Below are 112,953 nucleotides of genomic sequence, written 5' to 3'. Positions count from 1 at the left end.
AGCTGAGGAAAAAGATGCACACCCTGCAGACTGAAAGGAAGACAGCACAAACTATCAGTAATGTCAGCCTAGAAGAAAGTGTAGTGCAGTGTGTTGCAACTAAGTTTTTGTTCAATATTTGTTTTGTCTGAAAGAGACTGTTTTGATCAGATACATGCAATACTATTTCTTTCTCATTCTCTGTCTTTGTATGTCATATTTGGATCACACCATAAAGTTCATAACCCAGCCAGTTGCTTTGGCTCTGAAAGCATCCCTCAGCAGGGACAGCCCTGATCCCCAAACACAGGGCTGCCCTTCCCACTGCCCGTCTGCTCTCTGCCCAGTGGAAGTAGCGTTTCTGCCCCACAGCTGTGTGAGAGAAGATGACCTGAGAGCACTAACCCACCTCTGGAGAGGGAAGAGTCTCAGCTGGAAGGGAGGAGGAGCTGCCGGGCTGCCGCAGACAAGGCGCCGCTGAAATGATAGAGAAATCTTTTAGAATCAAACGTCACCTGGCTCAGTGTTTAAGCTGTAGTACATGATCACATTAGATTATTAAAACATGCAGACTGCCATTTCCATTCTGTACAAACAAAGGGTTTTCCATTGTAGAAAACACCACTGCAAATCCAAAGCGGAGTGCACTGGGACTGCAGTCCAGAGAAACCCATCATGTTACAAGAACTGGAGGCCATTTCACACCAAAACTGTACAATAGGATTATTTCTGCACACCCAGTACTGGGGGCTGTGTCAGAGGCTCCTCACCGTTCTGTGATGATTTTAGACGTCGAATCGGGCAGGAGGCAGGCGCTCTTCGGGAGCTCTGGTCGCGTGCTATAACTCGGACCACACGATGGCACAATTGCTTCCTACATACAAACAGAAACTTCAAACAACAAAACCCAACAAGAAATCTGTGCACACTTGGACTCCTGCTGCAGCTGAGGAGCTGTCACGCACACACCTCCTGTGTGGGTAGTGTTGGCCGTAGGACGTGTTGTTCACAGAGAGAAAAAATACACCATAGCAAGTCAGCACTCAAACAAACCAAAAGGCCAGTTTTATTGAAGTTGACGCAGCTGGCCACACAAACACTCACTGGGTCTCTTCACCAGGTATCCACACAGACAGCACCCCAGGAAACCAGACCCATGAGAACAGGGGCAGAGCATGCAGACTCCACACAGACAGCACCCCATGAACAGGACCCATGAGAACACAGGCAGAGCATGCAAACTCCACACAGACAGCACCCCAGGAACTAAATCCAGGCTCCCAGCGCTGCCGCCGTCTCTCACCTCCACCTGCAGATCATGACGCGACCGGAGACCGGAGACTCCTCACTCCTGCAGTAACACACCCCAGCAGGAGGAGGCGCCGACGGACTCGCTCATGGTGCAGTGAGCCCAGCGGTGTGAGGCTGGTGTCCAGCGCTGATGTGTCCCTGATAGTTCTGTCCCACAGCCTGCGAGTCACCGTTTCTTCCACAAAATACTCCAGCCAGCGCTTTTTAGACTCAAGTTTCTTAAGTTTCTGTTTTTCTCGGAGATTAGATTAAAAAAGCCGCCTGTTGACCTGCTGGAGGTCAGACCCGCTCCGGCAACAACTACTGCAGCTCCGTTGCCCCGGCAACCACGTTTTATTTAACAAAGTAAAATAAACAAAGGAGACAAACAAGACAAGAGAGCTCAGAAACCCACAGACACGACGGCAGTGGGTTTTGTTTCTGTGTCGAGTTGATAAACCAGGCAGGACGAGCGCTGCAAACACACTAGAGTACACATAACACAATCAGGGGTACACAAGACTCCTGCTCTTTACACAAACAGGTTCAACAGGTCAATAAAGAGCAGGTCGGCACAGCTGTCATGATGATGTCTCATTTACAAAGAGTCTAAAGATTTGCTCGTCTCTTCCCAGAACAGCTTCACTCCGGAGAGCAAGAAACAGCTCCTGCCGAGTCCGTCTTGTAAGACAAACATAGAAATCCGCGACACGGTAAATACACTGACATTGTATAATTAATTCTGATGCTCAATCAAATCTGCGGAACACGTGTGGAGCGCAGTCCAGAGCACTATGGAGACTACATTTCCCACAAGCCCTGTGGCGACTTCCTTTTGACGTAATCGAGTCGCGTCTTTTTATTTTTAAATATAACAACAATACATGCCATAAAAACAAGAATACATATAACACAGAGTATAGTCAGGGGTACATACGATAATACATGTACATGTTATGGAAAAAGATTAAACAAGTAATCTTGTTTAATAGTAAACAAAAGCAGATGAGGTCCGTCCATGTTTCAAATTGTCTGTACAGACGCATTTACATCCGTTTTAAAGTGTTTAAACATGGGTCTCCTCTCACAGCATTTCGTTAATTATTATATCGTGGAAGTATCATATTTTTTTAAATACAAACGATATTTTCATATTACTTTCAATAGGTTTAAAATGTAGTATTATTTAACTTCTTTAAAAGTAATGTCAATATTAGTTTCCTTCTTTACGTTATCTTTCAGAGTTGCTGTCACAAACGTCACAGTTATCATCTGTATTGATTTTCAATCTCTGCACAACGAGGATCTGTACGGAGGCGCTATTGGACTCGCCGCCATAGACTCGTGTATCTCTGTCGCCGCCCAGTGGACATTTCTCGAAAGTGCAGTTCTTTTTAACTTTTTATTGTAGCAATAAAAATAGATACAATACAAACAAGAGTATATTTATAGCACATCAATAATTCCATCAGGGGTACATAGTATAATATATTTACACTTCTGAAAAAAAGATTAAACCAGGTAAATAAAGATAAGGGCTGATATAGTCTGTAAATACACTTTTACATCTATTTAAAATGTTCTAACGAAGCTGCCCGAGGAAAGAACTTACTGTTTTGATTACATGAATCAGAGATTGTGACTCTGCCTTTAGCTTCCCATTCCTTCCAAACAATTTCAATTTCACACCTCTGGTTGTGCCAGAGGGTCCCCAGCACTGCTGTCACCTCTTCTGTACTCCTCCTATGCTAACAGCTGTGTATCTACTGCTGACTCCGTGAAAGGAATCAAGACTCCAGATGATCCCACCCAAATAAAAAAAAAAATTCTGGAGTGGAAGGAGGTCTCTGCTTTAGTCGGCTGGTGCCGTGAAAACAACCTCTAACTCTATATAACTCCAACTGCCTGTGTCTCAGGAAGCCCTGGTCCGTTTGTAATGGAAAACCATTGAGAGCACTAGAATGACTGATTTCCATCTTCACTCTAGGTCACTGTGCTGAACAGCACATTACTGTATTCTGCAAATGATATATGATATGTCTGTTATTTACACCTTTTCTTTCTCACTTTGTCTCTCTGTCCGTTTGGATCAGGTATTTGGAGAGCACCACCACACCAGCCAAACTACCCAAACAGTTGCTTAGGCACTCAAGTGGACTTGATCAAATTAAACTTTCCAACCTAAACAGGAAAATGACAGTTTAAATGGATTCTACTGCCTTATTAATCATATTTCTCTTCTAAATTCTTTTAAAATAAAAACAAATATTTCTGACATGATACACACAAATAGCTATTTTTATACTTTCTGGTTATATTTCAATCTTATAAATGAAGCATTTCTTTCCTGCGGTTTGAGGTTGTTAAAGAGAAAGACCCCATACTATCACAACCCCCTTTACAGGCTGGTGAAAGAGGTGAAATGAGGTAGCGGAGGTGTAATTGAGTCGGACAGCAAACTCTCACCTGCTGCTTGCCAGGACAGGAATCTTACAAAGGTCCCCTCCTCCCAGGAGGGTCACAGTAACAAATACTTAACACGAAGGATTACAGTTCAGGGCCCCAGCACTGCCACCCACTAAAATAAACATGACACACAAGAGAACCCATAAGACAGTCATAGAAATCCATGACACGACAAACACGCTGAAATGGTACAATATAATTAATTCTGATGTTCAATCAAATCACCGAAACACGTGGGCAGTGCGGGCCAGAGAACTACAGAAACTACATTACCCATACGCCCCGTGGGCGACTTCCTTCTGACGTCATCGACTCGCGCCTTTTGAACGTCATTTTAATTTTTGGTTTATTGTATTTATTTTGTATTTTGTATCCATGTACAATACATTCATTCATTACTCTTGTTTGCAAGGCAATGTATTCTTTGCTGTTGAAAATGCTTAAATATTTTTAAAATTAAAATAACTAATTAATACGAACATTACTAACGGTATTTTAATTAAAAAAAACCTTCGGTGAAATTTTGCTGAATGACCACCAAGCGGCGCCATTGGTACATCATTGTAAGAATAATCATTTCTAAGAAATTTTCCAGTTTAATTCCACTGACCGGCCATCAGAGGGGCACTTTACTCGTCCTGCTGCTTCTCTTGAATGAATAATTGCTTAAATTATTGTCTGGTTAAATTGCCTGGTGCTAAGTATTTGTAATATAGGATTGCTCATGTCTGATCTGGAACCCGAGATGGAAGTTTAACATGTGTGATTCACTGAGGTGGAGGGGTGGGAAATGACTGAAAGAAGTCTTGCCATGCTGTATTATTAATAGTAGTAGCAGTATTGTCATATTAACACGAATCCTCAGACTCACTAACATCTCCAATAGAACGACAAGCTCACACATCAAATATTAGAGGACCCTTCCTTTATACCTAAAAGCTTTCAGTTGTTGGACAATGAAAAGAGTGCTTGCAGGAATCTAATTACTGTTGTTATAAACTCATTACAAGCTAATTGTCTCATTTCTTTTTTTTTTTCTTTCTTCTCTTTTCAGCAGCAAATAAACCCATTACTTGATCCCTTACATTTCAAAACGCTCTGAATCAAACCAACAAATCGGGCATAAATTTATAAACCATGTTTTTGAGAAACTAGCCTTAAAATCAAAATGACTACATTCATATGAAACACACTCAGAAACAATATCAAATGGTTTGATACAGAGTGCAGAAACAACTGAAGAGAACTACCAGAACTAAAACAACACCACACCACTCTGAACTGCGCCTCAGATACTGTGAGATGGTTAGACACTACATGCACACCCTAAAGAAGATAAGCACATACACAAACAGACAACTCTCAGACCACAAAAGGCCTGTAGCCAAGACACAGTCAACAACGCTTGATCCAACTGCAGCTCAGACCTGCAGCAAAGCCTGCTCAAACTCCCCAACCTCGTCCTGACGGCCGGCTGTTTCCCTGAGGCCTGGAATCAAGGACTGATCACGCCCATCTGTAAGAATGGAGACAGACTCGACCCCAACAGGTACCGGAGCTTCAGTGTGAACAGTAACCTGGGGAAGGAACTCTGTCGTAACTTGAATATCTGATAACCGGCCCTCCTTACTGAGCACAATGTCCTGCATTAGAGTCAGACTGGCTTCCTACCAAACCGCCACACATCCCATCACATTCACACCTGGGCACTGCCAGCCCATCTGGACCCAGAACAGCAGAGCCTGGCATTGCTGGAGCAGGACTGTCACACCTGGGCACTGCCAGTCAATCTGGACAAGACCAGAGTTATGGTTTTCCAGGAGAAAGCCAGACCTCAGGGAAACAGGTACAAATTCACACTGAACAACAACACATTGGAGCACACATCCAGCTACACATATCTCGGTCTCACCATCAGCTCTTCTGGGAGTTTTGACCTGGCACTAAAGGCACTGAGGGAGAAGGCACTCAGGGCTTTCTACGCAATAAGAAGGAGGCTCTTCAATGTCAACCCACCAACAAGAATTTCGCTCCAAATATCTGAAAGTGTAATCCAACCCATTGCCCTATACGGCAGTGAAGTGTGGGGTCCCCTCACAGACCAGGAGTACACTCTGTAGAAACTCTAATCAATCTGTAGAAACATCCGCCTTGCGCAGAGAAAAACAGCTAACAGCGAGTGCAGGGCTGAATTAGGCCAGTACCCACTATTGATAAACATACTGTCACGCCCTCTGCAGCCAGAGGGCGCTCCTTCTCTGTCCTGTCCCTAGTTTCCGGTCTGCTGTCCTTCCTGTCCCTCTCTTTCCCTTGGGCTATATATTTCCGGGTCTTGCACTCTGTCCTCGCTCAGCATTGTTGTTCGGATGTCCTGAGACCCGCCTAGCACCAGGGCGCCCCACGTCCGCTCCCTGAGGGCATAGGTTTCTATACGGCATTCCTGAACTCTTTGCACTAATGAGCCCGGGCCTTTTTCCCGTCTCGCCGCTACGCATATGGGTCTTTTTCCGCTCTCCTGCTCCCTACGGTAAGTCCCTTTGGACGTCCGTGACACATACAGAACAGAGTAATCAAACACTTGTTACACCTGAGAAACAGAGGCCACAATTCATACCACCACTAGGCCCTGCTGATCCCAGAGTACAGCTGGTCTTGACACCAGTCAGTCTCAGGACAGCACAGCTACAGCAACACCAATCACAATCATCCAAATGCGGAGGGGACTGCAGTCCAGAGAAACCCAGCATTTGACAAGGACTGGAGGCCATTTCGCACCACAACTGTAGAACAGGATTCTTTCTGCACACCCAGTACTGGGGGCTGTGTTGGAGGCTCCTCACCAGAAGAGACTTGCATTCCTGTTGGCTCCTCTCGTTCTGTGATGATTTTAGACGTCGAATCGGGCAGGAGGCAGGCGCTCTTCGGGAGCTCTCGTCCCGTGCTATAACTCGGACCACGCGATGGCACAATTGCTTCCTACATACAAACAGAAACTTCAAACAACAAACCCCAACAAGAAATCTGTGCACACTTGGACTCCTGCTTCAGCTGAGGAGCTGTCACGCACACACCTCCTGTGTGGGTAGTGTTGGCCGTAGGACCTGTTGTTCACAGAGAGAAAAAATACACCATAGCAAGTCAGCACTCAAACAAACCAAAAGGCCAGTTTTATTGAAGTTGACGCAGCTGGCCACTCAAACACTCACTGCGTCTCTTCACCAGGTATCAGAAACAAAATAAAGGAACAATCTTTTTATCATATCCACTCGCACCTTGCTCTCATTTCCAGACTCCTAACTCACCACTCCCAACAAACCCCAGTGCTCACAACATCCTTTAAATTGGATTTGGCCCATACCACTATGGATACAATAGGTGTAAAACAGAAAATTCAAAAGACAAACAACACATAGCACAGCAGTCCGGACTACTTGGACACACAAATACATGAAACCCTTAACAATTCACAGGACAGACAGTCAGCAGCCATATCACCCTGCAACTCACAACTGGCAACCCACTGAAGCTAAGCAGGTGTGAGCCTGGTCAGTACCTGGATGGGAGACCTCCTGGGAAAAACTAAGGTTGCTGCTGGAAGAGGTGTTAGTGGGGCCAGCAGGGGGTGCTCACCCTGTGGTCCATGTGGGTCCTAATGCCCCAGTATAGTGATGGGGACACTATACTGTAAACAGGCGCTGTCCTTCGGATGAGATGTAAAACCGAGGTCCTGACTCTCTGTGGTCATTAAAAATCTCGAAAAGAGTAGGGGTGTAGGTGTGCTTCTCGAAAAGAGTAGGGGTGTAACCCCGGCATCCTGGCCAAATTTCCAATTGGCCCTTACCAATCATGGCCTCCTAATAATCCCCTTCTATGAATTGGCTACATTACTCTGCTCTCCTCCCCACTGATAGCTGATGTGTGGTGAGCGTTCTGGCGCACTATGGCTGCCGTCGCATCATCCAGGTGGATGCTGCACATTGGTGGTGGTGGAGGGGAGTCCCCATTACCTGTAAAGTGCTTTGAGTGGAGTGTCCAGAAAAGCGCTATATAAGTGTAAGCAATTATTATTATTATTATTATTATTCAGCAGATCGTCTATGCCTAGTTGCCATTTTTCGCAATAACATTAGGCTCTGATAACCTCCCCTCTCAGAATTCCAGCACTGTTATGTTCCTCTAGCTAAGCTTCAGGCATGTAACCAGTCTCCTATCTGTTTGCAACCTTTTGACCTTTCTGAGGATCCCTCGGAACAAATAGACACTGGAGTCTCCTCTCATGCAGTGCTGTTAAGACTTAAGCTAGTGGCATCCTACACTATGCTTTGTTCCTTTAGGACCATTTCTCTAAAAATAGTGTTCTCTACCTTTTGTTTCCCCTCCTGTCCACAGCTGGAACAACTGTTTGCTAACAAAGACTGTTTATCTGTCTGGAAAGGTCTCCAAACTGTTACCAATTACAAAAGAAAATCCCCTCAGATACATCTTGATCACTCTCTACCAGATAACACATTTTACAGCAGGCCTGAAACACAAAGGATCTCCAACGACCTTGTCCATGGCAGTCTCGCAACTCCTCCAAATAATTCACATCCTGGGGATGAGCTATTGTCCCCCACTCAACTGGAGTGCCACACCCACTCACACTCAATCTCTCACGAAGACTTGACGCCGTTAACAAGTCTTGAGAATGCCCTGTGAAGCAAAGAACAGGATGTGTTAAGGCTATTCGAAAAGCAAAACTGTAAAAAGGCAGCAGGACCTGACTGTGTATCTCCAGCCACACTACAGCCCTGTGCTGGCCAACTCGCTCCAATCTTTACAGACGTTTTTAAGCAATCATTGTCCCAGTGCACAGTGCCAGACTGCTTCAAATCTTCTGTTATTGTTCCTGTTCCAAAAAAGGACACAAGAACCTGCCTTAATGCCTACAGACCCATCGCACTAACGTCAGAACTGGCGCGTCTTCCCAACACGTTCGTGTCAGAGTGAGGTGACCCCTCAAACAACAATTATTTCCTGCCTCATATATGACTACGGCACCTAGCAATGCAACAGGTTCTGTTGATCTTCCAGATCCACCAATGCCCACACAGACCAGCGACAAGCATGTGTATCGTATAAGTGACCTTTTTATTTTCTATCCACTTTCACCATCAGCCAAAGACACAACGAAAACAGCAGCAACAAAAGGTCCTTCCAAGGGTCATAATGAATCCAGAGGGACGGCAGTCTTTTCTGTCAAGTACCGAAGAGTGGCCACTCGAACGATTCTTCTTCGTACCTGTAAAGTCTTTGATGGCCCCAGTGAACGAGAGGCCGGTCCCATTTCCCCAGACTCCGTTCAGGTTCCACTAGAAATCCTCCCGCGAACTGTATTCCATTCCCCTCAGTTTGGAGCGGCTAGCCGGGCCGGTTTCTCGCTCCTTGCCTTCAGGTATTAAAAGTCTCTGTACAGTACCTCTGTTCCGATGCCACTGTCTCCCGTGGTCGTCAATCGGTCCTTGCCTCCGTGAACTCGAGCGCCGCAGCTTCCCTTGTGCTGCCTGTGTCGTCTCCCGGGTCTAGTGGGAATCGGGAGCGCGCTCCGTTCCGGCTCAGATGGTTTTATTCCTCCCCTCAGCCCATCTCCCTCAGGGGGTTTTCCACTGTCCCTGTCAGAAAGGGGCTTGCCCAGTATTTTACCAGGAGGAAGCTCGTGTGGCTGAAGAGTGTGAGAGTGCCGAGCTTAGGTGTTATGGGCCCTTATCACTTCTTTGTTCACTCTCCGGGTCGGAGAAACCTGAAAAGAGACAAACGTTGTGAGACCATTTATAAGCTTGGTGACCTCGAATTAAACAGAACAATAGCAACACTGTTCTACAAACCTTTCATTGAAAGGGTTTTCAAACACTGTCCCACTTGCTGGTTCAGTAGCTGGAATTGAATATGCAGCCATTAGTCTGCCTGGCAAAAAACAACCGGTCTCTCCAGTGGTCTGCATACAAGTGAACACACAAACCCCATACTATTAAAACCCCTTTAGGGCACACTCACACCACAACACAATCAACCCGACAGACTCACCAACACTGGACTGCAGAAGCGGCAGGAAACCCTTGAGAACATGAGCAGAGCATGCAAACTCCACACAGACAGCACTCCAGGAAACCAGACACATGAGAACATGTGCAGAGCATGTGCACCGTCTCTCAGCCTTTCACCTCCACATGCAGATCAGGACGCGACCGGAGACCGGAGACTCCTCACTCCTGCAGGAGGAGGCGCCGACGGACTCGCTCAGCCCAGCGCTTACATTTCCCCGACAGTCCTGTCACACAGCCTGCGACTCACCGCTTCTTCCTTTTCTTCCGCAAAATGTCCACAAACTTCTCCAGCCAGCGCCTTTTAGACTAAAGTTTCGGCTTTGCCAGCTGTCTCCCTCCCGGAGGTCAGATCGCAACAACTTCTGCAGCACCGTTTCCCCAGCAACCACGTTTTATTTAACAAAGTAAAATAAACACAGGAGAAAAGTTTGCAAACATGCAGGCAGGATGAGCGCTGCAGACACATGCTGCTGCCCGGGTCCGTCTTGTGAAATAAACAGAATTTTGCACCCCAGAAAACTGGAGCCACGAGAACATGAGCAGAGCATGCAAACTCCACACAGACAGCACCCCAGGAACTAAATCCAGGCTCCCAGCGCTGCCACCCACTGCGCCGCCGTCTCTCACCTCCACCTGCAGATCATGACGCGACCGGAGACCGGAGACTCCTCACTCCTGCAGTAACACACCCCAGCAGGAGGAGGCGCCGACGGACTCGCTCATGGGGCAGTGAGCCCAGCGGTGTGAGGCTGGTGTCCAGCGCTGATATTTACCGACAGCCTGCGACTCACCGTTCCTTCCTTTTCTTCTGCATAATGTCCACAAAATACTCAGCCAGCGCTTTTTAGACTAACGTTTCTGCTTTGCTCGCTGATTAGATTACAAAAGCCGACTGTTTACCTCCTAGAGGTCAGCTCGCAACAACTTCTGCAGCACCGTTTCCCCGGCAACCACGTTTTATTGACAAAGTAAAATAAACACAGGAGAAAAGTTTGCAAACAAGACGGGAGCTAAGAAACACGAGGACAGTGGGTTTGCTTTATGTGCCAAGTCGATTAACCAGCGCCGCAGACAAGTGAAATACAAGAAAACATACACACAAGGGAACACATAAGAGAGACAAAGAAATACAAGACACGATAAATACGCTGAAATTGTATTAATATAATTCATTCTAATGTTCAATGAAATCAGCGAAACACATGGGCAGGGAAGCCCAGTGAACTACAGAGACTACATTACCCATAAGCCCTGTGGGCGACACCATTTTGACGTCATCGACTCATACTTTTGTATTTTTTATGAGACCAAAAACTACAAGAAAACGTAACGTAGCAGTCGTATTGTCAGGGTACATGCAATAATACATGTACATTTTATGGAAAAAAAGATTCAACAAGGTAAATGCAGATAAGGCCCGTCCATGCTTCAACGTTCTTACAACACAGAAACAGACACATTTCAGAAAGACATTCTGAAATAAAATGTCTTTACATCCGTCTTAAACTGTTCAAACACGGTCTCCTCTCACACCATTCCCTTAATAATTATGTTGCGCAAGTATAATAATGTTTTAAAATACAAACGATATTTTCATCTTCCTTTTCAATGGGATTAAAACGTAACAAATGTATTTCTTTCCGATTTCAAGTCTTTCCGATAGCGCTTTGAGACTCAGCTCCGTGGACTCGTGTATCTCTGTCGCCACCCAGTGGACATTTCTCGGAAGTGTCACCGCCCGCCGGAATTCGGAAAAGTCCCGGGACTGAAGCTGTGTGACTGGACAAGAGCCTGTCTCCCGCCTCCTGCTGAAATCTCAGCGCCGATTGGACAAAAGCTGCTCACAGTCCGGATCCAGTGGGAGGCCGATCCACTCCGGGTTTTCCGTAGCCGGCAGTCCGGATCCAGTGGGAGGCCGATCCACTCCGGGTTTTCCGTAGCCGGCAGTCCGGATCCAGTGGGAGGCCGATCCACTCCGGGTTTTCCGTAGCCGGCAGTCCGGATCCAGTGGAAGGCCGATCCACTCCGGGTTTTCCGTAGCCGGCAGTCCGGATCCAGTGGAAGGCCGATCCACTCCGGGTTTTCCGTAGCCGGCAGTCCGGATCCAGTGGAACGGCCGATCCACTCCGGGTTTTCCGTAGCCGGAAGTCCGGATCCAGTGGGAGGCCGATCCACTCCGGGTTTTCCGTAGCCGGAAGTCCGGATCCGGTGGAAGGCCGATCCACTCCGGGTTTTTCGTAGCCGGAAGTCCGGGTCCGGTGGAAAGGCCGATCCACTCCGGGTTTTTCGTAGCCGGAAGTCCGGGTCCGGTGCAAAGGCTGATACACTCCGGGTTTTCCGTAGCCGGAAGTCCGGATCCTTTACGATGCACGCAAGAGTACGTTACAGATCACCGGAGTACATTATACAGTCAAATAAAGAGAAGGTACGCACAGCTTTCATGTTGTGATACTTAGGCATGGTTTGGAGACGTTCCCTCGTGTGTATTTTGAATTATTCAAATGCGTGTCGCTTTAATTTGGAAGCGCATCATTTCAGTGCATGAGTTTACCTGTTATATTGGGCGAGATTTCACACGGATAATCAAACAAGAACGAGTTTGCCCTGGAATCCAGTCCACTGCCCAACCTGAAAGTCAGAGCATGAGAACGGACGGATTGTATGGCGATTGTGGAGTTGCTCGACCACATCAAGTAGGCGAGAAGTACAATCTGCTACTACGACATACGGTCTAATTATTCAATTTTCGATTATTTCTCATCTTTAGGCTATTTCTACATCTAATAACGAGCGAGTATAATGATTAAGCCAATGATACATTATATTTTAGATTCGGTTCAGCAGTATTGAGCAGTAAAATAACATCAATTTGTCTACAGGAAATGTCAGAATTAGAAGCCTTCTTTACACCATTTTGCCGATCTGTTCAGAGTGTTTTAACAACAGAACAAAACAAAAACAAACGTAAGGTTTCTGGGCTGCTTTGAGATAGACAATTATCATCTATATTACTTTTAAATCTATGCACACTGTGTATCTTTACCGGGTCGATTCAATGTACAATTTTGTACTGACGCCTTAACCTTATTATTCATACAAAATCTGTTTGACAATAGTCATGTTTGATTCCACTCACTTTCCCCAAAGAGGTGCTCCAAAATAGTTTGACAAGATATTGTGAGATTGCGAGAGGGATCTGAAGTATTTATTAGTACACGTATAACTACATTGTTTTCCTTGTAGTCTAATAAAGGTTGTAAATTCTTCCATAGGTTCTGATGGGCTACTGTTAGTTTCTTAAAAGCATCAATACCTAGTTCCTGAATGATTAAATTAGGGAAACATACATCACCTACTTTGCTTAATTTTGTAAATAATACTGTCGGTATCGGTATTAGATGCTCTAAACCCTGTAGCATTTAGGCCTCCTTCTGCCCGTGTTTGACAAATAGCAACCATGAATAAAGTTTTTTTTTTTATTTTACTAAGGTAGAGAACATCAAATCACAAAATCACCTTTTTGAAAATCTTAATACCAAGATATTTAATCACATCTTTTACATGTATATTACGTACGGAGCAGACACTTTCCAACAGCCACCAGTTCACTTTTCTGATATGTAAAGAAAGACCAGAAACAGAGGAAATGACTTGTAAACGCATTTAATTGCTTTGTCCACCTCTGTGTGCTTTCTCAGAGAGAGAGAGTTGTATCCTCAGCCAATTGGGAACACCTGTCATCTCTTTATCCTGTACTTGAATACCCTGAAACTATTTGTTATAGGGGTGTAAGCAGTGGGAAGAGGAGTGGGCTCGTGTCGAATTGCCTTACCCGTTCCCAATCTGCAGGAGGTCCCACGACGGCAGGTAGCTGCTCCAGTCGCTGGAGCTCAGTTCGCTGTCGAGGGAGGACGAGGGCTCTGGCTCGGGGGAATCACGGCTCCACAGCTCCTACCTGTTGCAGAGTGTTTCTGCCCTCCCGATGGCCTCTGTGTTTTAGAAGGATCTGTCTCTTTTCGCTTGCTTACACCACAGGTTTCATCGACGATAGTGTGCATCCTGAAGCAGTGAGTTATCGGTCTTATTTCTACTGAGAAACAGTTCAAGCACTCACAAAACAATAACCAGGAGACGGTGTATGAAAAAGAATTGTAAGACTTGCAGAGTAGATTTGAATAGACAGTGGACGTCACACTGCATGCTTGAATATCAGAGATTCAATTCATTCTTTCCTGTAGGTTAACTTCCTGTTTGACATTGTTCCGCTGTCACTTCTTCACAAACTCATAACTCGCCGTGTTCAATTTTGTGTTGAGTTACAGGAACCTCAGCATCAGATGAAATCCTCTTCAGCGCCCCAGGGAGACTGGGGGACTTGCCAGATTTTCAGCTTTATCACTGGGTCCTTTGGCTCAGGGCTGTTGAGCAAAGTGCTCCCCTCTGCTGGAGAGCCACAGGGGCACTACAGAGCGGCCTCGTGTTCCCTGCTCCTGCCCGTGCCTGTGGACGGCCAGTGTGACCGCGCGCGAGACAAAGTAGTGCATTCGTGGTGTAAATACAGAATGTTCAATAGCTGACTGAGGAAAGTTACAGAGACGGGAGTATACGTTCTGAAATAATGTGAACCACTGTTACTACACACAGACAGACTACTTAAAAATCATGTGGCTTTTTAAGGTCGTTTTGTCTGCCTAAAGTACGTTAGATTTGTCACAGCAAAGAGTTTGAATACTTACAGAATGCAGCAGCTAGAATTGTTACTTGGAGCAGAAAGAATGACCACATAACCCCCATACTTCTCTCTCTTCATTGGCTTCCTCTCGGGTACAGGGCGGACTTCAAACTCCTTCTACTTACTTACAAGGCTCTCAGAGGTCAGGCACCTGTCCTGCCTCGCAGGGATACTGCAGAGGAGAAATACTGTCTGTCATGGGCTGGGCACCATGTGAGTTGAATGCTGCATCAGTGCCATGGATCCAAGAGGGGCATCATGGATACAGCTGTCATTTAGGAGGATTCTGCTGGTCTGCAGAGACCTGCATGGGGTACTGACATACAGATAACGTGATGGATGGATGGATTAATACCCGCATTCATTTCTTTCTTTTTTTTTAATGATATAATGTTAGCATGCCCAAAGGGGTTGGGCAGCCAGTTGACCTTGGACCCCTAGAGGATTTTATTCTCCTTACTGAGTCTTTGGTTCCTTTCCTCCATTGTCTTCAGTTCTGTATTCACAAAATGTATATTTACCTGCATTGTTAAGTGCCTTGGGGCAACCTTGTTGTGAAAGGTGCTATATGAAAATAAATTGAATTGAATGGAATGACAGAGTCACGGCTTTTCCAGTTTCCTCTCCTATTATCTTCTTTATCTGCACTCTAAAACACAGTGAAACCTTGAACCTTTCAACTGGACCACTGCCGTTCTACATCACAATGACTAACTAGGACGGAGACTTGAATGGGATGAAAAAGGAAAAGGCATTATTTGCAGGAAGAAATTAAACTGTTCCACCTGATCACTTGCTAAACAAAGTGATTCACTGGAGTGGAGGCGGTGAAAGCTTTGTGAATCAACTTACAAAAGGAAACATGTAAGAAACGTGGCTCCCATATTTAACCCTTGAAAAATCTGAGTGTTATGTGGAGGTGAAAGTATTGTTCAATTATTCTAATAAAGCTCACTCAACTAAGACCCAGAAAAGTACCAGAGTATTCTCACCTAAGAGGAAATACTAACAAGTAGGATGTTCAAATGAAAAGCATTAAAAACTGAATGATCTTCAGTAGCTGAAATGATTATTGAGCTCTGGGTCACAGTGCTCCTGAAAAAAAATCAAATTTCAGCAGACACCCAAGGACAGCAGGTGAGCACCATGCTGAGCCAGTGTATAAGTGTATGAATCACAGTTTCAAGGAGCTTTTTTCAGTTTCGTTCCACTGATCGGCCAACACGGGGGGAACTTCAGTCTTACTCGCCCTATTGCATTAAGAAACTGTACAACATTCTCCAATAAGAACTTGCGACCTCACCTAACGAAAAGCAATTTGCGTAGCAGGGAAAGACTGGACTCCCACTGGGGATTTTTGTTTTTCATCCCGATGGTGATGTGCACTATATAGAACGTTGCTGGACCCTCCTCGGGAAGCGTGCAGAGATCACATTAGATGTGTTGCTCAAGCTCTTTATTGTCACGTACAGTAAACCCAGCAGTGTGGTCAGTGCGGGATGTGTTCTGTCCTGACGGCAGGGTCAGCAGCCAGAGGAGACCTGAAACACAAGACGGAGAGGTAAGACATTGATTCCGACAGAGAGAGCTTTCACACCGGATTACTGACAAGAGGAGCAATAAGAGAAGAGTTGTAAAGACACGCCGAAGAGAATATTCTCATCTAAGAGGAAATATTAACAAGTAGGATGTTCAAATGAAAAGCATTAAAAACTGCATGATCTTCAGTAGTGAAATGATTACTGAGCTCTGGGTCACGGACAGTAGGGGAGTGAATGAGTTGTTTATTTTGTTTTCTGTGAATTATGTAGAATTCACAACGTGTTCCAATTGTACAGGAAAACCATTGAGAGCAGATTCATTTCTTCTGCACCAGAATGAATGATTTCCATCTTCACTCTAGGGTACTGTACTTTACAGCACTGTATTGTATTCTGCATATATGTCTGTTATGTACACATTTTCTTTCTCACTTTGTCTCTCTGTCCATTTGTATCAGTTTGTTGGAGAGCACCATCACACCAGCATCACAACATTTATTCTACTGCCTTATTAAGCAAATGTCTCTACTAAATTCTTTTTATATATAAAACATTTTTTGACATGATATACACAAATGGCTAATTATACTTTCTGATTATATTTCCATCTTAGAAATGAAGCATTTCTCTCCTGCAGTTTGAGGTTGTTAAATAGAAAACTGGATCACTCCAGGGCCGAATCTTCTCCCTCTCTTACACTCTCTTACATTCGTTCACGAATGATCACAAGAGCAAACACACAGACTGGCTTCTCACAAAGTGTGTCGATGACACAGTCCCGGACAGCTTACTAAAGGACCCAGAAAATCACCACGGGCCAGTCTGAACAGTTTCACGGAATAGTCTGTTGACTTCTCTTTGATGTTTCATGTTACAAGAGCAAAACAATACTCACTGATTTGAGGATAATTGCGCCATCCCTCCAGCCTACTGAAATGAACCGTCAGACTGCAGAAGCTGTCAGTGACTACAGGTCCTTGGGCCTGGTCAGAGAAACCTGAGATGAGACAAACGTTGTGAGACCATTTATAAGCTTGTGACCTCAAATTAAACGGAAGTCAGACATTTTCAAAGGGGGCAACACTGCGGCACAGTGGTTAGCATCGCTGCCTCATAGCACCGGGGCCCTGGGTTTGATTCCAGGGCTGCTGTCTGTGTGGAGTCTGCATGTTTGTTCGCGCTGCAGGGGACACCTCACCCCCACAGACACAAACTCACACCACAACACAATCAACCCGCCAGTATCAGTTTGTGTTCAGTGCTGGGGAGGTGCCTTGTCCTTGCAGAACAAAAACAAGGTGATCAGGACTGACGGCAAGATTCAGGTATTCAAGTACCCAGTAAATCCAGGGCTCAAATGGGGGAACTGTTTCACGAGCTACACAACATCCTCACACACGATGACAGAGCCTTGGAAAGCCGTGTGGAGAGTGAGGTGCTCGTACCCAGCCGGAGTTAAAAGACCACGCATTGAGCAGAGCAACTGAGCAAAAGCACACTATCGATCTACCCAACCCAGAAGACATCTCTGTGATACAGAGGCTAAGGCAACATGTGAGTAAAGGATTTTGAATCAGCAATTGTGCTGATGAGCCAGTCAGCAATTTTTCAGAAACAGCAAACATGTCGTCAGCCTCCAGGAGCTGCAGAAGATTGTGAGATATAAAGGAGTGAAACCAGGGCAGGAGAAACTGATTCCTCGTGTAGGAAGCTGAGGAAAAAGATGCACACCCTGCAGACTGAAAGGAAGACAGCACAAACTATCAGTAATGTCAGCCTAGAAGAAAGTGTAGTGCAGTGTGTTGCAACTAAGTTTTTGTTCAATATTTGTTTTGTCTGAAAGAGACTGTTTTGATCAGATACATGCAATACTATTTCTTTCTCATTCTCTGTCTTTGTATGTCATATTTGGATCACACCATAAAGTTCATAACCCAGCCAGTTGCTTTGGCTCTGAAAGCATCCCTCAGCAGGGACAGCCCTGATCCCCAAACACAGGGCTGCCCTTCCCACTGCCCGTCTGCTCTCTGCCCAGTGGAAGTAGCGTTTCTGCCCCGCAGCTGTGTGAGAGAAGATGACCTGAGAGCACTAACCCACCTCTGGAGAGGGAAGAGTCTCAGCTGGAAGGGAGGAGGAGCTGCCGGGCTGCCGCAGACAAGGCGCCGCTGAAATGATAGAGAAATCTTTTAGAATCAAACGTCACCTGGCTCAGTGTTTAAGCTGTAGTACATGATCACATTAGATTATTAAAACATGCAGACTGCCATTTCCATTCTGTACAAACAAAGGGTTTTCCATTGTAGAAAACACCACTGCAAATCCAAAGCGGAGTGCACTGGGACTGCAGTCCAGAGAAACCCATCATGTTACAAGAACTGGAGGCCATTTCACACCAAAACTGTACAATAGGATTCTTTCTGCACACCCAGTACTGGGGGCTGTGTCAGAGGCTCCTCACCGTTCTGTGATGATTTTAGACGTCGAATCGGGCAGGAGGCAGGCGCTCTTCGGGAGCTCTGGTCGCGTGCTATAACTCGGACCACACGATGGCACAATTGCTTCCTACATACAAACAGAAACTTCAAACAACAAAACCCAACAAGAAATCTGTGCACACTTGGACTCCTGCTGCAGCTGAGGAGCTGTCACGCACACACCTCCTGTGTGGGAAGTGTTGGCCGTAGGACGTGTTGTTCAGAGAGAGAAAAAATACACCATAGCAAGTCAGCACTCAAACAAACCAAAAGGCCAGTTTTATTGAAGTTGACGCAGCTGGCCACACAAACACTCACTGGGTCTCTTCACCAGGTATCCACACAGACAGCACCCCAGGAAACCAGACCCATGAGAACAGGGGCAGAGCATGCAGACTCCACACAGACAGCAGCCCAGGACACCAGACCCATGAGAACAGGGGCAGAGCATGCAGACTCCACACAGACAGTACCCCAGGAAACTGAACCCATAAGAACAGGGGAAGAGCATGCAGACTCCACACAGACAGCACCCCAGGAACCCAGACCCATGACAACGGGGCAGAGCATGCAGACTCCACACAGACAGCACCCCAGGAACCAGACCCATGAGAACAGGGGCAGAGCATGCAGACTCCACACAGACAGCACCCCAGGAACAGGACCCATGAGAACCGGGGCAGAGCATGCAGACTCCAGACAGACAGCACCCCAGGAACAGGACCCATGAGAACAGGGGCAGAGCATGCTGACTCCACACAGACAGCACCCCAGGAAACTGAACCCATGAGAACAGGGGCAGAGCATGCAGACTCCATACAGACAGCACCCCAGGAAACCAGACCCATGAGAACAGGGGCAGAGCATGCAGACTCCACACAGACAGCACCCCAGGAAACCAGACCCATGAGAACAGGGGCAGAGCATGCAGACTCCACACAGACAGCACCCCATGAACAGGACCCATGAGAACACAGGCAGAGCATGCAGACTCCACACAGACAGCAGCCCAGGTAACACACCCCAGCAGGAGGAGGCCCCGACGGACTCGCTCATGGTGCAGTGAGCCCAGCGGTGTGAGCTTGGTGTCCAGCGCTGATTTGTCCCTGATAGTCCTGTCCCACAGCCTGCGAGTCACCGTTTCTTCCACAAAATACTCCAGCCAGCGCTTTTTAGATTACATTAAAAAAGCCGCCTGTTGACCTGCTGGAGGTCAGACCCGCTCCGGCAAACAACTACTGCAGCTCCGTTGCCCCGGCAACCACGTTTTATTTAACAAAGTAAAATAAACAAAGGAGACAAACAAGACAAGAGAGCTCAGAAACCCACAGACACGACGGCAGTGGGTTCTGTTTCTGTGTCGAGTTGATAAACCAGGCAGGACGAGCGCTGCAAACACACTAGAGTACACATAACACAATCAGGGGTACACAAGACTCCTGCTCTTTACACAAACAGGTTCAACAGGTCAATCAAGAGCAGGTCGGCACAGCTGTCATGATGTCTCATTTACAAAGAGTCTGAAGATTTGCTCGTCTCTTCCCAGAGCACCTTCACTCCGGAGAGCAAGAAACAGCTCCTGCCGAGTCCGTCTTGTAAGACAAACATAGAAATCCGCGACACGGTAAATACACTGACATTGTATAATTAATTCTGATGCTCAATCAAATCTGCGGAACACGTGTGGAGCGCAGTCCAGAGCACTATAAAGACTACATTTCCCACAAGCCCTGTGGCGACGTCCTTTTGACGTAATCGATTCGCGTCTTTTTATTTTTAATTATAACAACAATACATGCCATAAAAACAAGAATACATATAACACAGAGTATAGTCAGGGGTACATACGATAATACATGTACATGTTATGGAAAAAGATTAAACAAGTAATCTTGTTTAATAGTAAACAAAAGCAGATAAGGTCCGTACATGTTTCAAATTGTCTGTACAGACGCATTTACATCCGTTTTAAAGTGTTTAAACATGGGTCTCCTCTCACAGCATTTCGTTAATTATTATATCGTGGAAGTATCATATTTTTTTAAATACAAACGATATTTTCATATTACTTTCAATAGGTTTAAAATTTAGTATTATTTAACTTCTTTAAAAGTAATGTCAATATTAGTTTCCTTCTTTACGCTATCTTTCAGAGTTGCTGTCACAAACGTCACAGTTATCATCTGTATTGATTTTCAAATCTCTGCACAACGAGGATCTGTACGGAGGCGCTATTGGACTCGCCGCCATAGACTCGTGTATCTCTGGCGCCGCCCAGTGGACATTTCTCGAAAGTGCAGTTCATTTTAAATTTGTATTGTAGCAATAAAAATAGATACAATACAAACAAGAGTATATTTATAGCACATCAATAATACCATCAGGGGTACATAGTATAATATATTTACACTTCTGAAAAAAAGATTTAACCAGGTTAATAAAGATAAGGGCTGATATAGTCTGTAAATACACTTTTACATCTATTTAAAATGTTCTAACGAAGCTGCTTGAGGAAAGAACTTACTGTTTTGATTACATGAATCAGAGATTGTGACTCTGCCTTTAGCTTCCCATTCCTTCCAAACAATTTCAATTTCACACCTCTGGTTGTGCCAGAGGGTCCTCAGTGGAAGAGATACCAGGGTCCCCAGCACTGCTGTCACCTCTTCTGTACTCCTCCTATGCTAACAGCTGTGTATCTACTGCTGACTCCGTGAAAGGAATCAAGACTCCAGATGATCCCACCCAAATAAAAAAAAAATCTGGAGTGGAAGGAGGTCTCTGCTTTAGTCGGCTGGTGCCGTGAAAACAACCTCTAACTCTATATAACTCCAACTGTCAACAGTTTAATTCCACTGACCGGCCATCAGAGGGGCACTTTACTCGTCCTGCTGCTACTGTTGAATTAATAATTCCTTAAATTATTGTCTGGTTAAATTGTCTGGTGGTAAGTATTTGTAATATAGGATTGCTCATGTCTGATCTGGAACACGAGATGGAAGTTTAACATGTGTGATTCACTGAGGTGGAGGGGTGGGAAATGTCTGAAAGAAGTCTTGCCATGCTGCATTATTAATAGTAGTAGCAGTATTGTCATATTAACACGAATCCTCAGACTCACTAACATCTCCAATAGAACGACAATCTCACACATCAAATATTAGAGGACCCTTCCTTTATACCTAAAAGCTTTCAGTTGTTGGACAATGAAAAGAGTCCTTGCAGGAATCTAATTACTGTTGTTATAAACTCATTACAAGCTAATTGTCTCATTTCTTTTTTTTCTTTCTTCTCTTTTCAGCAGCAAATAAACCCATTACTTGATCCCTTACATTTCAAAACGCTCTGTATCAAACCAACAAATCGTTCATAAATTTAAACCATGTTTTTGAGAAACTAGCCTTAAAATCAAAATGACTACATTCATATGAAACACACTCAGAAACAATATCAAATGGTTTGATACAGAGTGCAGAAACAACTGAAGAGAACTACCAGAACTAAAACAACACCACACCACTCTGAACTGCGCCTCACATACTGTGAGATGGTTAGACACTACATGCACACCCTAAAGAAGATAAGCACATACACAAACAGACAACTCTCAGACCACGAAAGGCCTGTAGCCAAGACACAGTCAACAACGCTTGACCCAACTGCAGCTCAGACCTGCAGCAAAGCCTGCTCAAACTCCTCAACCTCGTCCTGACGGCCGGCTGTTTCCCTGAGGCCTTGAATCAAGGACTGATCACGCCCGTCTGTAAGAATGGAGACAGACTCGACCCCAACAGGTACCGGGGCTTCAGTGTGAACAGTAACCTGGGGAAGGAACTCTGTCGTATCTTGAATATCTGATAACTGGCCCTCCTTACTGAGCACAATGTCCTGCATTAGAGTCAGACTGGCTTCCTACCAAACCGCCACACATCCCATCACATTCACACCTGGGCTCTGATGGCCCATCTGGACCCAGAACAGCAGAGCCTGGCACTACTAGGACAGGACTGTCAGACTTGGGCACTGCCAGCCCATCTGGACCCAGAACAGAAGAGCCTGGCACCGCTGGAGCAGGAGTGTTAGACCTGGGCACTGCCAGTCAATCTGGACCCAGAACAGCAGAGCCTGGCACTGCTGGAGCAGGACTGTCAGACCTGGGCACTGCCAGTCAATCTGGACAAGACCAGTTATGGTTTTCCAGGAGAAAGCCAGACCTCAGGGAAACAGGTACAAATTCACACTGAACAACAACACATTGGAGCACACATCCAGCTACACATATCTCGGTCTCACCATCAGCTCTTCTGGGAGTTTTGACCTGGCAGTGAAGGCACTGAGGGAGAAGGCACTCAGGGCTTTCTACGCAATAAGAAGGAGGCTCTTCAATGTCAACCCACCAACAAGAATTTGGCTCCAAATATCTGAAAGTGTAATCCAACCCATTGCCCTATACGGCAGTGAAGTGTGGGGTCCCCTCACAGACCAGGAGTACACTCTGTAGAAACTCTAATCAATTTGTAGAAACATCCTCCTTGCGCAGAGAAAAACAGCTAACAGCGAGTGCAGGGCTGAATTAGGCCAGTACCCACTATTGATAAACATACAGAACAGAGTAATCAAACACTTGTTACACCTGAGAAATAGAGGCCACAATTCATACCACCACTAGGCCCTGCTGATCCCAGAGTACAGCTGGTCTTGACACCAGTCAGTCTCAGGACAGCACAGCTACAGCAACACCAATCACAATCATCCAAATGCGGAGGGGACTGCAGTCCAGAGAAACCCAGCATTTGACAAGGACTGGAGGCCATTTCGCACCACAACTGTAGAACAGGATTCTTTCTGCACACCCAGTACTGGGGGCTGTGTCGGAGGCTCCTCACCAGAAGAGACTTGCATTCCTGTTGGCTCCTCTCGTTCTGTGATGATTTTAAACGTCGAATCGGGCAGGAGGCAGGCGCTCTTCGGGAGCTCTCGTCGCGTGCTATAACTCGGACCACACGATGGCACAATTGCTTCCTACATACAAACAGAAACTTCAAACAACAAACCCAACAAGAAATCTGTGCACACTTGGACTCCTGCTGCAGCTGAGGAGCTGTCACGCACACACCCCCTGTGTGGGTAGTGTTGGCCGTAGGACGTGTTGTTCACATAGAGAAAAAAAACACCATAGCAAGTCAGCACTCAAACAAACCAAAAGGCCAGTTTTATTGAAGTTGACGCAGCTGGCCACACAAACACTCACTGCGTCTCTTCACCAGGTATCCACACAGACAGCACCCCAGGAAACCAGACCCATGAGAACAGGGGCAGAGCATGCAGACTCCACACAGACAGTACCCCAGGAAACCAGACCCATGACAACGGGGCAGAGCATGCAGACTCCACACAGACAGCACCCCAGGAACCAGACCCATGAGAACAGGGGCAGAGCATGCAGACTCCACACAGACAGCACCCCAGGAACTAAATCCAGGCTCCCAGCGCTGCCTCCACTTGCAGATCATGACGCGACCGGAGACCGGAGACTCCTCACTCCTGCAGTAACACACCCCAGCAGGAGGAGGCGCCGACGGACTCGCTCATGGTGCAGTGAGCCCAGCGGTGTGAGGCTGGTGTCCAGCGCTGATGTGTCCCTGATAGTCCTGTCCCACAGCCTGCGAGTCACCGTTTCTTCCACAAAATACTCCAGCCAGCGCTTTTTAGACTCAAGTTTCTTAAGTTTCTGTTTTTCTCGCAGATTAGATTAAAAAAGCCGCCTGTTGACCTGCTGGAGGTCAGATCACAACAACTTCTGCAGCACCGTTTCCCCGGCAACCACGTTTTATTGACAAATTAAAATAAACACAGGAGAAAAGTTTGCAAATATGCAGGCAGGATGAGCGCTGCAGACACATGCTGCTGCCCGGGTCCGTCTTGTGAAATAAACAGAACAGAAAACAGAAAGAAAAATACACACTCGAGTACACATAACACAATCAGGGGTACACAAGACTCCTGCTCTTTACTCAAACAGGTTCAACAGGCCTATAAAGAGCAGGTCGGCGCAGCTGTCATGATGTCTCATTTACAAAGAGTCTGAAGATTTGCTCGTCTCTTCCCAGAGCAGCTTCACTCCGGAGAGCAAGAAACAGCTCCTGCCGAGTCCGTCTTGTAAGAGAGACATAGAAATCCGCGACACGACAAATACGCTGAAATTGTATAATTAATTCTGATGCTCAATCAAATCTGCGGATCGCGTGGGCTGCGCACGTGTTCTGTAGTGCACTATAGAGCACTAGAGAGACTACATTTCCCACAAGCCCTGTGGGCGACTTCCTTTTGACGTAATCGATTCGCGTATTTTTTCTTTTTAATTATAACAACAATACATGCCATAAAAACAAGAATACATATAACATAGAGTATAGTCAGGGGTTCATACAATAATGCATGTACATGTTATGCAAAAAGATTAAACAAGTAATCTTGTTTAATATTAAACAAAAGCAGATAAGGTCCGTACATGTTTCAAATTGTCTGTACAAACGCATTTACATCCGTTTTAAAGTGTTCAAACATGGGTCTCCTCTCACAGCATTTCGTTAATTATTATATCGTGGAAGTATCATATTTTTTTTAAATACAAACGATATTTTCACATTACTTTCAATGGGTTTAAATGTAGCATGATTTTACTTCTTTAAAAGTAATGTCAATATTAGTTTCCTTCTTTACATTAGCTTTCAGAGTTGCTGTCACAAAAGTCACAGTTACCATCTGTTTTGATTTTCAGTCTCTGCACAACGAGGATCTGTAAGGAGGCGCTTTAAGATTCGCCGCCATAGACTCGTGTATCTCTGTCGCCGCCCAGTGGACATTTCTCAGACGTGCAGTTCTTTTTAACTCATGTAGCAATAAAAATAAATACGACACAAAACAAGAGTGTATATAGCAAATCAATAATGTCATCAGGGGTACATAGTATAATATATTTACAGTTCTGAAAAAAAAATTCAATATCTGCACAACAAGTCTTCGACAGCGCTTTGAGACTCACCGCCTTAAACTCGTGTATCTCTGTTGCCGCCCAGTGGACATTTCTCACCGCCCGCCGTAATTAGGTAAAGTCCCGGAATTGAAATTGTGATTGGACGAAAGCCGTATCTGCCCCGCCTCCTGCCGAAATCTCGGCGCTGATTGGTTCTGAGCCGAGTCACTCAACTTGAGGGCGGTAAATCCGTGGAAGAACAGGGAAGTCCGTGGTGATTGGCTAGGAGCGGTGTCACTCAAAAAAACTAAAAGGAAATCCCGCCTTTTCCAGCCAACGGCGGTGATTGGACAAGCCCTGCGCCGCTCATTTGACGTCACTTAACTGCGACGAAACCGGATCTGATGCGTGATTAGCGCAACAGCCGGTCCGTCGCCCGAGGTCGGTGTGTAGCCGCGGTCCAGGATGCTGTGGTTCCGCTCTCTGCTCGTTAAGCACTGCGGACTCCTGGAAAACCGTATTGCAGGGCAGAGAGTTATTGAAATCCAGACGTCGCTGGAGAGTTTGTTTACTGACGAGTCACCTCACGTTGCTGATTAATTCGACCTCCTTGTGTTTTCTCTGCTTTAACAAATAGTAAAAATGATATTCAATGCACACAAGAGTACATCACAGATCACCGGGGTACATTAAGGTCCACTTATCTTTAAGGTCCGGTTTCCTGGGGTACTTGCTTACCCCTTGATCGCAACAACTTTTACAGCTCCGTTGCCACGGCAACCACGTTTTATTGACAAAGTAAAATAAACACAGGAGAAAAGTTTGCAAACAAGACGGGAGCTAAGAAACACGAGGACAGTGGGTTTGCTTTATGTGCCGGGTCGATAAACCAGCGCTGCAGACACGTGAAATACAAGAAAACATACACACAAGGAAACAATACATCGTATTGTCAGGGTACATGCAATAATACATGTACATTTTATGGTTCAAAAGATTCAACAAGGTAAATGCAGATAAGGCCCGTCCATGCTTCAACGTTCTTACAACACAGAAACAGACACATTTCAGAAAGACATTCTGAAATAAAATGTCTTTACATCCGTCTTAAACTGTTCAAACACGGTCTCCTCTCACACCATTCCCTTAATAATTATGTTGCGCAAGTATAATAATGTTTTAAAATACAAACGATATTTTCATCTTCCTTTTCAATGGGATTAAAATGTAACAAATGTATTTCTTTCCGATTTCAAGTCTTTCCGATAGCGCTTTGAGACTCAGCTCCGTGTATCTCTGTCGCCACCCAGTGGACATTTCTCGGAAGTGTCACCGCCCGCCGGAATTCGGAAAAGTCCCGGGACTGAAGCTGTGTGACTGGACAAGAGCCTGTCTCCCGCCTCCTGCTGAAATCTCAGCGCCGATTGGACAAAAGCTGCTCACAGTCCGGATCCAGTGGAAGGCCGATCCACTCCGGGTTTTCCGTAGCCGGCAGTCCGGATCCAGTGGGAGGCCGATCCACTCCGGGTTTTCCGTAGCCGACAGTCCGGATCCAGTGGAAGGCCGATCCACTCCGGGTTTTCCGTAGCCGGCAGTCCGGATCCAGTGGAAGGCTGATCCACTCCGGGTTTTCCGTAGCCGGCAGTCCGGATCCAGTGGAAGGCTGATCCACTCCGGGTTTTCCGTAGCCGGAAGTCCGGGTCCGGTGGAAAGGCCGATCCACTCCGGGTTTTCCGTAGCCGGAAGTCCGGATCCAGTTGAAGGCTGATCCACTCCGGGTTTTCCGTAGCCGGAAGTCCGGATCCTTTACGATGCACGCAAGACTACGTTACAGATCACCGGAGTACATTATACAGTCAAATAAAGATAAGGTACGCACAGCTTTCATGTTGTGATACTTAGGCATGGTTTGGAGACGTTCCCTCGTGTGTATTTTGAATTATTCAAATGCGTGTCGCTTTAATTTGGAAGCGCATCATTTCAGTGCATGAGTTTACCTGTTATATTGGGCGAGATTTCACACGGATAATCAAACAAGAACGAGTTGCCCTGGAATCCAGTCCACTGCCCAACCTGAAAGTCAGAGCATGAGAACGGACGGATTGTATGGCGATTGTGGAGTTGCTCGACCACATCAAGTAGGCGAGAAGTACAATCTGCTACTACGACATACGGTCTAATTATTCAATTTTCGATTATTTCTCATCTTTAGGCTATTTCTACATCTAATAACGAGCGAGTATAATGATTAAGCCAATGATACATTATATTTTAGATTCGGTTCAGCAGTATTGAGCAGTAAAATAACATCAATTTGTCTACAGGAAATGTCAGAATTAGAAGCCTTCTTTACACCATTTTGCCGATCTGTTCAGAGTGTTTTAACAACAGAACAAAACAAAAACAAACGTAAGGTTTCTGGGCTGCTTTGAGATAGACAATTATCATCTATATTACTTTTAAATCTATGCACACTGTGTATCTTTACCGGGTCGATTCAATGTACAATTTTGTACTGACGCCTTAACCTTATTATTCATACAAAATCTGTTTGACAATAGTCATGTTTGATTCCACTCACTTTCCCCAAAGAGGTGCTCCAAAATAGTTTGACAAGATAGTGTGAGATTGCGAGAAGGATCTGAAGTATTTATTAGTACAAGTATAACTAAATTGTTTTCCTTGTAGTCTAATAAAGGTTGTAAATTTTTCCATAGTTTCTGATGGTATACTGTTAGTTTCTTAAAAGCATCAATACCTCTCTAGGAGTAGCTCTGGTTACGACGGATTGTTATCAGACTTATCACAAACATTATATCTATTCATAAAATCTGCTTGATTCTACATTTCATCATCCACACCAGTTAATTTGTTGACCCCGCTTATACTATTTTAAACCCAGTTTTCAAAGCACAGGTTTATTTTTTCTCTGTATTCTAGATGATGTATCTATGGGAGGTATGTTTATCTATAAGAGACCACGTGAGGAGAACTTCTTCATGGAAGCTAGCAAGTTTCAGGGGGGTTTCCAGCATCCAAATGACATTCAAGTAAAAAGTCTATACCCGCTAGTTCCTGAATGATTAAATTAGGGAAACATACACCACCTACTTTGCTTAATTTTGTAAATAATACTCTGTCGGTATCGGTATTAGATGCTCTAAACCCTGTAGCATTTAGGCCTCCTTCTGCCCGTGTTTGACAAATAACAACCATGAATAAAGTTTTTTTTTTTTTACTATGGTAGAGAACATCAAATCACATCTCTTTTTGGATTTTTGAAAATCGTAATACCAAGAAATGTAATCACATCTCTTACATGGATATTATCGGTCTTATTTCTACTGAGAAACAGTTCGAAACTCACAAATGAACAAATAGAAGGCATCCAATTCTGGACAGAAATTCTCCCTGCATCAATATACTGGGTATAAGATTGCAAAATTTCACACCACAGTTGTACATTTTGTAATTTTTTTGTACGACATATGATAGAGATCTGAACATTGTAAAGGCCTATTGTATTTATGTGCACTCGTGTCTACTGTCTGGTGGATTATTTATTGCATTTCCTTCCCCAGCCAAATGTTTAAAAAGCCTTATCAAACAGAAAATCATTAATCCATTTTATTTCTATTACAGAATCAGAGACGCTTCAATATAATATTAAAAAAGCTGTCAAAAGGTATTTAAAAGGTGACAGTAAATGTATCACTCCATTTGAATACATTACAAGCTGTACAACATAGACCAGAAATTTGCAGTTTAGGTAATGTAGTTAATGCTTTATTTAAATGTAATAAACAAGTTATTAAAGATATATTTACTTACGAATCACTTACACATGATTATCAGCTTTGCAGAGGCCAGAAACTATTCATTCACTTACAAATACTCAAAATTAATTAATTTATTGATAAGTAGAATGATATAATCTACTAATAATCAATGAAAAGCCTTTATCAGAGTAGTGAGGTTCTGTATATAATAATTCTACAATAAATGCTGGTTGCACACTTATGGTTGCAAGGTCACATTAAAGATGGAAAAATGTCCAACATGTTTTATCTTGATTTCTGCCATTTCAATACGGGGGTGTACAGTTTTTATATCCAATGTATAACAAATACAAATCAGAAGTATGATTTGAAAAGTATAATAATTTTAAGGTCCAAAGTTAACAACAAAAATTAAATTGATTTTCCCCCACGTGTTGACCAGTCACCACCTGCCTGTTTACCACACAGAGAGGTCTACAAGTTCATCATAACTGAGAGGAACTAGAGTAAGTTTTGAGATGTTAGTTTTTCTGATACTCACGTTTTTGATTCACAATAAGTCATTTGCACTTCTTCTCCAGTTACATTAATGTAGTTTTTTGGAAGGGGGCAAATTAAACTTCAGAATATTCAGCAGCCTGAATACAAATCCTGCTCTGAAATAACACATTTTAATGGCTGTCATTCTCATCACGATCAAAGTGAATTGAATTCATCTGCACTGCCCCAAGGGGATTTATCTTCACATCAAGGGCTCATAAACACAGAACAGATGTGACAAAAACACAATGCAACAGTAGCACAGTACCATAAGACAACACCATTTAACAACATGGCTCAATCAGACCTCTTCCAGTACCAGAAGATTAAACAGACAATTAGCTTGTAAAGAGATTTTTTAAACAACAACAAACTTTAGATCTTACACTGGGAAAAAACTCTCCTTTCAGCAGGACAATAACACAAAAACTTAAGTCCAATGCTACACTGAAGAAAGTGAATGTCGTTGTGTGATAATGTACAGTTTATACAGTGTGTGGTAACGAGACAGAGGAAATACCAAAGATGGCCCTAACAAGCACAAAAGATGCTTTAAAGCAAAACACTTTTAATAATTGCCAAACCTTTACGTAGGACCTAGTTTATTTTCGTCATTTTCTTCTTCTCATTAAGTGACACTCCCTGAGCCGATGTAATGAATATCCATGCTGCTGTAGCTCTCTTCAGAGATCCAGCTCAGGGTTTCCCTTCTGAGGAGGGCTGGCGGTAGCGAACTGTCTCCAGCTCTCGGAGCGCCGGAGACAAGGACAGTGAAGGGGGTGACTGAAGTGTTAATTTGATGGAGAGAATGAATTTGCTGTCCCGGGAAATCTCTTTTAGAACTGAAGACGCCAAATGCTTTATCGTGTGCGAATGTATTCTGAGATACAAAAACAAATTTACTATTTCAGAGCTGTGAAAAATGTAACATCTTAACTGAGAAATCAAGAATTTGCTAAATTATTTACGATTCCTGACAATGTTGTCCTCAGCTCATACAACAAATTATTTTAAAAAAGCAATTTATAAAAATACATAATTTATTATTTTTAAGATAGAGGTCATTTTTTGGGGTTTGTATTTGTAATTACTTTTCAGAATGTTAGAGTATTTGTTTTTCACTCTGAAATTGTGTTAAATTGTGTAACTCGAGGTACAATAAAATCTGATTGAATGTGTCTGGATTTCAGGCTGTTGAGCCACAAAATTGTTTTTTACTTTGCAAAGGGTGTGCAGACTTTCTTGAAAACTAAATACATAAGAACAACATAAAAAAGCTGAAAAACTACATCATAAACAAAATGTTTTTTTTGCAGAGCAGCTTAAGTTCTATCACAACCATTCTCTAAAGGCGTAAAGAATTAAGCAATTTTAGAAATCTCACCTTTGGAAATGCTTTGAGACTTGTCTGCAATACATATACTGTATACAGTATTGTAAGCCAATAATGTCCTCGTTAGGACAGTGTCTTTCACGTGTAAATTTAGAGCTACCAGAGCACAGGGCTCTTTCTTTAAGATATCTGCTGACAAAAAACTAATTCTGTCTCAAAAAACGTTTGTTTGAGCCCGTGTGCAATAAAATACTAGTAGAAAACGATTTGGAAGTATCATTGGTAATCCAGCAACATTTGAAAATGTTTAGCAGGTCTGAATAGCTGTGCAAGGCACTGTAGATTGCATTCGATATGTTTTTGCTCAGGGCGCCTCCAGGATGTCTGCAGTAAGTGTGGCGTGGTGGCTGAGGAGGGCTGCCCAGCTGTAAGGAGCCCAGGCAGGAGTCGAGGAGTCCACAGCTGCAGTTCACAAAAGAAACCGCAAGGCAGCACAGAGGAGCCCCACTCCCAGGCCGGAGCTCAGGGCCTGAGCCCCTCCTGACGACAGTCTGTCCCCAAAGCGGTCTAGCAGCTGCAGCGCCACGCCATTGGTCCATCCGAACCCCAGCTGTGACAACACACACAAAGACCGGCCAATCACAGATGGAGCACCGCCGCCATGGGAGCTGGCCAATCAGATGCAGCGAAGCAGCCAGCGGCGGCGGCCGATGAAAGGGATCAAAACAAACAGCTGACTGAATCGGTCAAAAGTAGCACCAGGAAACTCTACAGAGCTTGGCCAGGTATTCAAAATTAAACAACTAACACATGCATTTCGGAACACACTGGCAGACTTTTTCAATCACAAGGCAAACTGTGCTTCTCAGTCCTCTGCAGCTGAATTAAACCTGGGACTTGTGGTTTCTGAAAGACGAGCCCGTTTGTGTCCTACCTGAACTTCGTACTCCCCACCTCCCCCTGGTGTGCCATCTCCAAGCACGTCGTACTGCGAGAGAGAGAGCGTGGGTGAGAATGAGACCGCAAGGGGGGCAAGGGAAGAAGAGAGCAGGCCAGGGTCAGAGCAAGGGGCTTCCCGACTGGGGAGAGAGACCAATCTGGACACATCTTTACCCAGACTCCCCCATCACCAGACGAGCCAGGATCAAGCCCACACCCACTGCGCCAATTCACACACCTTCTCAAACATGGCCTTGTGCTTGCCATAGGCCTCCCAGTTGGTCCGTATCCACCTCTGGGCCAGATCAAAGGCAGTCTGCTCTGCGCTTTCGGACGTCAGCCTGGTCAGACCTGACGGACAGACAAGAGAGACCACAGTCACCCTGCCAAACTCACCTCAGAGAGGATCCACATCAACCATGTTCAGAGGTCTTGCAGTACAGGTGCACTGCACGTCAGTGGGTAAATTAGCCTTTGTGTTTTTCCCACCATGATGGCCTTACTCAGAAACTTAGCTTTATTAGTGTTAAGACCTTGTGCAAGATGACACGACGAAATCAGATGAAATGAGGTGGATGAGAGCAGCCAAAGACAATGAATGTTGGAGAGGGCTTTGGTCAGCAGTGCTCACTAAAATTATATGAAGCGTCAGTAGGCCCTTATTTACAACAATTTCTCCTGAACACATTTCGCAAAGGACACAGAACCAGAGGTCGCCGTGGTTCACAGTGCTGGCTTTACACTGACAGGTGAAAGGAGCTCAACCTCTTTAGTTTTGTTTAAAAGAGGCTAATGGGTTCAAGCATTCATAGTACTCATAGTATGCACCACGCCAGCCTAATGGGCTTCCATGAGATCAACAGTAAAAGATAAGCCAAAGGAAACAAGGAAATGAAGAGGAAGTGCAAGTAAAATGAAGTACAGGAGGCACTTCTTTACACAAAGGGTTGTGGGAGTCTGGAACAAGCTGCTCAGCCATAGTTCAGAAGTTAATTCCCTTAATTACCCCAGACAAGATCTGACGATAATGTCCTTTTGATAGGATCGAATACTTAGCGCCACAGACTCATTTCATCACACGCGCACACGAGAGAAAGGCCTCTCTGTGCCTCGGGCCTACCTTCGATGACCATGTGCTGCAGAGGGGGCCAGGCATTGGGCAGGTCCCACTGCTGCCCGCTGTCCGTCAGAGAGGTGGGCAGTCCGCTGGGGAAGCGCGAGGCTGGGCTGCTCTGCAGGGGCCGGAGGAGAGGGGATGAGAGATGGGGGAGCTGTGTGTAGGGCGACCCAGCAACAGAAGGAGCAGGTGTACTCAAGGACCCCAGTGACGACACTCATGAGAGGCCCAGCCCCCGGGGGGCGCCGTACCGCTGGCTCAAGGGTGTGTGTCTGCATCTGCCTCCCAGCTCACCTGCAGGTAGCGCAGTGCCCGCTCTCCAGCACTGGGCTCAGAGTAGCACTGTGCCCACAGAGGCGCCATGTTGGAGGGGAAGAAGGCGAGGTGGCTGGCATTGGTCAGCAGGTTGTAGTCAAACCAGGCGCCTCTCTCCTCGTTCCACAGCAGAGCTCTCACCGCCTTCACGCGGCGCTCCAGGGCGATGTCGTACTTGCGCGCCGCGGTGCTGTTGCCTGGGGGACACAGAGCCTGCAATGAGCCGGAGAGCACCGGGCCCCTCCAGTAACGTCCCGCAGCCCGTCCCTTACCAAGCGCCCTGTAGAAGGTGGCCAGCGTCCTCTCGATGCGGCAGAGCAGGGCGTTGAGGTCGGCGGGCAGGATGGCGCTGGTGTGGGTGTCGCGCAGCGCGCCGCTGCCATTGATGAACCACCGCGAGGAGAAATCCCATCCTGACTCTGCCCCAGCCTTCAGCTCCATCCACAGCCTGTCCCGGGCCTCTGAGCAACACACACGCACTCTCCTGTTACTGTCCAGCTCCACACTCCTCTCTCAACACACACACACACTCTCCTGTCACTGTCCAGCTCCACACTCCTCTCTCAACACACACACACACTCTCCTGTTACTGTCCAGCTCCACACTCCTCTCTCAACACACACACACACTCTCCTGTTACTGTCCAGCTCCACACTCCTCTCTCAACACACACACACACACTCCTGTTACTGTCCAGCTCCACACTCCTCTCTCAACACACACACACACACTCCTGTTACTGTCCAGCTCCACACTCCTCTCTCAACACACACACACACACTCCTGTTACTGTCCAGCTCCACACTCCTCTCTCAACACACACACACACTCCTGTTACTGTCCAGCTCCACACTCCTCTCTCAACACACACACACACACACTCCTGTCACTGTCCAGCTCCACACTCCTCTCTCAACACACACACACACTCCTGTCACTGTCCAGCTCCACACTCCTCTCTCAACACACACACACTCCTGTCACTGTCCAGCTCCACACACACACACAATTTAGAGAAAACGAATTTCCTGTATGGAGAATCCCTCAGTTAAGAACAGTCCCTCAGGGTGAGAGCGTTTTTAGAACTGGGAGATAAATCTCTCTTCCTGGAGCACCAGATACTGTAGTAACTGTAGGTCATATTCTGTTGGTTCAGAGAGCAGCGGTCTCTCTCTTGTTGGCATGTAGGCATTATATAGGTTTTGAATACTATAGCAGTCTGGGGTTTTTATGCTTGGTCAAAAAGTAGGCTCCGAGACACCTTGTGTGTAAACAGAGTAACATTTATGTTATCTTGTGTTATTGTCACTTTTAATAATTATTCCTTTCTCCCAGTGTCCTCAGAATTATTACTCTACCACCAGAGCTGTGCCAGGGAACACAGATCTCAAGTGTCTCTAACTGTACCTCCCACTCAGGTATGTTCTTGGCAACAATTTACAACGGGGGGTTATGACCATCTATTTAATTATCCTACTCTGTATTTCTGGAATGTGACTATTATTATCAATCCCTTTTTGTAACAGTACAATTTTATCTCCTGTATCAGCCTAACAAAAAGCAACCTTATCGCTCATGACCAGAAGTTAAACTAGTACTCTCCAGTCAATCTCGGCTGATCACACAGATTCACACGACTGGGATGTCACGCAGAACAGATAAAAATAATTTTAGAAAAGAGAAAAGTGTTGTACTTCTTCCGGTACTGCAGGGGGCTGGACACAACAAGCGACATTATTCTAACATGGCTAAATGTGTGCGGGAGAGCTGTCCTGTACAGGATGCTGGCCTCACATATCCAGCACTGTGATGCCATGCTTGTGGCCTAGAGTCTGACCAGGCCTTCCCAAACTCAACTGGTAGCTACAGACTGCAAGAGCTGAGAACTCTGGAGACTTTTGGAAAGGTATGTAGTGGACAGAGCAGAAACAGGCCAGTCTGAGCCCGGGAATAATCTCAGCTGGGATTTTCTCGATCACACCTACAGTACCAGCCAGTACCACAGTGTGTGGCACCTTATACACCACACTTTCAAGCTCATTGCTCATTCAGTGGGGAAACCACTGTGTGTCAAACAGCCAAGGGCATCTTAAACCACAAGGTGGAATACTGGGAGGACCTTACAACAGCACCGTTGGGTCCTTAGAGCAACAAGTAAGAGAACCAATCAAGCCTTTCGTTTAAAGCACTAACAAACACAGTGGAGCGCCTCTAAAAGAAATCTAAGATCAAGAAGACCAACAAAGGTGAAGAGAAATGCTATTCGCACATTGAGAGAATGACTTCACACGGATGGAGCATGCGAGTTACCTGGCGTCAGCCCCTGAGCCAGGTCCAGGTCATCAGTGTAGGACTCGGGTCTAGGAGACAGTGAAGTAGCTGCTTACTCACCACTCACAAGCAAACATGCAGCACAGGACATTTCTTCCTCAGCTAGAGCAAAAACAACTTCTCCAGCAATGTCATCTAGATCAACCAGTAGAACCTGGACGCATGTATTTCTTTTGGCCAAGACAAAAATCAAACTCCAGATGGTGATCCAGACAGGAGGGAACAAATTAGGAATTTAGACTTTATGGCAAAAAGTACCAAGTGCTGTGATTCAGTTCTTTTATAGTACAAGAGCTCTCCCCAGTTTCGGCAGCAGAATGAAGGAGAGGACCTCTCCCGCCAGAGCAGCACTGGCCACCTCCAGCAGGGCCTGGCAGAAGTATTCACACCCTGGCAACGAGCTCTCGTTTTCTCAGAATCGGAACGTGCAAACTAAACACGTCTGTGGATCGTAGAAGTTAAATGTCAGCAGAAAATGCATAGAAATATCTAGTATATAGTCAAAGGCAGGAGTGTGTGAGTGTAAGTGTGACTACAGCTGCTCAGAGGGCATGTCCATCAGTAGCAGCTGAAGAAGACCACGGGAAGCCTGCTTTCTCAGGACCCCGCGGGCGGCTCGTACCTGGGCTGTCCCACCTCCACGCTGTAGCGATTCAGAGTGTGCCGCGATCCTGCGGCCTCCAGGACCACGGAGCGGTTCTGCATCCAGAAGGCGTACTCCTTCTCCAGAATGGGCAGGGCGGTCCTGAGAGACAGGCCAGGTCACGCCAGCACACGGGGAACTCCGAAACACAGCTCAAATGACAGAGAGCGCTTGGGGCAGATATCAGCCTCCATCACACCATCTGACGCGTCTACGTCAGGCCCTGCAGAGCGCTTGGTGACAGAATACCAGTCCCTGAACTGCCATGCCATTCAACTGTGGGGGCTGCTCCTGCTGGTGTTGACAGATTTGTCATACAGATGGGTAAACTGCGACTCAAGCACTCACATCAGACCCATAATCGGAGTACAGATCACTGTGTGCCTGAAATGGTTTCAATACAAACTTCTTGAATTTTTCTACTTATCCATATTTATAGCAAAGGGATGGAGAGCTGGGGGTCCTGGGTTCAGCTCTTGTGTGCCCTGTGGTGGACTGGCGCCCCCTGGTGGGAGTGAGTACTCTGCGCAGTGCTCTCTGGGACAGCCTGTGCTGGATCCACAGCTGTTGAAAGTGAAGTGGCGGTGTGGTGGTTTTTTCGTCTCTCCTGGGTGCAGCACTTCCCCTCGGGAGCGCAGCGGCCGCCCTCCCTGGACACACCTGAGGAAGGCCTTGTCCTGCGAGGCACGGTAGTAGCTCTCCACCATGAGCGTCAGGAAGGGGGGCTGACTGCGGCGCTCGAAGTACACTCGCCCGCCGTTCGGGACGAAGCCGTACCTGCGGCAGGACAGCGGAGCCGTGAGAGAGCCAGCAAAGACGAGCAACATCTCCAAGCAGGCTTGTTTATTCACCCAGTGGGTCTTCCTCATTCCTGATTCCTGATCTCTGTTACTGTAGCATCAGGTGACCCCCAATGAGTGCAAGCTAGAAGGCAGACTACCCTGTAAAAGGCCAGTTCTTTAAAAGATTAGATCACTTTATTGGCCATATACAAGTTCTTGTATTTGGAATTTCTTTTCGCAGACCCCAGCTTGCTCTCCATGAGACACAGACAGGGAGAGAAGCTGGGGGTCTGAGCGCAGGGTCTGTCATTGTACAGCACCCCTGGAGCAGCTGGGGTTAAGGGCCTTGCTCAGGGGCCCAACGGAGTAGGATTACTCTGCCGGCCGCGGGATTTGAACCGGCAACCTTCCAGCCACAGGCGCAGATCCTGAGCCACAGAGCCACCGCTCCGCCATCGTGTGTCTTGTGTGTACTGGGCTGTACTGCATCAAGCAGAGCTCTTTGCAACACACTCCACTTGTCCTCTGAAACATACAGCTCGTTTCCAAACCAAAAGAACACGTGAAAAACAAAGTGGTTAAATGGTGTACGATGCCCCAGGAGAACAGTGAAGGAGGAGCAGAAAAAGCTGAAGATCAAAGAAGGAGAAGGTGGGGCAACAGTGCTGTCGGGGTGAAGACAAATTCAGTTCAATTCAAGCTTTATTACCCTCTGAGGAAACACTCACTGAGAGGGAGACTGTCGAGGGCAGAACAGGCACACCTGAGGAGCAGGGTGAGCCACGCATGTCTTGGCCTTCGTCAGAACACCCTGCCTGACGTGAGGAGACCCAAGCAGAGAACATGAAACAAAACCAAAAAAAGCATCTTACTTGTCCACGAGGTGGAGGAAGTTCTCGATCATGCCTCGCGCTGTGTCCTGCATCTCGGAGAGCAGCAGCCCATTGATCACCCAGTAAGAGTCCCTGAACATCACAGGGCAGAGCAGGTCACGCCTGGGCAACGTTTCCACCCTAACACACAGCTGCGTGCAGTGTGGAGCTCACACGGATCCCTCCAATTCCACAGGAACAGTGGATACCCCTGCCACTGATGGGCCTGTTGCTGAGAAGAACGTACCGCTAGTCTCACGCCGATACCCACAGGACCTACCAGTAGTAGAGCTCCCTGAAGCGCCCCCCAGGGACGATGAGGGGGTTGGGGGTGTAGATCAGGGAGTAGAGCTCAGGATGTACCCTCACATCAGGGCGCACCTGCACACAACAAGGTTAGAGAAGCTTTCTAACTGCACCGGGGGCTTCACTGTGCACAGGCACCGCGCCCACTGCTCCCACCTTCCTCCCGAGCGATTTCCACAGCTGGTGGAGCTCCTTGGCCCAGCGGCGCAGCCTGCCGTCCGCGATCTTCGACAGGAACCTGGGCCTGCAAGAAAAACCCCAAGAATGACTTCATCACACCTTCTATATCCCCCCTTCCCAGTCAATCAGGTAGCAAAGCACATTCTTCGTGTTGACAGGTGTTTTAGCGGCGGGAATCTACAAGTTTTTCCAAGACAGCCCTCCAGAGCTCCTTGGCCTTTTCATTAATATCACAAAAAAGGAAGCAGCAGAGCTTGACCTGGAAACATCAAACTCTTGCTTCTATCTGTAGCAAAGACACTGTAATGTTTCTGCCCTGCTACCCTTCATTGGCCTGAACTACAGCCTCCTTTTTAAACCGTAATTCAGCTCAAACGAGCGCCTCATTGCATGCTAGTCTGTGACAATCTTACTTGCTGTGCCAATCCGCTGGAGTCCATGGTTCGAACTCCGTCCCTGGTTCCTCAAAGAAATCCTCGAGGAATTTCCGAAGCTGGGACGCAGGAAGGTTTCCACCTGGAACCCGAGAGGTCAGGTTCCAGAAAGACTGCAGCACTCTTTCTGCAATGGCAATGGAACAAGACAGCGGCCACCACAACGTCTGAGATCAATCTGACGTCCCAATGCCAGTCTTCACCGCAGAGGAACTCCGGGAAGGTGTGGGTGGTGGGATATTTTAAGTCTGGGATGCGTAACTGGCAGGGCAGCGCAGTGGCGCAGTGGGTAGCATTGCCGATTTCCTGGGTGCGGTCTGTGTGGAGTTTGCATGTTCTTCCCGGGTTCGAGTGGGTTTTCTCCCACAGTCTAAAGACATACTGTACTGGTAGAAAATTGGTTGTGCTGTGAGTGTGTGTCTGATCCAACGCCTTACAGCAGGTCTAGAAGGCTCACAGAAGGTACAGGAAGCAATAATGGGCACTTATACTACATCAACATGAAGAGCGGCTCACCTGGGGGCTCCTTCAGCTTCATATCCACGAAGTGCTTATCGTCGTCGAACAGCCTGGCCAGCTGGACCTGCCTCAGGATCTCCCCCATGCAGTAGATCTCACTGACGAAGAGGACACAGCCAAAATCAGGCTGACCGCAGCTCTTGAAAAACAGCGCCTCACCAGACACCGACCAGAGCAGCGCAGAAGAATTCACCTGAATGCTGTCTTTAAATTATTACTGCATTCAAAACATGTCCAAATGATTCTGATGTTTCTCAATAAAACCTCAAAGGCTTATTTCTTTCTGCTCTAGGCTGACTGGTATTAGGAGTGTCTGATCCTCCAGCTTCATGAGGATTATACAGTAAGCAGACTAGAAAATAAGCACAAGTTCAGTCACACGCCATCATCAAGACATTACAAGCCAGTTGTAATGATGCAAGAGATCCTTATTTGAACTGTATAGATCAGGCCCCATCTGTCGAAACACCCTGAGTAAAACACTTCACTCTCTTAAGAAGACCAATAGCGGTTATACCGGGTGCCATGGACCGGTAACAATATGCCCAAATCCACAAAAAGTTCTCCTCTGAGCAGAATTGGCACACAGGATCAGGGGACGGTGCCCATGTACCTGCAGGACTGACTTCCACTAGAACCCAGGGGAACTCTGCAGGTCACATTTTCTGTGACCATATCACCCTGCAGCTCCCAGCTGGCCGCCCACTGGAGCCCAGCAGTGAGAGCCTGGCCAGTACCTGGAGGGGAGACTCCTGGGAGAGCTGAGGCTTCAGCTGGAAGAGGTGTCAGTGGGGCCAGCAGGGGGCGCTCACCCTGCGGTCTGTGTGGGTCCTAATGCCCCAGTACAGTGGCAGGGAGACTATACTGTAGAAAAAAAAAGGCACTATCCTTCAGATGAGATGTAAAACTGAGGTCCTGACTCTCTGAGGTCATTAACAATCCCGGGGTGTTTCTCGAGAAGAGTAGGGGTGTTACCCCAGTGTCCTGGTCAAATCTCCCCCTGGTCTTTACCCATCATGGCCTCCTAATAACCCCCGTCTCTGAACTGGCCTCATAACTCTGCTCTCCTCCCCACTGAGAGCTGGGAGAGGACTGGAGCATCATCCAGGTGGGGGTACACACTGGTGGGGGTGGAGGGGATCCCCATAACCTGCCCCGGTGGAGGTCCAGAGAAGAGCTATAGAAGTGTAGGGAGTGATTAATATTAAGGAAATCTGAGAGCCCTGCCTGCAGAGAGTCTGACTGGAAAGCTGTGCTCCGGAGCGAGGTCTGCCTCATGAGCGCTGTGCAGGGTCTGACACATGCTCAAACAGAAGGCAGGACACGAAGACATGACAGGCTGAGACAGATCGACCACCTCTAGAGGGGGCAGCCATATGCTTTACAATTAGCTGTCTCGCCTTGCAGAAGCAAGGCTTTAACTAATGTAGGAGAAACACAGGTATTGAGCTCTAGGCTCTTCTGTTTAAACACTCATGACCTTATTTTTCCACTCCATAGCAAACAAATTCATTGGACAATCTCCCCACAGTCTGTCCTGTTATTAATACACCAGCTAGCGGTTAGCTTACTTTCAGATTAATACCTGAGAGTGAAGAACAGCTCAGGGTTCAAAAGTCTTGTAATTCCTGTTAATATTTAAACAAATTGTAAGTTTCAAAGATATTACTTTCAAAGTACAGTACACACAACTTGATGTATACTTAGCTTTTCTTCAGGAACACGGTGAATATTCCATTCCATAAAGCAATCAAACACTGCCTTCGAGTTTGTGAATTTGCCGGTTTCTTTTAATTTAATGCCAATTTAACCTTGCTCATCGCACTTACAATTTTAAACAGATGAACAGTCAATGCCTTTATCCTCATTACTCGAAAGGGTCAAAGTTCCTGTCAAGTTGATGAGAACAAACCTGTGACAAGAAGAACTTGAGACATCTCACAGAGCCTGTTTTCCCATCAACTACAAGAAGCAGGTGGCAAAAATGCTAACTGAAATGTTACCCAGCATTCCAGGCAGGGGGAAAGGGCAGTATCTCTGAAGTGTTGAAATGAGCCTGTGAGGAGGAGAATCTCTCTCCAGGTTCCACTCACACCGCTGCTGCACCTCCTCTCAGCGGAGAGGAGAGGACGGGGCAGCTCGGAAACTGAGCACAGAACAAGGAGGCCCACACCAGCCCAGAGACCCTAGCCCTAACCCTACAGCATGCTCTGTTCACTCAGGCTCCTTTCAAATATCAGAAGGACCACACGAAGCTCTGCCAACACTCGGCAGTGAATTCATGCAAAAATTCAGAAAGCCCACTGTTTCACAGAACGGCAGCTTCAGGCGAACTCCGCGCTGCAGTTCATCTCTGATAAAGCAAGAGCACGTGTGCATGTCTTCACACAAACTACAGCTGCTCATGATCGCCACAAGCCTCCAACTGGGCACATGCGCTGCTATCATGCCCGGCTCACAGACTCGGATCTTCCACTGCAGACTAATCAACTCGGACAGCGCTCGGCCCGGTGGAGAGAGCCGCGCTCCAGGACAGTTCCTACAGGGAAGCAGGAGCTGAACGAAGGGGCTGAAAGTGGAGCATGGGGAAAAGCCAGCTTACCTGTCGCAGGGAGGAGGCAGAGCGCACCTGAGCACAGGGAGCAGGGCCAGACAGCAGGTCCACAGAAGAGCCCAGTCCATCCCGTCACGACTCGTCCCGACTGCCTCCACACTGGGAGAACACTGCGCTATCGCCTGGGCAGTGTCCAAGGCCTCCCAGCTCCCTGCTTTATGACGCCCTTATCGTGAACGGCAGGGTTATGTGGGGGATCCGAGATAAAACCACGACTGAGGTTTAAACCACAGACTTCAACGTCTCTGCCAAGAGAGACAAGCCCGCCCGCCCACCACACAGTGCCAGAACCACAGGAGCTTGCCAGCAGAGACTCGCAGAGACCACGCCGTCATGCAAATCCCCCGATCGGCCTCAGCACCACCTCCTGAAGCCAGGGAGACATTGAGACCAGTGGAGTGAGTAAGACGATATTACCGCAGTTCAGCAGGGTGGAGCGTGAAACCAAGCACTGCAGATGAGGAATTGGGTATTAGGAAACCCTCTCCTGTGAGGGCAAGTGAGTTTCATTCCAGAAGGCTGACAGGAGTTCTACCCTTTCTGGAGCAGTTGACGTGTGATGGACAGGGCCCCGTGTCTCCAGACAGATGCCGTCCTTACATGATGGGAGGAAGCTGTCCCGTGTGTCCTGACAAAAGCCGTGCCCTCTAGAGAGCTGCAGCATGGGATACGCTCTGCGGGATGCTGGCGTCTGCTGGCGTGGAGCTCAGCCATGCCCTCTCCTAAATCTGCATGAGTGCTACACCGAATCAGGCTGAATAAACCAAACCTCTTCAATCAGGCCCCCCCACCCGCGACTGTCCCCGGCCAGGTCACGTTCCCTTGACCACTGCTTCATTTTTAGCACTAGACGTTCGCACGTTGATAGTTTGGAAAGACACCTTCCTCTCCCTTCTGTATACCTCTTTGTTTGAGCTGGTAGCGGACTCACAGGTCCAGAGCTCCTCCGAGCGCGGGACTCCCGCCAACCCATCGCAAACCAAATGAACACGGCTGCAGGGACGCTCGAGGATGGAAAACTCCCCCCCCAACAGTTGTAAAAGAAAAGGATGAACCGACAAGCTTTTCAGCGTGGGCCTTAACCTTGTCTGGTGAAGTCAACTCGAAGTGCCGGTATACCCACACCCACCCCCCCCCCAGAGGGGCAGCAAGCCACTGGCTTCGCCTGGACAAGCACCCCACCAGCAAATCCAGGAAATCCCACTGCCTCCGGCCACGGCAGTGCAGCCGAAGACTGTTTCGCCATCAGACAAGAGCCGACCGCTCCCCTTGTTTCATCAGCAGCACAGAGGAGCAAGTGTTGAAGACGCTGTGTGCCTGGCGTCGCGTCAAGCCTGCACAAGCCTCGCTAAAGCCATCAGCTGAGCCCATCTTGTGGGGTGCGTCATCTAGCATTGATGCCACACGTTAAGGTCGAGTCCGGCAGGAGACTACAAAAAAAGAAGCCAAGGCACCACCCTGCCACCTACTGGACATCCACTGAAACCAGTCTCCATACCACCCTGGCCTCCCCTCTACCCACTTCTGAGCAAGCCCCTTTAGCTCAATGAGAACAGCCACAAGTCATAGAATTCCAGTGAGCTTTATTTCTTAACAAAAACATTCCAGTCACTTCAGATCTCAACCATTTCAAGTTACCAACCCTTTTAAAAAAATCCAGCTTCACTGTAAAGTATTGCCAATTCCAAAAAGGGCCAAATTTAACTAAAAAAAAAAGTGGTCAACACGGTTTTTCTTTCCAAATTGTCTTTTGAATTTGAAAAACAAGAATTAAAACTAAAACCAATCACTTGAAAATTTCACAGCTGTTTTTTTTTTTTAAAGACTACTCACCCAGGGGTAACAGCTTATTAGCCAATTGCTTTGTCAAACCTTAAAGGTGCTTTTATTAAGGAAGGTGATTTCCCAGCCCCCAGCCCTTATGAGTTCAGAGTGGAAGAGCATGTATTAGGATAAACGCCAATTCAAGTCCTGATTCTCCCCCACCCACTCAACCCCATTCCCCAACTTAAAACCCCAAAATAAGAAAATCAATGCATCTGTACCACAAAGCCTCCAGTTCCCCCACACAAGTCAGAAACCCTGCCCTCATGCGACGTGTACAAATGCTAATGCTGACTCGCTTCCCTGCCCGAGCTGTGGGGTAGAGAGCTCAGAGCCGGCCCCACTGAGGACACTGATGTGCCGGTGAGTGAACTTCAGATCAGACTCTTGCAGTACAGATGCATTGAGGCAGCAATCCCTCCCCTTTAAGCTTTTGGAAGAACGAGATGTTAAACGATGCCCTACGACCAGCAAATAATTGAACTTCAGGGATAAACAAAGGGATAGATGCTCCCCATCTCATTCTTCTATTTAAAGTAAACTGCTCCTAGAATTTAGGGTGAAGGCTGCAGCCTCGTCCTGGGTTAAGCAGGAATCCAAAACAGTTCTTCGCTCGGCAAAAGACAGGGATCCTCTATGCGATTGAAACTTTACCTGGAAGAAAGACGGGCTGCAGACTTTACTCCCATAACTAGATGGTCAAAAAAGAAAATTAAAAAGAAAATTAACAGGCAGCTGCCAAATCTTGCCTGCTGGCTTCAGCCCCTCGCCTCCCAGCCAGCTGGAGAGATCCGCGCTCACACGCGCACCCCAGGTCAGGACACGAGGGGCCAAGGTCCGGCTCAGGAAGGCTGCCAAGGCCAGGCGAGTGCGAGGAAGGGGCAGGCTCGGGCAGGAAGCCTGAGCTCTCCTCCGAGGTCCTTATCTCTCGGAAAGCACACGCTTTTCATTTCTACCGCTCCTGGGAACTTTCCCCACCGACACACTGAAACCTCCGCATCATTCCTGAGCAAAAAAAAGAGCATCTACCCCTCGTTGTTGACAGAGGCTCCCCGACACGCCTGCCCTGTTGGCTCGGCTTCTTGACCTCGGCGGTCACCAAGGAGCCGAGCCGAGAGCCGGCTGCTCCCAGCAGATACTTGCCGTACCTGCCCCCCCCCACCCCCACCCAAGAGCTGTGCTTCCCGAGGGGTCAGCTGGAGACGCCAACCACCACCACCCTCCTACAATTAAAGCGATCCCTTCCAGAAGCACAGCTCGGGAAAGACTTCCAAACCAATGATTTTGGTTAACAGCCTTTCACAAACCCCAGCCCCACCCCAACATCCCAAAAATTCAACCCCAAACCCTCCCCTCCCACCCCCTTTTCCTGATTCCACTTCCCCGCCTTCACCTGCCCGCCCACCCACCCACCCCCCCACACCTGTCTCTCGCAGGCTGGTCAGAGATCAGAGACAGCAGTGCAGTCAGTCTGGTTATTGCCTGACCCCATTACTCAAGTCTGTACTTTAACGCAGCTGGAGCTGCAAGTTTTTTTGTTTTTTCTGTGCAGCATCTTTTGTAAACAGAAAAAAAAGCCCCTGCTCATTCACGAGGCACCAAGGACATTCTTCCTGCTATGGTCATCGCAAATCTCTTCTTTGTGCGAAGGGCACCAATATATTAACACCTGCACACCTGGCTGAAGGTGGGTGTTTGCGTGTTGTGTGTAGGAGGGGATTGACAATTAATTCCTGCAAATTCATTTTTTAATCATCTGGGTCACATGTGCCACAGATGGGTCACTAAAAAAAAATCCCCACCCCAAACACCTGCATCTTCACCGATTAGCAAAAATAAGCCGCACTGCAGCATAGAGGACACTAAAGACTCTCCAGAACGCTTGAGCAGGTCTAAGTAATCTGGTTTACGCTTAAAAACAAGAAGCAGGGAATTCAAAACGGGTGCCTCGTAAATCAGCATTCCAAGCAAAGGCTGGACAGAAGACAGCGGTGCGTCTCCTCAGCTGTGTGAAGGACAGAAACACAAACCAGTGCTGGATCTGCAAGAGGGGGGCGAGGACCACGCCTCTGTTACCCCATCTCAACAATACTGTGGCGCAGCTGCTGCGTCAGGACAGCGGCAGCGTGGAGGCAGAGCAGCACGAGAACAAGAAACATGCTGCGCAGCCAAACGATCGTCACAGACAAATAAGTGCCCTCAAAAAGCTTATGCAGACCCCAGCCAGGTTCAGAAAAAATATCACTACCACAACGGTGAAAGGGCCAGAATCCACTTCAAAGCATGATTTCCCCAGCACTGACGTGTGTTCCCCACCTCACAGGTGTATCCCTTCAGCCATACTACTACACCAGTCCAGCCTTTTCAACTTGTTAAAAAAATAGGAACAAAAGTATTTACAAAGTTTACATTGTGCCAAAAAAATGAGCGTCTCTTGGGGGCACACATCTCGGAGAAGGGTGACTCATCCAGAAGAAAGCGAGAGAAAATGGGCTGTAAAATACTGGTCTCTGTTCCTGAAAGAAATCCTCCGGCGGCGGCGACAACTGGCCGAGAAAAGCACGAAGTCTTGTTTCCGCTCCCTTAGTGTTTCCAACTCCAGGCCAAGGAGGACGAAGAGGGTCGTCTCTGAGAAGCGCCCGCCCGCCCGCCCACTCGCTCTCTCCTGGAGACGGGACTGAAGTTTTGGCTTCTGCGAGGATCAGCCTGAGTCACTATTCTGTACCGAAGCCACGAGCAGCTCGGTCGGCCGGCGCCTGCGTTTATTTCAACCTCTCCCAGCACTCCTCCCCTCTCACGACATGTCCTGCCCTGGACGCGGACACAGACAGGACGGGACACGGGCGAAGGGTTCGGACCGGAGAGCCGGATATCGAGCCCGCGGACAGACTATCTGACGAAGTGTGGGGCGGCGAGGGGGCGGGTGGGTCCGAATTAGCAGGTTATTACTCCAAAGTTCTGCTTCATAAGGCACTTCATACAAATAGCTAAAAGCCATTAAAAGAACAAGGGAACAAAACCAAAAGGAAACTGTGGAAAACAAATCTTGGAGAGGTGGAAATAAAGCAGTGTGCCGTGGCTGAACGGGAGAGGGAAGGTGAAAACCGCTGCTCCTTGGTCCCCTGCTGTCCCCACACTGAAGTGCTCGAGTCTCGTTCAGGATCTGGGAGTGCAACTTGAGTGCCCACCACGCGCACGGGCACAGCCACGCGACCGCCGAGACCCAGCATCACCTTCCTCTCTCCTGGCGGCACACAAAATCCCCGTCTTCCGCTTGAGGCCGATTTCACGGGAAAAAAATACATGGAGGGGGTAGAAACTGAAATTAAACTAAAAAAAAATCTTCCCAAAGAAAAAGGAAGAAAACAGTTCCAACACAGGGGGAGGGGGGAAAGGCAGGGGATACGATCCTCCGTGAATTGCCTGGAAAACAGAGAAATTCACTATTAGACACGGGACTGACCGGCTCACCAACACGCACGCCTGCTTTCACTGCTAGCAATAATTTACTTAAAAGCAAAACACATGCAGAAGGCAAACAACATGTTGAATAAGCGTGTTAAACCGCCAGCTCCCACGGCCCCTCACCTGCTCACAGCTTGGCCTCCTCCCCACTCTCGCTGTGGTACTCCGCCACGTACAGGCTTTTGTCGATGCTGCCTGGGATGGGCTTGATCTCTGTGCCCAGCTGCTCCTCGATGCCCTTCAGGTTGAAGCGGTCATCGTAGGTGATCAGGTTGATGGCCAGCCCCAGGTGTCCGAAGCGCCCTGTGGACACAGCCCGACGGTCAGCAGAATGACCCCTCACGCTCCCCCCAGCTTGGGCACCTGAGCTCAATTCATTACGGCCTGTCAAACTACCTGAAGTGGGACCCTTGAGGACTGTAGGCGACTCTCACACGGTCACTGGTATGAATGGGTTTCACTCCCAACTACAGCTTTAAAGCTGGGAAACCCATCTGTGGGATGAACACGTCAAGCCTGTTCAGACCAGTGCCCAACTTCACACGACAAGAATGGAGATTTATAGGCCCGAGAGCCTTGTCCTCACTTCAGGAGAATACTTTAATGCTGAATTCATGAGGACACCATATAAAGAGTGCAGATAGAAATACGGCCGGAGCCACGTCAAGTTTAAAAAGGCTCTCCCAGGCCAAGACCGGGTGCGAAGGGCTGGCAGCCAGGGGGCACATTTTGAGCCGAGGTACGCGTGCAGGTGAACCCGGGAGACTGCGGTCAAGAGTCCGCGCGAGGCTAGAGAGCAGCGGTGCCCCTACCGGATCGGCCAATGCGATGGAGGTACGTCTCTGCCAGTTTGGGGAAGTCAAAGTTGATCACCACATTCACAGCTTGGATGTCAATTCCTCTGGTGAAGAGGTCTGTGGGAGGAGAGGAAGAGGTGGTCAGAGAAGAGCAAGAGGTCCTGCACAGCTCGTCCTGGCTGTTTGAAGCCTAGCAGCTGAAAAGACCTGGAAACGAAGACCACAGCAGAAGCTCAGTGCTGACAAGGGCACAAACCCCACCTCCATCAAGATGGGTTTCTCCAGCACGGCCTCTGCGTGACGTGGGAGGCGTTTAGCTTTCACAGCAAAAACTAGAACTACCTCTACAAAACACGGAGCCAACGACTGACATTGCAAGAACAAACAAAGTTGCATACAGGTGACCTCCAAGTGAAACAAATGCCTCTTTCTATAGAAAGAGATAAGACACCCAGCATTTATCTCCCATTTTAGAAAAACATTTCTAAGAACCCCGGCTGGTTACAAAAGCAAACATTCTCAAGTACATCTCTGCATCTCAAACATCTCTGCAGCTGCCATAAACCAAAACCAGGAAGGCTTACAAGCACATCCTGTCCTTCGACTTGCATTCTAAGAGGCACCACACCTCTTGGCGCATGTGGAGACAATAAAAACCTGCTACAGAGCAGTGAAGTCAACGCAGAGACGCCGGGCACTGAAGAAGACTCACCAGTGCAAACGAGATTTCGACACAGGCCGTTTCTGAAATCGTGGAACACCCGGTTGCGATGCTCCTATAAACATTTAAAAACAAAAGTCAGGCCGAGCCAAGATTCAAGCGTAGAAGCCCTAGAAGACTGTAGCAAAATGGAATTGCAACTTCAGGCACTGGACAGTTTCACTGCAGATGCTCACACTAAAGGCTGGTGATATTATCTAGTCGTGTGCCGACAGCACCCTGAAATATTGTAAAGGTTAACTCCCCCTCCAGAGAGAAGCATCAGGAGAAAGCAGCACTTCCTGGGTGGTGGGAGTGTGGAATAAGCTACTCAGTCAGGTTGTTACAGCTAAAAATCTGTCAAGAAACGGCTGGATGAGACCCTTATACCTATTTGCTACTAACTACCAGAAAGGCCAGCCAGGCCCTAGAGCCTCCTGTCTAAGACCTCTCAGGTTCTTAAGCTGGTGAGCTCACTTCACTGAAGCCCAGGGAGCCTTTCACCTAGTCCTCTTCTCGTTGAGTTTAAACCATCAACAATAAATGAAAGGAAGTTTGAGTTTGACACGAGCTTAGTCACCTGTCGCATCTTGGCATGAATGTAGAAACAAGAGTAGCCCAGCTGGGAGATCTTCTTGGCGAGCAGCTCGACGCGCTGGGACGAGTTACAGAAGATTATTGACTGGTTGATCTGGAGCTGGGGTTTAGAAAAGAAAAGAAAAAACAATCTATAACTCCAAAAGCTCCAGATATTTCCAATGGACACTCCTCCCTGAAAGGGCTCGTTCAGAGTGTCCGGGAGTGAAGGCCAGCAGGAACAAGCACCCAGAGGCAGGAGATGGTCATTAGCAGCCATTTAAAACAAGGAGCCAGTGGCAGAAAACAGTCAAGTACTAAATACAAAATATGTAATTGAAAATACCATGATGCAGGCAAATACAGCACTAGTTCAGAGTACTGCAGTATGATGTTTATTTTGAAATGAGAGGTCAGTCGCAGCGGAGGAGACTCACCCTGGAGAAGAGAGTGTTAAGGCAGTGGACCTTCTGTCTCTCGGTCACATAGGCGTAATACTGGGTCACCCCCTTCAGAGTCAGCTCCTCCATCAGATTGATCTCGTAGGGCTTCTGCAGATGGGCGTTCTGCAGGAGGCAGGGGAAAGAGCAAAGCCGCTCAGATTCTTTGGCAGACCTGGACGTGAGATCAGGACTTTTCCACAACCAAAAATAACACCATGACTTCAAAAGACCACCACAAAAGAAGACGTCCAGCCAAGAACCCCCCACTCACTCCAGCATGTCTCCCTGAAAACAGCCATCTGTACTCCAGGACAGCTAGCTATTCTGTGCGCGCTGAGCAATTTCAATCAATGGATTAGATCCCAGTAAGAGATGCATGTGGAATGAGACATACTTGTGAAGTCAAGTCTATCGTGGATATTAAAGATAGGAAGACAAAGAAAACTAATCCGCCAATAACCCCCAGGCCCCTCACTTGGTCAACTACGCTCATCAGCTCAGACTCACCATGAACTTCTGCACACTGAGAGGGAACGTAGCAGAATACAGCAGGATTTGCCTGTTTTTAGGTAGGGTGCTGAGAATTTCCTCCATCATCTGCACAAAGTCCTGGGACAGGAGCTTATCAGCCTGCTCGGGCCAAGAGGGAAGGGAACAGAATCAACAGTGAGTTTTGTCAATCGCTGACCTTGGACACTTCCCACAGAAAACGCGGTCATTTCTCCCCCCGCCCCAAAAGAGCACTTTCGGCTCCATGACCAACAGAGAAAGGCACAAGGTTGATTCTAGGCTGTAAAGGAACAGAACCTCTTTCATCCTCAAGAGGCACAATAGTTTTCTAATTCTCAGAAGTTCACTGTCAACCAAAGGGTCTCTGTGAGCCCCAAAGAAAGGAACATCGTGTTCCAGGGACAGACTATCCAACCATCACCGGCTTCCTTCAGGACTCGCCTGAGCCAGCTCTTCAGTGCAGACAGGATTCTACTCCACACCAGCTAAGCTAGGTCAGGGTCTGCCTGTGTTCATGCATGAAACCTAATGTAGAAATCAAGAAATTCGAGCCTGAAGTGTTCGTTTGTCCAGCCAAGCTTTATTGCATGCATACAAGGAACCACAATAAGGACAATAATAGTTACAGTACCTATCGTAGCTCAAAGGGGATATGGCCCTACAGAACTTTATATACACTTTCCCCCCACGTCTTTGATGTAATTGAAGGAAATAGAAACCTTCCTTTGTCATTAGGAGTTTAATGTAAACATTCACCATTTGGGGGTAAGTATGGGGGGGGGAGCCTCTCTGATCAAGCAGGCGTGATCGTCACAGTTCAGCATGTAAAAACTGTTAGCAGGCTCCATCACTAACAAGCACCAGCCTGGCAATGAGACTGCAGGACTGCACAGCCCGGCCCAAGCAGACCGGAGCTCTGCCGAAGAAAAACAAATGGAAACTGGACTCACCTCATCCAAGACTATCATCTGCACCTGACCCACTTTGGCCACCCCCTTCTTGATGAGATCCAAGATCCTCCCAGGGGTGGCGATAACCACATGCACTGCGAAGAGGGAAAAACAACAACCGTGAAGCCCGTGGCGATCAACAACAGCAGCGCACCCAGGCCGAGGGGACCTGGGGAGCCGCATCGCGCGCCGGAGACGGCGGGGGGGGGCTCACCCGTCTCGTCCAGCCTCATGATGTCGTCGCGCAGGTTGGTGCCCCCTGTGGTTGCCATGACTTTGACGCCTCCCATGTGTTTGCTGACCTGGATGCAGATCTGACTCACCTGGAGAGCCAGTTCTCTGGTGGGAACAATGACCACAGCTGGGGGAGGGAAAGGGAGCAGACAAACCCAACACGTTCAGGCGTCGCACAGCACTCGTGCCCGCAGTCCAGCCTCAGGGACTAGAGTGACCGCGCGCACGGAGCTGCCCTCTGCCTCGGGCGAGGACAAGAACCAACCGTCGACAGCAACACCTACACAGTGCACAAATCCCAAGGTACAGCGCACACAACCAGCTAGTTAAAGAAACGGCTGTGAACATTATTTTTTTGTACACCATGAATAAAAGAACAGACAAACGGTTGCCAGGCTGCGATGTCTGGAGGTATAGAAGTGCACCCTGTGAAGGAAGCAGCGCTCAGAGTCCTCACAGACGCACCCCAGCACGCCCCCGACTAACTCAGGACTGCTCTGCACTGTGCAAGCCCCCCACCTTGTATACAGTCCCTCTTCAGGTCGATGCGTTCAAGTAAGGGGATGAGGTAGGCGCCGCTCTTGCCCGTGCCGTTCTTCGCTCTGGCCAGGATGTCCCTCCCGGACAAGGCGATGGGAATGCTCTCCTCCTGGATTCGGGAGAGGAGGAGGAAATCAGGGTCGACACTTCAGGGGGGGGGGGGGTAGGACACCTCAGCACTGCCGCGAGGTCCAGTGCGAGTCTGAGCTCCAAAAGCACCTTCATATCCACAGTGCCACAACCAGCCGAGTGGGTGACACACTGATGAGCCTAATGAGGCCGACAACCTCACAACACACAGCTGCCATTTTTCACTTTTCCAGCCAGCCTATTTGGCAGCTTTGTGCTCTGAGGCCGGCTCGGACTCCACCACCCCCACGCCCTCACGGCCACTCGACGGCCCCTGACCTGGATGGGAGACGGCTTCTCCCAGCCCATCTCGAAGATGCCCATCAGCAGCTCCCGCTTCAAGCAGTAATCCTCAAACTCGTTGCCCTTGGTCGCCGTCACATCCTGGAGAGAGAGAGAGAAGCGTTTTGAGGTCTTCAGCACTGTATTCTTTGGGCTTTCTTCTTTAACTCTCTTCCCGTTTCCCTTAATGCTTTTGAGCCCATTGTGGTTTGGGACTAAATGGGTCGGTGTCACTCCCTTCTTATTAAAGCCTGACAAAGCTACGCCAACCATCCCTGTTGCAGAGCTCACCTTGAGCTCCAGGACCGACCTCTAACAGACTCTCCAGACGCTTCTCGCCTGACCGGCGGGCGCAGCAGCTCCACACACACCCCGCCGCCCGCCTGCCCGCCCGGCTGCAGTTACAGTACAGAGCTCAGAACACGCGCTGCCCCTTTAATCAACGCACTTCGTTAAAACGCTCATCCGCTCGACCGCTGAGCCTGCGCGGGACCCGGGTTTGGACTTTCATGTCAAGGGGGTGGAAAACATGTTCACAGCTGAACTCCTCAGATCAAAGGAGTTCATATGCTGGTATTTTATACCCCACTAAGGCACAGATGTAGAAGTGTGCCAGGTCATGGGAGTATGTCTCCCCAGTGCTGGCACTATACACAGAGCTCACATTTTAAAATAAGTCACTGCTAGCACCTCACAACCACAGGCTAGTGCTTCCACAGTGCTGAATGAAAAACATTTCATGAGTCCAAAAGCTGACAAATTTTAAAGAGACTCCCACATCACCTTTACGATCTTGATACCCTAGTGACAGTCCTGCAGTGACTCCTGTCCTCGCACCAGGGGATGCCTGCCTGCGCAGTTCTTACTCTTGGCGTCTGTAGATCACCAGTCCCCACGGGAAGCAAAATGGGGAATGAGGATACGTACGACATCCCACAGCTGTGACTCTAACATGATAGAACGCCCATCTTGCAACATGCATCAGCCCCCACATGTGAACAAGCCAAAAAACCTACTACAGCACTTATTACACAGTGAGGCATCTGCAGTCCAGTCCCACAGTAAGGAAAGGGGCACATGGAAAACAGCGCAGAACTTCAGCATCAGACCCCAGACAGAGGAGCTAGAAGGGTCAAGTCCCCCTTGTCTTCGGGGCTGAACGACATCAGTCCCCCAAAAAAGTAACGCTGGATCTCAGAGCCCAGAGCAACAGGCCAAACGGTACGAGTGCACCCTGTGCCAGCCTCCAACTCCCCTGCTGCCGCCGCTCAGCTGAAAGCCAAGCCTGCCACTCCGAGCACTTCTCTGGCTTCGGAGCGCTGAAGGGAAAAAGCCAGGGAGACTCCCACAGTTAAGTCAAGGCCTGACGACAAGCCTGAGAGAAGCCCTTACGCCAGAACGCAGCGGAAAGCCTTCTTGAATCCTCATTGTGAACACGAGTCGTGAGAAGCCCCCCTGCAGGAGCTGCCCATCTAAAAGAGCGACACTTGAACGAAGGCGGGAATCTGGCTGAAGGTCTTCCAAGAAGGCAGGCTTTTTGAGAACGCACAGTCCCCACAGCCCCCCCTCAGCCCTGCGCGCCGGAAGAGAAGAGCAGGCGAAACGCAGAAGGAGGGGAGAGGCGTCTTACCGAAGTCTTCATCCGCATGTCCTTCGGAGGGAGTTTCAGATTCTTCTTCCAGTCGTCGCCTGGCCTGCGGAGGGCGAGAGGTCAGTTAGCAGCAGCCGCGCGTCTCGGCCACTGAGGCCGTACCGCGCACTGGTCGGGCCAAAGAAACGAGACCGCCATCCCATCAGCACCTGCGACAGGGGCGGATCACAGACGTGGTCAACCAGGAGGCTGGAGTGAACCCACAAAAACAAACCGCAGCCCAGCGCCTCTCGGCCCACGGCAAGCAGGTATGGCTCCCTTCTCCCTAACTGGCAAACTTCAAAGGGGACCAGCTAACCACTGGTTTATCATTACACATACTCAGATTCTCTTCTTATGCTTTTTACACTCAACAAAAACCTCAATCGCACCTTGAGGGAATTTCTCAAGAGAGAATTCCCGCAAAGCAACTTCTCATAGGTGCGCCATTTTGAGACCTGCAAAGGGACGCTAACTGCAAAGTATGCAGGTTTAGATGGCAATATAAAAATTAAAGAAGCCGCCCACGTGTTATGGAGGCTGACAACTGGATAAATTTTAAAAAAAAAAACAGCCTCATGAGATCTTTAGAGCAATCGGTGACTGGAAATCTGGGACCTGACGTTCCAGCCCAGCCTCCTTAACGCACAACTAATGGCCCAACTTGGAGCAAGAGGCTTCTGAAGCTTGAATGCAAAACACACAAAAAGACAACTTCCGACACGCAGAGGAGTGGAACAGCACCACCAGACCTCGGTTGTCCCTAGACAGTAACTCATCAGCCCCCACTTTCCTCACCAGTGCTAAACCATTTCAGCACATTGCAACCCCTGGACAAGACCCGTCGAGGAAGGAGCTGAAAATCCCTTCCTCTCAGAGGGAAAGGGGTGAACAGGTTTTGTTTAACAATAGCTTAGTGCTCTGAGGAATAAAGCATCCAAGCAGGAGTCGGGCAGAAGTACAGGAACACGGAGAAGTTGGTTTGGGTGTCCGGAGGGAACGAGGTGGCTGTGAGCACATGCCAGGAGAGCGCATCCCCCCCACACAGCTCCCCTCCAGGGCAGCAGCACCTGGATCTGCGCAGAGGCGGGCCTGGACGATGACATGGTGTGGACCTGCCTGCTCACAGGACTGCGCTTTCCAGCTGCTCACAGAAACGCGCAGGAGAACTGCGGATTCGGGATGACGGGAGGCGACTGACTGCTCCCAGCAGGAAAGTGGACGGAACCCGAGACGCGGGAGGAAGCTCCTGATGGCCGTTCCCCGACACGGAAGAGAGCTCAGGACGGAGGACCGCCGGTCAGACGCCCACGTTCCGCCCCAGAGGCGGGACGGAAGCAAGACTCCTGATCCTGGCAGACCGGGCCGGTCCGGTTTTCACAAGCTGCAGGCCGGCTCCGACTATATAACCGGCCATCAGCCGATGTGCATCACTTACACACGCCCCCCTTCCTCACCTCCGTCCTGCCCTTCATGTGCAGATCCGGGAAATAAGAGCTGAACCGAAACGCTTCAGCTTCACTGCTCTTATGTTTTTTTCACCTGTGACTACCGCTGGGGAAAGGAACTCAAACGACATCCAGACGGTATTCATACACGCCGGCCTACACACCCGGCCGGCCCGACCCGACCCGTGGAGCTGGCACAGCCCGCACCCTGCCGCCGCCCTGCCACCGAGGGAAACGGACCGCAGGACAGCGGTGTGGCCAGAAGCCCGCAGCAGATCGGGGCACGAGCGGGCTCCCCCGGGACCCCCCCACTTACTTGATGGCGGTGTTGGCAGGGGGCAGCAGCTGGGAGCTGCCGTTGTTGATTGCGCTGGAGGTCTTCATCTGGCCGCTGGGCTGGGACGGGGGGCCCCCGCCGCCCCCCCCAGGGCCCCCAGCCGGCTTCACGGGGCCCCGGATCTGCCCGTTCTGGCTGGACAGCCCCAGGATGACCGGGTTCTCTGTTCTGGCCGTGCTCATGGCTGCGCCGAGCTCCTGCAAGAGTCCCCAACTGCTCCTATTCTCTTTCCAACGTCCCCACCTTAACACAAAAATCCTCAGTCCGCTTCTAAAGAAGGTTTTGCAGGGAAATTTGAAACAGTCTTTTCCCCCCTTTCTCCTCTTGATGTGAAAAACTCAAATCAACCAAGTATCAATACACCTATTTCTTTGTCACCAATCGAGCCACCTTATTCCTTGGTAATTTAACTCCTTATAGTGGAACGTCGTCTTCCAAGTATCGCTCAGTAAATGAGTCTCTAATATCACGATGCAGGAAAAGCACCTTTTTTTAAAAAAAGTTAATTTTATGCAAGTGTATAGTCTCGCTCTAAAACAATCCAAGAGTCACTCGCACCACTCCTGCGCTGCCAAAGACTTTAAAATCCACCTCGTGTTCGACACTCCTGGGAAGTTATCCTTCAACGGTGTCCTTGGTCATCCTGGAAAAAAAAACACCATAGGTTCAGTGGGGAAAAAGATGAAGACAAGAGGTAAAAAAGGGCAAGAGAGACACAACCGCAGTGCAGCGCACGCATATGAAGAGAAGAGCCTGGACAGCAGCTCAAGGTGTTGCAGGCCGATGCTTACAAACCAGTCCTGAAAACTGCAGACCTTCAGCTGAGAACAGCTGACCCACACAGGCAAGCGGATCAATATTACACCTGGGTCGTTTCATCGAAACCGGAAACTGAATAGCATTGCTGCAGTGTTTCCGTCCGCAGACCCTCCAGAACACACGCCAACCACAGGGGGACAACCGCGAGGCGAGCTGGACAGTCCTCTGGCTCACCGGCACCTGTGTCACGATGCGACAGGGAAAGCCAACATCATACCCAGCACAAACACGGCCAGCGCAGGCCCCTGCTCCTGTACTACACCTGGCCACGGTGTCTGACCGCCGCTAAATATCACAGGGAAGAACACAGCTCACACCTCAAAGCCAGCTCAAGGGTTCTTAAAAGGAGTGTGTGTGTGTGGTGTGTGTGGAGGGCACCTGTGATGAAAATAAACCAACAGTAGCTGTCAGATCCCCACTGCTTCTTCAGAAGCAAGCAGCCACGTCAAACTGCGCCAGAAGAGCTCACAGCCTCCTCGCAGTGAACTGGCCGAAACACAGCACTTCCACTACGAAAGTGTACAATTTTACACGACCACCCAAGGGCCGACACAGCCGTGGACAAACCCAACGACAACGTTAAAGCTGCGGTTCCTACTTCAGGTGTAACTGAACTTTCCAGACGTCGTTTAAGGTTGCACAACAGCACTTCTTCCCCAATATATAGCGCCATGGAGAGAAAATAGCCGACTGAACAACTCAGCAACAGTGACAATGGTAAACGGGTCGGAGTCGATGACCACTTATAACACTGCTTCAAAAAGAGGCCTAGATCCACCCACCACCCAGAGCTGATCTGATGATGAGAAATAAATACAAAACAGAGAAAACACTTAGTGGAGACGGTGGGGGAAGCAAGATTAATTTGTTTTGCCATTTTCGGCGTCGGCAGACCGACAATCCCACCATTTCAGTCCTGTTATTCAGTCCAGCACCGCGGAGCTAATTTAGACGTGTTGTGCCAAATAATTTTAAGAAACAGGGGGATGGAGGGGTCGCATCGCTTGCGGACGTACACAGAAATAAACACGTCGAGCAAATGAAAAGTTAATCGTCGTTAATTCAATAATCCCGGCCGGGGGTCGTGTGCGATTTCGCCCCCGGAGTCGCCTCAGACGCAGCGTCGGATTCAGAGCCGCTCTTTCGCGACAGCCTTCCAGCCAAAGCAAAGAAAAATAATAATAAAAAAAACACAAATAAACCCGATTACTTTGAGTAATTCACCGCGAAGTGACATTTCCCATCGTCTCCTTCCTGATGATGAAGTATCTCGCCTTCTTTCGATTAAAATAACATTAAATCGCACGACCGGCTGGCCCCAATCCCCAACCAAAAAAAAATAAACAAAGCCTTTACTACCAAAACGTCTCTTCTGACACTAACAAGTTAACTGAATTTAACATTTTAATTCGGCGAGGGTCGGGGGACAGAGGTACCGTTTGAGGAGAAAACACCGTAATGGAAACAAGGCAGTTGCCAACAACGTCATAGGGGACACAAAAAAAAACCCAAATATACCCCTTTCATCATTTACAATACAAAAAAATAATGCCCTACAAAATAAAATCGGGGTGCTGTAAGTGTATAAAATGTTAAAAAGTTGCATATTTACCGCGGATGGCTGCGATGATCAGCGTATTTTTGGCTATTTCTCTTATTTTTGTGTGAAGCATATTTTGTTTGGACAGAAAGTCCAAGATGGCCTCCTTCCCTTCTTTAAACCCTCCCCGTTTCGTCAGCTGACGAAGTGCTGTAATTAATCACCACAGAAACACTCGAATCTTTACATTTATTCACTCTCTTTAAAAAAACGTTTTGATTCTTCTAGAAATCTGACTTTTAATAGGTTTTTTTAAAAAACAACGCCGATATAATTTCCGCTTGATGTCGATGATCAAGATATTCATCTCGTGTGAGATATTTAAATAGTTTGACGTTTTAGCTCGAAAACCACGCCTTCACCCAGGTCAGCTGTCACCGTGTTTTCTTCCTTCTGTTTATTTATGATGGGTTGTCGCCGCTGTCGAAGCAGGTGCTTTGAAAATATTTTCATTTTCAGACAGCACTCACAAAAGGCGTGGTCAATAAACAGTAACCTTTTTCTTCAGGGCGATTCTGTGTGTTTGCAATCGTGCACACACGTCCATGAGGAGAAATTTAAATCGAATAGTCGTCTTCAAATAAAAAAAAAACACTCTGCCCAATCTGTTTAACATAACCGCAACTATTACGGTGAATTACATAGGTCTGTGTGGTTGCGAAGTGCTTCCTTTTGTAGACCGACAGAAAATAAAATTAAGAATCTGAACAACCGACATTTCTGATCTGGTATTGTGATCTGGGATAAGGGTTATTCGAGGTGACGGGCTTCCTGTTTTATTGTGTGATTGAAAACGGGAAGAAATGTCCTTCAATGGGGCTAAATTGCCCGTCTATTCTCTTTCTATCCACTGGTTCCCAGTTCAGGGCTGAGCTTACAGATACAAGTGTATTTAGCCTGAAATATGTGAACCACAGAGGCCATTCAGCTAATTGTGTGACTTGTCAAAAAGTAGTTTTGTGCCCCTGAAATAATTTAGGTTTTCTGTAACAAAGGTGGTGGATACTTATGTAAATATATTTTATACACACACTCACACAGGACACCAGTCCATCGCAGGACACACAAACACACTGGACAGGGCACCAGTCCATCACAGGACACCAGTCCATCGCAGGACACACAAACACCCTGGACAGGACACCAGTCCATCGCAGGACACACAGAGAGAGAGAGGGAGGAATAACGCAGACAGTTTCTTCTAATCCCAGTCGAAAACAGCCTGTGTTGGATTTTGTGTGACTGAAACCCATCTTAGATTTGCTTAAGTCAGAAAAATGCTCTTTCAGTTTCAGCGCTGTCGATATTACTGTTTTCTGTTTTTAATATGACTGGTAAGAGTTTTGATACAGATTGGTGCGAATCGAACCCGAAACAAGCGCAATGCCAACTGTGAACTAAAACACGGCATTGTTAAACTGGTTTCATTGACACTATTTATAATTCACACTTTTATTTTCAAAATTGTTAACCGAGAAAGCTCGGGTCAACTGCATCGATGGCAATAATTGCATATCTGGTCGCGGCAGTAAAATATTATTAAAATATTATCTTTCAGTAGTACGTTCAATATTTCTTACCTCCAGTTTCTAGCGGAAACTATGAAAAGCTAAGCACGGATATATATATATATTTCAATGTATTTGAGGAGGGATCCGAAGTTCGTACAGCTAAAAGTATGAGAAAGACGTTTTATACACCGTATATATTTGAGTACTATAATTTCACACTATTAGATGTTGTCAGTTATTTCTACAGAAAGAAAAGTACTATTAGCTCCTGGGATCAGCTGCTGAGCACAGCGATGTAGCTCTTGTAGACAGGCGGCCCACTCAAACCGGTGTACTTCGTCTCTGTACTCTCATGAGGCTGGGGGGTGTGTCTGCCATGTTTACACGTTGTCGAAAGAACGCGGATTTCCTAAGTGAATAAATACAAGGCATCACTTTCAAACAATGCAAAGTTCATGCGAATTGTGATCAGAGGTCATCAAACCTGTACCTAAATGTCTCCGGCTCATCCTTTTTGTTTCGAAAACCTCCAGGTAAGAAATCATGGAAATCACTTCTGACCAGTGAGCATTCGGTTTCAAACATCCCATTCACTTCATCCCCGCCTCGGCCTTGTGTGCAGTGGTCTGATCCAGTCCGACGTGCGTTTACTGCCTAGAAACGTGTCTCCAAAACGCAACCAGCACGCTGGGGGTAATGACCCTATTTGCAGCAGGACTCGGGTCACACAAACTAGAGTTCTGACTGTCTTTATTCAGTCTTAACTGCATGGTGTAAAGCCATATTTCATGATCAGTCTCGAATGAGCGCGCCAGCTCCCTCCAGCGCCCAGACCGCTGTCAGCACAGGAAGCGGGCGCAGCTCAAAGAGTCGGGCTGGGTGCTGCTCCCACAGATCAAGGACTCCGCACTCGAGACGAGACACCGCACACCAGCATGAAGCAGTTCTACAACACCATGCCCATGTCCTTCGAGGTGAGTGCCGCTGTATTTCCGCTAGCAAGAGGCGCTATATTAAAAAAAAACATCAGCTACAAAAGGCGCTATTAATAACGTCAGTCCAGAAAATACTAATGATAACGGTGATGATAGAACTGTATCTACACGATGTGTCTGTTTCTGTCAGATTTGCTCTTGCATAGATCCTGACTTGGCTAAGGGCTGCGTTTGTACGAATTGTCTTGAAAACGTGTTGTCGGGTGGCAGCTTTGAAGTTCTCCTCCTCCTCTCACTTGGGGACTTTCTGGAGGGTTCTCTCAGATTTCTCAGTCTACTGAGAATTAAGCCAAGCTTGGCACCTCAACCCAATGGTTTTAAGTCATTATGCACAGACTCATGTAGTGCACTGTTAAACACAGTTGACATTACTACACCAACTTGCACAAACACTGCTCACGCTTGCTCCTGCCAGTTCTGAGTACTTCTGTCAGCAACATGTAGTGCTTCTGCTGCCGAAGTCCCTGCCAAGGGGCTACAGTCGCCAGCAGCTCAGCTGTGACTCCCAGTATTACTGCCACCACTGTCGAACCTGGGGGCCGCTGCCTCTCACCACACCACAGTAATAAAGGTAGGAGTAGTTCTTTTGTTAGCAAGTGGTGGTTAAAATGGGGAAATGAGTCTGTCTGTCTTCTACAGCTGTTACTTTACCAGGAAGAGGAGAAAGAAGTCAATAATACTGCATCGGGTCATTAGTTCACACACAATCAACGTGTCTGTTATCCTGGTCCACATCTGTATTTTTAATACACAGTCATGGTGATTTGCATGCCTACAGAAAAACAGTGATTGATGATTAAAAAGCAATGAACAAAATTATGCTCTCACCTCGTTAATCATCCTACAAATCTTAGTAATATTGATCTTAATGGTGATACAACTTTTAACAGAATTGCATAAGACATTTTTTTCTTTTGACTCAAAAATGCCATTCAGGCCAGGAGAAAAAGCATGTGTGCCGTTTTCAGCTGGGATTGTTTCTTTTTTTTCTACACGTGGGTTTATATATTTAATGTCTTCTCGTCGACAATGTTGCCTCTCTGAAGCTCCACCAGACTGAAGGACTGATGGTTCCCCTTTGCTTAACTCGGTCTTAGTCAGTGATCTTCAAGACTGCACGGCCTCTTGGAGTCCCACGCGGCTCAGTGCTCGCTGACAGGTGCTTGCCCACATGCCACATGCAGTGTGTAGGACTGCAAGCACAGGACTTTAGCTTTTCAAAGCTGCTCACGCCTCACTCCACAAATACTGCAGCACTTTGTTAGAACAATCCTAGAATGATCACGTGCATTCGCAAGCTCTTTTCAAGAGAAATAAATACAATCATGACCATTAAAATGAACACTTTTAATTCACACTTTGATCTAAAGCCACTGAAGGTTTGATTTATTGAGGACACAGAAACTTCTGTGCTCCTGCAAGATTTGAACCTGCAATCCACACCCTAACTACTACCCCACAGAACAGCTCTCCAGTGCAATAAACACTTAGAGATTTAGCAAAATACCATTTTTACCTGCAAGTTTAAACAACTTGTCATTTCTTTTCAATCGTTGTGTTGGGCGAGAAGTTCTTGTTTCCTTCGTTAAAATTATTCGTGTTTCAAATAATGGCTCTCCAAGTTGAGCTAATGAGTTAACGAGTTATTGAAAAAAGCTCTCAGCTGAGGGGAAATCTTGTCTGGTCTTCTGCTTCTACAGAGAGTTTGAGCCGTAATATTTCTTTCCTGATTTTATATTAATGAACGTACACGGTGCCTGCTGTGTTCTGAGTTCCTGGTGTGTCATATTCCCAGCTGCTTTCCTGTAGCAGGTTACTGACTCCTTATTAGGATTAACACCTTATTAGCAAGCAGTAATTTCTTGGGAATTCATTAACCCTATGTACTTTGCCCAGGAATTAGTTAGTTCATATAATTACTGTTTGATAATTCAATGCAACTATGTAATAATTAGTAAAAGTCTGAATGTAAATGATAGAATTCATATTGGCAAAAATACTGTGAATGTTTTGTTAAATTTTGAATTTGGTTCCGATGACAAACTGTCGAAAATTCCACTGCTTTCAATTCATGTTTTATGCAGATGGTGTAAGATATATTCACCATCACTTTTCTTAATGTGCTATTTTTCTTCAAAGCATACTTATAAATAATCGGCCAGTTCGATTATAAAGTGAGAAACATAAAAAGAAAATTGTGTTTTTAGGTTTTACACAAGGTTTAAATTCCTAAAAAAAAACCTTGTGTTTCGAACAAAGTTCTCACTTTGTCTGATAAAAATGTGGTCGAGTCCAGCAGACTAGAGGACGTTCAGACCTGCTGCGTGCGAAGATTTGATTACTAATTCCGAGAGGTCAGGACACCAGGCTCCAGATCTGTCCTTGCTTCTCCTCAACAAATTATTTTTTTCAATATTAAAATGTGAGTACTACATATATTTTCAGTTATTTATTTGTACACTGTAGTCCAACCTACTATAGAAAAGAGTATATAAACAATTTTCTGAGCAGTTAAAGTATTGTATATGCGTGTATATCTAAACTGCAGTATTTACAGAAGAAAAATCATTATTATAATTTACTTCTAATTCCAATTGCTGTGCTTATTTTAGGAATTGCCATATAAAGATACAACCCTAGTAATTACCCCTACCTTTTCGCTGTAATCCATTCACTGCAGCATCATTTCAAGACAAGCAGAGTAGCCTTCAGCACAACAATATCGTTTCATCACAGCAAACAGAGTCAACAGAACTCATCACTTCTGTAAGTTGTTACCTGAACGTGTGCGCTAGACCTAACACCAGTGAAGTGTCGTTTATTTTTCAGCCATGACAAAATTACAGTAACAACTACTGGAAATACTTCTGGTATCTATAGAAGATCTACTCAGTGACTGAACATTGATGAAACTAGATGTTAAAGCTGGATCTACGGTTCCCAGTGTCTCTACACTGGTAAACACTCTCTCACGTTGTAGCAGGCTCCTATACTGTGGTATTTCTCTCGCACGCTCGTTCCTTTGTATTGGCGATACACAAGACCGTCTGATTTCCATCACGTGTAATTAATTTACGCCGTATCTTAACAAGTCCCTTTTTTTACCTTCCTGAGTTGATCTTTTGCATGAATTGATTATATCTCATATTCTACAATAGTAAATTAGGTCTGAACATATACAATGATTTATTTTTATTCATTAAATCATTTATGTTTATTCAGACAAACATCGATTCATCCTTCAAGTTCTGGTTCCATGAATACACCCGGAATTAGTGAAGCTCTAGAAGTGCACATTTCTGAGGCCCGACCTATTCCAGGTAGATAGAAACATGCCCAAAGGACTATTTTAGGAAGAACAGCACGCTGACAACGCAGATAACAAACTGAAATATCAAATATCTCCTTCTGAATATTATTTCAATACTGCGTGCACAAGCGAGGTCTTATTCCACCAGCTAGCGGCTTCTCTCATGACAGCAGAAACTACCCTTCCGCCCTCTACACTCTTCGCAAGAAATAAAAGATGTTTTTTTTCCGAAAGAAAATTACATTTTGACATTTAAACTGTGTGCCCTTTAATCTCTCCGCGCTCCCTGAGAGCAAAACGGAGCGACGAGTCAAAGTAAAGACGTATTTAGGCCACGGAAAAAAACTCCATTAAATAGGGCAAGTAGGCTGAAGCTGTCGTTTGCCCTGTCGTGTGACCGGACCGAGGTGTTGGAGTGAAGGAGCGGTGACGGTATATCTGCGCGCTGCAGTCGGTACCGGCCGGACACCCCGCGCCACCTCAGCCTTCCCTCCTCTCACCCCGATTCAGTACGGAGGCGCATTCCAGCTGTCAAAGACTGTGTATATATATATTTCATGTGGTATCTCGTAATTACGAGAAAATGATCTTGTTATTACTAGATACCGATGATCATTGAACAAGCTGTTCCGTTATGCAACGAGGAAGCTACAGCACCTCTGGCGCAGCCGGACTGGGTTCAGTGATCGTGACCATGTCCAGAATGCGCACGGACTGACAGTCCACTGGGCTTCAGTTATAATGACATGTTACTGTTTGCGCCTAATCTGACCCCTTCGCAATAAGCATGAGGACAATCGGACAGGAAAGAGCGCACCGCGGAAAACCTCAAGTCCACAAATGCTAATGTAGGTGTTGAACGACAGTTGTACTATTATCACGTGAAGTGCGCGATAGTCATTACAAGATAGCACAGGAAATATTTTTTCGTTGTTCTTGATGGCACCAGTGCCTCTGTCAGCCCCACCATGAAACTGCCCGTGTGTCCGTGTGTCCGGCTGTTGGAGACCCAGCGCGTGTTTCAGTGTGGGCGAGACTGCTCCCCCGTTTCCCGCTTGGAAAGACAGCAGCGGTCGCGTGAACCGCGCGCCCCACCCTCTCACTCTGAGGTGACGGCAAGATCAAACAATTTAAAAAGCAAGGCAGGCGCAACCGGCTTCTACAGAGTACAGTGCAATCCCGAATCTCGTTATCACGCTCTTTTTCACGTTTTTGTGTCCTGCGGTTTGTTTGTTTTTTTATGCAAGATGGAGAACTCTCCCCGCTGTCCGCGCCGCGCGCCTCACACCTCGGCGAGGGCCGCGAGTGGGAGTGGGATGAGTCAAGAGATTACATCACCCATACCTGCTGCTCCTACATTTTCTGGCAGCGCACCGGAAGTCATTTGCCTACTGCACAGTTATTAAAAACAATAACAGCAGCGTATGCATCTTAAACTGGGACTCGAGTCGCCCACGGAACGGAAAAAATAATACAAAAAATTATTAAAACACGACAGGTGCAGCTGCTAAATACTTGCACTGGCACCTCAAGCCACACTTAAATATCCAGTGTCTAAAATATAGTAAAGACAATTAATTTGAAAACGCTCCTTTTAAACGGAGTGCATCCCAGGACAGGACAGCTATCAATCAGATCACAGAGGCGTCATTGTCTCTTCGTGGTCACGTGTGAATTCCGGTTGACAGAAATACGATCCGTTGCAAAGAAGAGCGAGTTTCGGGTTTATTTCATGACTATCTGCTGACGCGAAAGAAAATCTGAAAAAGAGGTTACATTAAAATAAACCCGTGCTAAAGCCGCCTAAGAAAAACAATAACGTTTTCGTTCAGGGCCACGATGTTAGAAATGAAACGCCAGTTCTAGTTTCCTTATCTGCATGTCCCGCAGCGCTGTGTTCTGGCGCTGTAAGCACTACGGGTTGGCACAGCGAGGTAATCCAACGGTATTTTAATGAAACAATAACGAATTATATCCAAAGAAAGTATCAACCAATACACAGTGTGCGTGAAACAACCTATCATCTTGTTATTGAATGATTTACTGTATGACAGAGCGGAACGATACTGATGAAAAGCCGAAACGCAGGCAATAACTAAACGGATTTTAGTATCTTAACGTACTAATAATTATTTCCTAGTTATATATTTTGTGTGCTGTTTTGTGTTTTCTATTCTTACCAAAACATTCTCTGTCCAAATGCAACAGTTGAACCGTGTTCCGCAATAAGACACATTTAAAGGTATTCTCCCAACACAGTCCCACCTCCCCGGGACCTGCCCACGGCCCACGGATGACCACGGCGGCCCGGGGGCTTTGCTCCAGGAGTCCCTAAGTGAAATCCAGTGGTTTAGTCCCGGGGCACAACTCCGGGGAAGGCAGCTGCCTCTCCTGCTCGGCCTTGTGCGCCAGTGTATTCCCAGCCCGGGAGCTGACTGTGTGGTAGGGAGGCCTAAAGCGGCCAGACTGGCCCAGCGTCACTCATCGCGTTCCGTGAAGAAGATACACCTTTTCTTGGTAGAAAGTGCCAGGCTGCTTTGGTGGACATGCACTAGCCGCAGCACAGATCAACCGCTGTCTCCCTGCGCTTCGTGCCTGCAGGACTCCAACAGAATCCACAGACCATCTTAATCTCCAGTCTTCTCCGTGCCCCCAGCACGGCAGAAATAAAGAACCCGAACTGGATTTCCAAAGCTAACTGCTAACCCACCCGCATTCCGCTGGCGTACGGGTCAAGTCCACAGCTCGAAGCGCCAGTGTGTTTCTGTGGCCCCTCGGAAGCCGATGGCACCCATAGCCCACAGTGCAGATGAAGCCGGGCCAGCTGGCCGGCCCGCAGCGCGCTGGGGAAGTGAAAGAGTCCTGTCATTCTTCTCTTCCTGTGTGGTTACGGCGGGCTCTGCAGCCCAGCGGCAGGGACAAGGAGGGGGTGGCGGCTGTATCCCCGGTACAGCTCTCTCCCCCAGTCCCCTTCCGCGCAACCTGCACACAGACGAGGAAGACGGTCGGTCCCCGCAGGCCGGGCGATCAGGTGGTCTTCCCCGGTGCGCGCAAACCTGCTCTCCGGAAACGCGCCGGAGAGAATCTAGATCGTGACGCGGGCAATAAACACGCAGAAGAGTGGCGACCGTGCTCGGTGCTCCGTCTATGTGCAGGCAGTTAAAACCGAGGTCCGATCAATGAGACATTTATTTTTCTACCCGGTTTTTAACCGCTTCACCCAGCGAGCAGTGGGCGCAAGGCGGGGTACACCCTGCCCGGTGGGCAACATTTATTCAATTGATTTCATTACTGAAACGGCGAACAAGTCTTCACCTTCGCCCACCGCACGCTGAGGGTGACGCTGCGTCAGCGGTTTGTGTTTGTGATCGGAGGACGCCCTGTGTGAACAGAAAACGCGCGCAGGGGTTGAGGGCAAAATATAGGTTCCTCCTGGGTTTCTGACTGGAGAAAAATATCCCACAGGGCTCATTTCCCAGGGACCTTGATCTTGGCACCCCAAAACACCTTCAAACACAGATCCGTGGAGAACTGTTGTCTCGACTGCACGCGACATTATACCTGGAACTGCTTCAGGTTTAAGGATCCTGCAGCAGCATTTTTACCTGGATCATTATCTAAAAACCATTTTCCTGACCTAGTGCACAGTATCTGACGTTGCCATAACATTTTTTGCTAACGCATCGCGCAGTTTTAACCTTTTTCTGCAACCCCGCGAAACTCTCATTCCACAAACCCATGTTATATTATCCAGGACAGAATTGGAAGCACCATTTTTCCTCTCATCAGGCTGTGAGGGAAAGAGCGATCGGTACATGGGAACAGGGCCCCTGTACTAATGCGCCTTTTCCTACTCTCACGGCCTGCTCGGTGAAACCAGGCTGCCCCCGGGCTGCGCCGAGGACACGGCTGAGAGGGAGCGGGCCGCCCTGCTGCGCTCCGGTGCTCGCCTCGCCGCGGCCGGGCCTGTTTCCGTGTGCCGATTGACAGCGCGAATCACACGAGCATCACAGCTGTGCGCAAAGTCCTGCCGGAAACCCCCTGAGCCGGGAGCCCAGCGCCCCGCCGAGATCTCCGCCTCTCCCCCTCTGCAGCTGCTCACTCCGCCTCTGAGAGACCCCTGCCCAGAGGGCTACCTTACCCCCTTCCCCCCCCCCCCCCCCTGCCCAGAGCCCGGAGAGTCCAGGACGCAGCTGTTGTTTGAAATACCTGGAGCCCCTTTGCTGATATTTAGACTATTGTTTAGACTGTCCAGTGGGCTTCAGTTATAATGAAATGTCACAGTTTGCGCCTAATCTGACCTCCTTCGCAATAACCACGAGGCCAATTGGACTTGTACTCCAACAAGAGAGAGCGCACCGCGCCACCGATGGCACTGCTGAAAACTGAACGTCCACAAATGATGAATTTTTACTCTCTCGTCATTACAAGATAGCACATGAGATATATTTTTTTTCTTGATGGCAGCAATGCGCGTCCGTTAACCCCAACAGCCAGACAGCCCTGCCTGATAGCTGAGCTCACGACTGCTGCGTTAACAGAAAGAGCCGGCAGCCAGGAGCCCGAGTCAGACAACTGTGCCGTAACTACGACATACCGCGTGGAATATGTTTTACGCTCATGGCTGCAATGCCAGCCGGAGAGAGTTGGGGACAAACACTCACTGCCCACCCCTCTCCGCACAGGCGCTGCTGAGTCAGCGACCCTCCGGGCAGACCTGACCCGGCCGAGCCGGTTCCGCCCCAGCAGCAGTGGGTACTGGACAGCGGTACCTTCAATCAGTGCTTCATAACGAGTAACAAGCGCTAAACAAACAAACAAAAAACTGCTGTTTTTGTATTCAATTTTTTAGCAGCACATTTTTAGACTGTGGTAGGGGTAATTCCGGAACAATAATAACGTGGTAAAGACAGCGGGCCTCTTCACGTACGTGCGTTTCAGGAACGGCGTCTTATCTAGAGTCTCATCTTAGCGGAACTCGCACATGAAAAGTTTGGTTTTCGGAACATGAAGTCTCGACCTTCTTAATTATTCCGTCTTAAAATGCCAGATGCAAAGTTCTGAGATTTCGGTTCTCTTTGTCTCACGATTCGTCCGACCGACGGAGTGATGAGTTTGCGCGGCTCATGACTGAGGAGCATTACCGCCGGGTCCTCCCGAGGAGTGTGCTGAGCCGCCGGGCTGGAGCTCAGCCCCCAGTGCAGTCTGTCCCCTTGGCCACACCAGAGCAGGGCTGAGATAAGGCAACACAGCCAGCACAGCCGAGACCAGAGCGTCCCTCCAGGAAATACCAGCACAAAATGCATGATTATGTCCAAAATGCATACAAAGGGCATCACAGTGATGCAGTGGTTACAGCGCCGGGCCTCCTGGGGTGCTGTGTGTGTGGAGTTTGCATGTCCTCCCTGTGTTTGAGTGGGTTTCCTCCAGGTGCTCTGGTTTCTAACCTGTCCAAAGACATACTGGTAGATTGTGTGGTGCGAGTGTGTGGGTCTGTGTGTGTCCTGTGAGGACGAGACGCTGGGATGACTAGGTGTTTAACGAAGGCTCTCTCCCGCCCAGCTGTCGCTGGACGACGTCAGCAGCCTGGAGCTGGGAGACTACGGGATCAATGAGACCGAGGGCAACGGCACCATGGACTCGGGCCCCTTCACCTGCGACGGGGCCGCGGGCGAGGACGCCGGCCTGCGGCTGTTCCACACTGTGCTCCTGCCCCTGCTGTACGGCGCCGTGCTGCTGCTGGGGCTGCTGGGGAACGGGCTGCTGCTGGCCGTGCTGCTGCGGCGGCGCCGGGGCCTGCGGGTCACCGAGGTCTACCTGCTGCACCTGGCGCTGGCCGACCTGCTGCTGCTGCTCACTCTGCCCTTCGCCATGGCGCACGCCGGCCTGGGCTGGCTCTTCGGCGGCTTCCTGTGCCGGGCCGTGGGCGTGGCGCACCGCCTCAACTTCCTGTGCAGCAGCCTGCTGCTGGCCTGCATCGGCTTCGACCGCTACCTGGCCATCGTGCACGCCGTGCGCAGCCTGCAGAGCCGCCGCCTGCGCGCCGTGCACCTCACCTGCGCCTGCGTCTGGCTGCTGTGCCTGGCGCTGTCGCTGCCCAGCGCCGCCTTCCTGTCCGTGGAGCCCGCGCGGCCCAACGCCAGCCGGCAGGCCTGCGGCTTCCTCAGCCACGGCCTCCACGCCAACAACTGGCTGCTGACCAGCCGCCTGCTCACGCACCTGCTGTGCTTCTTCCTGCCGCTGGCCGTGATGCTGTACTGCTACTCGGCGGTGGTGGCCACCCTGCGGCACAGCCAGCGCGGCCTGGAGAAGCAGGGCGCCATCCGCCTGGCGCTGCTGATCACGCTGGTCTTCTGCCTCTGCTGGCTGCCCTACAACGTGTCGGTGCTGCTGGAGACGCTGGGCGCGCTGGGCGTGCTGGAGCAGGACTGCGCGGGCCGCCGGCGGCTGAGCCAGGCCACGGGGGTGACCGAGAGCCTGGGCTACGCGCACTGCTGCCTCAACCCCCTGCTCTACGCCTTCCTGGGTGTGCGCTTCCGCCAGGACCTGCGCCGGCTGCTGGCCAGCTGGGGCTGCCCGCTGGGCCTCTGCTCCTGCCAGGACCCCCACGCCCGCGGCCGCGAGCGGGCCAGCAGGATGTCCATCTCCGAGGGCGGCCCGACCACCAGCAGCTCCCTGATCTGAGCCCCCGCAGCGGACCCTCGGCTCTCTGGCCAGCTCGCGTCCGGAAGCAACTTCCCCACTCTCCGTCCGCAAACGACCCGATTCGGATTCTCTTCGTTTGCGAAGCCTGGGCGTCCGCCCGCGAGCTCGATTCTCCTGCTGCTCCTGCTCCTGCGCCCCCCTCGAGCCCGCACTCTGACCCCCACCCTGCCCATCCCGAGAAGAGTGGGGCTCCTCGAGGACACGGGGGGTTTCGGACAATCTGGACTGTGTGCTTGTCTGCTTTTAAACGCGCGGCGCTGCCCAGTGAGCTGTGTAAAGTGTGCACTGCCTATAGAAATAAAGACTGTGAAGATCTGTCGTAACCACCAGGCTGTGAGGGGAATGGACTGCAAAAGGAGTTTGGGTATTTTTGGTACATATGTTAGCAAAATGTGTTCATCCCACGGTGTTCAGCTGCCTTTTTTGTGTCAGGGACCAGCCAACAGTGGAAGAAAAACTATTGAATTTATCCTGAATTTACCTGTGTGTTTCCGGCGGTGTCTGGAAGGGACCAAGGACCAGGGACTGAGAAACCTGCTTAGAGCATACTGCCATGGCCCGCCTCTTGGATAATGTGAAATATGTTATCATCTTGTTATATAATCCCTCTCAGAACTCAATTGATTATAATTTTGTTATTACAATAAACTTTAATAGGCTTTGCTATAATGACATCTATAACTGCCATTTGTATATGTTATCAGTTACACAGACTCGTCAGCCCCTCTCTTAACAATTTCCGAACTACAGCTAAAACCAAGCTTTGGGTGGCTCGTGTGGGCAGAACTGATTGGGGAACTGGGTAAAACATATCTCTTCTAAAATAAAAGTGATAAAATGCATTAACTATCACATCTCCCTTCATTCAAAGACTTACTGTAGGCTTTAAAACGAAATGGCCTGTATTAAAAAGACATTACAAGGCAGTGAACAGAAAGGAAGCAGACATGCCTGCAGATCAGCTAGTGAAGTGAATGTCAGGAGAAGGTGCAGGTGCTAACTATACAGCCATAAGAGCTGGGAGCTGTGAATGTGCTTAGTACACATATGTAGTTTTTTTCTGGGAAATACAAATTTTAACCACAGCTAGAGAGAGGTCACTGAAGCAAAACTTTCCACAACACACACTTAAACTGCTCATGCACACACACTGCTCAGCAGACACACTGAAATCTACACAACACACACACACTGCTCAGCAGACACACTGAAATTTACACAACACACACACATTCATGCAGACACACTGAAATCTACACAACACGACACACTGCTAATGCAGACACACTGAAATCTACAGAACACACACACACTGCTCATGGAGACGCACTGAAATCTACACAACACACACACTGCTCATGCAGACACACTGAAATCTACACAACACACACACACTGCTCATGGAGACACTGAAATCTACACAACACACACACACTGTTCATGCAGACACACTGCTCATGCAGACACACTGAAATCTATACAACACACACACACTGCTCATGGAGATACACTGAAATCTACACAACACACACACACTGAAACCCATTATAGCGCCAAATACGAGCAGCGGTACGAGGTCCTTGTGAATACCAGAAGACATTCTGCATTCATCTGCGCAGTAGAAGGTAAAAGAGCCTTGTTAAGACAGGAGCAAACCTGGTGAGTCAACCTCACAGATCCCTCGTCAGAATCTCCCCTCGATCAGAGTGAGTGGTGCAGTACGCTGATCAGAACAGATCCTACCTGGGGTCAGGGTCACAGGTCTGTGAATTCACTCGTTTCATACAGACGTCCTTCATACTCTTCCTCGAGGGCTTGTCTTGAGCTCTCTAAGGAAAAATCATCCAGATTACGGATTTAATGTTTGATGCTTTCTTCCAACAGATGCTTCAGTTTTCACTGTCTGTGACACACTAAAAGACCAAGACCTTCATCGGGTGGGAGGTGTGCGTACAAGCACATTTACACACCCAGGATAAACTGAGGTGAATTTACCATCAGAGCAGTATAGCTGTCCAGTCAGTGCTGCTGACCCACATCAGAGCAGTATAGGTTTCCGGTCAGTGCTGCTGACCCACATCAGAGCAGTTTAGCTGCCCGGTCAGTGCTGCTGACCCACATCAGAGCAGTATAGCTGTCCGGTCAGTGCTGTGGAGTCTACCTAGCTCACTGGGAGTCCAGTAAGCAGCTGACAGACCTGATTGAATCCAGTCGTTTCTAGAAAGAAGCCCAGAGTATCAGCTTTAACAACATGGCTGGGAGGTTCGTCTCTTGCTCTCACACTCCTTTAGGTTTAGTTTTAAACACACTTCCTCTTAGTTTCAACTAGTGTCCTCCGCCTTGTGTATCCCTGCTGATTCTGGGGAAGTACTGGACATATTCCTGGCTATGCATGTGGATGTATTTCATGTTTTTCAGAAGATGTCCCCGATCCTGAGCAGCATGTCACTGAGGCCCCATGAAGGAGCTGTGGTGAGCTCACGCAGTCGGGCAGCAGCTCTCCTGTGCACAGGGACAGACAGACAATCAGAATGACGAGAAAAACGAACAGTACCTGCCATCCCTCTGCGTGAAGACACGGGCACTGCCACACACCCGCAGGCCCTCGCTCGGCAGGGAGACTGCAGCCCTGTGGAGCCCATCGCCCTGCCAGGACCCAGGGGCCAGAGCCACAGGACTCTGGCCTGAACCAGACTCCCCCACCCCCCCGAGACCTTTCTTCTAGTGCTTTCGTTTTCATTTCAGGACTCAGGGCACCTGCCGATCTTTGTGAAGTGGAAATACAGCGATGAGAAGCCGCGGCCCCTCGACGTGCCCCCCAGTGTCTCCCAGTACTGCTGCAGTAATCCCCCAGATCAGTGCCAATCAGAAGTTCCACACAACCCACACGCCTGGATATTAATACATTAACAGTTCACCTCAGCTAACCTTTAAAGACATTTTATTATCGCTTCGGATGCCTCTCATGGATAAATATTGTATTGATGGCAGCTTGTTCCTTCTACATTTAGAAAATGTCATGTGTAAATCACGCACCGCCACGCTTCCTCTCTGTGTGTCTGCTGTACGGCGTCAAGTCAGCAAACGGGCTCGGACCTTCAGCTCTTCGGGGTTTGAGGTGAGACCTGGCACTCAGCAGGTGCACTGGTTTTACTCGGATCTCCCCGACCAGATCGCTTTAACAACTGCGATGACGCGAGACGCAGCGGAGCTCTGGGTCCTCTGTTGAGTGACCCCTGCGGGGGAGGGGAGCTGCCTCTGTATAAATGCTGGTCTTTAGCATATTGTAAGAAGACCATTATTCCCAGTAACAAGAGCTACCTTCTGCCAGCCTGGAGCCTGTCCCAGAGGTACAGAGCAGAAGGAACTACTTCACAGGTGGGTCACAAGTCCCACGTAGGGACGGTTAGAAACAGCAGCTTCCCAGCGCTAACAAGGCGGAAGGCAACAAAACACCTGCTAAAAATGCACACAAAGTAAGGAGAACATACAAACTCCACACAGAAGGTCCCACTGTCTGGAATCAAATCCGGGATGCAAGAGTTATGAGGCAGCAGTGCTAACCTCCATTATTACTAGCGAGCTCATGTCTGATCTCCTGCTGTGGGTACGATCTAGTCAACCTCAAACTGCAGCACTGACAGCCGCTGGTGAGACAAAATCAAGGCCTGTGCTAGTGACACTGTGGTAGTGACATGACCTGCAGCACCGCCGGGGAGAACTCGTTCTCGGAGTTGAGAGGCTCAGACTGCAGATACAGCAGGGTCTCAGCTTCTGCCCAATTAACAGTCACGACGTGGTCAAGCTCACCCAGCCTCGGATGAAAACGAGCAGGAGATCGTTAAGCGCAACTTTCAAATTAGCGGCACGGCAGACTAGGACTTCGAGATGGACCCACTCATTACAGTGGGGCACTCTGCATCGAACCCTCCAAACGTCCAGACCCCACTGTACCTCCAGAATTACCTGGATACTGGGGGAATGAAATTAAAACAAACAGCCGTTTATAAGCAAGAATAACCCATCAACAGCACACAGATCTAAGATGTGACAAGAGAAGGGCAGCCATCGCAATCGGATAAAGTGCAATTCACCACATTGCGCATCAAAGCAAAGACACAGCTTCAAAAAACTCTGATTTAAACAACTGTTCTGGCAAACACTTCTGCTTTAAAGTTGCTGTCAATGTTCTGTTAATTATGAACTAAGACCCTGATTTGGGAGGAACTGTTTTCTAAACACAGCAAAATGGAGCAGAAAGAAAGGATCTGAAATGTAACACGATTAGAGAGAAACACTCCCTCCCGTACTGAGATACTGGACTGGATAGTGGGATGTGTCCGACATCAGTGCCCAGCAGGTTAAAACACAGGCGCCCTAATTCTGAAACTGAAGCAGGGAATCCCACAGTCCAGCACTTTTCCCTCTCACTCATCATCATCAGCTTCAGGCTGTGCAGGAGGCAGAAACCAGTCAGGTTGAATGTCAATCAAACCGACTTCACGTCAGCTGGACAATCAGCTGGTTAGAAGTCAAGACACCCAGCTGCATTTCGGTCTCTGAGGACCAGAGCTAGGAATCGGTGCTCCAGGGCTCTGAGGTGATCCAGGAGAGCCCAGATTCCACAGGATTTATGGAATCTACTAGAGCAGGGGGCTAACAGGCCAAAAAATGTATGTCTGACGAGACCAATAACCCAGGAAGCAGGCGATACTGCAGAGCTCTTCAGGAGCAGGGGCTGTGTGCAGGCGCCACTCCACATCGTGAGGCCGGGCTGCAGTGACTGCCCCCTCCCCACAGGGGTCAGCGTGCTCCCCCATTCTCCTGCCTCCCCTCGAGCAAGCTCAAATGAAAAGAGCACAGACTGCATTTGGGTCTTATTTTGACAGATTTTTTTTTCTTTTTCACCTCAAGGCTTCTATTAAAACACAGTTATACAGAACAGTTGAAAACAATCACAAATTGCATCTTATTTACAGCTCCTATTTCATATTTATAATATATATATATTTTTATCAATATATGCATGACCTGGTCTCCCCCAGACAGGCTCTTCGAAGACCAATCTCAGGATTAGCTGATGAATCTTGCCGCAGAGCCCCAAACAAACCACACCCAGCTTCACCTGTACTGCTTTCACAGATCCAGCCTCATTAGGTCATAATATTTGCAAAAACACGAAATCCCAGAGTGAGGTCTCAACCTTGACAATTAACCTTGAAATGCCTGAATCTAGGATAACAGGTTGCATATATATACAAAATCCCTTGCACAACAGTTTGGTAGCCAGAAAAAAAAGAAGAAAAACAAATTTGATCGACTTCCCTTCTCTGCCCCTATGGATCTGTGAAATATACATATTTTACAACTATAAAAAGAAACCGTCACAATCATTTAACTCAGGTGTTCTCCTCTGGTCTCTCTCAGACAGCCGGAACTGCTCAGATCTTCAAGCCCAGAGGAGGTGGCCCTAATTCTGAAATGCTTGTTGTTGGTTTTTTTTTTAAAAAAGCTTTTTATTCAAAAATTAAAGAGAGATTCTCCGTGATGACAACAGCGCTGCCGAGAGGACTCGTGGCGCCGGCAGTACGAAGACGAGCGCGATGAAGGGCGGCTCAGAAGGGCAGGTTGGCCATGCTGCTGGGGCCGTACCCCAGGGGGCTGTCCAGCGACATGCCCCGCTGCCGCAGGCTCTGAGGGCCCAGCAGGCCCGCCTGGGGGTGCGGGGGGCCCATCAGGGGCCCCTGCTGGGCGTAGAGGTCGGCAGGCAGGGGTGCGCCGCGCTGCTTGGGCTGCATCACCATCAGGCCGTGCTGGTGCTGCTGGGGGGGCAGCACGGCGGGGTGGGGGCCGTGGTGCAGCTGCTGCTGGGCGCCGGGGGGCGGACCCATGGCTGTCCTGCCCATCAGGTGCCCCGGCGGGGCGCACATGCCGGCCCGGGCCCGCAGCCCGGCGTGGGCGTGGGGCGGCAGCGGCTGCTCGGCCATCATGCTCTGCAGGCTGGCCAGGTGGGGGTTGGACGGCTCGGCCCGGGGGAAGTACTGCAGGGTGCCGCTGGGCTTGTCCGCGGGGATGATGCGCGACAGGTCGAACTCCGGGATGCCGGTGGCCGAGGGCCGGATCACCTCGCTCAGGTCTGGGCCCTCGCCCAGGGGGGCGGGCGCGTGCCCCAGGCCCTTGCCCAGCAGGTGCAGCTGGTGGTGATGGGCCAGGGCGTCCTCGGGCGCGGGCGCCGGCGGGTACGGCGGGGCCTGCAGGCGCGGGTACCCGGCCAGCTGGTTGTGCGGCAGCATGGGGGACACGCTGCAGGGAGCCCCGCCGCCCGGCACGCTCATGGGGCTGGGGGGGTGCAGCAGGGAGCCCGCGGGGTCGTGGGACAGCGGGGGCTGGCCCGGCAGGACCGCGCCCATGGGACTCTGGGAGCCAAGGTGCATCTGGGAGGGCTGGTGGTTCCCCACACCTCCTGCTGGAGAGAAGAAGAGACGGTGAGGGGAGCTCACTCGCGGACGACCCCACACAGGCGCCAGTGTGAGGACAGGCGGCGGGGGTGATTTCTGGGTAAGAGCCGCAGTGGAGGGGGCAGGGAGGAGACAGCCGTACTGGCGCCAGTCACCCACACAGAGCGCGGACCTGAACCGGCCCGACCCAAACTGCAGCACCAGAGATGTGGGCGCTAACAGAGCCTCCTCCTGCCTGCAGGAACTGCTGTCTGGGACTCCAGGACCTGCGACGTGATGGACAGACACGCTCTGCCTACCGTACACTCAAAACACAAAACACTCCGCAAACCATTTCAAAACTGAACACTAACACTGAAAGTACGTTCTGCCTGCTTGGAGAGACGCCCTTCTACAGCTGAGAGGCTCTACAGACTCAGTCCTAGCTGAAGGAGACTATGAGTCATTCGATCCAAGAACTCAAGACCTTGAAAAGTATTGACTAAACCCATAGACAGCTGTAGGGCAGTCGCCAAAAAAGACTGAAGAAAAACCCCAGCTCACCCCTCTTTTCTCTCGGTCGAAATGGATGTCCCGACTGACTGCCTGTAGGGCTGTCTGTAGGGAATAAGCAGCAGGAAGTGGCAAAGGTTAATCTTCCAGCAGTTCAAGTTTAATTGCTTTCCTGCTTTTTACAACAGAATGTTAGTGTGGCTTTCTGTGCAGCTGGAATGCAGGGCAGGTAAACGTCACAGACTGAACAAACCAGCCAACTGCTGCTCTCCTCTGGTACAGGGCTGTGCAGGAGGAGTCTGCTCTTCCTCACCCTCCCCTGTGTGTGGTCACAGGGTTAGTGACTGAGTAGCTGGCTCATGGTGTGAGGCAGCAGAAACAAACGCACATTGGGTGGGTTTAACACAAAATAAACGGCTGCTCTAAATGTGAAAAAATGAGCTGTCCAAGGGCGTCACCTCTCGTTTGTAGCCTCTCTTACACTTTTAGTGGCAAAACACACACCTGCCATGCTGACAGCGGCCAGCAGGGGGCGATCCGGCATCATCTCGTCATCGGAGGTGGCGATGGTCTTGATGGCGTCGTGGTAGAGGGGCGTGTTGCTGGGCATGGCGTACTTGGACATCTGCGACATGATGAGGGACAGGGGGTTCTGAGAAGGCGGGGCGTCCGGGGAGGAGGTGAAAGGCATGCTGGGGTTGATGGAGCCCGGCTGGCTGAGGGGAGTGGAGTTGGAGCTCCGTGGAGGCAGGGGGGGGCCTGGGGAGGACACCGGGGAGGACAGAGCAGGGACAGGGGAGACACCAGAGGGCAGGGAGCACAGACAGAAGGGAGGAAAGAGACCAGAGGAAACAAAGTACATCTGATCAGTGAGAGGACTCGACCCAGCGTGGACAGCTTTAAAACTCTTCTCACAGAGGCAGCTCGGTCCTGTCCGCAGCGCAGGCGGCGAGACGCCCCAGACCCGCGCCGCGCCCCAGAACCTTCCTGAGCAGGCCATCCTCACCTGTGTCCACGCCGCTGCCCCCGGCCTTGCCTCCCGGCGGCCCTCCTGGGCTGGGCAGGGTGGTCTTCGGGGAGGCGGCCCAGCTGGGGGACGCCACGGGCACAGATGGTGATTTCAGGCGCCCGGGGGACCCCGAAGGAGAGAGCACCCCCAGAGAGGAGGGGCCCACCACCTGCGGTGACTTCAGGGAGGGCGTCCCGGCGCTCGGCGTCGTCGGGGGCGGGGGCGGGGGGCCGGCGAGCTGGGGCGACTTCAGGCCCGGGGCGGATGGGGAGGGCGCCTGGCTGACGGAGGGGGACTTGAGGTGGTGGGGTGGCGCCAGGCTGGGGGACCCCATGGGGTTCATGCTGACGGAGAGGTCGGAAGGCCGGCGGGGCCCGAGACCGGGGCCCCTGCCGGCCGGGTTCAGGGGCAGGTGGCTGAGCCGGGACGTCCCGCCCAGGGGAGAGACGCCCTGTTCAGGGCCAAACAGGTCGGGGCCCGCGTCCTGGGGGAGGTACCCGGAGAAGGGCCCCTGGCCAGGGTAGGGCAGGGCCTTGCCCCCGCCCCCCGGCCCGTTCTGGGCGGCCCGGAGCCGGGACACCTCCTCGGGCCCCAGCATCAGCTTGGGGGCCGCCGGCTGCTGCCCGCCCGACTGCAGGCTCAGGCTCATGTTGACGTTCATGCTCATGCTCAGCCCGCCGCCCAGCGGGGAGCCCGCCATGTCCCCCGCAGGCCCCCCGCCGGGGGACCCCAGCAGGGCTCGGGAGCCCGCAAACTCCATGGGGTCGCCCCGCGGGTACCCCCCCCCACCTCCCGCCGGGGCCTGCTTGCCCACCCTCTCCGGCCTCTTCTCCAGCAGCAGGCGCTCGGGGTCCCCAGCCAGGTGCTGGGGGGGCCCCGGGGCAGGGTAGCACCCCTGGAAAGGCAGCCCCGAGCCCATGCTGGGGGGCGCATCCTCCAGCCAGCCCGGCCGGGGGGGCCTCTGAAGCCCCACGCTGTCCATGGGCAGCACCGCGCCGGGGTACGCGCCGGGGGGGCCCCTCTGCATGGACCCCAGGAAGCGCTGCCCCCGGGGCCCATCCTGGGGCCCCTCCATCAGCCGCCCCTGGCCCCCGGCCCCCGGCCCGGGCCACTGAGGCTCCCCGGGCTTGCTGTGGTAGGGCGGGGGGGGGCCCCGCGTGACGAGCCCGGCCTCCGGCATCATCCTGGGGTGGGCGTGGCCGTGGCCGTGGGGGGGCACGTCCTGCTGCCGGCGCTTCTCCTGGAAGTACTCCTCCTGCAGCCTGCGCCAGGCCGCCTGCTCGGGGCTCAGCCCGTCCGGCCCCAGCAGCAGCCCCTCGTCCAGGCCCGGCAGCGGCTCCTCGTACCTGCGGCCGGGGCCCTGGGCGGGCAGGCCGCCGTTGCTGGCGCCCGCGCCCTCGCCGGGCTGCTGGCCCTTCCCGCCGCGCAGCAGCAGCCTCTCGATGTCCCGCAGCGTCTGCAGCGAGCGCTCGCGGTGCTCCAGCTGCTCCTTCGACAGCCCGTCCGCCGCGCCGCTGGGCAGGGGGGACCCCCCGGGCACCCCAGCTCCGGGCCCCGGGTTGGCCGACGCCACGGCGCCGCCGCCAGGTCGCGCCACCGTCTCGCCCTCTTCGGGGGGCCCCGCTGAGGACGGCGTCCCCCCCGGGTGCAGGTGGGCCCCCACTCCTATGCCAGCAGAGGCTGGCCGGGGGGTGCCGCTCTGCGATTTCGGGGTGCCGCCCGGAGGGGTGCCGCCCGAGCTCAGCTGCTCGGACAAGCCGGGTAGCTTCACCCCCGGATGGGGGCCCTGAGGGGAAGAGGGAGAGGAAGGACGGGATAAATCCTTCACTGCCGGGCTCATCTCTCACGAAACCACACAGCAGAGCGGCTTCTCGTCATCTGTTCACAAGTGACAACCGTTCTTGTGGTACCAGCCCGACTCTCGACCATGAACCCTGTGACCGCACACAGGGGAGAGAGGAAGAGCAGACAGACTCCTCCCCCACAGCCCCGGACCGGAGGAGCTGTGTTGATTGGAGGAGAGGCGTCCCTCCCCCACAGCCCCGGACCGGAGGAGCTGTGCTGATTGGAGGAGAGGCGTCCCTCCCCCACAGCCACGTACCGAAGGAGCTGTGTTGATTGGAGGAGAGGCGTCCCTCCCCCACAGCCCCGGACCGGAGGAGCTGTGCTGATTGGAGGAGAGGTGTCCCTTCCCCACAGCCCCGTACCGGAGGAGCTGTGCTGATTGGAGGAGAGGCGTCCCTCCCCCACAGCCCCGTACCGGAGGAGCAGTGCTGATTGGAGGAGAGGCGTCCCTCCCCCACAGCCCCGTACCGGAGGAGCAGTGCTGATTGGAGGAGAGGCGTCCCTCCCCCACAGCCCCGTACCGGAGGAGCAGTGCTGACTGGGGGAGAGGCGTGTCCGTGTCCCTCACTGACAGCGCAGGCAACCAGGAGGCCACGGGAGAGGACTGCGTCTCTCTGCTCCGTCTCTGCTACCCCAGTCAGCTGGTGACTTTGCCCAGGTTCGAACCCGTGATCACAACGCTTAGCTCGCTGGTTCCTGTTGATTTCTGCTTTTTTTAAGACCAAATGAGCAAGGGGAGAAAGAGCCATCTGCCTGGGCCTCCCCTGGCCAGGACAGGACACCCAGAAGCCACCGAGAGGCAAAAGACACGCAACTGCGCGCTCTCTCCGGGCGCCAGGTTGAGTTCCTCTTCAGGACATCGGGCAAAAATAGAAAGAGGAACACGGCTAAAACTGTGAAATAATCTATTCACGATCAGACAAAAGCAGCCACCCACGCAGTCTGTGTGAGGAGCACACCTGCAGGCCGACTGCTGCACACAGCGCCGAGAGCGTCTGCAAACCTGTTTCCTACTGCTTTAGACAGGGCCCCCCGCTCCCCGAGCTCTGCGCTCTCCAGGGCGTTAGGTGTTGCAAACCGACACCTCGGCGTTGCAGAGCTCATCAGCTTTTAACAGTTCGCATCAGTAACACAGGTGTGAAGGAAGACTGACAGGTGTTAAATCACAACTCACTCCATGCCACTCGGTCAGGCTAATGACTCAGTCCTCGCTCTGGTACTGTTTACTGAGCAGTAATATTGAACACCGGTGTTCGCTGGGTTACTGAGCAGCATGTCCAGGCAAGATGGCAGCTCTGGCCTGTACTACATGTCCCAGAATGCTGTGGGGGGCGTGCCACCTCGGTCACCTGACCGGTTGGCAGAGGACGAAAGGTGTGGAACTCCGAGTCTGTGTTTTACTGAGAGCGAGGGACACAGGAAGATATTTAGTACCTCAAAGAGGAGCTCAAGAGGTCCCCTTTCACCTGTGCAACTGTTGTAAGGACTCCCCTCACTGACCTGGTCCAGTTTGGTCCGCGGGACGTTCTGCTGGTGAAAGACGAGGATGGAGTCTGCGTGGCCGTGGACCACTGCCTCTGCCGCACTGGAGGAGCAGAGAAGCATTAGGAGTAAGAGAAGCAGCCAGCAGCCATCTCACCCTGCAGCTCCCAGCTGGCCGCCCACTGGAGCCCAGCAGTGAGAGCCTGGCCAGTACCTGGAGGGGAGGTGTCAGTGGGGCCAGCAGGGGGCGCTCACCCTGGGGTCTGTGTGGGTCCTAATGCCCCAGTACAGTGACGGATGAGATGTAAAACCGAGGTCCTGACTCTCTGAGGTCATTAACAATCCCGGGGTGTCTCTCGAGAAGAGTAGGGGTGTTACCCCAGCGTCCTGGCCAAATGTCCCCCTGGTCTTTACCCATCATGGCCTCCTAATAACCCCCGTCTCTGAACTGGCCTCATCACTCTGCTCTCCTCCCCACTGAGAGCTGGTGTGTGGGGAGCAGACTGGAGCATCATCCAGGTGGGGGTACACACTGGTGGGGGTGGAGGGGATCCCCATGACCTGTAAAGAGCTCTGAGTGGAGGGTCCAGAGAAGCGCTATAGAACTGTAAGGAGTTATTTTTAATACTTCTAACAATAAAGTGACAATAAAGGTGTGTGACATGCTGTTAACTGTGTGTTTTGGAGCTGTGTGAGGTGTGCAGCTGCTGGGGTGAAGGAGGGTGTGATTGCTGAGGCTGTCCAAGACACAGTAAGGGGAGTTGGGCTGGTAAGATTATGGGGGTCCTGCTGTACCCTACGCTGTTGCTATGGTGAGGGGTGGAGCCTGTGTGTTGCCTAGTTGCCGTGGCGAGGGTTCGTGTGTGCCGTTGCCATGGAGAAGGGGACTGACCTGTTGGCCAGGCTGGTTGTGAAGACGTACACCACCTGCTGCAGGGGCTTGGGGGCGGAGCCCAGCTCGGGGTGCAGCCCCGCCCCCAGGCCGTGCCCAGCTGAGGAGGAGCCGGATTCACTGAGGGGGCCCAGGGGGGAGGGGCCGGGGCGGGGCTGGGCGGGGCCTGCCAGTGAGCGCTCCCCTGAGAGAGAGAGAGAGGCAGAGGGGACATGTCAGACAGGCACACACACAGAAAGCCTCTGCCGTCATCTCAGATTAGAAGCACAAATCTGCAGGACTAGGAAAACAAGCGCTCGCCCTCTGCTACACACACACAGCTCATCGTCCGTCCTGAGCGGCAGGCAGTTCATTCTGTTTTTCTGTTCGAGTTGTCCTTTCCGCAGCTGAGCTGGGTCTGCAGCAGCTGCCCAGACCCCGGGAGATCTCGATCCGCGCACGTCTGCAGGAGGTTCAATACAGCCGCGCCTGCCTGCTTGTTTCTACTTTCTAAAGCGGGGTTCTCTAACACATACACAAGTTTCATTTCTAGGTCTTTGAAGTGGCGAGGGCTGGTGTGTCCCACGTCATGCACAGTAATTTTGGGGTGCTTCTTGCAGGACTCTTTCAGAAAAAAATAATAGAAAAGTGGGTAAAATCGGAAAACTGGGATTACAGGATAATTGGGAAATCATAGCACTTTTATAGGACTAAAGTAAAACTGTGGACAATGTATTTCTAGGCAGTGGAATTCAATTCTCCGGTGCCAGCCTGGCAACTGCCGGCGTGCACTTGCACCCAGTCTGCCCACTAGGTGGCGCCACAACACAAAAACTGGAAAGCAACGAGAAGAGAGCAGCTGGAAGAACAGTCACCACTCACGTTCCTCCTTTTTTCCTCCCCAAACAAAAGTGGAATTTCCAATGATTTCGCCCATTTCACCCTCACCATCGCACTCAGCTAGTCCGGCTCTTCCCCAGGACCCCAGGAGCTGCTGCACGCCAGCCAGGGCACCCAGATCACCCTCCTGCGCTCCTCCCGCTGAGCCGACGCCAGGCCAGGCAGCACGCTCAGCCGGGGGAGCCAAGCAGGAGGGCACGAGAGGGCACCGAGGAGCGAGCGGACACACTCCTGCGCAGTGTGGGGCTGCACTGTGGACTCATCAGCCCACCCAGGGCTGGGCTGGACTGGACTGGACTGGGCTGGACTTGAGAGGTCTGGACTGGGCTGGGCTGGACTGGACTAGAGTGGAGTGGACTGGTCTCGGCTGGAGTGGAGTGGACTGGTCTCGGCTGGAGTGGGCTGGACTTGAGAGGTCTGGGCTGGACTGGGCTGGACTGGACTAGAGTGGAGTGGACTGGTCTCGGCTGGAGTGGAGTGGACTGGACTGGGCTGGACTTGAGAGGTCTGGGCTGGGCTGGACTGGACTAGAGTGGAGTGGACTGGTCTCGGCTGGAGTGGAGTGGACTGGTCTCGGCTGGAGTGGGCTGGACTTGAGAGGTCTGGGCTGGGCTGGGCTGGGCTGGGCTGGACTGGACTAGAGTGGAGTGGACTGGTCTCGGCTGGAGTGGGCTAGACTGGACTGTGCTGGAGTGGGCTGGAGTGGGCTAGACTGGACTGTGCTGGAGTGGGCTGGAGTGGGGAGTGGGAAATCCTCACCCTGCTGCAGGACAGAGGCCTCTGTGCCCCCCAGGTCTTTGCCAGCCCCCCACTGCCTGGGAAGGATGAAAAGCTTCCTGACCTTGCTGAGGAATTTTCTCACTCCTCCCAGCTGCACAGCTGCTGTGGGCTCACCCAGCAACTCACAAGCCTCAACCTGCTTCCACTGCCTCTTCACTCCTCTCCTCTGGCCAGCACTCAGGAGCAGTGCACAGACCCAGGCCTGGGGGCGCTGTGTCTGCAGGGGCTTTCTTCCACCTCTGCTCCTAACTGAGCTGATCATGAGCTCAATCAGGCCAGTTTAACACTCTTCTAAGGTCCTTCAGCAGTTGAGACCTAGAAGTCCTGTCCTTCAGTCCACGAGCACTGCAGACACGCACTGGGGCTTTGACCCCTCTGCCTGTCACATGTCCCGAGAGCAGCTCTATCCTGGGTGTGTTTCCAGGACTGTCAAAAACCACTGTTTTTTAATACAGGTCGTTTCACGACTTTAGCAAGAAACGTTTGATGATCTAATCGATAATTCCTATATAAAAGGGGCCACGTGCACAGAAGACCGGCACTTAAACAGTGTGAATGTTTCGGTAACTGCCCGACCTTCCCAAGATCCCCCAGCATCCCAGCGTGCACTCACGGTGGGCGGCAGCAGGCGGCTTGTCGTCGTCGTCAGTGTCAGCCCCCGAGCACCACTCGTCCCCGCTGTATGGCTGCTTCTTCTCCAGAACACAGCGGCGCTTGGTGCGCAGCACGCCCTCTGCTGGACATGATGGAAAACACATCAGGAACATCCCCCACATGTAACCAAACCCTCCCTTTCCAAATCACCTGGAACTCCTGCTGTTTGCAGCCCTGGCCAGACCAGAGGGTGGGAGCTTCACCCGTTAAACTAAAGGTATCTCGAATCATTTACCTCAGGGACAGACACGTCTTTTTATCCACTGAAAAAGGAGCGATTATCCTTATATTTCATTCGTATGTCTCTGTCTTAACATGAATTGTCACTGTCTTACTAGTTTTGAAAGGTGAAGAATGGGTTTTAAATTGTCAAGCATGTTTTATACAGGTGAAAAAAAACAGATAACCCCCAAAATATACAAAATAAATATTGAAGGATACAAATGGAAAGTGTCCATGATAAAACACACACAATCACTCCAGCTGCTGTCACCCCAGACTCAGATCTTAGGCTGGTGTTCAGAAATTCATTATTGCTTTACACTGAGCTCTGTGTTAATTAAACCCCTCACTTTAATTCAATTTAATTTGATACTAGCTTGTAAAAATCTGGAAATTTTCATCTATAACTCGAAATGCACAACTGTTAAAAAGCACAGTGAGATAGCAGTTTAATTAAGTAGGTAATTTGGTCAGATTCTGGGATTGAGAATTCGGAATTAATCCCAGCAGACACCATGGAGCTCAGGAAGGAGCTCAGGGTCCATTCAGGCTGGTTTCTTTCTCAATGGTTCTGTGGAGGACAGCCCCATGGTTGGACAGATCCCCTGGTGGACAGATCCCCTGGTGCACAGCCCCACAGCCTCTCCACCTGGACAAGCCTCTCCAGTGTCACAGAAGCAGGCGTTCCAGCATGTGACTCAGGACGGGCGTGCACAACGTCCCAGGGAATTTGGGGTAAAGGTATTGCTACTTGAACGAGGCCCTGGTTCTAGTGAAAGCGTTTAGTGGGAGTGGGGGAGACGGGGGCCGGTTCCTGTATCTCTCGACACTCAGTCTGTGGAGAGGATTTCTACTGCAGCGAACGCTTCCAGGTGGCTGTTTCTGAACCTGAGTCTTCCTTGTCCAGGTAAGAAAGTTGGCGTTTCTCCTTCTTCTTTTACTTCTGCTCTCTGCGGTTTCGGCAGCCCTGGGCAGGGAGATTTCCGGAGGACTGGCACTGAGCTTGGTTTCTGTTTGCTCAGTCCTGGAGGCAGAGTGAGGCAGGAGGGCAGATAAGTGGCAAACCTGCGAGAACCTCCCCTCTCCTGTCAGACTGTGTGTGTGTGTAATGCTCTGTGTGTGTGTAATGCTCTGTGCGTGTGTGTGTAATGCTCTGTGTGTGTGTGTGTAATACTCTGTGCATGTGTGTGTGTAATGCTCTGTGCGTGTGTGTGTAATACTCTGTGCATGTGTGTGTGTAATGCTCTGTGCGTGTGTGTGTGTAATGCTCTGTGCGTGCGTGTGTGTGTGTGTAATACTCTGTGCGTGTGTGTGTGTGTAATACTCTGTGCGTGTGTGTGTGTGTGGAGTACATGTGCGCAGGACGAGGGGGTGGGTGAACGAAACTGCAGGAAACCCAGAATGACTCAGTTGTGCAAAGATCAGTCACTCCCCCCCTCAGCACGCACACAACCGGCAAACAAACCCCTTCTCATTCCTGAGCGAGCGACTCACCCAGCGACACGCTTACCGAAAACAGCCTTGGGTTTACAGTCTGCAGCAGAGTCACCCTCGCCCCCCCCCGGACCCCCCAGACACCCGAGCTGCTGCAGGATCTTCCTCAGGGGCTTGAGGAGGGAGCGCACCGCAGCAAGAGAAGCCCAGCCAGAGGGGCAGTGAGCTGGGAGAACTGACACTTCCTCTTTCATCACGGGACAGGGTCAGGGGTCAGGGGTCAGGGGTCAGGGGTCAGAGGGGACAGGTTGCGCGCTGCTAGACAGCTGTTTCTGGGGGCCCTGGCAGAGCAGCAGGGAGCAGAGATCCTGCAAAGGCCCCGAGTCCCAGACTTGGCCTTTTCGTCTCTACGGCCCTGTCCCCTCTCCTCTCCGCGCCTGGAGAAGACCCCTCAGCCCAGACGTTGCCTATCCTTGCTCACCGGCTGACCCCACAGGGACACACTCTGCAGGCAGGCGCTCTGCCTACCTTTGGCGTCTGGTTCGAGGGCGGGAGTGAGGGCGTCCCGCTGCTCCCCGGAGTCCGCCGACACGCTCCTCTCCCGCTTGGCCTTGCCCTTCGTGGGCCCCCCCAGGGCCACGCCTGCCTGCACTGCGCTCTTCAGCCCAGAGCTGCCCGGGGAGATCTGATTGGCCTTGGCAGCATGGCTCCCCGCCCCCACGCCCTTTGACCCCAGGCTGCAGGCGGAGCCCGGCTGCTGGATTACATTCTGGAGCTGGGATTGGGCAGTGCTGTTCACTTGCTTGCCATGATTGGTTAGTTTATTGTCCGGGTGCATTTGATTGGCTGGGGTTTGGGGAGGCGGGGACTGGGGGGGCAGGCAGGGGTTCACCTGAGTCTGCGGCGTCGGTGAAAGATTCTGTCGTTACCTGGGGAGGGAAAGGGAAAAAGACACCTAATGAGTAGAGGGAGGCTATTACAAGCTATAACCAGCATTCAAAGTTTAAGAATCACATAAAATCCCTTCTCCTGAGACCCAGGGAGCTTGGCATTGAAAACATGTTCAGAAGAGCTACTGCCTGTAAACATCAAGAGGGTCTGGTCTCCTCACAGAATGCAGGTCCCAGGCCAGGGAGCAGCTGGGCTTCGCCACACGGGCGTCCGAGTGACCGGCAGGCTCCTGTGTCTCTTGACATTGCCTGCCCCAAGTCCAGAGGGGGGGGCGTCTGCCCCCGGTCCAGTGCAAAGTCAGGTTTCCCAGAAGCAGTAGGCCTGGGGACTCTCCAGGAGCTGACGAGCTCGACACCCCCGCTGCGCGGGAAAGCCCCGCTCTCTGCCCCCGCCGAGCTGCCAAGCCTCACTTCCCCTCTCCCAGTCCTGTGCTCTCTGTGTCTCTCGGGCCCCCTGGGGACCACTCTTCCTGCCCAGCTCTGACCACTACTTGGTCAGAATGTCTATAATTTAACGATAATAAGATAAACATCTCTGGAAAAGAACTGAGTATATCACAAATGCATGTCACGTCCAATGGGTTTCAGCACAGAGAGTGACAGGGGAAATGTGGCACATATCGCATTTGCTTTAACAACAACAGGAGGAGCCCTAGCTTGTGACAAGAGTGACTGACCACACGCTGTCCACAGAGATCATCCCACTGAGTTCACTCCAGCCGCTGGCCCAGCGTGTCCAGGGATGATGTGCTCATGCGATTGTCCACAGTGGCCTCTGGGAACTGGGAGGAATCTGCAGTCTCCAGAACCTCATCGGCACAATGGGCCTGAGCCTCTTCCAGCTCTGGTCCAGGTGCCATCCGGTCAGGAATCGGACCAAGGTTCTGGGTGGGTCTACGCATTTGGACTCTACTCAGCATCCAGTCCATTATTATCCACTTCAGCCGGAGGGAGGTCATGACTGACAGCGTGCTGCTATCTGCGAAGTCACGGCTGCCCGAGCCATGAGAGAGATTTGAGTTTGCTCACTAAAGAAGAGATTTCCCACCTGTCAAAGTTAGGGCATGTTTTCCTGAGCGATGACCCTCTCAGACCAGGGATAAGTACTGCAGCAGACTCACCTGGGACCTGTCCTCACACAGACACACAGCGGACACGCAGCCAGGGGCGGCCGACCCAGAGAAGCATACTGCCTGCCAGTCCAGCTCACTGACCGCACTCGAGCCTGTGGACAGAAGCACAGTTAGATACTGCTGAGCAACCTGCTGGCCACATAGCACACCTGCTGTTGAAACTCCTGACACACTGACAGTGTACTGACACTGGAGCTGACACACTGACACACTGATAGTGTACTGACACTGGAGCTGACACACTGACACACTGACAGTGTACTGACACTGGAGCTGACACACTAACACACTGACAGTGTACTGATACTGGAGCTGACACACTGACACACTGACAGTGTACTGATATTGGAGCTGACACACTGACACACTGACAGTGTACTGATATTGGAGCTGACACACTGACACATTGACACACTGACAATGTACTGACACTGGAGCTGACACACTGACACACTGACAGTGTACTGATACTGGAGCTGACACACTGACAGTGTACTGATACTGGAGCTGACACACTGACAGTGTACTGATACTGGAGCTGACACACTGACAGTGTACTGATACTGGAGCTGACACAGTGTACTGATATTGGAGCTGACACACTGGCACACTGACAGTCTTTCAAGGCCTTCATACAGTGGGCTGTCCTTGGCTCAGCATGTTTCCTTTTGTGCACTGAACTGCAGTTGAGCACAAACACTAATACAGAACGTGCATCAAATAATTATAATTCTACATCAGACTGTCCCTTTAAAATGAAGGAAGTTCTTTCTTTGTGTGCACACACACAGCGAGAGAAAACTGAATTCCCCGATCCAGCAGAGCCAGGATTGTGTTTCCAGGAAGAGCACGGCGCTGTCGGGGGGCCTGCACCCCGAGACAGTGTCCCCCATCTCTTCAGGAGAGAAACCCCAGGGAGACTCGCCCCTCCCCTCAGGCTGCCCACCTCTCACATCAGACCGCACGCAGGACAGGTGCATTGTCAGACATCATCTGCTCATAAACTAATCATTATGTATTAGTTAATACTTCACTGCTAAAAGCTGCCCCTCTGACAAGTCACTGTGTTTACTCCTGACCGCACAGGCATGTGTAAAACAGCACCCCTGCTCCAGATGCAGGACCTTACTGCAGTCGACTCAGGGTCTCTGAAAACTACAGCCTTCACTGCCCTCTGAAGAAGTACAGCACGACAACCCTGCAGCCCGTCTGTTACTGACGGCTGAGCACAGCAGGGAAGTGTCCCCAGATAGAAATGAGCCTTCCTGGTCCCTGACCCCCCACATCACTCCTGGGCGAGACGCCAGTCCATCACGGGGCGCACAACACAGGGACACGCCGGAGACTGCGGTTACCCTATCCGCAGGGTGCTCGGGGCATCTCGAAGCAAACTGGAGCACCTGCAGAAAACCCACACAAACGCAGGGAGAACACGTGTGCTCCACACAGAGGGTGTTCCAGGGGCAGAATCAAACCCAGCCGCCGTGAGCTGTGAGCGCACCTTCCTCTCTTCACCAGTTCTGAGTTCACCTCACACGCCCTCCCTCGGCCCCCGCTTGTTTTGCGGCGCTGGGAGCAGCCCCTCCACAGAAGTCAAGACCGGTAACGAGCGCACTCACACTTTGCTCCAGAAGTCCTGATTTAGAAGTGAATTCACATCTGTGAACCTGGAACTGCACAGCGGAGGGAGAATTGCACCAGTACGAGACAGCGACAGCACAGGGCTTGAAAACAGACCAACACTGGCCACCGTCACAATCCTGCGCTGACTCGACCGGAGGTTCACACAGACTCAAAACCAGAACCCTTCTTACTCCAAACCGAAGAGACCTCGCGCAGACGGGCAAAATCAACGCCAACACACGTTCAACCACTTCTCTTGAGCAATGCTGTGGCAGTGTTCAGGTGAGTCTGGAGTGTCTCACAGTCAGTGTTCAGGAGGCAGTGTCTCTGTGTCAGTGTTCAGGTGCCAGTGTCTCAGAGTCACTGTTCAGGTGAGTCTGGAGCGTCTCACAGTCAGTGTTCAGGTGGCAACGTCTCGGTGGCCGTGTTCAGATGGCAGTCTCTGGGTGTCAGTATCTCGGTGCCAGTGTTCAGGTGGCAGTGTTCGGGGCTCTCCGAGCTGCTGGAAGGCGGTAGCACAGACAGGGCTAACAGGTGCCTGCAGCTGAAGAGCGCACTGGGCCTGCGAGGGGCGTCTCAGGTGCAGGAGTGGGCGGGTGTCTGTGCTGCACGCAGATCTCTCCCCTGGCTGTCTGAGTCACTGTGAGTCAGCTGCACCTCTTCTGAAGACATACCTTCCCGAATCACAAGCAGGGAAGAGTCCTTTCTTCCTTGAAGCATCCCAATTGCTAAACAAAATGTGTTTTTGGTCCAGATTATTAAATATCTTAGATTAGTTTGCAGTTTGTGATGCCTGCGAGTATAGCTATGGATTCAATCTGCTCCTGGGTCTGTCTGTACCTGTGTCCACTTGAGCCATACGAAGACCTTTATGCACTGAACAGAAATCGCAAACCAAGAAAAGCTGCAATGCGATCAACTTTTTTACCTGAACATTTGGAGCAACTTAAAAACAAGGGCGAAATATTATGCCCGTTAGGCATTCTGGCCAACAGCACCGACAGGTCATGGATTTCTAGTCCGAGAGTTTCAGCAGCTCCTCTTCCGATGGGAAAAGCGATTGACTGGAGCTTTGTGGAAGGACAGAAGCAGTAAAGGTTTTACTCCAGGTGCCAGTACTTTCCCCAGAGGAGGATGGGGAGAAACGAGGGGCTTCTGCCGCTGAGACGTCACTGGCGGAGTCACAGCCCTGCCCCCTTGCGACCTTGTGAGCCCGGATCCAAGCTTGTTCCAGACTTCTCCCCGCCTCCCTCTCTGATCTGCCCTCCCCCTCCTTCTTCAGGTGAAGCGAGCCTCATACCTGGCAGCAGTGAGTCACCGACAGGCCGCGTCTGGAAAACCCGACGCACACAGCTGCTGAGCACAGCGATGTAGGGGAAACTGTGGGCTCGTCGCCGCTGTGAGAAAGCTCAGCATGTGGAGGAAACACGCACACATCAGAAACACCACCAGCTTCAAAACCACACTCAAGACAGAGCTGTTTTTTACAGACAGCCAAGGCTGTAACGACCCGTGAAGGTCACACTGTCATGTCCTGTTGTGTTTGGATAAGTACTGTGTTTTAGGCTGTATGTGATACAAGTAAAAACACACAGCATACTAGTGCTGCTTGACTTTTGCCCCTTTGGTGTAAACACAGACATTGGCGAAGCTCTTGAGGAGAGAGGACCTCTGGGTCCTGGGAGTTCTTGTGAGCTGGGGCCGAGTGAAGATTTCTCACACCAGTCTAGATGCCCTGCTTCAGATCTGCTCTCCCTGACTCGTGTGCAGCAGACAGCTCCAGTAAGACTCCTCTGGGACTGCTCAAAGCCAGAGGAGAACAGGTCCGTCTGAGTGTTATCGGAACCGTCTGGGACTGAATGAGCCCGTCTGGGTCTGACTGAGCCAGTCTGGGGCTGAACGATTCCGTGTGGGACTGACTGAGCCAGTCTGGGGCTGAACGAGTCTGTGTGGGACTGGACCGAGCCCGTCTGGGGCTGAACGAGTCCGTGGGACTGAACGAGTCCGTGTGGGACTGACTGAGCCAGAGGAAAAGGCTGCAGGAGCTGTGCAGGGAGAGAGCACAGCCCTCTCTGGACTCCCCCAGTAAATCACACAGCCGGCTGTAGTTTTAGAGTATTTATAGCCAGTGTCTCCTGGGAACATGCGGGGGAAGAAAGGAATATTCCCAGGCTCCACCTCTCTCCACAGAGGACGCCCTGAGAGTGGGCTACAGCAGAGGGAGTCAGGCACAGATTCCTGGCACAGGACACCCAGACACGACCCAGCACGAGCCAGCACGAGCCAGCAGGACCCAGCAGGACCCAGCACGAGCCAGCAGGACCCAGCAGCAGCAAGGTAGCAGCAAGGTAGCAGCAAGGTAGCAGCAAGGTACCAGCACCGAGCCGAGTGCCCACCTCCAAGAAAACATGTGCACTGGGGTTGGGCAGGTGAGTTTCATACAGATGACAAGAGCCAGAGGGCGGCACAGTGGTGCAGTGCTGTGTTTACTCTTCTCAGCCTCACACTGCCTCCCTGTCTCTCTCCACAGCCTCACACTGCCTCCCTGCCTCTCTCAGCTCTAATCACAGCCTCACACTGCCTCCCTCTCTCAGCTCTAATCACAGCCTCACACTGCCTCCCTCTCAGCTCTAATCACAGCCTCACACTGCCTCCCTCTCCCAGCTCTAGTCACAGCCTCACACTGCCTCCGTCTCTCAGCTCTTATCACAGCCTCACACTGCCTCCGTCTCTCAGCTCTAATCACAGCCTCACACTGCCTCCCTCTCTCAGCTCTAATCACAGCCTCACACTGCCTCCCTCTCTCAGCTCTAGTCACAGCCTCACACTGCCTCCCTCTCTCACCTCTAGTCACAGCCTCACACTGCCTCCGTCTCTCAGCTCTAATCACAGCCTCACACTGCCTCCCTCTCTCAGCTCTAATCACAGCCTCACACTGCCTCCCTCTCTCAGCTCTAGTCACAGCCTCACACTGCCTCCCTCTCTCAGCTCTAGTCACAGCCTCACACTGCCTCCCTCTCCCAGCTCTAGTCACAGCCTCACACTGCCTCCCTCAGCTCTAATCACAGCCTCACACTGCCTCCCTCTCCCAGCTCTAATCACAGCCTCACACTGCCTCCCTCTCCCAGCTCTAATTACAGCCTCACACTGCCTCCCTCTCAGCTCTAATCACAGCCTCACACTGCCTCCCTCTCTCAGCTCTAATCACAGCCTCACACTGCCTCCCTCTCCCAGCTCTAATCACAGCCTCACACTGCCTCCCTCTCTCAGCTCTAATCACAGCCTCACACTGCCTCCCTCTCTCACCTCTAGTCACAGCCTCACACTGCCTCCCTCTCCCAGCTCTAATCACAGCCTCACACTGCCTCCCTTTCTCACCTCTAGTCACAGCCTCACACTGCCTCCCTCTCCCAGCTCTAATCACAGCCTCACACTGCCTCCCTTTCTCAGCTCTAATTACAGCCTCACACTGCCTCCCTCTCCCAGCTCTAGTCACAGCCTCACACTGCCTCCCTCTCTCAGCTCTAGTCACAGCCTCACACTGCCTCCCTCTCTCACCTCTAGTCACAGCCTCACACTGCCTCCCTCCCTCTCTCAGCTCTAATCACAGCCTCACACTGCCTCCCTCTCTCAGCTCTAATCACAACCTCCCTTTCTCAGCTCTAATTACAGCCTCACACTGCCTCCCTCTCCCAGCTCTAGTCACAGCCTCACACTGCCTCCCTCTCTCAGCTCTTGTCACAGCCTCACACTGCCTCCCTCTCCCAGCCTCAGCTGCCTGCCTCAGTGCCTCAGCTCTGACTCCTGGGTCTCTCAAAATGCAGCAGGCTGCTTCTCGATATCTCATGACTCTTTAATTCCTCGGCTCAGCGGCGCGGTCTGTAACCGGAGCCCTGCGGCTCTCAGATCGCCAGGCCAGATAAGCGCAGCTCTGTCAGCAGCGCGTCACACCTGTGTGCCCTGGGCCTCCCGCAGGTGAGCCAGGTGAGTCGGCCAGCGGGACGGGTGCAGAGGTCCTGCCCCGAGCCCCGCTGCGGGTCAGAGCGGTCAGGGCCCCGGGCTCACCCTCACCTCTCCTGACACACCTGCACTGAGGCCCCGCTCCACACTGCTCCACCGCTCCGCTCCGGAGCCACACCACTCCCACAGTCCACTTCTGGGCAGCAGAAACACTGCACAGCTCCCTGTGAATTCAAAATACATCACCTGGACGTTCTTCTTCATTAACAGGCTTAAATATACTGCGCTGGAAAACATCACACTCACAATGTGAACAGTGATGGCAGCTTTCAAGACTCTGCTTCAGCGACTTGAAGGAAACTACTGTTGTTGGTAGTGTAGACACACACACTGCTGCCTTCCCGCTGGACAACAGACTAGCACCTCCCTTCTCTTGAAGCAACATTCCCAGTCTCTCCCCGGCCCTGAACCACACCTTCTGGGCGAAAGCTCGGGAGGAAACGCGAGGAGCCGTTATTAGTGAATGCAGAGAAGACGAAGCGAGGGCTTGCCCAGCACGGGCCTGAGAGAACTCCCACGCCACCCGCGACCGCGGCAGGAAACGGAAAATTAACTATCGTGTGGGGCCTGCAGCACACGCTGTTACTGGAGCGGCTGACGCGATGGCTCTCGGCCGTGTCTTGCGTGCCGGCACCTGTTCTGTTATGATTCTGGACTCGATTCGCAAGTTGAAAGGGAATAATTACAACTTCACTGGAAAAGACCTGCACACCACGTTGTTTCGACATTCACGGCCCTCATACACTTCCTTATTCCTGTGCGCATGCCCCAGCCGATACCCTTGCGCGTACATGTCTTATTGCACACATCCCCACAGCGCCTGCTGTTGTACCGGCGTGCTGCAGGCCTTGGTGATTTACTGTGGCAGCGAGGGGGCTTCATTGCGAGCACACTGTTCCGTTTTCTGCTCCTGCGCGTTCGGCCAACTATACATTGTAAGCTACAGTATATGAACAGGCACGACAGCGTATTTGAACTGTTCTGCAGAACAATCCGTGGTTATTATATTTGTAGTTTAGCACTGTCCTGATCGCAGTAGCCCCCCTAGTGCCGGGATTGGAGCTTTTACGCTTCCTGAAAAAAGCACAGTGTGAACCTCTGGGGTCTGTCTGACCCCTTGGTATAGCGGCCTCCCACCTCCGACAGGCTGCTAGCGTGCTCTCAGAGAAACCTGCCGGGAGTGGGCGTGCCTTAACCTTTACAGCGCAGCGATTGGACGACCCCGCAGCCTGTCATGCGCCCCGAGGATTCTCATAGGCCCACCACCTCGGCCGTTCCCGCCCCCGCGTCTCTTGCTCACACAGTCTGAACGCAGCTGAAATTAATCTGAAATGAGAGGACCGTGTACGGGCGAGGTGGTGATGAAGACGCCAGCCGGCGTGCGGAGCTCACTGCTCGGAGGGCGAATATCGGCTTGAACGCCTCCTGGCGCAGATGCTGTATGAAGCTCGGATCTCCTGCTCCCCGGTGCCGGTGTGAACATGTACATGCTGCTTGCTGGTGTGCAGAAGGAGCTCATGACAGCTACTGGAACCGCTTGAAAAGCACAGGAGACAAACACCTCGAGGAAGTCTGAGTGTGTCTGGGTCCCATAACAGCTTGTACCCCTTCTCCCTCTCCAGAGCCCACTGTACCCCCTCTCCCTCTCTCTCTCCAGAGCCCACTGTACCCCCTCTCCTCTCTCTCTCCAGAGCCCACTGTACCCCCTCTCCTCTCCCTCTCCAGAGCCCACTGTACCTCCTCTCCCTCTCCAGAGCCAACTGTACCCCCTCTCCTCTCTCTCTCCAGAGCCCACTGTACCCCCTCTCCTCTCTCTCTCCAGAGCCCACTGTACCCCCTCTCCTCTCTCTCTCTCTCTCCAGAGCCCACTGTACCTCCTCTCCTCTCCCTCTCCAGAGCCCACTGTACCTCCTCTCCCTCTCCAGAGCCCACTGTACCCCCTCTCCCTCTCCAGAGCCCACTGTACCTCCTCTCCTCTCTCTCTCCAGAGCCCACTGTACCTCCTCTCCTCTCTCTCTCCAGAGCCCACTGTACCTCCTCTCCCTCTCCAGAGCCCACTGTACCCCCTCTCCTCTCTCTCTCCAGAGCTCACTGTACCTCCTCTCCTCTCTCTCTCCAGAGCCCACTGTACCCCCTCTCCTCTCTCTCTCCAGAGCCCACTGTACCCCCTCTCCCTCTCCAGAGCCCACTGTACCCCCTCTCCTCTCTCTCTCCAGAGCCCACTGTACCTCCTCTCCCTCTCCAGAGCCCAATGTACCCCCTCTCCCTCTCCAGAGCCCACTGTACCCCCTCTCCTCTCCCTCTCCAGAGCCCACTGTACCCCCTCTCCTCTCCCTCTCCAGAGCCCACTGTACCTGCTCGCCCGTCACCTATTCGGAATTAGACCCCAGCGGTCAGGCTGCTGAGCGGAGCTCGGTCTGCACTCCAGACCCCTCCAGTCCGATGCTGCCTGTCCCGTAGCTGTTAGGAGCCGCGCAGCGCCCGCCGGGTCCCCGGAGCGGAGGCACATTCCTGAGCTCTCCGCTGCCCGGCCACGCACGGTGCAGGACCGGCTCGTCAGGGGGAACCAACACTAGAAGCTCTTGCGCCTCTAGTCCGTTCCTAATGGGGTTTTCTACTTGCCAGTTAAGCGACAGTAAAAACAAAATTCTTTGCCTCGGACGCTTGTATTTAAATATGGCAGCTCAAAACTATAACCCCTCATAACAGCCTTGCAGCGCCTCGGAGCGGAGCGGAGCAGAGCTGCGGCGCGGAGCAGCACGAAGGCAGCGAGACAGCCGCCGGGGAGAGGAGCTGGCGTCCCTCGGACAGGCCCCGCTGCAGTGTGCGGCGAGCTGCTCGCTGCAGCCGCTCCGGCGGTGTCGTCCTCACCTCATTCCGCCGTGAGAAGAAGGGAGGCCGCTGTCAGCGGGCACGGGCAGCCGACAGATCCCGCGGATCCCCCGGTGCTGTGGCGGCGGCACCGGCCGGCTCTCACGCCCAGCGCCCCGCCGCTCGGGCCGGGCGGATCGCGCAGGGGAAGGCGGTGCCGGGCGGCCGGCGCTGGCGCTCGCTGTTTGGGGAGGAAGACGAGTCCCAGCGGCGAAGGCAGCTTGTCATGGCTCCTCTACGGGAGCCGAGCGCGGAGAGAGGAGTCCATCGCGGCCACCCCGCACGCAGACACACGCACACACACACACTCACGCAGATCACTGAAGTCACCGCCTGGCTGACACACAGCACAGGCGAGCCCCTCTTCCTGCTTCGCAGTCTCTCGCCTTGCAGTGCTGTGAGAGTCCGGGACAGGCTGGCACCGAAGACGCGCCCCAGATTCCCTTTCAGCTGTTTGTTTTTTATTTTATGTTATTGTTGGTGGCTACCGTGACAGCTCTTTTTTTAAAAACGCAGCCTTGTTTCCATTTTTCTTTTATTTATTTATTCCCGTCTCCTTGCGCCGCCGTGCGCTCGATCCCGGGGCTGTGTGTAGTGCGGCGCTCCCGCTGTCGTGCGCGTTTGAAGTTTCGGAGGGGAAGGCGACGGACGCGGGACAGCGACGAGTGACGGGGAGGGTCGGGGCGCTGCGTGTCCCCGGTGAGACGGCGATGCCCGGCCGGATCTTGTCGAAGCACAGCCCCGCTTCTCCCCCCGAGTCGGGATGATCATTTCGGGACAACAGAACCGCTCGCTCCGCCCGCGTCAGAATAAGAGCCGCGCACGGCCCGGAAACAGAGGACCGCTGTCCCGTCCCCCGCGAGCACTGGGCGGCCTGCGCAGCCAGGGGCCCCTCCCGGAAGCCGAGGGGCATCGCACCGCTTAACTGGCCAGAGAGCGGGTTGTCATCGTCACCATCAGCTAACCGCAGGTCCTCAACCTGTCTACGGGCTAGCCTCAGCTCGTGGCACGTGCTTATTCGCAGCTGAGAGCAGCCACGTCTTTACACAGAGGGTGGCGGGAGTGTGGAACAAGCTCCCCAGCCATGTGGTTGAAGCCGGTACTTTTGCAGGCTGGTGGCCGTGGGTCCGCGGGGGGCAACACCACACCAGGCCTGTGTCCGCCTCGTCGATTGTATTTTCACTCATACACTCTTCCAATGTAATAGCATTTCCTTCCATACCGCAATGACTCTAAAGCAAAGTTTGCTCTGTTATTTCCACTGGCAAAGAAAGTTCATCCTGTAAAGCCAAACCATGACCTCAGAACAAGCACAGGTTCACAGCCAGGTTTTTACACTCTGCTCTCACCAGGTCCTGTTGCAGATGACGGGCGTAATCAGTGCAGGTCACCCTGGGACCCTCTGCCCCAGAAACCTCCACCTGCACACCTGGCAAACATGAGGAGAGCATGCAAACTCCACACAGACAGCCACCCCAACCAGAATCGAACCTGGGCCCTGAAACTGTGAGGCATTAACCCTCTGTGTTGTCTTCATGAGGATACAACACACAGTGAGGTCTGGTGCTGTTCAGAAATACCACAAAACACCACAATAAAACACCAGGTTTGCTAACTGGCCTGTTCCTGACCTTAATATCATGACAACATGACAAATCATAACATGAACACTTGGACATTTAAAATCACCCATTTACACAAATAACACAGCCACAGTGCAATGAGTCAGAAACAGACTCTCCCCACACAATACTGGGGAAAGCAGGTCTTACTTTTTTTAAGTTCAGTTGGAGAGAGATACTGATCTCGAGTTACAGTGAATTAATTGCTTTTTGAAGCAATTCTGTGAGGTGATACAGTGACTCTGAAAATTCCCCTTACCTCATAAAAGTTTCCATTAACCTGGGAACACAGCCTAGTGCTCCACTTTTGAACTATCTTTTAAGTGGAAGACTTAGACTAAGATTAAGATTAGTTTAATTAGGGAAATGTATAAAACCCAAGCAGACAGCACCTAACTGCTCTTGTTAAGACTGGTGCTTGTGAAAGACACAGACTGAGCCAGATGTATCAAGGACACCCCCAGAAAGTGCTCGGCTGGGGTCCCCTTGTTTAGTCTGACAATCCCAAGCTGCTACAGCTATACGAAACTAGACTTCACGCTTCAGTATAGATCGGTGACTCGTGTCTACTCCAGAAAGGTCAGCATTTGGCTATCACTTAAAAAGAAAATCTGTGCAAAAACAGGTGAGAGAACTTTGCGATGATGCAAATGGAAAAAAGGATCTGTCAATTTAACGCTACCTGGCAGTGTTCTGAATGTGTTCAGTGACCGAGGGCTCCTGGGGACAGCGAAATGTGACGTCACTCTTCATGACGGTGCTCACCAGCAGGGGGCGCTCACCCTGGGGTCTGTGTGGGTCCTAATGCCCAGTACAGTGATGGGGACACTATACTGTAAACAGGCGCCGTCCTTGAGACATAAAACCATGGTCCTGACTCTCTGAGGTCATTAACAATCCCGGGGTGTCTCTCGAGAAGAGTAGGGGTGTTACCCCAGTGTCCTGGCCAAATCTCCCCCTGGCCTTTACCCATCATGGCCTCCTAATAACCCCCGTCTCTGAACTGGCCTCATCACTCTGCTCTCCTCCCCACTGAGAGCTGGTGTGTGGGGAGAGGACTGGAGCATCACCCAGGTGGGTATACACTGGTGGGGGTGGAGGGGATCCCCATGACCTGTAAAGAGCTCTGAGTGGAGGGTCCAGAGAAGAGCTATAGAGCTGTAAGGAGTTATTAATAATTATTATTAATCATCTGCTCACAAGCAGTCAGGTAAGCTTCCTGTCGTCTGCCTGTCTCCTCCTGCTCTTGCGTTCTCCTCTTGGCCCCAGAGCCCCGGAGTCCTGTAGCCCCGGGGTAATTGGAGCAGTATAAAGAGCAGCTCACACTGCCCTCCCTGCTGGTGCAGCTGTGATGATGCCAACAGGTGAAAACCTCCAAGGTCTGCATCCACAGCATCTTCCTGTTTGGAAATGATTCTGTGAGGAAACTCCCAAAAAGTTCATCTTCTTGTTCTCTTACTGAAGCGGTTTGTTAGGTTTAGGTGCAACGGATTTTGCAGGATGTTACAGTGAGCAGTTTGAACTGAAGGGCTCAGATCCAGAGTGGGGAACCGTGTGTTGGGGAACGACGGCAGGTGTGTGAGGTTAACCTCGGCTCTCTGAACACTCCCGATAGATTCCTTCTGGGACGCTGGGGCGTACAGTGGCGGGCCTGTGGAAGGGGCAGCTCGGAGGCAGGGCTGTCTGTGCCACTCTCAGCCGAGCGAGAGAGGGAGGTGCTCAGAGGGACGAGAGACGAGGGAAGGACGGAGAGAGAAAGGCAGCAGAGAGAAAAAGGAGAGAAAGAAAGAGAGGAGGAAAACACGACGGGAGGGAGATGACGAGAGAGGGGGGTGTTGTCATGGAAACGGTGGCGGATTTGAAGGCCGAAAAGAGAATGTAAATGGGTTTATCCTGGGAGAGAGAGGAGCCGGAACAGGCGAACTGCACAGAGACAGAGAGAGTCTATTACTGCACTACTGTACCCCTACCGCCTGCACTCTCTCGACACCTGCCATGTCTCATCCACAGACACGGGAGGTAACACTCTTCATACAGCATGACCATAACTAAAGGGGTGAAAACATGACATAAAACACTCGATCGAGCTTCCCAAGTACGTGCTGAGGGCTTGAAACATCCTAATGTAGAGCTAAGGCTGGCTGCCTCTGTTGACCTCCCGAGTTCACAGATGCGGTGCATTGCTGAAGCACACTGTGTTTAGACAGGAGGCTGCAGTGCAAATGCTGCAGAATAGTCATGTTTCAGTAGTGAGCTGTAGTGAAGGTATGTGACAATAGTAGTGTTTCAGCAGTGAGCTATAGTGAACATGTTAGAATAGTTGTTTCAGTTGTGATCTGTTGTGAAGGTATGTAAAAATAATTGTGTTTCAGTAGTGATCTGTAATGAAGGTATGTAAGAATAGTCATGTTTCAGTAGTGAGCTGTAGTGAAGGTAGGTTTGAATAGTTGTGTTTCAGTAGTGAGCTGTAGTGAAGGTATGTGACAATAGTAGTGTTTCAGCAGTGAGCTATAGTGAACATATGTTAGAATAGTTGTTTAAGTTGTGAAGGTATGTAAAAATAATTGTGTTTCAGTAGTGAGCTGTAGTGAAGGTAGGTTTGAACAGTTGTTTTTCAGTAGGGATCTGTAGTGAAGGTATGTTAGAAAAGTGTTCCAATGGTGGTAGATACAAATACAGTACAATAGTCATGTTTCAGTAATCAGTAGTGATAAGACTGTAATACAATAGTCATAACTGGATTAGTACTTATTAGGAACTGTTATATTATTTTAATACATTGCACTATAACAGACATTTCTTAGTGAGCTGTAGTAAAAATTTAGTGAATTACTCAAGTTAAAATAGTGAGCTGTAGTACAACTACATGAAAATGTTTCAATTTAGAGTTATATCAACAGCGACAGCACCTGACACCCCAGTATCAATTCTTGGCAAACGTCTTCTTCTCTCAAAGGGCAACAATGCTGAACAAAGGAAAGAGGTAAATTATACCTCTAATTTAAGGCTGTAATTATCATGGACATTAAATAAAACAAACACTAAAAGCTGGTAAAAAAGTGCTGAGCATTTCGAGGCAAGAACTTCACAGAGATGAGTCAATTTGAAGCTATTTAAATGGATTAATAAAAATTTCAAATAAGGAAATAAACATAAAAACAGAGGGAAGAAAACCACCACAAAAAGAAGGGATTAATTCGCGGTGCCCGTGACGAGGCACGCTGTTTAATCCGGAGGGCAGCGAGCGAGCCGCTCGTCCTGTGGCTGTGGTGCCCGTGCGGTGCTTCGTGTCTGTTTTGCATGTTTAATTAGGCTCGTCAGCAGCAGGCGATCACCTCAGGAGGCAGAAGTCATATGGAATTCAGCAGGAAATGCAAAAGAACAAAAAACTCGTGCCGAGACAGACTGGGGGACCCAGAGCGAGGGGGAGAGGATGGAGGGATGAAGAGGGAGGAAGACAGGCTGCGGACAGGGGCAGTGTCAGGTCAGAGAGCGGGAGATCGAGCAGAAGGAGTGAGAGATACAGAGTGGGACACAGGACTGTGAACATGAGCGTTCCACAGACAGGCTGCTGTGTGTGAGTACCCACTCCTACCCACAAGCACCCGGACCCACCTGGTACACAGACCCACCTGGAACACAAGCACACAGACCCACCTGGAACACAAGCATACAGACCCACCTGGAACATGGGCACACAGACCCACCTGGCACACAGACCCTCCTGGTACACAGACCCACCTGGAACACGAGCACACAGACCCACCCGGAAGAACCCCAAGGCCCCAGAACACTGACAGCAGGAGGCACTTTACACAGAGAGCTGCAGATGTCTGCGACACAGGGTCAGGTTTACATGAGGAGGCTGAGATTCTGCTTTCTATCCCAGAAATGAGTGGGCCAGGCTGAATGGACTAGAGATGAGCAGCGCATTACACACCGACATCTCCCTTGCTTTTCATCTTCGCCCTGTAGTAATCTCTGCGCCCTCTGTCTCTCCTCAACCTCCCTCTCTAACATTTTCATTTATTTTGGTCTCACCCTCCCTCGCTGGCCCCCCAAGGCAGACAGTGCTGCTGGATTCACAGAGAGCTGTTGCGATCCCGTAATTAGATGCGACTCTCAGACTCCGCTACAGATGATGGGCTGGTTGCCTGGCAACTAATGGTTTCCGTGGTGACAGGAATACGCTGCTGCCAGATCAGTAACTGAGCAGTCAACCCCAAACACACACAGTGCGCCTTCCTGACACCCACAAAACACAGCAGCTCCGCAGCGCAGCGACACACACCGAGCTCAACGCAGCACAGGAGCGCAGCAGTGGCCAGTAAGCACAAGGCTCCCTCCCAGCCAGGACCCACGTGGCTTTCGCAACAGACAAGCTAACCGTCACCGGCTCGGAAAAGAAACACAGCAGCTCCAGAAGACACGTTTACAGATTGATCAGGGCAAAAGGTCATAGGTCCCAGAAAGGTCACAATCGCTCTCGTTGTCTGCGGGAGCTGCTCATGCTACAGACCCGAAGTCGCGCAGTCACACTGCGTGACAACAGAAACTTTGACTGGGTTTGACCTTTGACCTAAGGTTTAGGATTGCACAAGGCCCCCCCGAAGCTCATTCAGGAGCTCGGGCATCTCTCTGAAACACAAGAGGCGCACCAGGACCCGCAGCCGAAGTGTGTGTGAGGGGCGCGTAGACACGCGTCTGCTTCCCAGAGAAGCCTCTTGCATCGTGAGGGCGTCCCTGCACCCACCGCAGCGCCTTCCCACGCACCACCACGGCCGCACAGGGTTTCAGCGCTGTCTGCCCCACAGGACCGCAGGAAACATGGCTGCCCGAGTCCCGGGGGATTCTGGGGAGCAGAAGCTGTGGCGTGCTCGTGTGGGGGGCGAGGACTCGCTCTGATCATGATTAATTATCTGTTGTTTCTGCAGTGCCTTTCTCGCGCAGCTGAGTGCTAATTGGGGCGCCGTGGGACGCTGCTGCGAACAGTAATGAACTTCTAAGCGCGTAATAATCACTCTTTCAATTAACAGCGCCGGCCGCCCGCGCCCCCAGAGCCCCCCAGCACGGCGCAGCGTCCTCAATGAGCGACGCGCCCGTCACATCCACGGGCTGCCGTCTCCATCAGACACAGGCTCAGGGTAACTGATAATTATATAATTATATAATTGCTTACACTTATATAGCGCTTTTCTGGACACTCCACTCAAAGCGCTTTACAGGTAATGGGGATCCCCTCCACCACCAGTGTGCAGCCCCACCTCACATCAGCTCTCAGTGGGGAGGAGAGCAGAGTAATGTAGCCAATTCATAGATGGGGGTTATTAGGAGGCCATGATTGGTAAGGGCCAATTGGAAATTTGGCCAGGACACCGGGGTTACACCCCTTCTCTTTTCGAGAAACGCCCTCGGATTTTTAATGACCACAGAGAGTCAGGACCTCGGTTTTACGTCTCATCCAAAGGACGGCACCTGTTTACAGTATAGTGTGCCCATCACTATACTGGGGCATTAGGACCCACGTGGACCACAGGGTGAGCGCCCCCTGCTGGCCCCACTAACACCTCTTCCAGCAGCAACCTTAGTTTTTCCCAGGAGGTCTCCCATCCAGGTACTGACCAGGCTCACACCTGCTTAGCTTCAGTGGGTTGCCAGTTGTGAGTTGCAGGGTGATATGGCTGCTGGATGATACAGCACCGCACGTGATATAAACACGCGTGAATGAAAGCATAAGAAGAGTTGTTGGCACTCGATTAAGATTTCTCGATGGTGTCTGTAAGATCAAACTTACCGCTTCTCTGAGCGTGAGGACGTTTACACAGCTGCGTCCGCGTTCCTGCAACGAGCATATATTTGTCTACAAGTCAACTGTTTTAGTTAACGATACAGTTACAGAACGTTTCATATTAAAATTAAACTTAAAAAAAACCTCACCTGGGGGTGGGAACACGCATTCCCTGGACAGGAAGAGAACAGATTTCTTTAGGTCGGGACTCTCGGGCAGTGACGAGGCGCAGACAGGCGGCGTGAACGGGTCACCAGCGAGGCTCGCAGTTCGCCAGGCTGGGCGCTAGGTGGCAGCAAAGCTCTGTATTCCATGTGGTTGTGGCGCAGCTGGTGAGCTCCTGCACTTCAAACCTGGGGGAGAGACGCACAACAACACAACTTGTGTTGATCTGCACCGGGCACGTTAAAATGAGCGCCCCTCCCCCTGACTTTCTCAAGAAAAAAAAATAAAATGGCTTTTGACTCTTATTTTTCATGAGTACCCTCGAGAGTGTCTTCTGAGCGAGCAGGAGCACCAGGGCGGCGCTGGGACGCCGCGCTGGCCCAGCTCTGTTACTCCTATCACGTGGCCCTGGAGCCGGGGACCAGGCTGCACGAGTCCCTCTGGGGGCCCGGCCTGGACACCAGAACTCACCCTTCCGCTGTCTCTCCTGCGCCAGGCTGCAGCCTGCAGGCCTGTGCCACGGGTCACAGTGCTGGGTGTGCGAGTGTGCGAGTGAGTGTGCACATGTGTACGAGTGTGCGAGTGTCTGAGTGTGCGTGTGTGAATGTGTGTGTGTTAGTGTGTGCATGTTTGCGAGTGTGTGTGTAAGTGTGAGAGTGAGTGTGTGTGTTAGTGAATGTGTGTGTTAGTGTGATTGTGTCTGAGGGTGTGTGTTAGTGAGTGTGTAAGTGTGATTGTGTTTGAGGGCACACACCTGTGGCTGTTGGCTTCTGTGAGGCGGGATGTTGGGGTTCATGCCCAGTCACAGGTAAAAGTGTGGAGCTGGGCCACGGGCAACGTGGGGGTACCCCTTCATAAAGAAACAGCTCTGGGAGGGGAGATCTCCTGCATGTGGAGCAGGGTGTAGCTGCACTGCTTTATTGACCCTGCCAGAAATACTCACTGCTGCCCACATCACAGGCCCAGCTGGAGGAGCCTCCATCTGGAAGGAACAGCAGCAGCCTGTGAAAAAGACACAGAAAGAAAAAGTACAGGCAGAGCGAGAACTCAGTTTAGAGCTGAGGGACTGGGAAGAGGCAGTGTGGGCCAGTGGTCAGAGCTGAGAGAGAGAGAGGCAGTGTGGGCCAGTGGTCAGAGCTGAGAGAGAGAGGCAGTGTGGGCCAGTGGTCAGAGCTGAGAGAGAGAGAGGCAGTGTGGGCCAGTGGTCAGAGCTGAGAGAGAGGCAGTGTGGGCAAGTGGTCAGAGCTGAGGGAGAGAGGCAGTGTGGGCCAGTGGTCAGAGCTGAGAGAGAGAGGCAGTGTGGGCCAGTGGTCAGAGCTGAGAGAGAGAGAGGCAGTGTGGGCCAGTGGTCAGAGCTGAGAGAGAGGCAGTGTGGGCAAGTGGTCAGAGCTGAGGGAGAGAGGCAGTGTGGGCCAGTGGTCAGAGCTGAGAGAGAGAGGCAGTGTGGGCCAGTGGTCAGAGCTGAGGGAGAGAGGCAGTGTGGGCCAGTGGTCAGAGCTGAGAGAGAGAGGCAGTGTGGGCCAGTGGTCAGAGCTGAGAGAGAGAGGCAGTGTGGGCCAGTGGTCAGAGCTGAGAGAGAGAGAGGCAGTGTGGGCCAGTGGTCAGAGCTGAGAGAGAGAGGCAGTGTGGGCCAGTGGTCAGAGCTGAGGGAGAGAGGCAGTGTGGGCCAGTGCTCAGAGCTGAGAGACAAGGAGAGAGGTGATAGTGGTCAGATTTAGCAGTAAGAACTGTGGAAGAGGGAAGGTAAAGTCTCAATTTGCATTGTGTACATTTTACAAATGCAGTAAGTATGTGTGTGTGAGAGAGGAAGAGTGCTGTATTGGTGCAAAGTCTGCTTATAACACTGCCCCAACCTACCCAAAGCCCCCACTGCAGCCTTACCCATTATGTAATTGATCCCAGAGTGAATATTTGAGTTGCCAGAAACAATTTATATCTTTTTATCTTTCAGACAAGCCTCATACTGATTCCAGATGGGAGTGATACTTGAGTGTTGGAGTTTATTGCTTAAAAAAATGAATACTCTAAAGCCCTCTACTTCAAAAAAGACCCCCAGCTGCATTAAGTAGAATAGTGTCTGGGCTTGGCCAGGGAGCACTTTGGGGTATTGGGTACAGAGCAGAGGGGCAGTATGGGACTGTAGCACACAAGGAATTAAGCCCAGGGCCCCAGCACTGCAAAGCAGCATGTTCACCAATGCACTGTCCTGGATTTCTTGCTGACACCAGGTTCTGTTCTGTCCCGGGCTTCATGATAAGACCCGGCAGCCTGTAATACGACTTTACCTCATAATGCAAGCTGTGAGGACATCATGGGAGTCCCCTTCTCTGAAGGCAGCAGCTAATTCACGTCCTCATAACGATGCCGGAGTGTGTGTGGGGCACCTGCCCTGGAGACCTGATCGCACACTCACACTGCAGTGCTGTCTCGCAGCTGTGAGGACACACAGCTCCTTGGGGAAACAGGCTGCAAGCTCTTTTTAGGCCCGCAGATCTCCATGGATGAGTAACCGATCCTGGAGACAATAGCCAGAGACTTCGGAACCCAGAGGAACATGTACTGGGACAGTAACTATGGACACACACAAGATCAGGCTGGGTCCTGTCACTGGTCCTGATGGCATCCCCAGAGCCCACACCACTGGACGGACCAGTCTGTCTGCAGTAGCTCTGCCGTGCTGGGTACTGCAGCTCATGTGGACCACAGATTTGTAGGTCTCCAGGACCACAGATCCACAGAACCACAGAACCACAAGACCCCAGGTCCACAGGTCCACAGGTCCAGCACAAGTTCAGAGTTAGTCTGCAACATGCCTCTGAAGGCATCTCTGCTGGATCTCTAGCCTCATTGTCATGCTGAAAAATGAAGATCTCTGCAATCAGATGAGTTCCAAATGGAGCAGTTGTCTTGACTTCAAAAACACTCCCAGGTAGTCTCAGATCCAGCCTTGTCTCTCACTGTAGATCTCTGGAATAATAGCTGTTCTCAGAAGAAGCTGGCATTACCTGTATTAAAAATAATCAAACATGGGACTCATCAGACCGTAACAGTGCCAACGCTGTATCTCTGCAAGTTGGTTGAAGTTCATATGCAGGTCCATTCAAACCTGTGGTGATCCTCTAACACAGCTCAGAGACAGAGCTCCTCCTGGGTGACAGCTCCACTCTGGATTTCGGTCTTGCTCGGGGGAAGTTTTGCCTTTCTGGTCTCTGTGAAAAACTCATCGAGAAAGGAAAATAATAGAATTTTAAAAATCAAAACAACCCAGCATGCTCATTACATTCATTGTGAGTGTGACGAAACACTACGACACTGAACTGATCGTGTGGTTTCCAGGGTGTGCCCAGGGTGAAGTGTTTTTCCAGAAGCCTATACTGCTTTTTCTTCCCTGGTCTGATGGGTCTGCTCTGTGTGCAGTATATAAAGCCTTCATGCTCCATTAGCAGCTACAGCCTTTCTAAATGAGGTTTATACAAAGCCTCACTGGTATATTGCCATCAGTTCATCAAGAAGCAAACTCTCTGTCAATGACCTGTGCAGAGTCTAGAAAATACAAAGCACACTGTCAGACTATACAGCACTCTCTCCACTTCTCTCTCTCTCACTCTCTGGTTAAATACTTAAACTGCACTTCTTAAATATCTCTATTATTCTCCTTCTGCCTCTCAGCTCTAACATGCAATCCACAGAGATCTTGAGCCCAGTCTGGCTCATCCACAGCCCACACTCCATCATCAGCACTGGGAGACACTCTGTCATCAGACTGCACAGCACTGGGAGACACTGTCATCAGACTGTACAACACTGGGAGACACTCCATCATCAGACTGTACAACACTGGGAGACACTCTGTCATCAGACTGTACAGCACTGGGAGACACTCTGTCATCAGACTGTACAGCACTGGGAGACACTCTGTCATCAGACTGTACAGCACTGGGAGACACTCGGTCATCAGACTGTACAGCACTGGGAGACACTCTGTCATCAGACTGTACAGCACTGGGAGACACTCGGTCATCAGACTGTACAGCACTGGGAGACACTCTGTCATCAGACTGTACAGCACTGGGAGACACTCGGTCATCAGACTGTACAGCACTGGGAGACACTCTGTCATCAGACTGTACAGCACTGGGAGACACTCTGTCATCAGACTGTACAGCACTGGGAGACACTGGGAGCAGTCCTGCGTGTCTGTCAGTCGATTGCGCTTGGCTTGACTGTGGTGTGTGTGTCACTGCCTCTCCTGCACATGAACGTGCCAAGTGAGAAAATCATGAATTATCGAGGGGGTGCAGCGATCCGGCCCCCCACTTCTGCCAAAGCCCCCCCAACACCACGTCCCCTATGTGGCAGCACCCTGAGGAGAGAAACACGATCACAGGCAGGTGCTTTGGGATTTAAATACAAAACCATCAATTATTCAAGGAAGAACCACGCAGGGGAAACAGATATTTCTCTCACTATGAAATGCTCTGAGATTGCTTTCTGTTTCCCCTCCTACATACTGGCTACAGCACGTACGACTCCCCCTGTTCCAGTATTGCAGACCCCAGATCCCCCAGCAGCGTCACCTGGACCCCAGCCCCTCAGCTCTCATAACGGGCCTGCGTCTGGCTCTGCTCCTCAGCTCTGCCCCGAGTCCACACTGCCTCCCTCCCTCCCGGTTCCAGCCCACACTGGGATAGACTCGGCCGTGATCTCCAGGTACACACCCGCATCACCAGGTGTGTCCAACAGCAACCAGAGGCAACATGGTCCGTCTCGTCTGTGACATCCTCCATCGTCTCTGCAGAGACTAGTCTCCCACAGCTTTCAGATCTGTTCTCATGTGAGCTGTGCTGCCCTGAAGCACCACGTGATGCTCCAGTGCCTTTCATGCACAGTAAAGTGTCCGAACAGAATCAAAGAGCTTTCTTGAATTACAGTGATTCCAGGTCTGCCTGCGTCCAGTCTGTGTCCAGGCTGTGGTCACTGAGCCTGTCCTCTCTGGACTGCTGGGCAGCAATATAAATGTCCAACAATATGTCAGTACTGTAAATGGCTGTAAATGTTGGGTTAATTGTATTTGCTTTGGCCAGACTAATTCATCTGGCAGAGACAGTGTGAGAGAGTGAGGCAGGAGTGTGCAGACGGTGTGAGAGAGTGAGGCAGGAGTGTGCAGACGGTGTGAGAGAGTGAGGCAGGAGTGTGCAGACAGTGTGAGAGAGTGAGGCAGGAGTGTGCAGACAGTGTGAGAGAGTGAAGCAGGAGTGTGCAGAGACAGTGGGAGAGAGTGAGGCAGGAGTGTGCAGACAGTGGGAGAGAGTGAGGCAGAAGTGTGCAGACAGTGGGAGAGAGTGAGGCAGGAGTGTGCAGAGACAGTGTGAGAGAGTGAGGCAGGAGTGTGCAGACAGTGTGAGAGAGTGAGGCAGGAGTGTGCAGACAGTGTGAGATAGTGAGGCAGGAGTGTGCAGACGGTGTGAGATAGTGAGGCAGGAGTGTGCAGACAGTGTGTGAGAGAGTGAGGCAGGAGTGTGCAGAGAGTGGGAGAGAGTGAGGCAGGAGTGTGCAGACAGTGTGAGAGAGTGAGGCAGGAGTTTGCAGACAGTGTGAGAGAGTGAGGCAGGAGTGTGCAGAGACAGTGTGAAAGAGTGAGGCAGGAGTGTGCAGAGAGTGTGTGAGAGAGTGAGGCAGGAGTGTGCAGACAGTGTGAGAGAGTGAAGCAGGAGTGTGCAGAGACAGTGTGAGAGAGCAGGCCAGGCGAGGGTGTGGTGTTGAGGGAGACTGCAGGGCCCTGCTCTGCAGCTCTGTTTTTCAGACAGACATGTGATGATGAAGAGGAATATCTGCAGCCCAGCCTTGGAGCAGCTCTGCGGTCTCCGAGGCTGACGGCCCCCCCGGCGCTCAGTGTGTGGTCCCCGACTGAGCCATGAACTGAGGGGTGTGTTTGTGCGAAGCTGCTGCCAGCGTGAGCAGAGCCTGAGAAAAACACACTGAACTCCACACACTGCGCACACTGCCAGAGCAGTGCAGGCAGGCGAAGGAGATCTACTGTAGTGTGCATCTGTCCACTGGCTGTCCTGAACACACTGCCCACTGATCACACACAGCCACAGCTCACTCACACTGGGACACTGAACACACCACAGCCCGCCTCGCTCACACTGAGACACTGAACACACTACGGCCCCCTCGCTCACACTGAGACACTGAACACACTACGGCCCCCTCGCTCACACTGAGACACTGAACACACCACGGCCCCCTCGCTCACACTGAGACACTGAACACACCACGGCCCCCTTGCTCACACTGAGACACTGAACACACACAGCCACAGCTCAGCTAACTCACACTGGGACACTGAACACACCACAGCCCGCCTCGCTCACACTGAGACACTGAACACACCACGGCCCCCTCGCTCACACTGAGACACTGAACACACACAGCCACAGCTCAGCTAACTCACACTGGGACACTGAACACACCACAGCCCCATCGCTCACACTGGGACACTGAACACACCACGGCCCCCCTCGCTCACACTGGGACACTGAACACACACAGCCACAGCTCAGCTCACTCACACTGGGACACTGAACACACCGCGGCCCCCTGGCTCACACTGGGACACTGAACACACCATGGCCCCCTCGCTCACACTGAGACACTGAACACACCACAGTCCCTCGCTCACACTGGGACACTGAACACACCACAGCCCCTCGCTCGCACTGAGACACTGAACACACCACAGCCCCCTCGCTCACACTGGGACACTGAACACACCACGGCCCCCTCGCTCACACTGAGACACTGAACACACCACAGCCCCTCGCTCGCACTGAGACACTGAACACACCACAGCCCCCTCGCTCGCACTGGGACACAAGGCCCCTGAGCTGAGTGAAGGCAGATAAGACCCCATGTCTGCTGTGAAAGCACACGTGTTTTCTGAGCTGGTGCAGCAGATGGAGTCTGTCCCTGTAACCAGGCCCTGCCATGTGAAGAGGAGTTTAAAATAAGTGCTGTTTCACTGTGAAAGAATTCGCCCAGCCTGCTGCAGTCCAACAGTTCATTATCCCCCTCCTAATTACAGACCAAGCTGCATGCTTTCTTTTGCTTTTATAGCTCCCTAATATGCTATTTGTGTCAGTTTGTCGGAGAAACCCGGCAGTGTTTAACCCCGTCTGCGCCCGACTCGCAGCGCTGTGGCTCAGTCAGGGCTCTAGGAATCCAGCTGTGTCTCCATGGGCCGCGGAGCAGGCCTCTTTCATTCTGCCCCCTCCCTGCCCCTCCACACGGCCGCCTGCAGGGGCACAGCGGCACCGCGGATCGCCTCGCCGGGCACTGTGCGGGGGTACAGAGGAGAGACTTGCCCCACGCATCGGCGCGCTGCTGAGAGACCGGCCTCAACAGCGCCGCCCTGGTGGTGCTCGCGCGCCGGTGTCGTCCGCCAGCTGGAGTGCCTCGTACGGTGCATGCCTGTACTCACGCTTCTAGAAGTTTTTACACGTCATTAAAGTTTCAATGTAATTGTGAAAGATGAGGACCTCTGAGCATCTGTATCCTGTTACAGCCTGGGATCCAGTGGC

General features: G+C 50.7%; 4 protein-coding genes and 5 long non-coding RNA genes across 15 annotated transcripts; 2 read left to right on the top strand and 7 right to left on the bottom strand.

Annotated features, from left to right (window-relative positions):
* Positions 1 to 8,846: 8,846 nt before the first annotated feature.
* Positions 8,847 to 9,743, bottom strand: LOC138224681 (uncharacterized). The gene is made up of 2 exons (XR_011183122.1): positions 9,600 to 9,743; positions 8,847 to 9,514 (listed from the first exon to the last, which is right to left on the bottom strand). It is a non-coding gene; the product is annotated as an uncharacterized lncRNA (long non-coding RNA).
* Positions 9,744 to 15,991: 6,248 nt separating this feature from the next.
* LOC138224883 (uncharacterized) lies at positions 15,992 to 17,084 on the bottom strand. The gene is made up of 2 exons (XR_011183342.1): positions 16,987 to 17,084; positions 15,992 to 16,091 (listed from the first exon to the last, which is right to left on the bottom strand). It is a non-coding gene; the product is annotated as an uncharacterized lncRNA (long non-coding RNA).
* A 1,102-nt stretch (positions 17,085 to 18,186) lies between these two features.
* LOC138224661 (uncharacterized) lies at positions 18,187 to 20,032 on the bottom strand. 2 transcript variants are annotated; one of them, XR_011183111.1, is made up of 3 exons: positions 19,588 to 20,032; positions 18,550 to 18,653; positions 18,187 to 18,256 (listed from the first exon to the last, which is right to left on the bottom strand). It is a non-coding gene; the product is annotated as an uncharacterized lncRNA (long non-coding RNA). The 2 variants fall into 2 exon arrangements; XR_011183112.1 differs by having other exon boundaries at positions 18,189 to 18,236.
* Positions 20,033 to 27,309: 7,277 nt separating this feature from the next.
* LOC138224581 (uncharacterized) lies at positions 27,310 to 39,908 on the top strand. Its single transcript, XR_011183058.1, has 2 exons — positions 27,310 to 27,412; positions 31,562 to 39,908. It is a non-coding gene; the product is annotated as an uncharacterized lncRNA (long non-coding RNA).
* On the bottom strand, positions 31,663 to 42,533 carry treh (trehalase (brush-border membrane glycoprotein)). Its single transcript, XM_006642180.3, has 15 exons — positions 42,235 to 42,533; positions 39,630 to 39,730; positions 39,093 to 39,240; positions 38,656 to 38,743; positions 38,474 to 38,574; positions 38,194 to 38,286; positions 37,200 to 37,316; positions 36,519 to 36,641; positions 35,876 to 35,925; positions 33,837 to 34,025; positions 33,544 to 33,761; positions 33,253 to 33,364; positions 32,371 to 32,483; positions 32,128 to 32,181; positions 31,663 to 31,803 (listed from the first exon to the last, which is right to left on the bottom strand). Exons 1-15 carry the CDS (start codon positions 42,312 to 42,314, stop codon positions 31,663 to 31,665), a joined length of 1,728 nt encoding a protein of 575 aa, XP_006642243.2. The 5' UTR covers positions 42,315 to 42,533.
* Positions 42,534 to 45,485: 2,952 nt separating this feature from the next.
* Positions 45,486 to 58,835, bottom strand: ddx6 (DEAD (Asp-Glu-Ala-Asp) box helicase 6). 2 transcript variants are annotated; one of them, XM_006642142.3, is made up of 14 exons: positions 58,543 to 58,835; positions 56,091 to 56,754; positions 54,327 to 54,390; positions 52,694 to 52,798; positions 52,265 to 52,394; positions 51,726 to 51,872; positions 51,512 to 51,606; positions 50,559 to 50,681; positions 50,046 to 50,174; positions 49,613 to 49,729; positions 49,045 to 49,108; positions 48,348 to 48,449; positions 47,659 to 47,838; positions 45,486 to 47,493 (listed from the first exon to the last, which is right to left on the bottom strand). In XM_006642142.3, exons 2-13 carry the CDS (start codon positions 56,291 to 56,293, stop codon positions 47,663 to 47,665), a joined length of 1,455 nt encoding a protein of 484 aa, XP_006642205.1. In that variant the 5' UTR covers positions 56,294 to 56,754; positions 58,543 to 58,835; the 3' UTR covers positions 45,486 to 47,493; positions 47,659 to 47,662. The 2 variants fall into 2 exon arrangements, with proteins under 2 accessions (XP_006642205.1, XP_015193044.1); XM_015337558.2 differs by lacking the exon at positions 58,543 to 58,835 and adding an exon at positions 58,141 to 58,318.
* Positions 58,836 to 60,877: 2,042 nt separating this feature from the next.
* On the top strand, positions 60,878 to 71,720 carry LOC102695624 (C-X-C chemokine receptor type 5). The gene is made up of 2 exons (XM_015337339.2): positions 60,878 to 61,015; positions 69,909 to 71,720. The coding sequence occupies exons 1-2, from the start codon at positions 60,977 to 60,979 to the stop codon at positions 71,028 to 71,030; spliced, it is 1,161 nt and encodes a 386-aa protein (XP_015192825.1). The 5' UTR covers positions 60,878 to 60,976; the 3' UTR covers positions 71,031 to 71,720.
* Positions 71,721 to 75,920: 4,200 nt separating this feature from the next.
* On the bottom strand, positions 75,921 to 98,817 carry bcl9l (bcl9 like). Of its 5 annotated transcripts, none has more exons than XM_069182430.1 (10): positions 97,796 to 98,817; positions 89,270 to 89,373; positions 87,727 to 88,127; positions 85,502 to 85,624; positions 83,230 to 83,413; positions 82,356 to 82,440; positions 79,008 to 80,796; positions 78,506 to 78,760; positions 78,053 to 78,106; positions 75,921 to 77,517 (listed from the first exon to the last, which is right to left on the bottom strand). In XM_069182430.1, the coding sequence occupies exons 3-10, from the start codon at positions 88,034 to 88,036 to the stop codon at positions 76,667 to 76,669; spliced, it is 3,651 nt and encodes a 1,216-aa protein (XP_069038531.1). In that variant the 5' UTR covers positions 88,037 to 88,127; positions 89,270 to 89,373; positions 97,796 to 98,817; the 3' UTR covers positions 75,921 to 76,666. The 5 variants fall into 5 exon arrangements, with proteins under 5 accessions (XP_069038531.1, XP_069038533.1, XP_069038532.1 ...); XM_069182432.1 differs by having other exon boundaries at positions 75,921 to 77,514; XM_069182431.1 differs by having other exon boundaries at positions 85,502 to 85,621; positions 97,796 to 98,816.
* Positions 98,818 to 105,359: 6,542 nt separating this feature from the next.
* LOC107075637 (uncharacterized) lies at positions 105,360 to 108,368 on the bottom strand. Its single transcript, XR_001477153.2, has 3 exons — positions 107,656 to 108,368; positions 106,314 to 106,372; positions 105,360 to 105,558 (listed from the first exon to the last, which is right to left on the bottom strand). It is a non-coding gene; the product is annotated as an uncharacterized lncRNA (long non-coding RNA).
* Between the last annotated feature and the right edge of the window lie 4,585 nt (positions 108,369 to 112,953).

Source organism: Lepisosteus oculatus, chromosome 23, assembly GCF_040954835.1.
Source record: "Lepisosteus oculatus isolate fLepOcu1 chromosome 23, fLepOcu1.hap2, whole genome shotgun sequence".
Classification (NCBI taxonomy): domain Eukaryota; kingdom Metazoa; phylum Chordata; class Actinopteri; order Semionotiformes; family Lepisosteidae; genus Lepisosteus; species Lepisosteus oculatus.
Note: the sequence above shows the minus strand (reverse complement) of the source record. Positions and strands in the feature narration are given on the sequence as shown.

What these genes read in the sequence shown, in the direction of transcription:
- treh (XM_006642180.3), bottom strand. Translation starts at nt 42,314, where the DNA reads ATGGACTGGGCTCTTCTGTGGACCTGCTGTCTGGCCCTGCTCCCTGTG. An exon ending in CACCTTCTACAGGGCGCTTG is followed by an intron (nt 33,762 to 33,836) that starts GTAAGGGACGGG and finishes TGTGTCCCCCAG; the next exon opens with GCAACAGCACCGCGGCGCGC. An exon ending in ACAAGGCCATGTTTGAGAAG is followed by an intron (nt 32,182 to 32,370) that starts GTGTGTGAATTG and finishes TCTCTCTCGCAG; the next exon opens with TACGACGTGCTTGGAGATGG.
- ddx6 (XM_006642142.3), bottom strand. Translation starts at nt 56,293, where the DNA reads ATGAGCACGGCCAGAACAGAGAACCCGGTCATCCTGGGGCTGTCCAGC. An exon ending in AGAAGCCGTCTCCCATCCAG is followed by an intron (nt 52,395 to 52,693) that starts GTCAGGGGCCGT and finishes TCCCGAATCCAG; the next exon opens with GAGGAGAGCATTCCCATCGC. An exon ending in TTAACACTCTCTTCTCCAGG is followed by an intron (nt 49,730 to 50,045) that starts GTGAGTCTCCTC and finishes TCTAAACCCCAG; the next exon opens with CTCCAGATCAACCAGTCAAT.
- LOC102695624 (XM_015337339.2), top strand. Translation starts at nt 60,977, where the DNA reads ATGAAGCAGTTCTACAACACCATGCCCATGTCCTTCGAG. An exon ending in CCATGCCCATGTCCTTCGAG is followed by an intron (nt 61,016 to 69,908) that starts GTGAGTGCCGCT and finishes TCTCCCGCCCAG; the next exon opens with CTGTCGCTGGACGACGTCAG.
- bcl9l (XM_069182430.1), bottom strand. Translation starts at nt 88,036, where the DNA reads ATGCACCCGGACAATAAACTAACCAATCATGGCAAGCAAGTGAACAGC. An exon ending in CGCGGACCAAACTGGACCAG is followed by an intron (nt 80,797 to 82,355) that starts GTCAGTGAGGGG and finishes TCTTCCCCTCAG; the next exon opens with GGCCCCCATCCGGGGGTGAA. An exon ending in GGGCAGCGGCGTGGACACAG is followed by an intron (nt 78,761 to 79,007) that starts GTGAGGATGGCC and finishes TGTCCTCCCCAG; the next exon opens with GCCCCCCCCTGCCTCCACGG.